At 40.6% G+C, this 144,179-nt stretch overlaps 1 protein-coding gene across 1 annotated transcript; it reads left to right on the forward strand.

The window, feature by feature from the left end:
• Positions 1 to 24,001: 24,001 nt before the first annotated feature.
• Positions 24,002 to 95,728, forward strand: Pcmtd1 (protein-L-isoaspartate (D-aspartate) O-methyltransferase domain containing 1). Its single transcript, XM_032906486.1, is given in 8 exon segments — positions 24,002 to 24,283; positions 69,836 to 69,938; positions 82,282 to 82,453; positions 84,778 to 84,901; positions 85,924 to 85,925; positions 95,366 to 95,573; positions 95,576 to 95,661; positions 95,663 to 95,728. Coding segments are annotated over 6 exon segments (540 nt in total). The 5' UTR covers positions 24,002 to 24,283; positions 69,836 to 69,938; positions 82,282 to 82,399.
• The last annotated feature ends 48,451 nt before the right edge of the window (positions 95,729 to 144,179 follow it).

Raw genomic sequence — 144,179 nt, forward strand, 5'->3', positions numbered from 1 at the left:
ATCCACCTGACTCTGACTGCCAAGTACTGGGAATAAAGGCATATGCCACAAAGCCCAGTTGAAGTTGCTGGCTTTAAATGTTAGAGTTCTTTGTACTCTAAGGATAAACAAAAGAAGTACATTTTGTCGTACATTATAAAAATGCTTTGATAATTTTCTCAAGCTCCAAATTATAAAATTTCAATGTTAGAATTTAGTAACTTCTATTTATTTAAAATAGATCATTAAATTAAAAGATGAGGAGGGTTGGAGAGATGGCTCAGTGGTTAAGAGCACTGACTGCTCTTCTGGAGGTCCTGAGTTCAATTCCCAGCAACCACATCGTGGTTCACAACCATTTATAACAGGATCTGATGCCTTCTTCTAGTGTGTCTGAAGAAAATGACAGTGTACTCAGAAATAAATAAATCTTTAAAGAAAAATAAACTAAAAGATAAGGGTATATTCCACTCTTTTTTATACTATTTGTGTTTTAAATGCTATTTAAGACTTCTACCTCATGTAAGAATTGACCAAAGAATTGATGAGAAGTGAAAATATGGATGCTGTCTTGTCATTTTACTTTAGAGATAATTTAATATTTTTATTTTAATAGCATATTTTTGACATGTCCTAACTTTAATGGAGTTAGTGCCAGCTAAACTGGGGTCATTTGAAACCAGTTGTTCAGAGTGTTAGATTCTTGTTCTGAAAGGAACTAAATGTTTTAAATGCAAACATGTTCATTTTCCGTTAAAAAACAATCAGAGGCTTCAAAGTAGAAGTTAAAAATCTGCTAAAGTATTTTAAAAAATAAAATATTGCTTTGGACTAGATGGAAAAATATGTAATAGCTAGAAAAATTTTAAAACCACATAGTTGGGGCTGGAGAGATGGCTCAGAGGTTAAGAGCAATGCCTGCTGTTTCACAGGTCCTAAGTTCAAATCCCAGCAACCACATGGTGACTCATAGTCATCTGTAATGAGATCTGATGCCCTCTTCTGGTGTGTCTGAAGACTGCTACAGTGTACTTTTATATAATAAATAAATGCATCTTAAAAACAAGTAAAGAAATAAAAATCACATAGTTGACATAACTGAGTGTTGGCCAGATAAAAAGAAATGCATACAGTAGTTCTTTTGAGCAGTATGGCAACTTACAATAAAAAATGTTTTCTGTGGAAACAAACTTCATAATTTTCTGGATATATGAACATCTTATGAATGATTATTTGTTACATCAGCTTACCAAAGATAGACTTCATGTGAAAGCTTCGCAATAAATCCATGTCCTAAGATTGTAAAAATGCATTCTAGGGGCAAAGCATGTCATGTTGCATTCCTTTAATCCCTGGACTCAGAAGACAGAGACGTTGTCAAAAGGAAAGTGGCAAGGGGTGGATGCAGAGATGGCTCAGTGGTTAAGAACACTGGTTGCTCTTCTAGAGGACCTACGTCCAACTCCAAGTCCCCATAACTCAGCTAACCACTATCTTTTAGTCTACCACCCACTTTTGGCCTCCAAAAACACTACATTCATATGGTGCACAAACAAACATGCAGGTAAAACACTCATTTACATAAAATCAAGTTATAATTACACACACTACACACAGAGAGAGAGAGAAAGAGAGAGAGACAGACAGACAGACAGACAGACAGACAGACAGACAGACATTAGAGAGAGCAGCCACTATTTTAGAACTACTTCAAGGCCAGCTAGGTGCATGGGGATGATCTCACACTGTTCAAGCCTTCTGCAGAAGATGTAGGTCAGTTAGTAGAATGCTGACTTACATACCAGGGCTCTGGTTTGGTTCCCAGCACCTAACCTGGATTGGTAGCCAGTCTTATAGTCCTAGTCACTCAAGAGGTAGAAGCAGAAGTATCAGACACTCAAGGTCGTCTTTTGTCTCATTCCACCTCGGCTTCAGAAGACCTCTCAAAACTTTATGAACAACAACAAAAAAAGTGTTTTGCAACTCAGGTGATTCATCTGTGCTCTTGATCAGAGTGACTATGGAGGTCCAGTGTACATTCTGAAAGAGGAGAATGAACACAGTGGTTGGGGGAGGGGAATGGCAGATTATATATAAATCCTCTATACGTCTAAGGAACCACATAGTCCTCCAAACCTTGATCCATCCCAGCAGATGGTTCCACTGGCAGAGGAAAACTACGTGGACCAGAGACTCCTCCTATGTCCCCAAGAGTAGCTCCTGAGGAGTCTTGGCCGATCTTAATAATTAAAAAGGAAAAAAGAAAGAAAAAAAGGTCTCTTTAAAAAACATGGTCTAAAATACCCAGCAGAAAAAGTATAACCAAAATGTAGAACAACAGAATAAACAATGAAATAAACTTGATTTTTTTTAAAGAAGACAAGTCCCTAAATGTAGTCTAGGGCCAGGTATAAAAATCACAGACACTGAAGCAATTTCCTTGGAGATGTCTTTTTCCTTATTCTGTGCTTGTTTACCACTTACCACTGTTCAGTTCTTCATTTCGGATCACACCAGGAAGCACCAGACAGGATAAAGAGTCACGGGACGTTAGATCAGACAAAGTGGGCGGTAAATGGTCATAAAGGGCAAAGAGAGACTAAGCTAATCTGCCAAGTTTCTACTCTCCCAAAGCAGGAATGCTAATCCTTCAGCCCCGTAGAATTTCTAACATGGGTTTGGCTACATGTCTAACCCCAATTCTAGTTCACACTCTTGGGCCACGTGAAATAAATGTTTGTGACATGGAACTCAGACTATCCTAAGAAATAGATAAACCTACAGGGCAGACCACATCCAAGTGGAGACAATTACCCATAACTGCGAGGGTAAATCCTGCAGCAGAAACAACCAGCATGAGAACCAGCTTGTACCTCAACCATGACTGCAACAACAGACCATTTCAGGATGAACTTGCAGGACCAGAATGAAGGCAACGATCAACAGAGCACACCTTCCCAGGACTCCTTAATGACACATGCCTCTTGCCTCCCTGCCTATAAAGCCTATGTAGATCAACTTCCTACCTCTGCCTCTTGAGTGCTGGCATTACAGGCTAACACAGTCATGGCCAGCTTCTCCTGCCCAGTTTTACTTTATGTAGACTTAAAGCTCCCTCAGTACCCCAAACATGAACTCAAGGTCATAGGCTCCTTTTATTGCATCCTCTTATCAAATGGATGTGATGGATAAAGTACTTTTGACCTAACATCTTACTTGGGACGTTAGTGCCAGGTGTTTGAGCCTCAAGGTTGCTGGAGTCCAGGCCCTGCCTTAAAAACTGCAATTGCATTAGTGTACCCCTAACACCAAAACGGGAATAAGTGTGGTCATAGTCCACCAACAGAGACCAGACTGATCTCAAAGTGCACTGGTTCTAAACACTTAAATCCAAACAAGACTTTTTCTAAATCCACCATCACTTTTGTATTATTAATATGAACTTTCTCGATTTAAGACAATATTGGAGGAGACCTGACCTCTGGGTATGGGGCATCCTCTTGGAGACTTGGGGGAGGAGGAATGGGGTGAGAAACTGTGGGAGGGAGCACTGGGAGGGGGAAAGAGCTGGACTGTAAAACGAAATAATAAAAAATAATAAGATGTATTGGTAGGCATTGAAAGGCAATTTAAGTAAGGAGAAATTACAGTTTAAATATGGGCATCATAATGTTGAGTAGTAAATGCTTATTAATTAAAATTGTTCTTTAAAATTATTAGCAATGAAATTTTAATAACTTGTGAAATATTAACATTGAGTACAATTAATTTGCTAATAAAGTTAGTATACCAAGTGACCTTACATCAAATAATTTAGTTATCCCTATTTATGGCACGACATAATATTTTAAAACTATGGATTACAGAAGGGGACTGGAGAGAGAACAAGAAAGGAGTAAGTGTCTGATCTCTAGGGATTAATCTTAGGCACAAAGTAAAATATGATCTCTGGCTGGCAATCATGCAGTGTTCACAGCATCGATGCTGGGTTCTCTCAGTGAAAACTGGCTTGTAGGAATAGCCTTCAGTCTGAAACAGAAAAGCAGGAGTCTTCATTCTATAACCTATCAAAACAGAAAGTTAGAATGAAATGAAACTTTTTTTTACAGGTTGGAAAAAGAGTCCCAGAGAGTCAAAGTGACTTTTTATAATGTCACAAAGGCAACTGAGGAAGCAATTTTCAGACATGCTCCATTAACCTTTAGTGGTGCCAGGCTGCCTGCAAGAATCCAGTCAGTCCACTTTCTTTCTGTTTAAAGGAGGCCTTCTTAACAAAAGTGGGAAACCGGGGCTGGGGATTTAGCTCAGTGGTAGAGCGCTTACCTAGGAAGCGCAAGGCCCTGGGTTCGGTCCCCAGCTCCGAAAAAAAGAACCAAAAAAAAAAAAAGTGGGAAACCTGCTAAGACCGTTGGTGGCTTTAATAGCCCCTGCTCCATTTACATATCTATTGTCTCACCTCTGCCAAGCCACAGCACTGTTTTCAAGGCAGCTTCAGCGTATGGTACCGGACTGTGACTTTGCCTTGGTTCAGGAAAGTTTGCACGTTCTTTTTGTTTTGCAGTGGATAAGTCCCTTGCCCAGGCTTGTATGTGCTCTAAGCTTCACTCCCAGCTTTTATTTATTTTACTTATTTTTATTTTTTTAGTTTATTATTCTATGGAGCATGGTAGATCACAACTGTAATCCCAATGCTGGGAGGCTGGGACAAAGAGAATAAGAGTTCAAGACTCATCTGGCTACACAGTGCCTTCAAGACCTAGAACATCCAGGCTTGATGTTGCATACATGTGCTCCAGCACTCAGGAGCCTGAGATAGGACGATTGTTCTTATTTCTTTTTTCTTTTTTTTTTTAATTAATTAATTTATTTATTATATGTAAGCACACTGTAGCTGTCTTTAGACACACCAGAAGAGGGCATCAGATCTCATCACAGACGGTTGTGAGCCACCATGTGGTTGCTGGGATTTGAACTCAGGACCTCTGGAAGGGCAGTCAGTGCTCTTAACCGCTGAGCCATCTCTCCAGCCCGATTGTTCCTATTTCAATGCCACCCTGAACTACATATTGAATACTAGATTAGCTGTGGCAATAGGCTAGTGATGAATATATGATGGGACCCTGTATCAAAAAACTAACTGACAATATATTTTTAAAAGGTTGGTAGTGTGGTTCAATTGCTAGAATGTTTGCCAAGTTGGTAATGTGGTTTAGTTGTTTGAATGTTTGCCAAGTAAGCACAAACCTTAGTTTTGATGCCCAGCATCACATAAATGTAGCCTGACTCTCTACCCAGAAATTCAAGGTCATCCTTAGCTACATGCCACATTTAAGCCTAACCTGGGAATATGAGATCTGGTCTCAAAATCAATGAGGGGTTGGAGAAATGGTTCAGTATCTAAACCACTTACTGCACGAATGTGAGGACCAGAGTTCAGATCATCAGCACTCACACAAAAGCAGGGTAGATATGAAGGTCTGCTTGTAACCTCACAGCTTTAGGAGACACAGACAGGTAACTCTCAAACTACACTGGTTGTCATTGTTAGGTTTCTATTGCTGTGAAGAGACACCATGACCATGACAAGTCCTATAAAAGAAAAACTATGGGCTAGCTTACAGTTTAGAAGTTCAGTCCATTGTCATCATGGTGGGAAACATGGCAGCACGCATACGGACATAGTGCTATAAATTTAGTAGAGAATTCTACAACTGGATCAGGGCACAGAAGGAGGGAAGAGTGACCCCAGACCTGGCTTGAGCATCTGAAACGTCAAGGCCCACCCCTCAGTAACACTTACTCCAATATGGCCACACGTCCTAATAGCACCCCTCACTATAAGCCCGTGGCAGCTATTTTTATTCAAACCACCACACTGGCCTACTTGGTGAGCTCCTGGTTCAACAAGAAACTCTGTCATAGTAGATAAAGTGGAGGACACTTGATAAAGACACCTATCATCAACCTATGGTCTCCAGATGTCTGTGAATACCCACATGCCCATGCACACATATCCATATCACACACATGCATACACAAGTGAATAATCAATAAATTATTCTCTTGAATAGAAAGGATACTTTTAGGGAAAATGTGTACTTTCAAATAAATGAAATAATCGGACTCGTGTGTGTGTGTGTGCATATGCGTTAAATTAATTAGGACTTTATATGATCATATAGACCAGGCTGGCTTTGAGTTTTGGAACTTCTGCCTCAGCCTACAGGAATGCTGGGAATATAGTAGAGTATACCTTGCTTAGCTTTGATGATCGAAGACTCTAGATCCTATGTTTATGATTTGGATTTGGATTTTCTCAGGGTTTGGCATTATATTGATTTTTTTTTTTTTTTTTTTTTTGCCCTATAGTAGCAGGCATCAACTGGCAAAGAATAGCAATGGTATGTATTTTACATCAAACTACATGCGTCAGTCAGCATGAGTGTATGAAAGGAAAGACTCATTATACATTGGCAATTTATAAAAGAATGAAGATAGGGTTGGCCCGAAGGTTCAGCCTGTAGAGACACTTACTTACCAAAAAGCTTGATGACCAGAATTTGAACTCCAGGATCCACTCGGTAGAGTGAAAGAAATAACTCACCTAAGTTGACCTCTGACCTCCACCCTCGCTGTGGCAAGCAAGTGTGCAACATCACCCACACGCGCATAATGAATAGATATCATAAAGAAACATTTAAAAAAAAATGGAAGCAGTTTTTCCTTGACAACTTCTAGTTCTCTGTAATGTTAAACTGTCTGGGAGGATGCAGGTGTCTCAAGTGCATGCTAAGTGCTCTGTCTCATCATGACTATACTGTAAGCATTTTAGGAGGAGAAGCTGGGCACTAGGGTAGCCCAGCACTTTGGGATGGCTCGTGTTATAGACCCTGCTTTCCAATGTAACCTTTTCCTTACTCACGATCTGCCGCAAGCTTGGTGATAGCGGTTTTTCAGACCTGCACAAAGCAGCATGTCTTAGGCTACATCTAGCTCCCATGTCTCCATGGATACAAAGACTGAACAGTATACCACTTTGGTTATTTCTGCAACTCAGAAAAGTCCGGCAGCCTGAGAGTGTGGTCTGGGGTAGCAGTAAGATGCCCATAGCTGGCCCACCCACAGGTGACAATGTGCTTGGCTGTTCTTTCTTCGTCTGTGGCCTCTCAGGTGAACCTCTGGTGCTGTCCTGGAAGTCCCAGGAGAAACAGTAACTTATCAGTATTAGTTTAAAATGGTGTTCATCCTATGTAAAACCCTGGCTGAGGTGGCATGCATCAAAATTGCTGTGCTCCCATCATGAGTAAGAAGTGAAAACAGCTAGTGTAGCCTAAGAACCCAGCCTGCAAAAATCAGGAGTCCTACCTACAAGGTAGGAAAAGAGACTCGCGGTTGGGGATTTAGCTCAGTGGTAGAGCGCTTGCCTAGCAACCTCAAGGCCCTGGGTTCAGCTCTGAAAGAAAAAGAAAAAGAGACTCCAACTCTGAAACTTGCCCCATCTTCCACATGCACACCAACACTCACACTTACATACACGATAATTATAACAAAAATTAATAAATAAAATAGGTTGTATACAGGAAACAGTAGCTTTTCTAAATCATTTTTAAACATCATTTGTAATGGTCTTTTTTTGGACCCTCCACATATGCATCCATTTACACTAAAGTCCCTGCATTTGGGTTCAGTCTGGTATACCCCAGCTGTGAATATCCTGTCTCTATGCTCTTACTCTAAGAGGTAATTTCTCTTTTGTCAAGACTAAAAAGAGAAGGTCAAATAAAAACTACCTAAATTTAAATAAGTAAATAAAATGGTGTTCATCAACGTAAAAGTGGGAAAAGTAGAAGGGTTTTATTCTTTACATACTTATGATTGTAGTTCTGGGAACCAATCACATTCAGGGACTCCAACATGCTAGTTAAGCACTCTACCACTTCATATATCCCCCTTTCTCTTTTAAAAATTACATTTTTCACTTTTGATTTTGGGATAGGATCTCCTAAGCTGCCCCTCTTAGCTCATTCTACAGCCCAGGAGGGCTTTGAGGCTGTCACCTTTTCCCCTTAGCCTCGAATGTAGCTAAGATTAGGGGCCTGTGCTAGCGGTCCGATCAAAAACAGAAGTTTGCTGCTTTGAGGCTGGTGCTGAACTCTCAGTCATCCTCCTGCCTCACAGGCTCCTGTGTGCTGACGTTCTAGGAAGGATCCAGCACAGGTAGCTGCAAGTAGACTTTTTGAGATGATATACAAAAACTTTACAAAGTGGATCACAGAGCCCTCAGGTGGTCTTAGCTTCAGTCTTACTTATAAATATTTAAACTATTGGGGTTGGGGATTTAGCTCAGTGGTAGAGCGCTTGCCTAGCAAGTGCAAGGCCCTGGGTTCGGTCCCCAGCTCCAGAAAAAAAAAATAAATAAATAAAAATAAAAAAAATAAATATTTAAACTATTGCACATTTTATCCTCTCTGGATTAGAAATATTATTTTGTTTCAGCCCAGCCTAATGGTTCAAGCCTATGATCCAACGTAAAATGAGAAAGTATTAAGCAGGAACAATAAGATGATAGAACTGCTTGCTGCCAAGCCAGACTACCTGAGATTAACCCCTGGATCAATGACGGTCAAAGAAGAGAACGCATTCCCCCAGGTTGCTCTCTGGACTCCACACATGCCCTGTAGTACACACAGATACTCTCAAATGAAAAGGAGAGGGTTTAGGTTCAGCTAATAGGGTTCTTAATTCCCATTCATGCCGCCCTGGGTTTGATCCCCAGCCCCTCATAAACTGAGCACACATGATGTGGAAGTAGAAGCATCAGGTATTCAGGGTCATCCATGACTATACAGACCAGCCTTAGATACATGAGACCATGGATCAAAAGAAAAATAAAGTATAAAAGTAGATAGGTAACTTGATAGTTAGATAGTACAGCTTGGTTTTAGACACTGAGATCTAACTCTAGAAAGGGCAGAAGTTAAGTGCTCACAGCTAAGCACTGGAGCATCCAGAAAAATCAAGCACACAGCTTATCTCTTCAGTGGAATGAAGTGTGTAGCTGCTCTTCCAGGAATGAAGTAGTCTTACATCCTGGTGATCTTCATGTCCGCTGATTCAGGCTCTGCCCTTATCTCTCACAATTTATGTTTTTTACGTTTCCCAGATCCTTCCCCCACAATCTTGAACATCGCTTTAGACCATAAAACCCATTCTTAAATCACTTGTACTTTACAACAGTTGATTTGTATATTGTTTTGGGCCCGTGCCAATCCTGGCATTATATTTACCTCAGTCAAAACCTCTAGACCCTAAATATTTGATACTGTCCACGAGTCTGCAGTACCCATTCTTGTAAAAGAAGCCAGATGTACTTTGTAGAGAATCTCAGTGTAAATATGTCTTAAATTGCTGTATACTTGAGGCTGAGTTGTTATCAAAAAATGTTTTGTTCCCCCACCACCACCACCAAATTGTGATGGGCTTAAATATAGCTCAAATAAAATAATCTGGGTCAGACAGTCTACAAGTCCTGGTCTAGGATTGGTTACAATAAAATAAGGCTGAGTCCAGTTACATTCTTGTCTTCTTGAAGATCCTTTTCCCTGCCTGCTGTGAACCCCGCTAGGAACCCTCACTTCTAACTTCATGATGCAGTATTTTACTGCCCACAAAGCCGACCATATCCAATTTTCCTTATAGAATATTATGCCCAAGCTTTCTCTTATAATAATCCTAGCAAAGTTTTGATATTTTTTGAAATATGATTTTGCTCTGTGCCGTCTCAGGTGGCATAACTAACCATTGCACAGATCGCTGCTTACGCACAAACACTTTTTAGAAGATGCAGAACTTTAAAACGGATGCAGATAAAGTACTTGAAGTAACAAATGAAAGACATCTCACAGACATCTTAGCCAATGACATCTCTCAATCATATCTGTTAGTAATCACAAATACCCTATACATGTCAAAGGACTGAAATTCGGATTATAGATCGCTTTGCTTTCCTTTCTCTGTTGTCAGGCCCTCAAGTGCCAGTCAAGGACTCATAATGTATTCTAGGCTGGCCTCCAACTTACAGTCTTCTGCCTCAGCTTCTGGAATGCTAGCTGGTATTAGGTTTCAAACCCGGAACAAAAGCCTAATGTACCTAATTAACATATTCAAGCCGACTAAATTCTCCCTGCATCCCCTCACGCCTTACCTGTTACCGGGCTATCATACCCTGTGCCCCACCTTGAGTTCTCTATCCCAAGCGGCTGATCTGCTCTTCCCACAGCTACTCTTCTCTGATGTTAATTTTCAGAGCTGGGGCAGCTAGATAGGGTGCCTATTTAGTATATCAAGCAGACCTGGGCACCAGGCTCTTCCAACATCCCTCAGTTAAAAGATGTGACTCGCATATTCCTCACATTCTACCCTCTACCCTGAGCTCTCTAACCCAGCGGCTTGGCTGCCCTCTATAATTCAGACTTCTTGGTGACCCACTCCTCTTTTGTATCTTTGGCCTCTTGGCTGCTGTACTAGGTTCTCTTCTCTCCCTTCTCCTTCCCTTCTTTCCATATGGTTCAGGGTCATGAACACTCTGGACTCTCCCAGATGTGTTTGCCACTGGCCATGCTCTCACACAAATCTACAATAAACCTCCTCCACCATAGTCCACTCATGTTTCCTCTTTCTTTTTATTTATTTATTTTCATTCAGAAGTAACACTTAGCTAGTGACTGTGTTCTTTACATTTACTTTTCTTAGTGCTAGTCTTTTTGTTCTCACTGTCTAAATCCAGTTGAAACTGACTTACGATAACTTCTGTCTTAGTTCCTTTTCTCTGGCTATGATAAAACACCCTGACCAAGGTACAATAGAAGTACTTTGTTGGGTTGGGGATTTAGCTCAGTGGTAGAGCGCTTGCCTAGGAAGCGCAAGGCTCTGGGTTCGATCCCCAGCTCCGAAAAAAAGAACAAAAAAAAAAAAAAGAAGAAGTACTTTGTTTAATTGGTTTCAGATGGTTTGAGTCATTGGCCTTCATGGTAAGTAGCATGGCAGCATGCAGGCAGGCAAAGTGATGGCCCAGGAGCTGAAAGCTCACATCTTGAGACACAACCATGGGGGGGGGCAGACAGACAGACTGGGAGTGGCACAAGTATTTACCTTGAACCCCACCACTGCCCCCTAACACCCCCAGTGACACACTTCTTTCAACAAGGCCAAATCTCCTAATGTTAGCAATTAGACATCTCCACTGCCTGGCCCTGGGACCCAAGAATGACAGGATACATCATCACTAGCTACCAAGATGGGGCATTTTCCCACTGTCACAAGTCTCATTTCCTCCCTCTGTCATGTGCTACACCCCCTTATAAGAGGCAGAGTCCCTCATCTCCCTGTTCCTTTTCCCTCCGCCCTTGACCAGAGGCAGCTTCTGTATATCCTTTCCCAATCAAACTGTCTTGTGAGATCTGTCGCATTGTCTGACTTGATGGTGTCAGTTGCTTAGATCATAACACCTAATTCTTCCCAAACAGTTCTACCAACTAGGAGCAAAGCATTCAAATATATGAGACTATGGAAGCCATTCTCATTCAAACAACCACAGATAACAGATGTAACTGGACCAAATTGTGAAAAATCAGCCTCCCCAGTAGACCTGGACATTTACCTTTGGGCTTCATATTTGTGGGGCAAATTGTGATGCTTGAATGAAGCTGCCCATATAACGAAGAAACAGGAACACAGGAGGTGTGCAGAGGTTGTCACTTCTAGCCTCATCATCATGGATGTCACCATTATGTCATATTTTACAACTAAAAAAAAGATTTATTCATTTTTACTTTTAATATGTAAGTGTTTTCCCATGTGTGGAGTACCCACAGAGGTCAGAAGAGGACTTTTGGATCCCTTGAAGCTGGAGTTAAAGGCAGTTTTGAGCGGATGTGCTGGTTCTGGAAATTAAACTCAGGTCCTCTGTACAAGCAGTATTTGCTCTTACCCACTGAGCAGTATCTTCAGGCCCTGGTGTTGCAACTTTTAACTAGGGTGTGGTGGTATACACCCATAAACCCAGCAGTGAACTCATTGTAATTTCGAGGCCAGCTTGGTCTACAAAGTGAGTTCTAGAAAAGCTATGGCTATACAGCAAGACCTTCTCTTTAAAACAAACCAAACAAAGAGTACCATTTTTAAAAAAAATAATAGATGTTATTTTTATAATAGATGTTTTTATTATTTATTTTTGACAGAGTCTCATTATTATAGCTCTGCTTGGCCTAGAACTCGTCTGTCTGTCTCTGCCTCCCAGGTCCTAAAGTTAAAGGTATGCACCATCATACACAACTTGTTTACTCTGTTTTTGAGATAGGCTTCACATGTGCCAGGCTGGCCACAAGCTCACTATGTAGCTGAAGATTATTTTGAACTGATCCATTTTGCCTACAGTTCACCAGTGCTGGGTGTATCGCACCATGCCCAATTTATGCAGAATTTGCATGGAGCCAAGGGCTTGGTGTATGCTAGAAAGTTGCTACAGCAACTGTGTAACACCTCACGCCCTGCACTGGCCCCTTGTACTTCTGGTTCCTTGACTGAAATACTACTGTAAGATGTTATCGTTACTTAACTTTCACAGCCTTTTGGCAACTGTGAGCATTTGGGAACTTCTCATTCCTACACGGAACTTCCTTTAGTCTGCTTTACCTTCTGAAGGCTTAATCCTACTGGATACATCATAAATCAATTTGTCCAGTGATTTATTGTTTCTTTCCCATTGGGTATACAAACTCCAACTGAGTTATAAACAAACCGAGGGCAGTTTGCTTTGTCTCTTTTTTGTTCCCATCTTAAAACCTGTGTTTGGAATATGCAAGTAACCAACAAATATTTGTTTGTATGAATGAATAAGCAGATGAACATGTAATAGCAATGACAGAAGACAAATATTTTATGAGGCATCACCAGATAGAAATACAGATCCCAAGTCCTGGAGAAGGCAAGGCTAGGGACACATCTTTAATTCCAGACATTGCAAGCCAGAGCCAAGTGAATCTCTTTGAGTTCAAGTCTAGTCAGGGCTACCTAGTGAGATGCTGCCTTGGGAACAAACAACTACCTACAGTGAGTAAAGTCATGGGTCTAAGAAGAGAACCTACTCTCACCAGTTTACTAGACTAGCAGGATTCCTAATTGAATTCTAAAATTTATCGTGATGTGCACAGCTGAGGTGGGGCAAAGAAGCTTCTTTTTGCAATAGATGAGGAACATTACAGAAAACCACAACTGGTCAAATGCAGAGAATAACTAGTCACTGTAGCAGAGCCACATCAGAGATCTATAATATGGTTCCTGTGCCTAAAGCTCACTGTGGAAGGCACCCTGGGGCAAGGCTCTCTTCCTTATTTGAGGAAGTGGGGAGACTGTGGAAAGATGTGAAGACCGAGAGCTCGCTGTGCTTTTTCCTTTTCCACACCGGAGTTTCTTTCCTACAACTGGAGTTGGTGTCCTCCACATTCCTTTTGACTTTGATTAAGGCCAGCTTTACAGAGATGAAGAGAGCGTTAGCACACAGTTGTGGAGTAGAAGCCTGAGCTGTGAGATGCCAGCATGTTTAGAGGGTGGAATTAGATAGTTCTATAGGAGATGGCTAGAGCAACTCTTTATTAAATTTCAATGAGCTCATAAATTTTAAAATACATCCTACTTTACTTCTTTTTAATCTCTCTCTGTGTATGTGTGTACACATGTGTATATGTTTGTGAGTGAGGTGCATGTGTGGACACACAGGGAAGTTAGAACAACTTTTGGTGTTATTTCTCAGCCTTTATTTTGTTTAAAACAAGATCTGGCATTGGTCTGTGTGTATGTACATCAGGCTGGCTGGTTGGCCTGAGCATCCTGCCTCTACCTTCCATCTTATTGTCTGTCTGTCTGTCTGCCTGCCTGCCTTGCCTGCCTTTGTGTCTGTGTGTGTCTCAGTTTTCCAAGCACTTCTCTCTTTCTATTCTAAAAAGCTCTCTGGATAACTCATCTCCTGCAGAACATAGGGCCAGTCTTTTATTTTACATATTAATCCAGTCATCATTCTAATCTAAATGAAGTTTCCTTTTATATTATCTTATAATCAGCATTCTGTGAACCCAGCCCTTTGATTCTTAAGAAATAGCAAGCATACACTTTTTTTTTTCTTAACCTTGCAAAAGAATTCAGTGATGTGTCTGCCTTTGTTAAGCACAGACAGTAAACTAGTTGGGTGGGACCCTGCTTTGAAATTACCGTTTCCACCGCACCTGGGCCTAGCCTTGCTGAGTCCTAGGCTGACCTTGAACTCAGGAATCTGCGTGCCTTTGTATCTTTCTGACAAGCTGGCTCATAGTGTAGCTGCCTTTGTTCCTTTAGACTCAGGGAGCCCTTCATACTTCATATTGCATTCTTATTTTTTGCATAATTGATATATGTATAACTCATGTATTTAGAGCTCTTTAACATAGCTTCAAGGGCTATCCTGAAAGTCCCAGCATTTACTGTTTTGTTGAGACATTAGGCATACCTTCCCCTCGTGGATTTGTTCTGTTTCAGATTATCATGGAGTCATTAATATTAACAGAGGAATGTGAAAATATGTATATTATTACACAAACAAGACTTATGCCCACAGCAGCTATTGACACTCATGGAGGCTCACACTGGGACCCAGTCCCAGGGCAAGAATCATGTCACTCTGTCTTCATCAGGGCCACACCGGGCTCTCGGCAGAGAATAAGCTATATCAGAAAGGAAACAGACACGTTTGTGACTTTCTATAATATCAGAATTTACTCGATAACAGTAAATTCCAAAACTATTTTATTTTGTGTTTTATTTTATTTGAAACAGTATCTCACTGCATAGGTAGTTCTGTCTGTCCCATTACACAAGCTGGCTTAGAAGTCAAGAGATCTGATTGCCTCTGCTTCTCAAGTGCTATGATTAATGTATGTGCCATCATGCCCAGCTATTTTATTTCCTTTTAACTCACCACGTAATCCTGATTTCACTTTGTGTCCATAGCCATTGGCAAGCACAGATGTTTTTATTCCAATTTCAATGACTAATATTAGCTCCCCCAAATGCTGTAATTCCAACATTCTCTAACACAATGGTAAATGTGTCACAGCACGGCTAGGAAAGGATTGAAAGAGGCTTTGGGATTCAAAGCATCTTACAGAAGGTAGGCTATAAATGTGAAGCCAGTCTGATCTACATGTTTCCTTTGAGGTAGGATTGAATGATGTAACCCTGGCCTACCTGAAACTCACTATGTAGCACAGGCTTATATTTAACTCACAAAGATTGGCCTGCCTCTGCCTACCAAAGGCTGGGATCAAAGGCGTGTACCTCCATACATTTCCTGTTTTTAAGTCTTGAACCATGTGTTTGGATTGGTACAGTTATAAAAGATGGATGCTTCAAATTCTTTTGTACAGTTCTGCATCTGTTTTTAATTGAGGCATGGCTATGTTCTGAGATCCGTTTCTTCCACCTCTCATATTACGGAGAAGTTTCTTCACACTGTTGATCCTTTCTGGTAGGGATTAGCCATTACCACCCTTGTTTCCCCTAGAGTAAATAAGATTGGTTGTTGACTGGGTGTTCTGGGATACTTCACATATATTGTTCAATGAAATAAAGCCTCTTCCAAGCAAAGTAGCAAGAATGCTTTATTCAAAAACAGATGTCGGGCTGGAGAGATGGCTCAGTGGTTAAGAGCACTGACTGCTCTTCCAGAGGTCCTGAGTTCAAATCCCAGCAACCACATGGTGGCTCACAACCACCTGTAATGAGATCTGATGCCCTCATCTGGTGTGTCTGGAGACAGCTACAGTGTACTCATATATAATAAATAAATAAATCTTTAAAAAAAAAAAAAAACAGATGTCATAGTATATAGACCAAGAATATGCTATCATCAGTGACAGCTGGCCGCATGAGTGAGGGTACTCAAGACTTCCAGCGTGGGATTCTTTTATGAGATCTAAAGGAAGGAAACGTTTGGTTGCTATGGATGCAATTTGCGTGGTTCTCTATTGAAATCTCCCCTCCCCCACCCCCGCCGCAATTATTGGCCATGCACATGTGGAAGTCAAAAGGATACCTGTATGGAATTGGTTGTCTTTTTACACTTCTTTGTGGGCCCTATGGACTGAACTCAGGTTACCAGGCTTGCTTTTGTTCGTTCTTTAGCAAAGTGATCATAACTTTGGGGAGAAAAAGTGAGAAAGATTCCTGAGAATGAGGGGAGTTCCAAATACTCAAATAATTAAGAGCACTTACAAACATTTTTTTTGTTTGTTTTTTGATACAGTTGTTTGATGTGTGACTGTAGGTGCATGTATGTATTGTGACCTTGTGGAGGTCAGTGGGCAACCTCAGATGTCTATTCTTGACTTATACCTTGTTCAGAAAACGTGATGGTTCCAACATCCACGAGAACAATCTGTGTATAGCAGTCAGACTTGTAGTTCCAGCACTTGGAGGGTACAACAGGAGGATCAGAAGTTCAAGATCATCTTTGATTTACAGGGAGCTAGAAGTCAGTCTGTGATACTGAAGGGCTGGCTCAAAATAAAACAAACAAATTACAACAACAGCAACAAAGACAATGTGATGACTCCAGAATAGCCTATTTTTTTTCTGGTTAATTATGACTCTAGTCTTAATATTCTATACGAATTTTTACTTTTTATATTGTCAGGTAATGTCTTAGTATTCTATTGCTGTGAAGAGACACCATGACCACAGCAACTCTATAAAGGAGAGACTTTAATAGGGTTGGCTTCGGAGTTCAGAGGTTTAATCCTCTGGGAAGCATGGTAGCATGTGAGAAGACATGGTGCTGGAGGACCTGAGAATTCTACATCTGAATATTGCAAGCAGGAGAAAAAGAGAGGCACTGGGCCTGACTTGAATATTTGAAACCCCAAAGCCCACCACCAGTGGCACACTTCCTCCAACAGGGTCATACCTCTTCCAACAAAGCCATCCCTCCTAAAAGTGTCAGGCTTCCATTCTTTGTCTGTCCTGGGGGATGAGGGTGGTGGTGGTGATGGTAGAGTTACTGTATAAGGTCTTCTTTCTTCCCTGGCAAAAGTCTCATCATTTCACTAAGGTAAGGAAACAAACACCTAAAATATAGCTAAAATAGATTAAGAAAACAATATAGAATAAAAATATAGGCTAAAGTTTCAGAGGTGTATATATATATATATATTTTTTTTTCCACATGGAAGAGGTTTATTGAGGATGATGGAGACAAAAGAGGGGAGAGAAAGAAAGAAGGAAAGAGAGGAAGGGGGCAGGAAGGGTCTGCCTTTTATTTCTGCCTTTAATTAGAAATTAAGGGAGGCCAAGAGAAATAAAAAGTCCTACATAGGTGTCTTAGTTAGAGTTTCTATTGTTGTAACAAACACCATGACCAAAACGCAAGTTGGGGAGAAAAAGGTTTATTTGCCTTACATTTCCATAGCACTGTGTATCATAGAAGGAAGTCAGGACAGGAACTCAAACAGGCAGGTTCCTGGAGGCAGAACCTGATGCAGAAGCCATGATGGAGTGCTTTTTACACGGTGCTGAGTCTGCTTTCTTATAGGACCCAGGACCACCAGCCCAGGGATGGCACCACCCAGAATGGGCTGGCACCTCCCCATCAGTCATTAATTAAGAAAATTCCCTACAATGGAATCTTATGAAGGCATTTTCTCAGTTGACGTAAGATTAGCCAGCACACTGGGACAACTGATACCTTAAAGCCCTGACAGTCTGTCATATTGCCCCTCAATAGTACAACATCATTTTTGAAGAACTTCAAATTTGGGGTTTAGAAGAATTATAGATTATAAAACCAAACACCAAAACCCCAAATCTCCCAAACATCTATAGGTGTATTCACAGTAACATGTGTATGAAGGCTATGGTCATTTATTAAAAACAACGTGGCAATGTATTTTCTAAAAACAACTCTTGATTTCAAAGAGAGAAAACTGTTGCTGGACCTTGCAGCCAAGTTGATAATATGCCTTGTTATCATATAAGACTATGTACTTAACCTGTGGTTGTACTGTGCACTCAACATGCTTAAAGTTGAATTTAAGGGAGCAATGTAATCAACCTTAATATGCCTTGGATTTCCCATATGATCAGCTCTTACAACCTAAGCTAAATGCATATCTTTAATCTTAAATTATGTATTCTTCCATGACCTCAACCCAGAATAATATATATGTATATGTTGTGGAAATCACTTGATAAAAATCATTCAGCCTATGGGTTAAAAGTAATCTTAATAACAAATATCTTACAAATGTTGCAAGCAACATGCAGATGCAGGTTGACTGAATGTTTTTAGTTTTGAATGTTGTTCTGTGCCAGAGAAATAACTTCTTCTCTTGTAAAATTCTGTTGAAAGGTTTTTTTCCCATACAATATTATCTATGCTTTCCGTAAAAACAGAGCAAAGTCCTTTATGAGGGGCAGGCACAGATTCAGATATACATAGCACAACAGCCAGGCAATAGGGATAAGCAAATCAGACATACACGTCAGATATATCACAGACAGGGCAATTACTACAGACTACAGACAGTCAGAAGACATAGGAAAAGAAATGGAGAATTTAGTTTGGACCAAATTAATATAAGAGAAAGCCAGTGCTTTCATTCATTAATATGACATCTAAGCATTTTGGTGCCTTCTTTGAGGTTTCTTTAATGTGTTAAAGAATACATTAAACAGGGCAAAGATTTCTCAATTAGTCATAGAATAGGATCAACTAACTTTGGCTAAACAAAAACATAGTTGTATTTTCAATTGTATATGCAGTCCCTAAATTTCACTGAATGTAAAAAGTTGAAAACCAGGGGATGTGGTTGCCCATGAGTTTAATTGCAAAACAGGGGAGGCAGAGGCAGGCAAATCTATTTGAATTTCAGGCCAGCCTGGAATGCACAGCAAGTTCCAGGACGTCCAGGCCTACATAAAGACCCTGTCATATCAAAACCAAAGCAAAACTTTTACCAGTTAAATTTGTTGTAAATACTTTTGGTGACAGAAAGTGGTGGATCTCAGAGAAGTGTGCATTATTTACATCTGTGGTGGGTAATCCCTGTCTCTCTGTCTCTGTTTCTCTCAAGATTGTGACTCATGAATGACTTTAATCTCAGCATTTGGGAGGTGGAGGCAGGAGGGTCAGGAGTTATGGTCCTACTGAGATACAGAGAGTTCAAAGCCAGTCTGGGTTGTATGAGAGCCTGTTTTTTAAAAACAAAGCAAACAAGAACAAGTACATACACATAAAGGGTTATCATTCTCTGGCAAGACATGTGATGGCAAACCTTCAATTCTAGCACTTGGGATTTATTTCCCAAGTCGGTAGACTTCTACTGTAGGAAATATCAGTGCTCTGAATTGACAGCACCACAAGCTCCTCAGAACTCACATGAACCTCAATTACAGTATTAGGGTATATGAAGGTGGACCTATGGGAGCTCCATCAAGAAAGAGCTGCCTTGCCCCATGTGATGGCACAGGCAGTAACTGCCATGGATGAACCAGAAGAGCAGCCCTCAGACTTTGAGTCTAACCATGTTATCATCTTGGACTTTCATAGTGAAGAGTTTCTCATTTTTAGGGTATACTGTATGGTATTTTATTACAGTAGCCCTACTAGATTAAGACCGTCATTATCTTCCCGTCAAACTAAACTTCAGCTTTTAAAATTCAGAAAAAGAATGATTGGTTTTTATCAAACACAGAAAAATAAATCATAGCAAAGATAGTTCTTGAGGGGAAGGTGTCTGGTTTTCACTGGTTTGGTTGGGAGGGAAGGACTGAAATAGTACGAGGAAATAAAATTACAGAACAAAGTTTGTTTAGTAAGGTTCTAGTTTGGGCAGGGTTGGGGATTGAGCTCAGTGGTAGAGTGCTTGCCTAGCAAGCACAGGCCCTGAGTTCAGTCCCCAGCTCAAAAAAAAAAAAAAAAAAAAAAAAAAAAAAAAAGATTCTAGTTTGGGGGCTTTCCCCAGGCACTGGGTGTGAAATGATGTATGCAAACAAAGTTTTTAGGCCTCAGACTAGATTTGGCTCTATAATCCATAACCAAGGGCTATTGCAGGACAACAGTGTTGGTGTTGGTATAAATGGGGCAACACAAGATGCCTCCAGTTTCGAGGCCAGAGAAAATGGAAGGCCTAGTCTTTTCAAAACTTTTTTTTTTTTTTTTTTTTTTTTTTTTTTTTGAGCTGGGGACCCAACCCAGGGCCTTGCGGTTGCTAGGCAAGTGCTCTACCACTGAGCTAAATCCCCAACCCCTCAAAACCTGCTTTAATAAGGGTTGTTAAACGCTTCAACCTCCCTTTTAGTCCACCGACCAGAGGTAGAAGAAAATGTTAATAGAAAATGGAGGATGTGGACCTGTTTAGAAATTGTTCTTATTAGGGAAAAGCTGGAAGGTACTGAGGAGGGCCAGCCCTGTAAGAGGACCAGCAGTCTCAACATGGATCCCTAAGATCTCTCAGACAATGGACCACTAACCAGGAAGATACACCAGCTGAGATGAGGCCCCCAACTCATATACAGACTGTGGGTCTTGGTTCAGTCAGAGAAGAGCCTAGCTTTTAAGAAACTGGAGGCCCCAGGGAGTTTAGAGGTCTGGTGGGATAAGGGATGGAGGGGTGAAAACATCATTGTGGAGACAGGGCATGGGGAGGAGGTATGGGATGGAGAACAGGAGGGGAATAAAATCTGGAGTGTAAAGAAAAGAAGTAGTTTCCAATATTTGTTGTCTGGATATCAGCAGTCCAGCCCAATAGCAAACACCAAACACGAATCAGCAGCTGCAGTTTGATCCAGCAGAAATGGCTAGGCTCTGCCTAATCATCAGGAAGCAGCCAGGATACCATGAAAATTTCTTGGTGAAGTGGTGTTTCTTTCTACAAAGCCATGACAAGCAAAGATCAGCAAAGGCCAGGGGAGCGGTGCAAGGCTAACCAATGAAAGAGCCTCCATCACTGTCTGTTGGGTTACACTTACACACTTTTCAAACATCATATGTTCTTTCAATTGTCCGCTCCAGCAAAACATCATATACCCTTTCACAAGGCAGCTTCCAGAAAAACATGTCTGCTTCAGCAAAACATCACAGGACACTACTGAGTTTCCAAAGAAACCAGAAATTTCCAATTCAACAGTGTCAATATTATGCCTATGACAAATATGAGCCACCAGGAAGGTGAGAATCGTTTGGACTTTGAATAACCTTTTGTGGAATGTCTTATAAATTAAGTGACAGAACAGTCCCTCTTCCTCCTTTTGGGGCCTTAGGATGAGTTTCACACAGCTCATCCAGGAAGGTCCTTGTAATTTTTTAAAAATTTTTTTTTGAGATAGTCTATTTCAATGTGCTTGAGTGATTGCCTTATTTTTTGTCTGCAAACCACATGCATTCCATGCCTGTGAAGGTCAGAAGAGGGTTTCAGATAGGACTGAAATAACAGATGGTTGTGAGCAGCCACTTGGGTGCTGGGAATTGAACCAAGGTCATCTGGGAGAGCAGCCAGTGCTCTTAACCACCAAGTTATATCATCTCTCCTCCTCCTCCTGGCACTGCATTCTTTTTTTTTTTTTTTTTTAGACAGGTTCGCTCTCTGTAGTCCTGTCTTGGAACTTGATATAGACTGGGCTGTTCTTGGACTCAGAGAGATCCACCTCTGTCTCCACTCTAATACTGTTACTTTTATCTCTCTAGTCCTGGGCTGAACACTTGTGATATTCTGCTTGCATGGTTTTGTGAACAGAGTGCCCTGCCACGTACTATACTGTGATATTTTCTTTTTTTTTTTCTTTTGTTTTTTTCGGAGCTGGGGACCGAACCCAGGGCCTTGTGCTTGCTAGGCAAGCGCTCTACCACTGAGCCAAATCCCCAACCTGATATTTTCTGCTTAGTAATAAAGTTGAAGCCACCCAGTATGAAGAATAGAAGTGTTACTCCTGTTCCCAAGACCGGGCTTACTCTAACAGTGGATCAAGAATGCCAAGAACAAATTGCCTTTACATAAATCTGGATGATGAAATAACTTAAAAGCTGACCAATTATAACAAAGACAAGTATCAATAGTGTAGCACTGTATCAAGATTTGGAAGCAGTTTGGTACTCAGCATCTAGCCTTCCTGGATTACAAAGCTGTGGGAAGATACATAAGAAACCACAAGGCAAGGAGACATAATTAGGAACCTGGGTAGGTGGCAGGTATTGGGAAGTTATACACAGGAAGTTACTGCATGATTCTTTGTGGTTTAACTGCTGCCAAAGAGCAACCCCTGGTCCTGTTTTATAAACAAAATACTTATCATCCCTCATATTAAACATGGCCATTGGTGCACAACTGTAATCCCAGCCCTCGAAAGTAGAGAGAAGAAAAATAAGAAAAGCAGTGTCCAACTCTTAATTCAAAAGGAAAAAAGGACTATGTAGAAAAAAAAAAATCCCACAGGGACTTGAATAAAAGAAAAACAAGAAAGCCAAAATGTTTTCCAGTTTCATGGCTATTTTAAAACAGGTGGAGTGGAACACATCTGTGATTTCTCAAAAGGCAGACGCTTAGCGGATTTCATGTTTGAGGCCAGCCTGGAGACTCTGTTAGAACTCCCAAAGCTTTCTAATTTACGTTATGTGATTTATTATGTTTATAGTAAGTTTTTTTTTTTTTTTATTTTCTTGGAGACAGTTTCATATAACCCAGGCTGACCTCAAATTAAGTATGTATTTGCAGATGACTTTGGAGTACTGATCCCTGCTTGTACGTGCAGAGCTGCTGGGATTACAAGCACGAGCCCACTCGATAAAATATTTTCACGTGCTAAAATTACTGCCTGGAGTTTCGGAAAACGAATCCTGAAAGACTGCTATGTGATCCCATCATGTCCAGGAGTGATTTGGTTCTAGGCGAGAGATACAAAGATAAGCCTAAGGAACCTGACACATAGCCTCAGTCTAAGGGACAGAGTAGATTTTCCAGAGCTAAAGGCCCACCAAACATAACATTGTGCCTTAAACATAAAAACAAGTTGTTGAGCTGAAAGTCAGACCAACGCAGAGGTTAACTTTGTTACAGTTTTAAGCGATCATTTCATAATGGGAAGATCTGATTTCACTATTCTGTTTTTCTTAAACGTTTTACATAATGTTACTTTAGGCAGCAGCAACCTAGACCTCAAAACCTTTCTTTTCCTTTCTTTCTTTCTTTCTTTTTTTTTTTTTTTGGACGAGGACTTTATAGTATGCAGTCCAGGCAGATCTTGAGCATGCCAAGTGCTGGCTGGGGTTACAAGAAGGTGCCACCACATCTGGCACATGCATTTGGTTACACATTATTACAGCATTTGGGAGACGTCTTTTTATGTGCTGGAAAAAAACCCCCCACAAAACAAACAAAAAAAAAATCAAAGCAAAACCAAACTAAAACAGTCCCAAAGTGGGAACAGGCAGGTTTACTGCGGAGGACCATAGGTGTAGGTGCTTCCTCTGCTTCTGACCCTAGCTGTCTCTCAACAAGCATTCCTTCCCGTAACAGGCTGTGGCTTCGGCGTGGACACAGGAGGCGTCAGCAGCGCCAGCACAGGGTCCAATGCATCCCCGGTCGCCAGGCATGGAGAGCGCGCCGGGTCCGCACACGTCCGCCTCATCACCCGCTACAGAGACCCCCACGGAGAGGCTGGTGTTAGGTGGCTCCGTAGATCCAGACGGCACACCGCTGACCCGAGGCGGAGCTGGTGACGAACTTGGTCACCAGACCCGGTGGTCCCGAGCTACGCAGCACATAAACAGAGCGGCAGAGTGGGAGGAGCTGCAGCTCTCGCGGAACCTGCAGAAGCCGCCAGTCTCCTGGGCAAGCCTCGCGTTGTTTGGTTAAGGGGCGGGGCGTTCAGCGAGAGGGCGGAGTCCAACCCGGGTAGGGGTGGGAGGTGTTCCCAGGTCCTGTTGACTGGCGTCTTTCTTCTGAGGCCGCCTCGCGCGTGCGCAGCTCCCAGGAGGTGGTGGCGACTAGGGCAGTCCAGCTGCCCTGGTCGCGGGTTGCCGGTCGGGCCCCGCCCTCCCGCGCCGGCGCTGGCGGACGCTGTGCCCGGCCAGTCGGCTGTCTCTGCGGCGCTCCGCCCGCCGCCGGCCTGCCGCTGCTTTGGCCTGGAGGGCTCCCGCCTACGCAGGCTCGTGACGCGGGGGCTGGGACGGGGCTCCGGGGACAGAGCGGCCGCTGCTGCTGTGTGAGCGTCTTCTGCGTCTTCGGTAAGTGCGGTGCCCGTCTGCTGCTTTGGCATTTTAAGACACCAGCCGGGAGAACGGATGGGGAGAAGCTGGGCGAGATGTTTTTGCAGAGCCAAGGTGTTTTTGAGCTTATTGCTTTTGTGCGTGTCTTTTTAAAATCGGGAAACCACAGTTTTGCGTTTACAAATCTGAAGAATTTGGGCAGGGAGGAGGAGGACGAGGAGGAGGAGGAGGAATGCCTTTAGAAATGGAGCTAAAAGTACTGCGTGCTCTGTAAGAAAAAAAAAAAAAGCTGCCAAACAATGAAGACACAAGACTCTTGCCTTCCCTCTGGGTCCTGGTCCACAACCCCAATATTTACTCTCCTACTACTCAGGGTAACTCCACTCCAAGAGTATGCAGTCTGCCTTTCAGGATTTTGTCGGTGCATGTGTGAAGAGTGTGTTTATAGAGGAAAATTAGAGTCCTATATAGAATATAGATTTTTGGGGCAGCAATGTACGGAACTCGCTACTTTTTTTTTGACATACTTTATTGCTGAGTGTTACTATCTAGCATTTACTTCACTCTTGCAGTAGCAAGGCAATTTAAAGCTTACTGTGTATTTTGTGATTTGCGACATTGTTCTGTAGCTCCAGCTGAGGTGGAACCTCCGGTGCAGGGAAAGCTGACCTTGAACTCTTAGCTTCTGCCTTCACCTCCCAAGTGCTGGGATCAAACATGAGCTGCTGTGTCTGGCCTACTTGTCTGTATTTTGCAACTTAATATGTTGACTTTCACAATATCTAAGTGCACTGTGATACTTTCATACGAAACAGGTTGCTAGTGTTTGCGTCGACCTCAGAGTTTACATGAGAGGGAATGACTGTAAAGCTTACACAGAGTTGACTTTTTTTTTTTTTTATTCCATGTCATAAAGTTTAAATACCATACGATTAGATGGTAGCATTTAATTCTTTGGTGAAGTCTTGTAGACATTCAGCATCTAGAATCAAATAGTAGTCGGAAAAGAAAAAACTTCCTCGGATTAAATGTTTTGCAAGGAGAAGAAGGGAGAAGTCTGAAAGTGGAAGAAAAGTGGTTCTGCACAGCTTGCCAGTAAACAAGACCGAAAGGAAGCAGGTCCACACTGCAACTAACTTTGTTAAAGGCGTATTGTTGTGCTTGATAGCTTCCAAGGAGAACAGCCTTCTAAAGTAATCATAGGCAACCATCTCATCCTAAACAGACCTCCTTAAATCATAGACTTAATTGTGAGCATTTTATTTAGGAACTGAACTTACAAGACATGAAGAGATCTATGATGTTTTCTCTCTTTTTGGCAACAATATGCTTTTACTGTTTTTTTAAATAAAAGCCCAAGTGTCTTCCTGCTTCTGTGGTCCGCAGAGGCCCCAAGCGCCTGACTGAGAGCCTGCCTCTATGAAGCTGCTCTGCTTTAGTGGGTGCGCTGAGTCCCCGAACTGCATTTGCTCTGCCTTGTCCTCCTGAACGAAAGCAGCCTAATCAAAAATGTTTAAATAAGGACTGGAGAGACGGCTCAGTGGTTATGAGTACCGACTGCTCTTCCAGAGGTCCTGAATTCAGTTCCCAGTAACCACATGGTGGCCCACAAGTATCTGTAATAGGATGCTGTCTTCTGAAGTGTCTGAAGACAACTATAATGTACTCACATATAAATGAAGTAAGCAAATCTTTAAAAAAATGTCTAAACGAGTGTAGGAAACTATAATGGTGTTTAGATGAGGTTTCTGGTGGCTTCATATTAAAATAGCTGAAACTCCATAAATCGAAAGGAATACAAAGTAGACAAGATTAAACTTTGCTTATAGCATGGAGTTAAAAATGTATTACTGGGGTTTGGTCCTTATAGTAGTTGATATTTTCTTTTTTTTTTTTTTTAATTTTTTATTTTATGTATATGAGTACACTGTAGCTGTCTTTAGACACACCAGAAGAGGGCATCAGATCTCATTACAGATGGTTGTGAGCCACCATGTGGTTGCTGGGAATTGAACTCAGGACCTCTGGAAGAGCAGTCAGTGCTCTTACCCACTGAGCCATCTCTCCAGCCCAGTAGTTGATATTTTCATTTTCAGGTGTGACTACTGTAGTTTAAGGAAATATGACCAATAGGAGGTTGTAAATAAAGTATGACCAAATTATGCATTTGAGGAGATACCCATGTATAGTTGAAGATTTGAGCTTGTTAAGGATAACAAGTTAGATTAAGTTATCTGCCCTCTTATTATCTTACACAGTCGGTATTGGATATGTCTCACATTGGTGGCGCACACAAATATTTCAGCCCAGAAAATATCTTCAACAGAATAACTTTCAGTAATGGCAACGGGAAGGTTGGGAATGGGCTAAGTGTGTTCAGAAATTAAAGTGATGGTTGGGGTTGGAGCTCAGTACTACAGAACTTACCTGGCATGTCTGAGGCTCTCCATGATTCCTGCTACCAAAAACAGTCCTCTGGCTCATGGGAAAGCCTGCTGTCTACTTGAACCTGAAAATTCTCTTGGGGACATGTTCATGTGAGTAACTAGAGATAATCAAGTGCTTGGGGTCTTGTGTTTTTTCTTTTTCTTTTTTTTAAATAAAAAGCACATCTGCAGTTAAAATCATCCCCGTCGTTGTCATGGTCATTGTCACCATCATCATTAATCTCTCTCCTTTTTTGGGTTTGTTTGGCTTTGTTTAGTTTTGGTCAGTGTTAAAAAAAAAGCAAAAACAAAACAGAACACAATTTATTACATACCGAAAGTGTGAGAGTAGTAAAATACCATTTGTGGTTTTAAGAACAGCCATTTCAGATTTCATCAGGAGTCGTTCTTCCAAAGTTGGGATTCCCGGAAGAAGCCAAGTAGAGAGTGCGAGGAGGGGGGCTGAAAATTGAGAATCGAGTGTCAGAAGCAAAAGGAGAGAGAAAAAGGGTTTAAAAAGATTGCTTAGAATCAGATGTATAGATGCAGAAGGAGGTGAAGTTACAATTCTTTTAGTTTTGAGATATTGGAATAATGTCTAGTTACTAGGTATCCTTTATTCTGTCCTGGTGGGAATTGACTTAGAATAATTAATAGCTTTGCACAGCAATCTCATGTCTGTTCAGTTTGTAGCTCAGTTCGTAGTTGGAGGTTGCACTGCGTTTGACGAGCTGTGCCACGTGAAGTGCTGTGAAGGACTGTAGTCTCTACCTGCTCTGAGCCAGTACCCCGAAATGTAAGAAGTACCCGATTGTCTTGGGTTTTGGTTCTCCCTTTTCTAGCTGTGCCAGTGGTTTCATCTGCTTGTCTCCTATCTCCTCTGTCCTGATTTTGCATCCCTAGCTCATTTTCTTTAACCTTGAGATTTGCCGTTTGTGTTGTTATCTCTGAAAAGTTCTTACTGGGTGCTATATTCTGTTACTTTGAATTAGTTATGCTGGGAATGGAGTGCCTCTTACCTTTTTATTTTAATAAACAATATTTTCTTAGTCATGTAGGCCTCAAATCAGTGGGTCACCCAGATCTTTTGACTTTCATTCTCACTAGTATTTTATGTGTCACTGTGCCTTTTTTTTTCTTGTTCTTCTAGCAGTTGTGTACACAGTAAGATACTTCTGATTTCTTGGTTTGCTTTTTTCATCCTGTTAATGATATTAATTGTCCTAAAAATGTTCTGAATGTGGTCTTTACTTAGTGACAAAGACCCCAAACATTTATTGGGGTGTGTGTGGGTGGGACTGTCACCAGTGAATGCTTTGTTCTCCCTTGGTCCTTGTGATGTCTGTTAGCAGGGTTCTATCACCCTAGTTCACTTATAAAGAAACCAAGGAGTGCCTACTCTGTGGAGGGGCTGGAATTGATGCTGCAGGCCTCTGCCTAGTTCCTCTGCATTGTCTGTATTAAACGAACCCAGTGCTTTTTAACAAGTAGCTTTGTGTAGTAACAGACTTAGCATTGGACCCCCAGCTGAATGTAAACTTCAGTTTTACCACACTTTTTACCCCCTCATGCGCTGTCCATTTCTTGGGATCCTTTTTTCTTTTTCCGTTTTTATCTTTGAAAATAAGTCCTGTGTAAAAGCCTAGTCCTGATCCTTTTTTTTGCTCAGTGTGTTGGTAAATTCTACCTGTTCAGATACCTTTAGGGTGATGCTACTTACTCCCGACCCTCCAGCTACTGTAACTAACTGGATTGTGAAGTTCTTGTAAGGAGAAGCCAATTTTTTTATTTTTAAAGATTTATTATATATAAGTACACTGTAGCTGTTTTGAGATGCACCAGAAGAGGGTATCAGATCTCATACAGATGGTTGTGAGCCACCATGTGGTTGCTGGGATTTGAACTCAGGACCTCTGGAAAAGCAGTCAGTGCTCTTAACCACTGAGCCATCTCTGCAGCCTGAGAAGCCAAGTAAGTTATGAGTTTGGCATTGACTAGTGACGGGAACTCCACTGCCCTGACACGCGAGAAGTATTTCATCTCTGCTGCCACGTCTTTCTTTTTCTCTTTCCCTGACAAACACACACACCACACGCTTACTAGAATTCTCTGTCTAAGACCTCTATTTTCTTGTTCTAGTTAATCGGTCATGTGAATTCTTAAGATTAGTAGGAAATGGTAAATTGCTCATCTAAAAATTAGTGTACTCGTGTGTTTGGATTCTTAGTATTGTATCTAACTTAGTAAGAAGTCAGTGTTTCGGTATTTGAATTATTGTCCATGCTGTTGAGTGGACCCGGCTTCCTAATGAGCTGCAGAATTCTTATGAGCCACTTCACAGTTTCTTCTGTGGATACACAGAGATAAAAAGATGCAGTAAAATCATGTGTTCTGTTGTTTTCGTCTTGTTATGTTTGGAAGTTCTAATCATACAATCATCTAGGTGCCCACACAGATTGGATGCTATCAGGTTCTGGGTTCAGTTCCTAGGACTCCCCTCACCGCCAGAAAAATCAAAAGAAAACAAAATAGCCCAAACAAATGAACAAACAAAACTCCAAAGAGTTGAACTTTCTTTGTAGGGAAAATCAAATTGTTGTGGCCTTGAAAGGCACGAAAGCGGTGCTCAGGTGATGCCTGGGAATTCTTAGTAGAGGTGGTTTTAGCAAGAGGTAATTTGAGCCTGCTCACCTGGGCTCTCCAATTTCCTCTTTGGGTTGTACATGTTTTCTAACACTGGTTCCCTTCCTTTCACCTACTGCCAAGTACTACAAGCAGGGTGTCTGGTTTGAAAACCGAGGCTGCTGTGGCATAGTAGAGCTCATCTGCTTCTGTCTCTCTCAAATGCTGGAGTCATGCCCGTCATCTTTGCTTTTTTCTTATAATCACTGGTACTTTTTTAGACATTGTAAATAACATAATAAATCAAAGGGTATTTGTTTTGCTTCCATACAGTGTGCTGGTTAGGAGTCTTTGAAGAAGTATTAGAAAGTATCGAGAAGTCACAGGTGACTGTAGCAGCATCACACTGCCCGCGGTAGCACACCAGTGATTGTAGGGATCTCCGTTAACTGAGCAGCTCAGCTTTACTTTACATTCCTTCCTCTAGAGGCAAATAAACAGCTGTGGTGACAGACCTGTGGAAAGTGAGCACTTGAATTTTCTTTGGTGTGGAACTTTGTGCGTGAGGAAATGGTGCTTTCAGAGTCTGGGCTGTGCTGAGGTCTTCAGCTGAGCATAAGTTTAGTAGAAGGAAATATTTAGAAATTCTTTACTTCCAGAAACTGGTTCATGTATGGTATTTGGGAGGACAATTTATTTTAGTCCTGTGACTTCTAGTACTTGCAGTTTTCATCAGTGTATTGTGTGTGTGTGTGTGTGTGTGTGTGTTCTATGTATGCATCTGTGTGTGCTTCTATGTGTGTATGTGTGCGTCTATGTATGCTTCTGTGTATGTACTTCTGTGTATGTTCTCCCTCTTTTTGTTTCTCTTGCTGTCTCTCTTTGTCTCTCTGCCTCTGTCTCTCTGTCTCTGTCTCTCTGTGTGTGTGTGTGTGTGTGTGTGTGTGTGTGTGTTTAGTCTTATTCTGTAGTCTAGGCTTGCACCTCTAACACTCAGACTTACAGTTTTCCTGCTTGTGGTCTAAGTGCTGTGATTACCATACTCAACTCATCATTGTTTTTTGTTGACTAGATTGTCTATCTGTATATGCTTTTTGGCCTTTTTGAGAACGAGTCTCATGTAGCCCAGGCTGGCCTTGACATACATATTATGAAGCTGAGCATGATTTTCAACTTACTTTCCTGCTTCCACTTCTTGAGTGCTGAAATTACAGGTATGGTTTATTTGATACTGGAGACCTCCCCCAAGTACTCTACCAACTGACTACATACATCCCCAGTCCCTAGGGTCAATTTAAAAATCATACTTCTCTCTCTCTTTTTTTTTTTCCGGAGCTGGGGCCCGAACCCAGGGCCTTGCGCTTGTTAGGCAAGCACTCTACCACTGAGCCAAATCCCCAACCCCTAAAATCATACTTTTCATATTAAAATATATGGCCAAATTTTGGAACACAGAAGTAATCAGGATTTTAGTGTCAAGAAAAGCATGCAGTTGTCTCTGATGGTTTAACAAGCATTGTAAAACCCATCTTAAATGAGAGTTACTTTTAAATAATACTTATACGCTATTTTAATGGGATTGGTTTTCTTTTCTATAAAGAGTGATTTGAACTTGTGTGAACCAGAGAAATTAAAAATGAAACGACCTTTTGTTTCTACAATGATTTATAGAGATATCTGTGTATAATAACTGATTTTAAAATTGACTTAGTTCTTAAAAAGAGGGCATGAAATCACTATGGTTCAGTGGCTGAACTGCCTCATTTACAATGACAAAGAAGCTTGCTTTTTACTATTGAGGATGTATTTTGCCACTATGTGGTAATAACTGGCTTTATTGTCTCTCAGAAGAATGTAAAGTAACTGGCACTAATTCTGTGTGTGTGCGTATGTACACATGTATGCACTCCTGTGCACGTACGGCACAGGAGGGAACATTCACACAGAGTACAGTGGAAATAGTCTCCCTGCTGTCTCTTCAGGAAAAAGGAGTTTCCGTTTGAGTGGCAATTCCTGGAATTGAGGTCCTAAATCTTTTGGTATTGTTTTCCTGGTGACGCCTTGATCTTACTCTAGGGAGACCAGTATCAGACTTGTGACTTCCACAATTACAAAATAATAAAGTTGGGTTTAAGACAAAATAATAAACTTAGGTTTAAGCCATTAAGTTCTTGATAGTTCATTAAGGCAATGGTAGAAAACTCCTGTTACTATGTATATTGTAAACATTTTATTCCTTAGGGAAGTGGTGGTGTAGGATGCTTTAACTTGGGAGAACTGTAAAATTATCTTGGTCATAAAGTAGCAATACTTGTGGGTAGTGACGGGGATTCTCATTAAAGCCAGTGGGAGTAATTGCAGAGAACAGCTGCTTTGAAAGGCAAGGGGCAAGGTGGGACATTTTGACTTCAGAGATACCAAATTTGAAGTGATAGTGGAATCCCCCTTCCCTGTGAAATTAATCTAGACATTTACTGAGTACATTGAATTATTTGCCCAATCAGTAAAGCAGGACAGTAGTTACTGTGCTGTAAAATCTCAGACCAGAGGCTCTCAATCGTCCTAATGCTGGGACCTTTTGATATAGTTTCTCTTGCCATGTTACACAATCATATTTATTTTCTTTGCCACTTTGTAAATTTTGCTACTGTCATAAATTATAATGTAAATTTTTTTTTTTTTTGGAGACAGAGGTTTGCCAAAGTGGTTATGACCCACTGATTGAGTGAGAGTGGACGTCCCATACTGTGTGTTGGAGACAAAAATAAATAACAACAACAACAAAAAAAACCTGAACCAACTAGTGAACAACAACAACAACAACAACAACAACAACAACAAAGTTTGCACTGGAAGAAATTGTGCATATTTATTGTCCTCCAGAGAAACCTACCTTGTGAGCTGTAGGCACATAGCGACACATTTCTATCCTGGGCCAGCCAGCTGTTAAACAGGACAACCAGTTTGCAGCAATGATGTTGGATATCATGTTGCTTTTTAAGTTGCTGTCTTGAGACATGTTTTAGTCAGGGATGTTTTTCTGCCTGTAATCTTAGCATTGGGAGAATAAAGAAGATTGCCACAAGTTTGAAAGGTTGTTACTCTCATGTGTAGGCAGTGTGCCTATACAACACATTTAGTATATAAGACTCACACCTAGTTCTTTACTGCTGTTAAAAAACTAATGCGAGATGATTAAACATGTGAGTTAAGGTCCAGATAGCAAATTCATGTCTCTAATTTATACTGTTAAGAGTGCTTTCAAGATAATTTATTAAGATAATAATGGACAACAGACCAGATTGCTTACATAGATGGATGGTTTTCAAAACTGTAAATCCACAAATGTGACATTTAATGTTTTTATTCACTTGTTGAGACATGTCTTCTCCTAACAGTTCCCCATTTGTGGACACGAAAAAGCAGCTGAGCATCTCTAGCTCCAGGTGAGGTACATAGTGGCTAGGAGGCCACGGGGCAGAAATTGCCTATTTCTCCTACAGATCTATACTGTCCTTGAGAGGACACAGTTTACAGGTTAGGACAGCTTAGTTCTGCAGAGACAGAGTGAGCTTATCCTTACTTAATTCCTGTGTCACTAAGGTCTGTGAGATTCCTGGGTCAGAAGGCTGAGGACTGGTGCTCTTCTGTGTAGCTAACAGGGGACTGCACTGACAGACAGTTATCTCTTCAACCTGCCTCAGTTCCAGAAGCCCTGTTAGTTAGGCTTCCTATAGTTTGAGATAATATTGGTTGTTCTCAGATTTCTGACAGGGTTGAAACTAGTTATAGTCTCATGGCCTACCCAGGCTGTTTAACTTTGAGAATACATATTTAATTGGATCGTTACCAGATAGTATACAAGCTAGCCAGGACATAATATGTAGACTTTAAGCCTTTCTGAAGCTGGAATAGATAAATAACTAAATGTTCTGTTTAACTGATAAAATGTTGGATGTATTAGATGTTAGATATATTTTATACTTTATAAATTACAAAATGATAATGGTTGTACTCAGCTTACACTTGAGAGAAAAGTTTTTTAATTAGACAGAAAGGGTGAAGTGTAGGTTGATCAGGTGAAGGCAGACCCAAGATAAAACGAGGCCTGTCATTGGATGTGAAGGAAGGGAGGAGGCAGGAAGAGAGGTTTTAGAAGGAGATGGAGAAGCAGAAGAGGAGGGAGAAGCAACATGGAGGCAAACATAAACGATCCTTGCCATGTATGTCTACATAGATACAGGTAGTTATGAATATTTAAGGGATGGATTTCTGTAGGTCAGTTTATCTTATCTAAGAGGGTGCTTTATATCTTTATTAATTGGTTGTGAGTTTATTGTGTGGATGTATTGTGGATTGAGAATTTAACATTTAAATCTGATTGTTGGGTTGTAGGTTATTGAGTCTTGATTTTACCGGGTAGCTGGAACCACAGAACTGCGGCTAGTAGAGAGCCACCTGGAGAGAGACTAACCAGAGATAAATTATGGTTAGTTCCATATGGCCCCACGGGTGTGGGAACTATAACTTTAGGGACCAGTGTGGCAAGGTGCTATTCTAGACCGGCTCGTGGATCGTCTGGGTCTGAGAGTATGGGGACAGCATGGAGCTGCTGAGACACTTGGCAGTGCCATGTGGCCCTATGGGTGCTACTACTAGAGTGGGTCAAAAGGTTACCCATTTTTTAATGTTTACCACAACAGAGGCCAGACTTTTAGGTAAGCTAGTGCTCTAAAATAAGACCCTGTTTGAGAAACGAAAACAAAAATACTGCCCCAAAATCCGTATTTTTGGTTCTTTTTTTTTTTTTTTTTTTTTGTTTTTTTTTTTCCGGAGCTGGGACCGAACCCAGGGCCTTGCGCTTCCTAGGCAAGCACTCTACCACTGAGCTAAATCCCCAACCCCATTTTTGGTTCTTTTAACACATGCTTTTTCATTCAGAACAAACAAGTAAAATGCACTCCCATGTATGCTAGAGTACTTTCTGACACTTAGCACACCTCCATGGAGTTCATTTTTTTTTCTGTTTTTTTTCCATGTCAACCTGAAATGTCACAAGAAACTTAATCTTTTCAGAGTAAACTTTCCTGTTCCTCATGATTGGCTTTTGATTGGAATTTAACATTGCCAAATTCCCTATTCCTTTATTCTTTTGAGATTTCTATCTTTGGTCTGCCTGTTGTAAAACTTAAGCAGTTCGTTACTGGTCTCACTTATCCTTATGCAGTTGAATTAATGGTTGTAGAGGTTTATAGAGGAGACACGGGCAACAGAAAGATCATATTAACACTGTACAAGCCGACTCTCACTTGGTGAAGACTCTTAAGGTATCTTTGTAGAATCTGACAGTGTTTTCTGCCTTAGAACTTCGTGGCTGAGTTGGTGGCTTCCTTGCTCTAGGACTGCTAGTACCTTTCCTAGATTAGAATAGACATCTCTTTTAAGGGTGGGGGCTGGCAACAGGTGTTTGAAACTTTGCCAGGCTCTGAACAAACCCTCACCACCTAAATTTAAACAGGAAGACAGAGGGAGTGTTTGCGGTTTGTGGATGCTTTGTGTGGCCAGGTGTTAGTTGCATCCTCTTTCTTGAACAGCCATTGACCCAGCAGTTACCATTCTGGTTTCAGGATTCTGTCTTCCTGGCTCCAGACAGTGGGGAGAGACCATAGTAATCTGAACAAAGAAAGACTCTTTGTTTTCCTGTTGAATAAAGAATCTCCTAGTGCGAGGATTTGGCTAACAGAGTGCTGACGGGGTGGGGACACACACACAAGAGGTGGAGGCCGGAGACTCAGGATCCTTTGGCAATCCTTGTCTGGAGAGTTGGAGCTGTCCCGTGGTACATGGGATTTATTTAGACAAGGTGTGTGGGTAGAAAGGAGCAAGAGACAGATATTAGGACAATTACAACCCCCCCCCATTGTTTTTTGAGACATATTACTATGTAGTCCAGGCTGGCCTCATACTCCTGGTGATCCTCCTGATGACAGGCAAGTGCAACCATATCTGGCTTATGTCACCCTTTTGAGGGCATATGTAAGCCGGTAACTGAGGACCTGAGTGAGCTGCGTTCCTTGGAGATGAACCCTGGCTGATGATTTGTGTAACCAGAGTTTGCCAGGAATTTACCTATGCTAGTAGCAGAAGCAGTTGTTCATACATGTAATTTGCTGAAGACTTCTTCCTTCCACATACTTGCTAGGGGAGGGTGCTGGGAAGCTTATGGGTTTTGGTGCATTGTGGAAGTCTGGTATTTGAAAGGCCTGCCAAGCCTGCTGCCCTAACCAGGAAGCAAAGCCCTTTGCCGCCTGCAGTATCTTCAGTGCCATCTGCTAAACATTAACTACTAGTTGACATTAATGTAGGAAATAGCGCACTTTCACATTGGCTGGTCCAGTGGTTCTCAACCTTCCTAATGCTGCTGACCCTTTACTGTAATTCCTCATGTTGTGCTGGCCCCCAGCCATAAAGTTATTTTCTTTGCTACTTCATGATTATAATTTTGCTACTGTTATGAATCGTAATGGAAATACTTTTGGAGGTAGAGGTTTGCCAAAGAGGTTGCAACCCACAGGATGGGAGCCACTGGTTTAATTCGTGGTAGAATGAGGTAACTAACGCCTAGGCTCGCGTCTCTAGCTTTTGTACCCTTTGCTTTTGGGTACAACTATGCAGGAGCCTTTTGATTGGGATGCCAGTTTCTCCTTTGTATTAGTTGCTTCCATTTCCTGATTCACAGCCTATTTCCCTCCTGTATATCCACATGTAAAAATGAAAGAATAGTCAGAGTATCACGTTGGAAAGATTGGAGGCTTTCCCTGTATTAGAGGGTACTGCACCTATTCTTGACTTACTTGTAACAAAAGGCATTTTGTCGTTTTGTAAACAGCACACAAAATCCATTTTATCTCTCAAAACTAATATGCTGTTGCCAGTGATGCTGTTAGTATGACCTTGAATGAGTAGTTTTACCTAAAGAGATGGGAAGCTAGGTAATTGTGCTTAAGACATTTATTTTATATGTAAGGGTGTTCGCCTGTCTGTGCACCAGGTGTGCCCTAGGTGCCTACGGAGGTTAGAATACGGTGTCAGACATACTAAAACTGCAGTTACAGATGGATGTGAGCCATCATGTGAGTGTTGAAAATCAAATGTGGGTCCTCTGGAAGAGCAGCAAGTGCTTATTAACCTCCGAGATCTCTCTCCAGTCCCAATTATTATATTTCTTCCCTTTGCAATTATTTTTCTTGATTTGTTTTTCACAGATGTTAAAGTGCTCTTTCGGTTCGTATAAACGGAGAAGTAAATGGGTCATAGCTTTGCAGTTGGTTTCAAAGGTTAAGAGAGCAGTTTCAGATGTCAATAATGAATGTTTTTTGATCTAGTCTCACTTTATTGCTATTGTCACCACAATTCAACAACAAAGAATTCATGTGACATACATAAAAACATTAAGGCAGGTAGGTGAAAGTAGGTACTGAGAAAATAGAGTATACTTGTCTTTTTTTTTCTTTTCTGAGCACATTTTAAATCTGTGCATGATTCCAGCTTTTTATATTGTTTATGCATAGATCAGCTTCTGATATTGTTCTTCTGTGAAATTGTTGGGAATCTTTCTCTTTGTATTTATGTATATTTCTCTGTATACTTTTTGATGGTAGTCATAATCGCCTTGTGAACGTGAAGACACAGAACCACTCCTTCATGCTGTACTGGGGGTCCTGTGTCTCTGTCTGTCTTTGCTCACATAAAAACTTCTGAAAATTACTTACAACTTTAACCAGGTTGACATCAGCACTGCTCTTACTTTCAGGGCAAGATGGGGAGTTTATTCTGAGCCACATATGATGGACTATGGCCCAGAGATGTGGATTTGAACAGCATATTCTACAGTAGAGTGGGTGTACAATTGTGTATTAACTAAATACATTGGTGAGGGGCATTGGGTTCTAGTAGAATGGGCAAATCCTACAACATTTTTTGGTTTTGGTAGAAGCTGTTTTAACAGTGAATTCCAAAAGTTTTACCTAACCGTCCTAGTAATATTAAGTCACATACAGAGATTGATAAGAGTTTCTGCTGCTGAGATGAAGCACAATGAGCAAAAGCAACTTGGGGAGGAAACAGATTGTTTTGTTTAATCTTAAATACAACAGTTTATCATCAAAAGCAGGAACTCAAGTAGGGCAGGGACCCGGAGGCTGGAGCTGAGTCCTTGGAGGAGTGTTGCTTACTGGCTTGCTTCTTGTGAGTTACTGGGTTTTTTTCTTATTTAAAGATTTATTTATTTATTTCATGTATATGAGTACATTGTGGCAGACCAGAAGAGGGCATGAGAGCCCATTACAGATGGTTGTGAGCCACCATGTGGTTGCTGGGATTTGAACTCAGGACCTCTGGAAGAGCAGTCAGTGCTCTTTATTTACCACTGAGCCATCTCTCCAGCCCTCAGCTTTTTCTTTAGCACCCAGGACCAGCAGCCCAGAGGTGGCATCATCCACCATGGCCTGGTCCCTCTCACCTCAATCACCAATTAAGAAAGCATCCCCAGCGACATGCTTGTAGGCAGTCTGAGAAACACATCTTATTTTTTCTTCCTGGGTAACTCTAGTTTGTATGATCTTGACAAAAACAAGCAAACAGACCACTGCCACCAACAAGAACAAACCCACCCACCTAGCGTGTGAGTAGCCGTGTGCCTTGCTTTATTTTCTCTCCACTTCACTCGTGCATTTGTTTCTGGAAAGTAGATGTTGAGTTCTGGTTGATTGCTGAATTCCTTCAATCCCTTGTGCACTTTCTAGTCGTCCCATCTTCCCATGCGTTTTCCCCTAAAAGTGCTGCATAACTATTGAGACACGTCCGAGCACTTTATGCGAACTTAATGTCTGATGTGTATGTATTTGAGTGACTCTCGAAATGAGACATTTTTTAAAAACGAGGATAAAATGTTTTCTTATTATTTACAGAGGCAACTGATGCCTGTTCAGTGCTCAGATTATGACAGGCAGAAAAACGTTAAGAATAATTTTAAAATTAAATAAGATTTTGTTATAATTTGCACATTGCTCAGTGCAGGTCACTTTTGTTATTAATACTATGCTTTTCTCCAGTTGAGTTCTGTGATATATAAATTTTGTTTCTTAAAACTAGTCATCTAGGGGCTAGAGAGATGGCTCAGTGGTTGGGAGCACTGACTGCTCTTCCAGAGATGCTGAGTTCAAATCCCAGCAACCACATGGTGGCTCACAGCCTGAAGACAGCTACAGTGTACTCATATACAAAATAAATAAAAAAGACAAAACAAAAAAATCTGATCATTTAGATAGTTGTGGAATTAGGACTCTAAGCTAGATACACATTATATGACTTATTATTTTAAATGTGTTTATTTTATTTGTGTAGAAATAAGTGCTTTCTGTTAGAGCAAAACTCAGTGTACAGAAAACTTAATGTACAGTGGTTCTCAGCTTGTGGGTTATGATCCCTTTGGGAGATCACCACGATTACCTAAGACTACTGGAAGACACAGATACTTATAATTCATAACCATAGCAAAACTACACTTAGGAAATAATAACAAAAATAACTTTATGGTTGGTCTAACTACAGTGTGAGAAACAGTCTTAAAAGATCACAGTATTAGAGTTTAGAAGCACTGGTCTAATAGGACTAGCAAATGAGTAAAGTTACATTCCTATTGACATAAATCTTACTGATTTCTTTCCAAACTTTTTCATTTGCTGAGTGTAGTGACAATATATATACGACAACCTGTATAGATTCAGTTGAGATATACTTAATAATAAATTGAGGAATATTATTTTTGTTTAGAGCTTTGTAATACAGAAACTTTCTGTACAATAATTTTAGCAGAATTAAAAAAAGACAGTAGAAAGAGTGGCTTTTGTTATGGCTTCTACACATACACACATATATATGTGTGTGTGTGTGTATATATATATGTGTATATATATATTTATGTAATATTAGTAAAAATATGTGGGCTGGAGAGATGGCTCAGTGGTTAAGAACCCCAGCTGCTCTTCCAGAACCACATGGTGGCTCACAACCATCTGTAAAGAGATCTGATGCCCTCTTCTGGTGTGTCTGAAGACAGCTACAGTGTACTTATGAATAAATCTTTTTTTTTTTTTTTTGGGAGCTGGGGACTGAACCCAGGGCCTTGCGCATGCTAGGCAAGTGCTCTACCGCTGAGCTAAATCCCCAACCCCATGAATAAATCTTTAAAAGAAAATAATGCTCATTACTATTAGTAATTCAGTAAATTTTGAAATTGAAAATATTTTTGAAAGATGTTTTATGATCATTTTGCTTTGAGAAATTAGAATGATTGGGCCTTGTCCCCTTGCATTCCTTGTTCTATTGTTTGAATAGGCCCCTTAGGATACCTTTTAATGACCTGCAAAGATTGAATTTCCTTTTTTATATCTAACTTGTAATCTTGGACAGGGCAACTGCTAGTTAGCTCAGTTTAATTCTGACCTTCTAGGATTCTGAATCGAGCTTAGCTTTCTGTTTCCCACATTGTTCCTGAAGCATAAATAGGGGGTTCGCTTTGTTGGGTGAAAAAAAGGAGTGAAAATTCTTTATGTATAGCACTTCAGATATGTCTAAATGACGGCACAATTTAATATCTTTATCATTTATTTAAGAAGTTTGCTTTCCTCTTTTCATTTTAAAATTCTATCCTTTTAAACTTTTAAGTAACTGTAATTGAGGGTACATTCAGAATTTTATAGTGCACAATTATGAGTGGTTTTAGCACATTATTTACTGTTGATTTGAAGACCAATAAAATTAGTACTAAGTAATTCTTTCTACACAGAAACTAGTCTTGTACAACAAAGACCTGAAATCATCTGACATTTTTTCCATAGTGAGCTTGTGTTCTGTTCAATTTACTGAGTCAGTTTTGTAGATGCTAAATACTGATAGGTACTGATCTAGAGCTTCAAAAGCTTTGACAACATAGGTGTGTCTCATGCCCTTAATAATTTTGGCACTGTGAAGGCAGAGGCAGATGGAACTCTGTGAGTCTGAAAGTTTTAGGATAGCTAGGGGCTACATAGTGTATAAGACCCAAAGTTAACCTGTAAGCCTTGCAAGCCCAAGGACCAGGTAGCTCTGGAATGGTGTAAGTTGTAGTTCTTTGAAAATAAAGAAGCCTCATTATAAATTATGGTGGGTAGTCAATGAGTTTGTCTATATAAGTCCCTGACAAATGTGTCTCCAGTCCACTCGACTGGCAATTTTAGTAAGTGGTCCTGACCAACACCCACCCTGGACAATTAAAAGGTCACTTCAAGTTTGATTCAAATGGTAGGACTGTTTTTTCCCCCCTCTGGTTAATCTCAGATTAATAGCTGCCTCAAAAACAAATAAATAACTTTGACAAACATTTTTTTTTTTTTTTAAGATTTATTCATTTATTATATATAAGTACACTGTAGCTGTCTTCAGATACACCAGAAGAGGGCACCAGATCTCTTTACAGATGGTTGTGAGCCACCATGTGGTTGCTGGGAATTGAACTCAGGACCTCTGGAAGAGCAGTCGGGTGCTCTTAACCGCTGAGCCATCTCTCCAGCCCCGTCAAACATTTTGATTGTTAAGTGGGGTTTTCAAAATGGTTATCATTTGAGTAGAGTTATTAAACCACTGTTGGCCATTTCATCCTTTAAGTTGACCTAAGCTGGTAGCTTGAAAGCCAAAACATTATTATAGTCTGATATGATATCATGTTGGGTTCCTGATTTCCCGCTCCACGAAATCCAGTGTCCTCTACTGGTCTCTAGGCACCTGTATTCATGTCAGAGAAAGAGAAACATACACATATACATAAATAAAAATCTTTAACAACAGTTTCTATTTATGATCGAATACCAAGTTCATTTGATGTTTTTGGCCAGCCAGTGGTGAAACAACTTACTTAGTCTTTGCATTCCTTGATAAGTCTCCGTAATTTGGGTCAGTAAGAAAGTTTCCTCTGTTTCAGTTGCCACCAAACTCAAAGCAGCCTTGGTCCCTGATGCCAGGGACAGTAGCTGTGGGCTTGTGAAGTGTTCTTTGTTTATCTCTTCACACACTGTGTTCTCTCTTGGATTACATTCTCTTTTGCTCCAGGGCTGGGTGAGCTTTGTCTCCTTTTTTGCAGAAAAGGAGCAGCTAGGAACAGTAATTGACTCCTTTTTCCAGGGTGCTAAGGGGGAAGGAAAATGAGTCAGTGTTCATTCTCTTCTCCTCCTACCCGGCTACATCTGTCTGCCATCTGTCTACTTTCCACCTACTTTGACTCTTTAAGACATCTCCAAGCAGTCCCGGAGACACCTGCATGTTGTCTTGTCCCGCAGCTGTTCTCTATAGCAAATGAATTTAATCTCTAGGCCTTAATTTTGGAAGGATTGCAAGATTTCTCAAATCCTTTCATTCAGGTAAGAATGTGTGAACAGGAAGAGAAAATGGAAGAGAAAAATGGCAGGAGGGACAGTAACAAGCTGTGACCAAAGTAATAGAAATATTAAGATGTGGGCACCTGTGGTAGCCAGTGAGACACAGGGAAATTAGAGCTAGGTGGGTCAGGGAAGCAGTTCTCTACTAATACACAGGTGTGGGGAAATGATACCCTGAACACTTTGCGAATCAGCTACAACTTTTGACGTGTGTTTGATACATTTTCCTTTGAGATGATTAGCTCAGAGATACTGTTCAAGTTAGAAGATTATTTATTATTTGAAACATCAAAACAGTCATTTTAATACAAACTAAATGAGCTTTGATCTAATAATCACTTCATGATCTCGTTATCTGGTAGTCAGATTGTCATGGCCTGCTGTGTATATTTGTGGTGCAGCATGATACCTGTGGACTTTGGAAGAATATTTGATATGAAAAATACTTATATTTGACTAAATGAAAATCATAAAATTGTTACTAGGGTGATTCGGGTTCCCTCTTGGGAATCTCAAGTTTTGCTAGTAAGAACTTAAAAATGCTCTTGGAAGCTTGAGGACTATTTTATCAGTGTTTGAGGAAAGAGCACAGGGCAGATGTGCTGCAAATGCTGCATCAGTGAGAGGAGGGAGGTGGAGGGAGTTAGGGTCCAAAACAGGGATGGCTTGTTGCATAGCAGGAGGTGGGGAGAGTGAAGTCCAGACTGTCAGGATGGCATATTTTTCGGGGTTTAGAAAAAGACACAGAAAAGGAAAAATTATGCTTTCTGGATTTAGAACTCAAAAACATGGGTAAGCTTATCCGTGAAAATGGCATGAAAGGGTTTTTGGGGAGTTCATTTCATTAAGAGGATTGTCACCCTTCCCCCTGTGTTTGCATCTCTTTGGCAGTCTTTAGGTGAACCATCTTGGAGGTAGACTGGTGGTGGACTCCTGCCCTGGTGATTGGCAGACTCTTTTCTCTACCCACCCCCTCTTCTCCCTTTCTTTCTCTCTTTTTGAAACAGTTTCTCTGTAGTCCTCTGCGTCCTAGGACTCACTTTGTAGACCAGGCTGTCCTTGCAGCCATCCTGCCTCCCAAGTGCTGGGATTAAAGGTCTTTGCTACCCTACCATGCATGGTTTATTGGATTAATTCTTAAGGAAGGAGACATGATGCCCCAAACCTGCCAGGGGTGGGGGCCATCATTAATGGCCTCCAAGACTACAAATCTCTGTTCAGCTACCTGTCAGTATAAACAGGACACTGTCAGTGCTGTGCTTAAGAAGCATACAGAAGCAGAAGGATGGTGCAGCAGGCAAAGGTAAACCCTAGATTCCATGGTTGATGGAGAGAACCAGCTCCTGAAGTTGTCATCTGATCTCCCAAGCGACATGTTATGGGATCCACCACCACCCACCCACCCCCCTGCCCCATAATAAAGCATTTAAAAAAACAAAACTTGTAGATGCTTAGAAAGTTGGAAAGTGGTTCTGAACACCGGTGTTACGTATGATAGTGTTCACTTTTCTGCAGGAATACTCTTGGGATCAGACCAGTCAATATTCTGAAGATGTTTACAGCGACTCTCACAGAAATGTATAATAATACATGTCTTGTCAGACTTCTTCTGTCTGGAGTCACAGAACTTATGGGGAGTCTCAATATAGTAAGAGAATTTGTTGATGACTTACAGTCTGTAGTCCAGCTTAGCAGTAGCTGTCAATGGAAGTCCAAGGATCTGGCAGAGGCTCAGTCCCGCAAGGCAGGCAGGCAGGCAGGCAGGCAGGCAGGCAGGCAGGCAGGCAGGCAGGCAGGTAGGCAGGTGAAAATGATTCTTCCTTCTTTACATAAATCTCCAGCAGGTGTGTCCCAGATTATAGGTGTGCACCACCACCCCTGGATCTGGGACTTGGTTTGTCCCAGGTGACCTTGAACTCAGAGGTCTCCTATATCTGGGATTCATAGCCACTTTGCTTCAAGATCTCGATACCAGGATTCAGTCAGAAACTTGTATCTCCCAGTCTCAAGATCAGGAACAAAGGTGAGCCTGCCAATTCTGGATTGTAGTTCATTCCATATATAGTTAAGTTGACAACCAGGAATAGCCACTACAGTACATGTGAATATAATAATGGAAAAAAGATTTTTTTTGAAGCTCCATGTGATTTCTGTACTGATTTCTTTCTGCCCTAGACTCTTTTAAATATTTGCCCTTTCCTTAAGTTATTCTTCAGGCGCCTTTATTGTGATTCTTGTATTTCTCCATGCTATTGCTTCAACTTGCCAGCTTTGTTCTATTACTTCATGTCAACCCTTTAGGAGCTAAAGACATAAGCCAAGAGCTCTGGTTTCTTCCTGTTCATACCCTCTGACACTCACTAGGTATTTACTTCATTGTCAATGGTTGTACTTCTGGTTTTTTTTTCTAGTCATTATTTTTGGATAGCATTTCCAATGTGTGGTCATTGATTAGGTTTCAGTTTTTAGTGGCTCTCCATGGCTCTCCCTTTCTCCAGTGTGCAGGGAAGACTCTCGAAACCAACTGCTGAGTTTCCAGTTTTTATTACAAGCACAGTGCAATTGCTGTCCTATAAGTAATACATTGAAATTATTTTCCGGGACTGGAGAGATGGCTTAGCAGTTAGGGACACTGATTGTTCTTCCAGAGGTCCTGAGTTCAATTCCCAGCAACAACATAGTGGTTTAAAACCATCTGTAATGGAATCCAATGCCCTCTTCTGGTGTGTCTGAAGATACTCATACATAAAATAAATCTTTAAAAAAATTATTTTCCTTGTCTTTGGCTTTGTTTTTTCTTAACATTTTTATTTATTAAATAATTTTATTTTTAGTGGGCAAGTACTTAATGTACGTCTGTCTGATCATCATGCTTTTAGTGTGAAATGTCCACCATAGCATGTGCTAGACATTTGGTCTGCAATTGTTGATGCTGTTTTGAGATTTTAGACATCATAGCTTGCCCTGCTTGTCTTCCCTAGCTCCCTCCACTTTCTGTCAGTCGAGTGCAGGTAGCCTCCTTGTGCCCCTGGAGCCATGACCTCCAACTGTTCAGATGCCATGACTCCCTTGGCCTGGACTCTTCAAACCATGCAGCTATTCGGTCATAGCACTAGGAAGGAAATGTAATATCAGAGTTTTATATGGTATATGACATTGTAATCTGTCATTTTGGTATTTATAATAAGGTGTGATAAAACCAGGCTACTTACAGGCTACGTAGGCTGCTTAGTAAATCTCACTTCATTTACTGTTACAGAGTGGGTGTTTATTTTATGATTCTTTCTCTTTCTCTCTCTCTCTCTCTCTCACACACCCCCCCCCCTCTGTGTGTGTGTGTGTGTGTGTGTGTGTGTGTGTGAGAGAGAGAGAGAGAGAGAGAGAGAGAGAGAGAGACAGAGGAAATTAATTGTCTTCAGTTTCTGGGCAGTTTTCCACTGTCTGTCTGCTACAATATTGTAGGGGTGCTGGGGTTACAGATCCTTCACCATTTCTGTCTTTCCCCATGCTTCTAGAGATTGAACTCAAGTTACTATTAGGCTTATATATATGGCAAGCTCTTGTACCAGCTGAGCCATCTCACTGGCCCACATGTACACACTCACTCTCTCACACTCACACTCTCTCTCTCTCTCTCTCTCTCTCTCTCTCTCTCTCTCTCTCTCTCTCTCTCTCTTTATATATAAAAAATACGGGGTTGGGGATTTAGCTCAGTGGTAGAGCACTTGCCTAGCAAGCGCAAGGCCCTGGGTTCGGTCCCCAGCTCCGAAAAAAAGAAAAAACAAAACAAAACAAAAAAGATAAATAAAAAATACATATCATTCTATGCAGTGAGTATTACCATGTATTCTTTCTATCAGTCCACTATAGAACATTTCCTCTTTTACCCAAGTACTTTCTCCTTACTTCCAGTAATAATCATTGAGCTGATTTGTAGATTTCACATAAAGACCTTCCAACATTTCTTTTCCTGTGTGCCTGGCTCACTCACATTGCACAATGTCCTCAAGTTACATACTGTAATAACATGTGGCCGAACAGTATTTCATTATGACTTTTTACTTTTTTTTTTTTTTTTTTTTTTTTTTGAGACAAGGTCTCATGTAGCCCAGGCTGCCCTCAACTTGCTATGTAGTTGAGGATAACTATGAACTTTCTGGCCATTCTGCCTTTACCTCCTAAATACTGGCATTACAACTATGTACCACCACACTTGGGTGGACACATTTTGTTTATCAGTTACATGATGATGAATCCCATGTTGATCCACACCTTAAAAATTTTGAGTACTATAGCAATGCTCGTGAGAGTGAAGATACTATATTGACTGTAGTCCTTTTGAATTTGTATCTGTGAGATTATGGGCTCATCTGCTAATTATACTTTCAGTTTTCTAAAGACACATTTTCTGTAATGACTGTATTAGCATTTCTACCAGGAATACTAGTAGGTCCTGTGTGCGCATACCCTCATCAACATTTTTTATCCTTTTGTCCTTTTAGAAAACAGTCATTCTAACAGATGAGGTGATGTCTTCCTGTGTGTGTGTGTGTGTGTGTGTGTGTGTGTGTGTGTGTGTGTGTATCGGTGTTTTTGAAACAGGGCCTTGCCATGTAGCCGTGGAAGGAAAACCAGAAGAACCGTCAAACACAAGGAAAATAATTTAGGTGTATTGCTCGGTAGGACAGCAGCCACACTGTCTGTGTAGTAAAAACTGCAAACTCAGCAGTTGGTTTGGTTTGGAGAAGGGGAGAGGCAAGGAGGGCCACTGAACTTGCCTTGTGAACTGAACACTGACCACGAACTTGAGACCACTCCACATCAGCCTCCTTAGTGAAGAGATTACAGGTATAGCACTGTAAATGGCCTTATGGCGGTTTTGATTTGATTTTTTTTTTTCTGGGTATAGTCATGGTGAACATTTTTCATGTACAGGTTGGACATACTTATGTGTTCTTTTGAGAAGGCTCTCATCAGATCAGTGGTTTGAATGTTCTCTGTGAGTGTGTCAGTTGTCTTTTCATTATTGCCTCCTTTGCTCTTCAGAACTTTTAGTTTTAGCCTCAGTATTTCATGTGTGTTGCCTGGGAGTCATGTCTATAAATGTGTTCCCCAATGAACGTCAAAATGTTGGACATTTCTCCCTGTTGCCTGCCTGCCTCCTCTTTTACCTCCCACCCCTTCTCCCTTCCTTCTATTGAGTCTTAACCGTGTAGCCCTTGGTGGCTGGGAACATTAGCTATGTATGTGTAGACCAGGCTAGATCAAACTTGAGTAATCTTCCTGCTTCTGTTCCCTGAGTTGTAGGTGTGAACCACTATACTCTGCTTCTCCATTTTCTTTTAGTAGTTTTAGTCAGTCTCATGTTTAAGTTTTTGATTTTAATTTTTACTTATATGTATGTCCCCATGCGAGTGGGTCCCATGTGGATACAGGTGACTTCAGAGGCCACGTGAGGGTGGTAGATCCTCTGGAGCTAAATAACAGGTAATTGTGTTAGGGTTTAAGACTCAGCCTGTGCCCGGACAGAACACACCAAGCCAACAACATGGTTGCACGTGGAGAGGTTTAATGAGAGAAGAAGAGTAGAGGAAGAGAGGAAAGGAGGCAATGGAGGGAAGTGGGGGTGGGGGGAGTAGAGAGAAGGGACAAGGACAGGGGGGAAGAGAGCAGAGAAGAACAAAGAGCAAGAAGAGGGAGAGGAGGGGGCAAGCAGCCCCTCATATAGTGTTAGGCACAGCTGGCTGTTGCCAGGCAACTGTGGGGCGGAGCATACCTGGCTATTCTCAGGTAGCTGTGGGGGTGGAGCTTAGACAGATTACCAACTAATTGTGAGCCACGTGGGTGCTTGAACAGAATTCAGCTCCTCTGTGGGAGCAGCAAGCACTCTTTTACTGTGAACCATCTCTCCAGCCCTTCATAGCTAATTTTTAAATCCATTTTGAATGTAGTGTGAAATAAGATCCTAATTTCAAGTTTTGTGACAATACCCAATTTTACCAACACAATTTACTGAAGAGATTGCACTTGCTGCAGTGTGATGGCGTGACCATCATTTACTTGTATTCCTTGACATTTGACAGTGGGTGGAGATGGCAGGCTCTTATGTTACAGCTCCTGTGCAGCCCTTGAGTTGTGGAACTTTCACATTTACATGTATGACAGATCTTGCCCAGGCCGTGACAACAGCATTATGTAGCTCATAGCAGTCAAGGCCAGTGGTCCTCTTCTTTTTAAGAACACCTGTCCTTTAACCTCAGCTTTGCATGTTGTTCCTCTTCTTCCAGTTATAGCTCTTTCGGATCTGTTCAGCTGCTTCTTTTCAAATGCTAAGTAACCTGCTTAATGCTTCACTGTACCTTTGGTCTGCTGTCTGAGATGCTGCTTTCTCTTTCTTAAATTTTATTCTTTCTCGTACATTACATCCGAATGCAGTTTCCCTCCCTCCCCTTCCCTTAGTCTCTTCCTCCTACCTTCTCTCTATCCCAGATCCATCTCCCATCCCCAGCCCTATCCCTTTCCCATACCTCTCAGAAAAGAGCAGGCCTCCCAGGGACATCAGCTAAGCACTACGTAACAAGTTACATTAAGACCTGGCATATACCATCACATCTAGACTGGACAAGGCAACCCAGTAGGAGAAGAAGGGTTAGCGTTAGCAGGCAGAAGAGAGACAGCTCCCACTCCCACTGTTAGGATTCCCACAAGAACACCAAGCTACTTAGTTATAACATATGCAGAGGACCTGGGTCAGAACTCTGCAGGCTCCTTGTTCTCTGTGAGCCCCCACGAATCCTGATCCGTTGGTTCTATGAGGTGTGTTCTTGAGGTGTCCCTGACCTTTCTGGTTCCTCCAGTCCTTCCTCCCTTTTTTTCCATGGGACTTTCCAAAGCTCTGCCTAATGTTTGGCTGTGGAATTCTGCATTGGCTTCTATCACGTGCTAGATGAAGTTGCTGTGGTCTCTCTGATGACAATTATGTTAGGCTCTGGTCCCAGAACACTCTGCAGGCAGGACAAACTGTAGGTCAAAGATTCTGTGGCTATGTTGGTGTCCCAGCCCCTCTACTTGAGCCTTGCCTGGTCCAGAAGATAGATGCTGCTTTCTTTGTATCAGGACCAACACTGCTAAGAAAGTAGTGAAGAAGAGGCCCCTGAAGAGCAATCTGTTATGAGGCTCCTGTGGAAACAGGAGGAAAAGCAGTTCAGGAGGGTACCTCCCAGCCAACTCAAGTCAGCCTGAGTGACTTGCTCCTGCAGCCAGAGGAAGGGTGTTTGTACTGCTTACTGCAAACTTGACATGCAAATGAGGCTTTGTGGTCCTGTCTTCAGCAACAGTAATATTAACCCCTTTGCTAGGTCATCAGGAGAAGTGCTTTCACTCAGACCCACATAGGAATGGGTGTAGGATTCTAGAGTTCTCCAAGGCTTATGCTAGCGGAAAGTCTGGTGTAAGCTGTTTGAAACAGTGCTAGACAGCATATTCAAGAGCTGTAATAGTACGTTGTATGGTATAGTGCTTTGAGTGAGAATGGCCTCTGTAGGCTCCTATGTCGAATGGAACTGTTTGGGAATGATTAGGAGGTGTGGCCTTCATGGAGGAGGTGTGTTCCTGAGAGTATTTTTTGAGGTTCAGAAGCTTATGCCAGGCCCAGTCTGTTTGTGCCTGTGCCTGTCTCTGTTGTGTCTGTATCTCTGTCTTTTCTTCGCTATCTCTCTGCCTGTCTCTGTGCCTGTGCCTGTGCCTGTGCCTGTGCCTGTGCCTGTGCCTGTGCCTGTGCCTGTGCCCGTGCCTGTGCCTGTCTCCATCTCCTCTACCCCAACCCCTAGATGTGTTCTTAGTGCTTCAGTACCATGCTGAACCGCTGCTCTGCTCCACCCCTCAATGTTCATAGACTTTTTGAAACTAACTGTAAACAGTCACCCAATTACAAATTGCCTTGGTTATGGTATCTCCTCAAGCAGTAGAAAAGTAACTAAGGCATACAGCATCTAAAGGCGTATGTGATATGTTGACATAATAAAGGTGGGAGTAATCTGCAGGTTGATTGTCGTCTTGCTCAAGCAGCCAGTAGCTACCAGTTAGAGGTCAGGTTGTTCATGCCCCAGTCTCTGCGTATTTACAGAAAATGAACATCAGGAGTACTTGGAAAAGAATGGAGTCTAATATTGGCATGAATAGTAATTGTGCAATGATTACCACCTGTCCAGGGTCCCAGGTAGGGATGGTTGGCCCTCACCCATCATCTGCATACAGGGGTAAATTTATTTATAGTTTTTTTATTGGAGTTGAGCTTAGTGTGTGTGCCCTTACAGTGCCGGGGTTAGGATCCTTAATAGGCCAATTAAAAGCCAAGTTAATAGTGAAAAACAGGAAAAGAGAATTTGTTCAGCATAGCCAAAGAGGGGAGAAGAACATTGAAATCCAGCGGTTTCCCATAGTCCGTCTTCATATCTTAACATGAGGATAAGGTCTAAAACATCATCATTAAGCAGTGTGGCCTGTTTGAGATCAACCCACCCTAACCCTCCCCACCCCCACGCACACACACTCAAGGGCAGGGCCTGGGCCACTGGATATTTCTTCCCTTATGGGGATACTGAGCCATCCTGGGCATTCAAAGGAGGAACTTGTGCATGCTGGGCAAGAAGAGCTCTGTCCTTGAGCTTTACCTCACCCTTTCTGTCCTCATCTATCACTTTCAGTTGTGATGATCCCACATTGTCCAGGCTGGCCTTGAACTTACTGTGTAGTCAGAGATGACTGTAGCTTTAACCCTCTTCCATTCTCCATATGTTAGAATTGCAGGCGCGTACTACCATTCTGGATTTCTTTTAAAGACAAGATCTCCCTGTGTGTTGCCCATTTTGATCTTGAACTAAATCAGAGTCCAGGATAGCCCAAACTAATCCAATTTGTAATCCTTGTGCTTCATCCCCTTTAGTAAAGTGATTTATGGCTGGCACCTGGTTCTGATTTGATACATCTTGTAGTTTGGATTTTTCAGAAAAAAATTTTTTTCAGACAAGAGTTTCTTGGTGTATCCTGGAAATCACTCTGTAGCTACAACAGGCTGGCCTCAAATTCGAGATCCACCCGCCTTTGCCTCTCCAATGCTGGGATTAAAGACATGAGCCACCACTGCTTGCTTCAGTTTCAATGTTCGAAGATACTGAAGGAAATTCTCCTTGAGTCTTTTGACTGTGGGTTGTTTGGGAACATTTAATGTTTCATTTCAAGTACTTGTGAACTCCTGCCAACAGAGTTTGCTTGTACTCCATCATGCTAAAAACGTATTTCATGTGACTTTTCAGCTCCTTGTGAGTACTGGCATTACGAGCATGCACCAACGTGTCTGGCTATATGCTCTCTTTTGGTTACCATCTGCTTCGAGTATTTTTCCCAGCCTTTGATTCCCAGTTATGTCCTTAGTGCTGAAGTGAGTATGTCTGTCTAGTCTTATGATGTGAAGTGATGCACTTACGTGAGGTGAAGGAAGATGGAGGTAGGGATTTGTATAAGACCCTGACTAATACGTCAGGGTTTTTCTGAGTGTTTTGGGCCATAAGAGTCATGCCAGACACAGTTACAGTGCCAACAACTGGGTGAGGCAGGGCTCACACCCTGGCTAGGATGTACCACGGCAGTATTGGATTTCTTCAAACTGGGAATGGGGATACAAGTTAAAACCTACAAATTGCTTATTTCTGGAATCCTCCACTTAATAGTTTAGACCATCATTGATGAAGGGTAACCACAAATAATGGGAAAAGAAAGTACCCACAACAAATAAAGGAAGATCATTGTAGCCCCATTTCCCAGGTTTCCTTGTAACTGTTTGCTCAGATCTGATAATCTGCCTCCTACTAGAACACAAAGAAAGGATTTCTCATGTGTATTTGCCATTCAGGCACCACCTTTTGCGTTTTCCATCCATGACGTACTGTAGATCTGTATGCAGATGGACACACCCTGGAAACATTTTGGAGATGGAATTATTTTGTCCTTGTTAAAACTCTCTTGATTAGCTCAATGTTGCCTGAAGTAGGTTTTTTTCTTTTAATAGATGTGAATCTCCTGGGTTTTGGGGTGGTTTAAGAGCATTCTCATGTTGTATGCAAGAATTGGGATTTGTTTGGTTTTTTAGTAAGAGAAGGTCCAGAAATTTGGAAAAGGTCAGTGCCCAGAAGGAGGAAATTACTGATCTGCAGTGAAAGATAGCTAAGGTGCCAGGAAGTGCCAGCTGTGGATAATTTCTCAGCAGTCTTATTTCTGTGATTGAGTACTTCAGCCTGCAATCCCTTTCACCACCTACGCCTTTAAAGAAGCTGCCTTCAGTTTCACTTTCTTTGTCCAGGACCCATTTTGTGTTCTTCTGGACTAGATTGATTCTGTCCTTTAGTGTATGCTTTCTCTAAAAGGTGAACATACTGATGGCTTCCTTCCTCATTGGCTGATTGTAATGTTTAGTAATAAAACACCGTGAAATGTTTCTTCCAGTAAATAGTGGTAGTTATTATTTCTTAACCAAGAATGTGAGCTGTGGGGCTGGAGATGTTCTGCAGCCTGCAGATAGCAGCACTAGCTTCCCTGGCTGAGGGCCCAAGGGGTTTGGATTCCAAGAGGCTCACTGCCATGCGTGACTCCAGGTCCCCACCCACACACACACACACACACACACACACACACACACACACACAACACAAATAAAAGTAAAATATATTTTTTGTTGTTGAAAAAAATGTAGGCTTTGTAGTTGTCTAACTTTGGGTTGATTGGTTAAGATAATTTTGAACATGGATTTCATGAAGGGTCAATTTCCTCTTAAGTGTTGGAACTAAATACTAAGGAAATAATTTTTCCATCTAGTAAATTGTTGCTTTTACACAGTCAAGCCATTTGTTAAATGTCTATTTTTAATGCAAACTACCCTTGTAAAATTGTTTGGTAAGTGCCACATTAGATTACACATTAGAGACTGCTCTGTGTAATGTAGTCATTTAAATTCTTTGAGTACAGGCTGAAAAAGATGATAGATGTACTTAGAGGTTATGCCACTTAAAAAAGGAAGACAAGCCTAGAGAGTGGCTAGAGAGCAGTGGTTAACGGCACTTGCTACTACTGGAACCATGTTTTGTTCCCAGCACCACCATACTGCTTGTAACTTCAGCAGCAGGGGCATCTGATGCCCTCTTCTGGGCTCCCCATGAGTTAGCTGCATGCACAGGATCACACACACACACACACACACACACACACACACACACACACACACACACACTCACTCTCTCTTAACAGATACAACTCACCATCTGTCTTAGGTTTTCTATTGATGTGAAGAGATACCATGACAACTCTTATAAAGGAAAGCATTTAATCAGGCTTACAGTTTAGTACATTACCAGCATGTTGGGAAGCACGGAGTACACGGGTAGACTTGATGTTGGAGAGGTAGTTGAGAATTCTACATCTTGATCAGCATCCAGCAGGAAAGAGAGAGTGAGCCACTGGACCTAGCATCCGAATCCTCAAAGCCCATCCCTAATGCACACTTATTCCAGTAACGCATACCTACTCTAACAAGGGCATACCTCCAGATAGTGCCACTCCCTATGAGACTATGGGGACCATTTTTATTCACTCCACTGCACTGTTGAAGGAAATCTAAGCAAACCACAATAGAGATTTTAACACATCATACTAAGTATACTATGTAAGCTGTATAATGTCATGAGTAGATCCAGTTCGGAGAAACTCATTCATGGGTTAAGTCTTAAAGCCTGGGAAGAAAGAATGAAAAACGAAAAACTTGTGTCCCCAAAGATGTGATACCAGCTAACCCTGGTAATAAGGCCCTCTGCTTATGTGTCTTCAGAGTCACTAAGACATCCTCCCACCAGATTACAGGGTCACCTTACATGGTGTCTCCATTGTTCTCTCCTGATGTTGACGTGTGCATTTGTCTGTCATTTATTCAGACTTGTTTATACAGAGATGATGGTCCATGCCCTACTTCTATCTCCCCTAACTATATATGAATATAAATGAATATATATGAATGTATGTCACTCTTCCACAGAGACTATGCTTTGTAGAGTGTTAATTCAATGAAGAGATGTTAACTTCCACAGTCTCATTCTGGAAACTTCTATATCTCAAGCATCTAGACGTGCCAGATGCAAGTTTTGTTAGTGTGTGTGTGTTTGTGTGTGTGTGTGTGTGTGTGCGCGCGCGTGCGCGCGCGTGCATGTGTAATCCAGTGCTAAAGTATCAAACTTGTTAATAAAGCTTGTGGTCTCATTATTATAACAAAATTTAGCAAGCAAAGCGGTCATTGTGTTTGCGCATGTACAGGTATTAAAGCAGTAAATCTGGCTTTTAAAATTTGAGAGCCCAGGTTGGTCTTGAAATCATGAACCTCCTGCCTTTGCTTCCTTAGTGCTGGAGTTATAGGAATGCCATGTAATCACTGTCTTATTTTGCTTTTGCATTTATATTACTGTTTAGGCAATATAAATATTAAATATTTAAAATGTATACCATGTAAAATTGTTAGCTTCTATAATCAGGAATTTTAAGTCATTAAGCCAGGATTACTTACTTTAAATGTGGCTAAGTAATTCAGAGCATGATTTTTGACTCAGAAAGACCTGGTACTAAGTTAAACCAGTCTCACTCTTCAGACCAGCTGATGTGGCAGCTACCCGAGGGAGCTGTTAAGCATATGACACTTGATGAAGTTGACTAACTGAATTTTAAGTTGCATGTAATTATGATTAGTTAATCTCTTGATATGTGACTCATCGTCATCATATAGGACCAGTAGTAATTAACTTAAATTCTTAGCCCCAGTTTTTTAACTTCCATTGTTGTTAAAAGAATTAAGTAAATAGTATATTTAAGTCACTGTGTCTGGAACAAAATGTGTTCTTGGGAAATGGTAGTTAAATATTATAATACACATTAATTTAAACTTGTTTATTTTTACTCTTTTCCAGGTTTAATTTATTTTTGGAAATCAAGTTCAATATTTAAAAGAAAAAGCACATTTTGGAAGCCATTTCTACTAATTCGTTACATTTTACCTTATGATTTGATTTGAATACTGTCATGGGAGGAGCTGTGAGTGCTGGGGAAGATAATGATGACTTAATTGATAACCTTAAAGAAGCTCAGTACATCCGAACTGAAAGAGTAGAGCAAGCCTTCAGAGCCATTGACCGCGGAGATTACTATCTGGAAGGCTACAGAGACAATGCTTACAAAGACTTAGCCTGGAAGCACGGGAACATACACTTGTCAGCACCTTGCATTTATTCTGAAGTTATGGAAGCTTTGAAACTTCAACCAGGATTATCTTTTCTTAACCTGGGAAGTGGAACCGGATATTTAAGTACAATGGTGGGCTTAATTTTAGGTAATTTGATTTTTGTAAATTTCTCTTCATAAAGTGAGCTGAGTTTGCATGGCCCTTCATGACCTGCAGCATATTTTAAGCGTGTCTAATATGTCTGGTGTGTCTGTTTGAAGCAGCATAGCGTTTACTTAGGTGTGGGAACACATGGGCGTAGTAATCTCCTCTTTCCTAGTCCTGACCGGGATGGTTGGTCAGCTCTGGCACTGTTCTGTCTTGTTACAGCACACAGCAGCATCTCAGTATCTCAGGACTGAAGATCAGGCAGCTGGGTCTGTAGTTCAGTTGGTAGTGTACTTACTTAGCATGTCCGAACCTCCGCGTTTGACACAAGGCTTCACATACCATCACAGTGGTAGGAGACCTAGAAATCAAAGTCATCCTTAATACTACAAAGTGAGTTTCAGGCCAGCCTGGCATACATGAGGGCCCCGCACATACACATACACTGCCGCCACCAAAAAAAAAAAAAAAAAAAAAAAAAGCAACTGGCAGGCAAGAAGCTTAGGAGTATCTGTCTACTGATACATGAATTTTTAAAAAAGGTTTGTTTGTTTGCTTAATTATTTATTTATTATATATGAGTACACTGTAGCTGTCACACACACCAGAAGAGGGCATCAAATCTCATTACAGATGGTTGTGAGAGGATTTGAACATAGGACCTCTAGATGAGCAGTCAGTGCTCTTAACCACTGAGCCATCTCTCCAGCCCTGATACACGATTTTTGATTGTTTTATTAATGTCCCATTTTAAGTGGAAAGGGACTTGTGCCAGTCTTGATGACAGGTGGGGCAAAGCAAGAGACTAGGGAAAGCATATTGCAGCATATTTGAGTCTGTTGTACTGGGCATTGTTTCTGGTGTGGGAAAAGCAGAGATCAAAAAGGACCAAGATTTTTGCCTTTGAAGAGCTTAGGGGGTACTCAAAACGAGTGCTAACATTGCATATGACACATCTCCTTGTCTCCAAATGACAACAATAACCAGGCTATAAAAACTAGGACATAATTATACCTTGTTTGAACACAAAAGCCTAAACAATAACCAGGTTATAATAACACCTAACATGATATAACTATTGCTCATGCAACTGCATAGGAATATGCGTTTTACAATATGGAAGCTTAGCTTTGTGAGATCTTGCCCTGAGATCACCAGTCCCTTATTCCATTTAATATCTATAATCTTGTTATCTCCTTGAACACAGGATTTAGCTCTATTCTACTTCCTGGTGCCCATACATTCCTTGAACCATACATACATTTTGAATTTTTCCTTTCTCAGATTCCTACATTTGATTAAAAACCCTCTTAAGAGTGAACTACAGGGACTGAAGAGATGACTCAGAGGTTAAGAGCCCTGACTGTTCTTCCAGAGGTCCTGAGTTCAATTCCCAGCAGTCACATGGTGGCTCACAGCCATCTAATGAGATCTGATGCCCTCTTCTGGTGTGCATGAAGACAGCAACAGTGTGTTCATATATATATATAAAATAAATAATTTTTTTATAAAAAAAGTGAACTACAGGATAGAGTTTATGCCAGGCTGTTTTGAGATTTCTTTTGCCAGTGCAATCCATATAAATCTTTTTACTTTGGCTTCAGGCAGACTCTTTGGACAAGGGCAAAAAAGCAGCCATATTCTCTCTAGGCAACATACTAAAAGTATTCTCTGAAACTTTTTGTACCAGGCTCGCACAATTCAAATCACCCTCAGCACCACTGTCTTCCATATTTTTACTAGGATGGCCAGTTGAGGCCCCACTTAAAGCACTCCGTTGCTTTCTTAATCCAATGTCTCAAATCCTCATTCCTTTAAACAAAAGCATGGTCCGGCCTTTCACAACAATACCCAATTCCCTGGTATCAACTGTTTTAGTTAGGGTTTCCATTGCTATAAAGTGACACCCTGACCAAGGCAATTTCTGTAAAGGCAAACATTTAATTAGGACTGGCTTAGTTTTAGGGGTTTAGTCCATTACTGTCATGGTAGAAAGCATAGCCGTGTGCAGGCAGACCTGGTGCTGGAGGAGCCAAGAGTTGCGTATTGGTTGGGAGGCAGCAGAAGGGGACTGTAACTAACTGGTCTTTGGCTATTTTGTGGGTTCTTTTTTCTTCTACTTTATCCCCTCTGTTTTACCCCCTATCACTAGATAGGAGAGAAAAGGATAGAGGGGAGAGAGGAAAGAGATTCCTTCATAAAGTCATGGGTCAGAGAGGGTACAACACTATCTATCATTAGACTACTCCCTGGGTCATTAAGTTTCTTGGGGTAAGTTTGAGCTTTGCCGTCAGGATATCTAGTTTCTTCTCGGTGCACAGCTACTTAAACAGACTGTCATCAACAACCAGCAACCTGCCCCGCCTTTTGAGGTCTTAGAATTTAATATCCTCTGAAAAGTCCCCAGAATTCCAGATATCACACAATCTCAGAAATTATCAGCATCTGGAAAAGTCATGCCCCTGCTAGGGCAGGAGGCAAATTACAGTTGGCTGCTGTGGACATTCTGAAGCAGCCCCATATCCTGTATCAGGAACCAAAACGAAAACATAGTCTTACAGTATTTCTGTGTTTTAAAAGAAAACAAAAGTCCAAAATTGTCACTACAGGACTTTGTTCCACACTGAGCTGGGCTTGAGCATCTCAGAGCCTGCCGGGACAGTGACACACTTCCTCCAACAAAGCCACCTACTCCAAGGCCATACCGCCCCCCTCCCCAAATAAGTGTCACTTCCTTTGGACCAAGCATTCAAACACATGGAGGCCATACCTGTTCAAACCACCACGGTTACTACTCTTTATTAGAATTCTACAGTTGTTTTAGATATAACAAGTAAGATGGAAAGAGCATCTGTGAAGCAGTAGTCATAGCTAAGTGTAATCTGTTAAGCTGCTCTGGGAGCCTTATTCCCACACTACACCCTCGTATACTGATTTGTGTTCCATGTATTAAATCCGAGGGAGGGAGGGGAAAAGACACTTGGACCTGGAGAATGGCTTACACAAAGCCTCTAATTGTCTGAGTTTGTGACTCAGGTGTGGTTCTAACCTCCACAGTGACCACATTTACAGAAGCCCTTTCCTCTGCATGTGCCTGTTAGTGGTCTTGATACAGAGATCCGGGCAGAGCAGGGAGGGCAGGGCATCTCTGGTTTGGTAATATGCAGTTAAGGGATAAGATGCCCCTTGGGGAATTGAGTATAGAGTATAGAGGATAGGCCTTAATTAGAGCATTCCTGTTCAGAGAGGGGCAGTTGAGAGTCTTCTTCGCAAAGTTATAATTGAAGCAGTTATTCTTACGTTTAATTTTGCTGCAGACTAGGAGAGCAGGTCACTTCAAATCCTAATATGTTGCATCAGAACATCACCTTTAGTGATAAAGTCGAATTCCGTTCTGCTTACTTAACTGTCTTCCCAGAGCTCAGGATTTTTACAAGGGACTCTCAGCACTATCTTTGTTCCTGTGTAATTAAGTTGAAGAGAAGAGAAAAGAAGCTTCCCAAATCTTTTACCTTTTAAAATGAACTAAATACCAAACCACCACCATTACTGTCATAATAGCTGTGGATTCAGCTGGGGATGCTTCCTCATTACATACACTGTTTCTTTTTGGCTCAGGGATTTATCCCTATTTTCCCAGTAGAGCCTGTAATATAGAAACTATAGTTCTAGTAAAGTAATACTAGTAATGTAAGCAGTAATACATACATATATTTATCCAACTTAAATATTTTTTTAGTCTCTTGACTAGTTCTCCTGTTATCAGAAGCGACTGAGGAGAATCCCAGGATCATTCCAGTGCTGTGAATACTGTCACTGTGGTGTTTTCTACAGCATGCACTCTTACAGGTGAAGCAGGCCACAAGCAGGGAACTCACTGTCAGTTTGTCCTGAGGGGCTGGTTAGTTACAGTGTATGCTTCCATCCGGTTTGGTCTTCATGCCTCTTATTGCAGGATGTTACGTGGTCTTTATTTAGAATTGCCTTTACCCTCAGAAAATGCTCACACATTTCCCCCCTCTGCATTAGTATGTGGGTATGCGCTTTCTCTCACTTTCAGGTATGCATCTACTGGAAATCTTACTATTTTCCCCTTTATTTTTATTCTGTATGTATGAGTATTTGCTTTTATGAATGTCAGTGAGCCATGTGTTTGCCTGATGCTTTTGAGGCCAGAAGAAGGCATTGGATCCCCTCAAACTGGAATGACAAAAGGTTGTGAGTTGCCATATGGGTACTGGGAATTGAATTGGAAGAGCAGCCAGTGCTCATACAGGGGCTGTCTCTCCAGCCTCAAGATTACCCATTTTTAAATCTTTAACACAGTGATTTTTTTTTTTTTAAATAAAATGGTAGCATAGTGCAAACTGCCACGGTGTCTAATCTTTAAACACCTTCATTAGGCCATATTCAGTAGAATCCACTCTTGGATCCCACTGTACATAGCCTTGGCAGCCAGTTGCTCCTACAGATGCCTTTCTGAACCTTTAATAGCAATGGGATCACACAGTGATCTTCTGTATCTGGTTTCTGTCACCCAGCTATAGCTTCATACCTCATATGTGGAATCTATGACTTGAGGAATAAATGCCACATTTTTTTTTCAATCAATTCACAATTGATGTATGTTTGAGCTATTGTTTTTGCTGTTTGGGAACACTGCCATGAGACTCCTGTAGAAAATCTTATGTGGACAATTTCTTTCTCCTGAGTAGATCTTAGAACTGGACTTCTTAGACTGAATTTAAAATTATGTTTTCCCTTTTAAGAAATTACCATATTGAAATGCGGCCTCAGTGTTTTACATTCCTGACAGTACTGTGTGGTTTTGGTTTGTCAGCATCCTCACTGTCACTGTTCTATCTCTGTAGTTAGTGGCCTGTGTATTGCCATCTCTGTTGGTTGAGGATCAAACTTAGGATCTCATGTGCACTAAGCATACATTTACTCTGAGTTACACCTCCCTTCCAAGAATCTGAGCCTGTTTATCTTTTAGTAGCCATCTAAGTGGATGCGAATTGTCATTGCATTGGAGTTCAGTTTGACACTTCCATAATTAATGAATTGAGCATCTGCTCAGTACTAGTTGTTATTCCTATAGCTTTGGTGCAATGTCTGGGCAAAGTTTTTACCTAATCACTGTATGTTGTTGTTATTGTTTGTTTTCATTTATGGTTTTAGTAGCATTTATTAGCGTAGGATTTTATAATGTCTTCAGGTACTGTAAGGACTTCTTTAAAGTAGTCTTGCCCCAGCTCTTTGTTCTTTGTAAGATCAAACGCATTCTGCAGATGCCATGTTTCATGCTAAGGGAAAATTGTTTTCTACATTAAACACTGGCTTTAGTCTTGATCCTTTATCCTGTGTTTTAAGAAAAGGTTTTCTCTTTAGTAATTATGTAGAGTATTCTTGACAAGTAACCTGGTTATGGTTGTGAACAAGTCTCTTGAGAATGTTTTCTCTTATTATCACACTTAAGCTGTCAAAGTGCCCTGTTGTATACACTGCACTGCTCAACCCTTTATAGTCATCTGTGCATTCTGTTTGCTCTCCCAAAGTCCTGTACTGCATTATTAGCATGGTTCTTGTTTTTGTTTTTGTTTTGTTTTTTTTTTATAATTTTAAAAATGAGTTTACAAAGTAACAGCTCCTTTCTGGCATTTTCTTACCTACTTCCTTCCTACGGATTGATTTCAGCCCCACCTCCTGCTGTTTCTTTTCCCCACTGTGCCCTTTGCTGTTCCTACTTTAGTATCTCATGTTCTATTGTCTAACCGCTCCCTTGTTAAAACCTCCTTTTCCCGATGTCATGGACGTCTTCCCTGCTTTTGGAGCCTATATTCTATCTCTATGCTCAGTGAGTGATTAGCATCTAAGAGCCACCTATATGAGAAAGTGTAGTGTTTCTTTCTGATCCTGAGCTACCTGGCTATCTTTGGTATTAATATCTTTCCAATCTGTATCATCTGTATAGCAAATGGTCCTCTTTGCTTTTTGTCAAGTTTAGTTATAAGGCTCATAAGTGCAGTGCTTTTATGAGCCCCACCCACCCACCTATCCACCATGAGTGCACTACTTTTGTATCCTCCATGGGTACAGGGTTTTTCTGACACTGTGAATGTGGCGCTTTTGTAGCCCCACTCACTACTGCACTGCTTTTGTGACTCTTTGTGACCCCCGCCCCCCGTGAATGCAGTGCTATTGTGATACCCCATGAGTGTAGCACTTTTGTAGCCTCTGTCTATGAGTGCAGCACTTCTGTGACTCCTCCATGAGTGCAGTGCTTTTGTGACCCCATTGTGAGTACACTGCTTTTATGATATCCCAAGAGTGTAGCGCTTTCATGACTCCTCCATAAGTGCAGTGTTTTCGTGACCCCATTTGAAGAGTGCTTTTGGTGTCATTTGCAGATCTGGTGCAGAGGAGCAGATGTTGAGTAACTTGTATGTGTTCCTAGCAGAAGTGTAAGAAAGAACTCTGTCCTCTTGCTTGTGTTCAGCAAGAGACTGCATTGCACGGAGGCCTGTGAGTGGAGCTTAAATCATTAATATGACACCAGTCCCTGGTGCTATCATAGACAAGTCATGTTCTGAGCTCATTTTACCTTGTAAAGCTAAGTAGGTTCTACTAGGATGAGTTTTTAGCATGTAAGATTGTAACCTCTCCCTCTTCCTCTCCCTCTCTGTGTATTTTTGCTTCTTTTTCTATGTCTCTGTTTTTCTTTCTTTCTCTCATGTGTATACATGCATGCACACACACAAACACACACGCACACACTAGACTGTGCAGAACATAACTGCTAGAACATAGAATAATTTCAGAAAATTATTGTCTTTTTCCATCTGTTTCCCTATGAGAATTCATGAACCAATCTTGTAATAGCAAAACTCACAGTTGTACAGTTGATTCTTTCCTTGTGGTACAGTCATCTTTAGGTTGTGTTGAATGTTGGGCTGAATGCATCAAGTAGCAGCAGGAGTTAATTGTAATTCACAGCCATTCTTGGTTTGCCGGGATGGTTTTTGTTTTTTCTGGAACTGGTCTTCACATTCTGTTTTGAGTCTGACTTCTGACAGAGTCTGCCTGTTCAAGTCTAGGAAGTATGTCTGTGTGCACACGCGTGTGCATAAGAGTTTCATGCTCTCTGTTGCAGTCATATTCATCTCACTGTGCTCTCCTGTTTTTTGCTGATCTCTTCTTTTCATTGGTCTTCCCCTCTCTATTTTTTCAGACAAGGTAAGTGTGAGAACACAATAGAGATTCTTTACTGGAGCATGGGCAACTTACCATCTGTATACCACTGAAGAAAATGACACCAATCCCCGCTCATAGTTCATCAGGGAGGGTCGGGTCCTCAAGGGGAGCACATCCCTTTCCTGCATCAGTCACGAGTGCTGAAGGGAACAGTCATACATAGGTCTTCGCAGGCATCTACGGCTGCTGCGTGTGTCCTGAAGACAGTGTTTCACAGCACTCCTCTCCTCCCCTTGGGTGTCTAATTTCCAGACCTCTTTTTTTTTTTTTTTTTGTAAATGCCTGTTCACTTGAATAATAGCAACAACAAAAAGCCTTTAGCTTAGCTTATGGTGAAGAATGGGTCTCCTCTTTTGTTTTGGTTTCAGTATCATGAATGTTATAGAATCCATGAATTTCTACACCTTCAGGGTTAACCTACCCATGTCTGGACATGGGCTTTGGAGAATACTGCAGTCTTCATTCTTACACATGTGGTCCACATCCTATCTCTTATTCAGGGTATATAAGAAATTACCCTATCCTCAACTCAGTCCTTCCCTCTATTCTTTTCCACACAATAAAACAATTTCATTCTGTTCTCTTCTTCATCCCTTGTTCCCTTTCTTGGTGAAAGTGCAATTTTCTTCTAAACTATGCAAGATAAAGACTTGAATACCAGCCTCTTTCGTCTTGTGCTGTGAAGAAGGCAACAGACTGACACATTTCCAGGGTTCAAACCCCCCACACATCAAAAGGCTTGCTTTGAATTAGCTTTTCTTTTTCTTGTTGCATTTAATCCAGTGACCGTCCCACTTACACAGTAAAGTAAAACCCAGAGGACACCTTTTTTTTTTCAATTAATATTTATGTGATGGATATCTTAATAGGGATGAGAGTAGGCTTGAAGCAAGAAGATTGCCTTAAAGATAAAAGTAAATATGTAATCTAGTCTAAAGATTTTTCTATTAAATCCAGTATATTTATTTGTAAGATTTACTTATTCCCTGATAGTAGTTTTGATATAAATTTGTAATTTCTTTCCTTTATCATACTTCTCTGAAGTATTTATATTAGACCCTATACCAGCTGCTGAGAATACCCAATAGAGAATCATACTACTTCTCCTATTAGCTCTTCTTCATTCTGCTCAATAAATTCACATGTCAGTGGGAGTTAGTTATTTCTGGACCTGGATGCCTGCAGTAAAATGAGGTGGGCAAAGTGAGACAGTACAGAACAAGCGGCTTGAAGTTCAAGGACAGCCTGAGCCACGTAGTAAGAGTCTCAGAAGAAGCGGGAAGAAGCTAATGAAGATGAATTCTGGGGGAAATTGATATTGTTGGATCAAGTCTGCAGCTGTGTAAATTTCTGTGAGGTGAAAGCTGGAGAATCATAACTTTAAGAAAGTCCTTAATTACATAGCAAGTTAATGAGTTTAAAGCCATCCTGAACTACAACGACCCTGTCTCGAAAAGCCAATAACAAAATACTCATCAGGCACTATCTCAAGAAACCAATAAATAGCTGAAATGAAGTAAAAAGGAACTAGTAGTTATAGACATAAACTTAGAAGGGTCTGGTGCCTTGTAAGATGGTACTGGCAGTATCTTGGACTTTTTGATGATACTTTGCCAAACCTAGAAAAGAGAGAAGTTTCTCGTTTTCAGAATCATTAAACTATTACATGACAAGACTTAGGAAAAGTCGGATAGTAATTGTCTTTACTCAGTGTTAGATAGAATGTGAAAAACTCTGAGAATCACACACAGCTATCCATGTTTGGTTTTACTGGGGGGGATACAGCCCATGCAGTCTAGGCTGGCCTTGAGCTTACCTGTGTATCCCAAAGTGATCTTGAACTCCTGATCGTCTTGCTTTCACTTCCCAGGTGCTGGGACTAAATACATTTGTCTCTAAACCTGGCTCTTGTATGTTTTGACACATTATACTATCTATAATTTCTTATTTACCTGTCACAGTTTACAAGTTGGATTACACTTCCTAAACTCTTATATAACTAGAATTACCAATAATATAATTTGTTAAAAAGTATTTTAATATGTATAGTTTAATATCATTGACTTTATATTAGTATCGTAAAATCCAAATAACCAGCTCATGTACTCCCCCTTGTGGTAAATATTAGGGTTAGCCAATTGCTTTTATGTTATTAGTTGCTAACTTTACAAATGAGAACAGGGATTTGAATAGTCCAGAATACTAAAAATCACTCTGACTGAACTGGGCATGGCGATACATAATAATGCTGCGATACATAATAATGCTGCCATCTTGAGGCAAAAGACTGCTGAGAATCAAGACTAGCCCAAACTGCAGTCAGTACAGGTCAGGCAGAGTTACATAGGTGTGTGTGTGTGTGTGTGTGTGTGTGTGTGTGTGTGTGTGTGTGTGCACACGCAACTATTTTGTCTAAGGATTAGGACGGTGTATTTATGTACTAGAGCCCTCGTTGTGTGTTACTCTATTAGCCTGACTGGGCCACACCTCAGAGGGATTGCCTTTGGCCTGTCTGCAGTAGGAACCATGATGGCTTTAAACAGGCCCAGTTTGTCTGTCCTGCATTTAGGTTTCCAGGTTACTGATGTGCCATCGTGGCTGAGAACTACTTCTGTAGGTTTTAGGGTCCCTGTATGCCTAACCTGGTCTGTAAGTGGGGATGGGGGCACACCATAGTTTCTGTTACTTGTGTGTCGTCCTCCCCCCCCCGGAGCTGGGGACCGAACCCAGGGCCTTGCGTTTGCTAGGCAAGCGCTCTACCACTGAGCTAAATCCCCAACCATCTGTTACTTGTCTTACACTTCACAGTAAACAGTACTTTTAAGTAAGCAGTGCTGGATCCTCAGGATTCCCTTTAGAATAAGAAATACTCTTGAGGAAGCAATCGACTAATCCTAGGTTGCTCCACTGGGAAGAACAAACACCAGTTCTGCCTTTATGTTCTCAAACGACATTGTATATAGATCTGGTCATTTCCTCCCTTCAGTCTTTCCAACTAAATGTTAGGAAGTCCTTTCCTCTGGGTTGTGTTCTGTGAGTTAGCTTTATAGAAAATGTCAACAGCAGAGTGTGCTTCATTTGTGTAGTATAAAGCTCTTGGGTTTCCTTCACGGCTGTCAGATAGGTGTCTGTGTACCCACATCATATTGCCCCAGCTGTGGGCTATCACATGAAGGTGACACTGTTAGAATAGAATAGTTAATGTATTTTGCCTAGTATTTATTGACCTTTACATATACACTTTGATTATTGACTAACCAGTGAATGTGAGCTGGTTAGAGCTAGTGTGATAATTAGTCTTTAGTTTGTTATCCTTGTTGTTTATCATAACTGAGCTTTACTCAGTCTTAAGAAATAATTTCTAATATACAGAATAACTACATTTTTCTAGTAACTCTCATTTGTTTTAGTAAACTGACTCTGTTCCTGTTTTCTCTTTAAAAAGCTGACTGTTGTATCCTCCTGTTAATATTTTCTTTTTATAACTGTATATTATAGAAACGAAGCCTTTATTATTTCATAAAAGTCTGCCTTGGTTTATGTGAATAAGTAACATTGGATTGGATTGAATATAAGGTCGCATTTACACTTCTGGAGTAGCTTTCTCTTTTTCCCATTGGCAACTTGTACTGTTGTTTTTGATATATATGATAGTAGACTTTAAAAACTCTAAATGTTCATAGTTTTGTTTTGTTTTTTGTGTTTTATCCTCTCCAGGTCCTCTACCATAGCAGCACATGGCCTTAGCTGCTGACGGCCTCTGCTGTCCATGAATTCTGCCTTTTATTGAAATAGTTCATCTTTTAAATTTACTTCAGTGTTAAAGATATACTTCTGTATTGCTTTAAAATTAGACAATTCTATTTATATTTTCCCTGTGATAGGATCTCATGTTTTCTGTGATAGGATCTCATGTAACTCTTGTTGACCTTGACTGAGCTACATAGCTGAAGAGGACATTGTTCAACCCCATGTATGGCTTTAACATTTTATGTGGAGGTGTGGTGGGACAGGACATGTGCAGACCATGACGTGCTTGTCGAGGTCAGAGGACATCCCAATGCCATTCATCGTCATTGCAACTTGAGACAGGATTTCTCTGTTGTTTATTGTTGAGTAAACAGACTAGTTGGCATGTGCTTGTCTGTCTGTCTGTCTGTGTCGGTGTCTGCCCTTGAGTATGTGTATAAGAATGCAGGTGCCTGTGGGGCCAGAGGTCTCAGATCCCAGTGGAGCTTGCGACATAGAAGTTTGAGAGCAGCTCAGCTTAGGTGCTAGGAATGGCACCTGCATCCTGTACAAGAGCAGCACATGGCCTTAGCTTCTGACAGCCTCTCCTGACCATGAATTCTGCCTTTTGTTAATATATTTTTATCTTTTAAATATATTTTTATGTTAATAACTTCCTGATTATTAAGTGACAAAGATAGGCTTCCTTCTTGTTTTAAAAGTAAACAATTCCATTTTAAAACACATTTGTATTAGCTATGACTAGAGTGTTTTTTGTGTGCATGTATATTGTGTGTGAAAATAGTCCTTAATATTATTACTGAGGGAAAAACCATCTTTTGTGTCAGATTTGCATGTAGTTGAGGCTTCAACCTTGACTTGTTGCTTCGGTCTGCTGAGTGCTGGGGTTACAGCTGGACCACCCCACCCTCTACTGCTAAAATTATTAACTGTCTTGTATTAAGATTATATGGAGAACAAGTTAGTGAGAAAGCAGTAAGAGACTTCATTAAGATGAGTCTGGAGAGAGGGCTCAGTAGTTAAGAACACACACTTGCTGCTCCTCCTCAAGACCTGTGTTCAGTGCCTAGTGCCTACATGTTATCTCACTGTCGTCCATACTCTAGCTCCTAGGGATCTGACACCTTCTCACAGAACAGCAATAGTGCATATAAAATATAAATACAGATTTTTCCTTAAGAATGTAGAGTAGGAGAAATAGTCTTCCTCAGAGAAGAGCACACTGGTTGGTTATCCAGTACCAAATGGTCGGCACTGAAAAAAATACATACAAGTACCATTCTATAAACTGAGAAGGTTGTGTTTATGCATTTAGGAATATATGCAATAGACATGCATACGTGTGTGTGTGTGTGTGTGTGTGTGTGTGTGTGTGTGTGTGACAACAATTAATGGAAAAGCCATGAGTTTGAAAGACAGGAGCATGGAAGGGTTTGGAGGGATGGGAGGGGAAGGGAAAAATAATGTAATTATAACCTCAAAAAATAAAACTAGTAATTAAAGAAATTTTCTGAAATTCCGAGCTTATGTCTAAAAGTTGATAACTTTTCAGACAGTGATGGAAGCATCTTTAAGTAAGGAACAGACTATCTGTCCTTTTTGACAGTATAGAATGCCAGCAATATTTTTGTTCATGCCTTATTTTTTTATTTGTTTGTTTAAAATGTTGGAAAAGTATTACTAAAATCTTAGTGGATAGCGGAACTACAGGTTTCTCTTAGATTTTATCTTAATGGATCATAGAAGGTAGAAAGAAGCAATTAGGTTAACTTGGTGTAACAGTGGTATTAACTTTAAATTTTAACTTTAATGATTATTGTTTTAAGTTTGAGTGAAAAGGGTACTTGAAGCAAGTGACTGATGGATGTTCCATCCTGTATCTATAGAAAGACCAGGAGAACAAAGTTAAGACTACTTAAACAACAAGTTCATCCACCAATAGAAGTTGCCATTTTCTGGCAGGTGGAGGAAAACCCAGCCCACTTTTTTCTATTCACTGGCTTCCATTATAGGTGTCTGTCTATCTACAATGCAGCTTTAACTTGAGTGAACTTTTAAACTAATCTTTTTTTTTTTCTTTTTTTTTGGAGCTGGGGACCGAACCCAGGGCCTTACCCTTGCTAGGCAAGTGCTCTACCACTGAGCTAAATCCCCAACCCCTAAGCTAATTCTTTTATTATTATTTTTATTATGTTATTATGTATATTTTATATTATGTTTTATTACTTTATTACAAGGCTGAACAAACCCTTTTATATCTAAAATATATATAGGTTGGGCATATTTATTACCCCTTATCTATCTGTCTTCCTCTGAGCGCTTTTAGGCTGAACTTTCCCCACATATATTAACTCCTTTGAAACTGAAGTTTTACATCTAATTTTGGGAGAAGGGTTTTGTTTTAATGAATCTTCAATTTTTTTTTATTGTATTAGGAATATTAAGGAATGTTAAATGAGGTTTCCGTTTTCAGTCGAAAGCTTACCAATGTATAAGTAAGGAAACAGAAAGGAAGTGCTTAGGATTGCCTTATTTTGCTCTCTTGTAAAAACATACTATTTCAGTTTAGTCGGCCTGTGACTACTATTTCCTGTAAACCTGTGACTGGACAGGTAGTGATAGGACCAACCCTTGAAGTCATTCTGCATTGCATAATGCAAATATCAAATATGTTTTAATTTTTTGGACTATTTGAACATCTAAATTTGCTCATTTGTAATTGACTTTTCTTAGTACTTTGTGGTTTAAAGACAAGACTGATAGGCATTTATTGTGACAGACACTAGAGGACTCCTCCAGTTACAGATTCTGTAAAGAAAATCAGTAAACTCAATATGGTAGCATACATCTTTAATCCCAGCACTCCAGAGGCAGAGGCAGGAGATTGTCTAAGTTCAGGGATAGTTGGGTTTATAGAGAGACTCTTTCTCCAAAACAAGAACAAGAAGAAAACACAACCTTCTTAGGAATCCTTGCAGCTTGCAGAAAAAGAATTCAGAGCACAGAACCTATTGGGCTCCATTTTAGATGATGAGGAGACCTTGATTGTCAGCTGCAATTGTGTATTGCCTTTGTGAGTAGAGTGGGCACCCAGAAGAATGTGGAGGAGTAATGTTAGAAAATACTGAGTCCTAGACCTCAGTGAGCAAGAACCATTTGCTACTTACAGGGAGCACTGAGTAAGCTCTCCCCCAGCCTTTTTCATGGGAGGTCTTTCCAGCCATCATCATGTATAAAAAGAAGTATGGCGTGAAAAGCTTGAGGTTTGCTGGAACTCTTAAGTACACGCCCGAGAACCACAGAGTTTGAGTAAAGCGAAGCTGCTGGTAAAGGCACCTCAGCTGGGTACGGTGATGCATACTTCCTCTTGCTGCTCAGGAAGCCGAGGCAGGAAAACCACAAGGCAGAGACTTGAAGGCCAGTCTGAGTGAGCAAGTTAGTAAACAGGGCTGGAGGTGCAGAGTGCTCAGAGGGCGACATCTGGTTCCAGCTCCAGAGAACAGCAAAGTGACACCGCTGCACCTTAAACCTGGGGCCATGTGATCATTTGCTATTGATAAGTGCACGGGAATTAGAATTCTGGGGCACACCTTTAATATTTTTTGTAAAAATGCTTATGTAATTACAGGTCCTTTTGGAATAAATCATGGGATTGAACTTCATTCAGATGTGGTGGAGTATGCCAAGGAAAAACTGGAGAGCTTCATCAAAAATAGTGATAGCTTTGATAAGTAAGTATTTACACCTGTAGCTTTGGTGTGAGAGCAATTAATGAATATGTGTAGTATGCCTACTCTTAAACCGTATTAGATTATTAATCCTGGCTAGTTGAGTACAGTAGAAATCTCTGCTATGCAGTGAAAAAAATAAAGTTACAATGTAATTTTTTTTAAAAAATTATAGATAAATGTTTGATTCCTGATCTTTCATTTATTAAATGCCATATAGTTAACTTTTGGCTAGAAAATAAGATATTTGTACTCACAGTACTTTTCTCTACCTGATTTTAGCCTTTTGGTTGGTAGTTTAACTGTTTTCTGTTTGTTTATAACTTATATACCAGCATACAAAGGTCCCTCCTTACTCCATAATAAGTTTAGTAGAAATGACTGTATAAATGTTTCTGTATGTGTTATGTGGGATCATGTTTGGGAAATTGCTTTATGGAATTGTTTACTTTTACCCTGGCTTCTCTTTCTAAGACATATTGCATAGATTTTGATCCTTGGCCAGCAGTGAAAGTGAAGATTTGAGGTGTAATTGCACTGAAATTCTGCCTTGACAGTTTTGTGGAATAAGGGCTCTTATGGTTGAATTTGAAATAAATCCTATGCACTGAAATAGCCTTCTCTATGTAGGGCTTCAGTGTGCCCTATTTCTGTATAGCATGTTGTAGTTTCCAATAGAGAAAGCCTTTAAAAGGATAGGAAGCATAGGCCTAGAACACAGTCACTAGACAACAAGGTTTCAATGTAAAAACTGAGACTTCAGACTTGGCTTTTAGCAGTGGTCCCTCACTCATCCCTAGTCTGGCTGTAAATGCCCGTGTGAAAAACTGTAGGGAGACCTGACCACTACCCAACGTTTCATCTCAAGAGCAAAGCCTAGAGGAGAGTTCCAGAATCCAACCAAGGACACTTTGGACATCGTCCTTTTCTGCCCTTTTGTTCTCTTCCCTCTCCAGATGCCCTTTCATTTCTGTCTTCTCTGTTGTGGGTTTGTATCTATCCTAGTGTGAAACGCTTGGACTGGTTGAAGAAAACAAAACTGATCCTTACAGCAGCTCCTCAGCTCCTGCAGTCCAGCAGAGGCTTTGTGCAGCAGAGGCATGGTGATGGCGGGATCACTGAGCCCCCCAGGCAGGCTGAGGGAGTTTATGCTCGGTTATTTTTTTCTATAATACACACAATAGATTTAAGTTGGCCAGGTACATTTTCAATTTGCCGAACAACGTGTCTCTTTTGTAGATGTGTTTGTAAGAGTTTTGCCTGCATGTCTGTGAGTACAACACACACTTGTCTGGTGTCTACAGAATTCAGGAGACGGCATCTGATCCCTTGCACTGGAGTTAGAGACAGTTTGAGAGGTGGCATGTGGGCGCTGGAAGTCCACCCACAGTCAGTCCCCTGTGAGAGCAAGTACGCCAAACTCCTGAACATCTTTCCAGCCCCTGAATAACTTTCTTTAGGAATAATTAACACCTAGTTCATACTCTCAGTTATTTTCAATTGCCTACTGCATTTATTCCAAAAAGAATGACATTTAACAGAAATCAAAGTTATTTATTACCTTAAGTTGTTTAATAAGAAATCGATATTAAACTTTAATATCTGTTTGTGTCTTCATCATTTTTCTCCTAATGACTGGTTGCTGAGTTTTGAGATGTGGGCAAGATTAATTTTTATTTAGTTATTGGGTTCTTTTTTAATTGTTTGATTTTCTGTAAAACATGTTTTAATATTGAAACTTAATCTGCCCGTAAGAAATTTTGAATACATTTTAACTTAGAAAGTATAAAAGTAGTATTACCAAAGGCTTACAAATTTCTAGTAAGATCTGTTGCATATTAGTTGTTAGTACGTTTTATCTGTAGATACATGAAGGGTCAATTTCTGATCATTATTCAACAGGCTCAAGGAAGCCTTGAGTCACTAAGGCAAATCTGTTGAGGTTTGCTGCTGAGACGTGGTCTGGGCAACAGTGAAGAATGCTATGATTTCAGGGATTTTCATTTTGTATAGCGTAGCTAATCCGCTTAAAGGCTATTTAGACGTCTCATTTGTTATTTACTTGTTTAATGGTGTGTGTGTGTGTGTGTGTGTGTGTGTGTGTGTGTGTGTGTGTGTGTGTGTGTGTGTGTGTGTGTGTGTGTGTGTGTGTGTGTGTGTGTTGTGTGTGTGTGTGTGTGTGTGTGTGTGTGTGTGTTTGCTCATGTGAGTATGGGACGTGAAGGCATGCACACACGTGTGTATGTGTGAGGCCAGAGATTAATGTCCAGGGATCTCTTTCCTCCATCATCACTCTTTCCTCAGCCACTCTTCATCTGTGTGTTTTAGACAGGGTCTCTCACCCACGTTGAAGCTCCTCAGCTGAGCCAAGCGTGTGCTGCAAGGCTAGGCCTTTCCCATAGTTCTAGGGGACACACACTCAGGTCCCCACGAGCATGGCAGCTCGCATCCCTCCTCAGCTCTTTTTTCTCTCTGTTTCAAACAAATGTTTTCACATAAAAGAATTGAATTTTTTCTGCTTGTGTCTGAATTTTTGTTATGCAGGTTTTTAAATTAATACCTAAAAATGGTGCATCGTATTCAGTGAAGAATATGTGCTTCCTTGTGACATTGAATGTTTTTGCTGTTCTTCTTAAAATCATTAACCAGGTGCTTGTCATAGTTGCTGACGTTTTACAGCTTATTTTTGAAACACTTTATGTTAATCCATTCTAAAGAAGACAGTTGGAGCAATTTTATTTTACTTCTTAGCAGGCGGTATTGTAGTCAAGCTTCTATTGTGATTAAACACCATGACCAAAAGCCATCTGGGAAGGAAAGGATATATTTCTTCTTAAAGCTTAACGTCCATCGCTGAAGGTAGTCAGGGCAGGACCTCAAAAGCAGGAACCTGGAGACAGGAACTGAAGGAAAGGTCACAGAGGTGGCTTCCTACTAACTTGTTCCCTATGGCTTGCTCGGCCTTCTTTCTTATCACAAGCCAGGACCACCAGCCTAGGGATAACATTGCCCACAGTAGTAGTCAGGGCCTCCCATATCAATTATAAATCAAGAAAATGCCCCCAGAGACTTGTCTACAAGCCAGTGTGATGGAGACATTTTTTCTCATGGTTCCTCTTTCCAGAAGACCCTAGCTTGTGTCAAGTTAAAAAACAAAGTATGAACAGGTATGAAATGCTACTTATTGTTCAATATCTTACATTGAACTTATGTTCTTGTATATGGAGAGTAGCTAGCACTAGAAAGTTGTTTCATTTCACATAGAATAGCAACTGGTGCAAAGTTAAGTAACCAAGTCTACCGTTGTTCATTTGGCTACTTTTTATTTTTTTTACATAACTTGGTTTGGGTTACCAGTTAGAGGATATATTTCTTTCTTCCTGTCATACTTATTTCTTGATGATTCTTTAAGTCTTTTTAAATGTTAAGGTATTCTTACTTTGAGTTAAAAGATTAGAACATTTGCAGGGTGTAAAAAGTTTCTGTTGTAGACCGTTTCATATTCAAGTGTGTATACAGTCATATGTGTGCATATCAAAATAGAGATCAAGGAAAATGGGTCATTAAACTTTGTGTTGGTATCCATCATCTCTAGAATTCAGCATATAGAGAACAAGTGCGTAAAATCTAGTGCTGTTCTTCATCCGTGGAGTCAGAGCCTTCTCATCAACTCCTTCAGTAGTAGTGCTGAGTTGTATGTGTTTTCTTACATGTATGTGCTAGGATCAGGATGAGCTCTCTCATAAATGAGAGATTGAGAGATCTATTGACTAACCAATGTTAGAATATCTAATATACAATGTAGGAGTGTGCATGTGCGTGTGTGTGTGTGTGTGCGTGCGTGTGCGTGTGCGTGTGCGTAAATGCGTGTGTGTGTGTGTGTGTGTGTGTGTGTGTGTGTGTGTGTGTGTGTGTGTGCCTTGTGCTGAGGCCTGGGTTTGTGTCTTAAATCCTATTTGTTCTTGGAGTAAAAGTGTCCTTACGGTATGGCTTTTGAATTATGCTAGAGCTGCACGAACAGGTAGATATTCTAACATTGCTTAGTCAATAGATCTCTCAATCATCAAGATTTTTTTGGAGCTGGGGACCGAACCCAGGGCCTTGCGCTTGCTAGGCAAGCGCTCTACCACTGAGCTAAATCCCCAACCCCAAAGTTCACTCTGATCTAGATTGGTATTGGGGCCTTATTTGTTGAGGTTTTTTTTTTTTTTTTTAAAGATTAGGTGCTTAGTTGAGGGGCTCTCTGCAAGCACTGTGGCTAGGAGAGTCAGGAAGGAAATCCAGTTCAGCAGGACTCAGTAGCCGGAGTCAGTTCCAACTTCTAGAATCTGACACTGACTGGGCAGTTTATTTTAGTCGTATTTAAGCACAGGATAATTTTTGGAAAAAAGATTCCTTAATGATAATTAACTATCCCATAAAGACGGGCTCACCGTAATCGTTTATGGGAGTCAGGTGAGGCCTGGCTCTACAGATTGGAAGCACAGACCATCAGGCTGTTAACTACATCTGTGTTCTCTGTGTTCGGTTTTCTGGGCTGAAAATGGGCATACATCTCTTCTTTGAAGAGACAACCCTGCATGTTTAGCATTCCTTTCTGGGTTTCCTAGTGCTTTTCTATGAGCACAGGAACCTTTTCCCTTTACATTTAGTCAACAAGAGAAGGAGGAAGTTGAGGGAGTCAGATCACCCTCAAACCAGTAATTATGCAGTAAACAAAATACATCTGTCCAGGTGTGAATGCGTGGGTGAGAATTGTAGTTAGAAAAACTTAAATTGTACAAACTTTGACTTCACGGAAGAGCTTGTCACTAGTAAAACATTTATTTATAGCTATGTATACGCATTTATTTAATACAAATGTGCGTATTTGGCTCTTTGGGATCATACAGCATTAAATTCCTGTAATGTCATTAGAATGTATATCTTCCTTCCAGATGACTAGAGAGAGGACTTTGGAGATGCCTTTTTATCTGTATCTTATTCCTGTATAGAATGGACCATTATTACCATGTAATGGGGCACATAGATGAGTCATAATGAAAAAGGTCGTATGTGGTCAGAGTAGAACATCTTTTGTCTTAGACCAGTGGTTCTGAACTGTGGGTCACAACCACTTTGGGGGTTGACCAACATTTGATGTGTCCCATATCCAATATCTTGCATATCATATATTTTACATTACCATTCATGACACTAGCAAAAAGAATTATGAAGGAGCAAAAAAATAATTTTATGGTGGCAGGTCACCATAACATGACAAACTGTATGAAGAGGTAATAGCATTAGGAAGATTGAGAGGCACTGTCTTTGACTCTGGCCAGTTAAAATTGATTAATTTTTTTTTTTAATTGGTTTGTCCCAGAATTGAGCTGCTCTACAAACTGTAGCCTATCCTCTTAGTTTACGAAAAGTGAGGTAGAACTCTTATTTGAATCATGTTTTTCCTTCAGATAGACTCAAGCAATGCCACTAATGTGCTTAGACACATTGGCACAGTCAACTACGACTGTACAGCTTAGCTTTATTGAATGAAAAGCAGTGCATTACCTTCTGTAGTTTTCAAAAGCCACAACGGATGTATGGCAGTAATTACTGTTCTGGTTTTACTTGTAGTTTATTAAAGGTTTATTTTTTATAGTGATTTGTATTTGAAAATTAAGTATTTCTGTATTGAGTTTTGTCACTGGAGTAGTATAAAGAGAATTGTATTGAAATCATCTTGCTTTTGTAATTAATTCATTATCTTTAGTATTTCCCAATACCCTTCAGATGCTTGTGTATTTTGCTATACTAATAGTGTCCAGAAATAATTTTATACAAGTTATTGCAAGTTGTAAGCAGTTTATTTTTCTTTTTTTTACTCTCCGTGGGAATGAGGATTAAACCCAAGGCTTTATACATGCTAGATCATTCTAACATTTAAACTACATTGTCAGCCTCTTTAAAATATGGTTTAGAGCCGATCATGATAAGACATACGTATAATCCCAGCACTTGGGAGATTGAGGCAGGAGAGTGAGTCACTGAGTGTTTCAAGCTAGCCTAGGGTTCAGAGTCAAACCCTGTCTCAAAAGTGTTCATTTCTTTCTTACTCCTCCCCACCTTCCCCCTTTTTTGTGACGGGGACTTGTTAAGTTGCTCAAATCAACTTCACACTTGTGGCTTTCCGCTTCAGCTTCTACAGCAGTGGGGTTGTAGGGATGAATCGCAGACCTTGCTAGACTAATTTTAATGTGACAAATAATCAAATTGTTTGTACAGAGAATCCTTGAAAATAGTAAAAGAACACACACACACACACACACACACACACACACACACACACACACACACACACCCTCTACCTGTGCAGGGAATAATATGGCTTTAAATGACTTAACTGTCAGGTTTTCTATAAAACATTTAGTGACTTTTTCAGTAATGTGGGTTTCTACAATGCCACAGTAATGCGGGTTTGTTTATTCAGTCCAAACAAACAAATGGCACTTTTTTTTTTTTTAATACTTTGCTTCAAATAATTCCTATATTATCCTAAGATGAGTCTGATGCAGTTGGTTGGAAGGGAAAACACTCTGAAAGGTAAAGTCTTTGTTTTCTAATTTTAATTCAACAGTTTAGTTATTGATTATAAGGTATTTGAATGGTATGTCTCAAGATCAAGAGTTGCTTTTAGCCCAGCACAGATGTTTAAAGTGTTGTCTTATTTTTAACAAAATAGTCAAACTGTATTTAAATGAAATGTTTTAAGAAAAAGATTTTGTGATTTCATTTGTCAGTTTGTTTTGGATGAGATGTAAGAAGAAGGTAGGACTCTTCCCCAGGTCCTTGAAATTCCTTTATTCCATTGGAATAATTGTCTACAATTTCAATGACAGTGTCCTCTGGCACCTAATAAATTAGGTGTGCAATTGCCAGCCCCAACGTCACAGTGTATTGAAGGGGAATGTTGTTTTTTCTACTCTCAGTCAGCTCCTAGACCTAGACTATCCGTCTAAGAGGGAAGCTACAGGGCAAGGCTAGGTCACCCTGATCTCCTAGCTGCTTTTCAAAAGAATTATATGGGCAAGTTGGCAAGGTGCCTGCTGTGAATGAAATCATCTGTCCATCTGAAGATGAAGATAACCCAACATGCAGCTATAAAGAAAGCCACTGCTAAGGTAAGTGATTGGAATCATGGTCTTACTTTGGGCAAGTGTTTATGTTCTCAGCCAAGATGTCTGTATGTTCTGCACTCTTCCATAAATTGTTTTCAGTGCACAGCTTAGTAAGAGCAAGTGAAATGTGTTCCTGTGGGAGTCTCAATAGTCATTGTTTTTTCAGGTTTATTTCTAGTATGCCTCAGGTGAATGAATTTATGTGCATTTTAAAGGCTTTAAGACTTTCCTTCCCTATATACAGATAACTTTAATGTTTGGTAGGAGATTCTGTTTGGGGATTTTTCTAAAAATAAAAAAAAAATCTGCTTATTTTAACTTAGGTGCAACATTTTAATGGACATCTAATTTTAATATAGAAACCAGGGAAAGAACATCTGAGCCATCTTAAATATAACCACATATATTTGTCTATCGTTTTGGTAGATTATTACATTCCTCAGCTTTCATATGATGTGTACTTTGTATGAAAAGATGTAATTTGGATTTCCCTTTTCTGTATAGTCTAAGCTGTACTATATGTATGATTTCTTAGTACCAATAGTGCTATTTTATTTATACACAGGAGTTCTGCACAGATTATTGCTTCAATCTTCTAGATTACACAGAAATTGTTGTTAAGGTTTAAAGTGTGCTTTGCCTCTGCATTTTAAGAAACGTGGGTGTGGCACAGCTTTTGGAACAGTCAACAACTAAGAATTATTTCTCTTCTCTTGGAAGAATCAATAGGAGTTATACCTGGATAATAACATAACACTGCTAATTGCCACTGTCTATGTCTTCATTCAGTTATTAATGAGCATATCTATAAACGTGCCAGCGTTTACCAGGAATATATTTTAATTCATAATATTTTTGAGGAAAAGGCCTGCAGTGGAATATCTGTCACCGTCCAGCTGACTAGTGTGAGATTATTCCATGAATGCTGTTGTAAAGGTGTTGTGACATTACTGAAGCAGTTCAGATTCTCCACTGTATACTATGTAGAAGCAACTGGAGGTTAACTTCTGTTCAAAAACTTAATCTCTGTCTATATGTAAGGCTTAAAAATGTTAACAATATACAACTTAAGTTTTTTTTCTTTTTTCTTTGTGAAAAATTTATTGCAGGTAGCAAATATTAAACATAATATTTAAGTATAATGAATAATGGTTGAGTGGGAGATACTTTGGCGAGACATTTCTGGTTTTCTTTTTTATTTAACACTGTTATACATTGGTAGTGACTTGTATATTTGGCTTATAAATTATTTTCTATTTTAATTGCAAAAATTTCCCCACAGTTTTAGATGTCTCAATTTTTATCAATAAAAATAGCACAGTGCTTTTGGGGTTTAAATTTATTTATTTTTCTTAATGCTTAATTTATTTTGTTGTGGGTGGGTCATGGACTTGGAGGTCAAAGAACAATCTGGGTTTGAACCCAGGTCGTCAGACTTGTCAGCAGGTGTCTTTACCCTCGGGGCCATCATACTGTATTTTCCGGGGATCTAGTAGGCTCTCAAATTTAGGTGTTCAATATAAAGAAGTTAGTATGCTAAAGCATAGGAAGCAAGTGAATTAGAAGTCTATTTCATTTGTATTAGTGGACATTGGAGATTGGAATTTTCTCCCAAAATTACACTTCATCTACACATTTAGGTAAATAGACTTCTTGATATCTTGATTAGAAGGGAAAAATTGAGGTTATAACTATGAGCATGCTTTTAGGTATTCAGTTATGTGACTTAAAGCCAAGAGTTAGGGTTTTTTTTCACATGTTGAAACAATGTATGTAAAGTGTTGCAGGTATCAGTCAGCATCCTGGTCTGTGCACCACTACATCACTTCTGAGTGCAGTGGGCCTTTGCCAGCCATCATGTTCTGAACTACATCACCGCTGAGTGCAATGGGCACATATATTCACTGTAATTTTGTTTCTAGGCAAATTTCTCTTTAGATCTTCATAATTTGAGTTCTTATTCAAAGTTGGTAATTAGAAAAGGTAATGCATATGTATTTTTTACATGTTTTTCTTAATTGAATAAATGCATGGGGGATGTTGTAATAGGTAGACGTATCAGAGATAACAAAAACCAACCAAACAAACAGAAGATAACCAGAAAGCAGGAAAATATTCCAAAGACAAAACAGGAGAAAGTTCTTGTACCACCTGTCTGCATGAGACAAGCAGATGGCTAATTGTGTAATATTTTGTTCTTTGTAACTGTGTAAACATTGTCTATTATTAGTTTGCAGTGTAAAAGTATTATTTAAATAGTTTATATCTTTTATAAAAAGTTTTTGAAAATTTATGTGAATTTTATGTATGGAGCCCACCTCTCATTGGGCTAGCCACATTTTAAGGGCTCAGGGTCTGGTTAATATCTGTCGTCTCGGATAGAATGACTCTTAACCTTTCAAATCAAAGCTTTTAATTTCATGGAAGCTTCTGATTTCCAGATCTGTTTCTTTTCACCTTCAATCTTAAAGAGTCACATTCTTTCCCTCTAAATGCTAAAGCACTTACCACAATTGTAAATTATATTGCCATGAGTGGAATTGTCTTGTCCATTCCCCTGTGTATGCAGTGAGTACCCATAGCTGAAGTTAGGCCAGATGTGCCCGACTAGACTAACAGGACTTGTGCAGAGGCATACATTTTTAAAACCAGGCACAACATTCTTGAATAACGTTCTGTGGTTTTAATTATAAATTGCTGACTTCTAATGGTGTTTTCTTAGATATTAGTTCTGCAAGCTGCCCTGTTTAGCTGTTTAATAGATTTGTAAAAGAACTTTAATAATTCAAAGTCATGAATTTTTAAAAGATTCTGAGCATGTGAAGGGATGAAGATTTACAGATAGAACTTTCTGAGAATAACTTTAAAAAGATCATTTAACATAAATTTGATAAAAAATAAACCATGCAATTCACAGCATGATTACTTAAAATAAAAAAAAATTACATTTTGGGACTGGGTCAGTAAGTTGGGTTAAGGGAATTTGTTGATCCTGCAGAGTGACCAGGTTTGATTTTCTGTACTCACATGACGGCCCAGAACTATCTGTAACTCTAGGCTTCCATAGGTACCAGGCATGCATGTGGTACATATCATAAGTACAAGCAAAACACATGTACACATACAGTAATGAGATATATAATTCTAAACAGAATTTGCATTTTGACCCTATTTTAAACAATTAGAGGTTGGTCTATATAGATTTGTGTCTGAGAGAAATTAAATGTGGGGTAAGTTAATACTTTTAAAGACTGATTTCATTTTGAAGCTGGTAGCTTAAGTGTGAGTTGGAAGTATAAAAGACACTCATTAATTAAAGGTGGCCAGTGAGGGAATTTTGGGGGAAAGGAACAGTGCACAAAACTGACATAGCAATAACTCTTCGTGGTTCTCACATGAAACCAGAGAGAAGTGATTCAGTCTAGCTTCAGAGAAGTGTACAGAGCCTGTAGTAGTACTTAGAAGTCTGCTTGTGTTGTAACAGAGCACAAGCTACCTGGTGGGACCTTCTGATGCCTCAGGGCCTGACAGGCAGCATCTCATGGTGGGCACATATTTGGGAATACTTCATAACATTTTTGAGGTGCTCTTGCTTTGTGACAATTGTTTTGCTCTCTGAGTCCTAACCCTGTATGACACGTGACTTAATCCCTTTGAGGTGGTTTTTCTCATGAATTTGTTATTTCCTACTAGTGTTGCCCTCTTAAAGATGTCAGTACCTCTCAATGTTGCCATACTTGGTGACCAAATTATAGCACAGTGTTTTTGAAGGAGATAATAATCGTACGTAATACATACAGAACATAGTATGCCCTTATTCTTTGCATGGGATCAAAATGATGGAAGGGAATTCTGGAAAATATAAGCAGTGAGATGGAGTTTACAGTTAAAAAGTTAATTGGTCGATGCCTGGCTCACTGAGAGTGTGTGGAGATAAGAGTACAGTGTGCACTGCTCTTAACTCTACCTCCTAGCTCTTTCAAGACTTGCTGCTTCCCTTTAGCTCCATCTAGAAAGACAGTAGAGAATGAAGGAAAGGGCACAAGACTCCTTAAATGTATGTCCATAGATGTATCTAAGCTTTAGTGAATTTTAATGAGAACTAATATGTACTATTAATTATCAAAGGATGTTTTCTAAAGTAAAATTGATTATGATTGAAATCATTTGGTCATTCAGTGTTTGTCAAGCTTTTACTGTAAATTACTTCATTTGTAATAATCCTGCTGTATGATTGATTCTATTACTATCAAAAGATGAAGAAATTAGTTTTAAAAGACTGGATATGGTTGGGAATGGTGGCTCACACCTATAATTCAAACATTTAGGAGGCTGAAGCAGGAGGACTTCAAGGAGTTTGAGCCCAGCTCGAATTTAAGGTCTAAGAGATGAAAAGAATTGCATTTGCATTGAGGTTTCAATTTTAATTTGTATAGTAGTCTATTTTTCTCTTTATTGACAGAATTTAAGAAATAGCATTGAAGTCTATAAAGACTAGTTTGGTATATAACATTACCAGGAGCCAGCATTATAACTTGGTTTGATGAACCTTGAAACCATATCTTCTTTTCTGTTGCTTAAGAAAATCATAGGGGCCAAAGCTGAAGTTTAAAAAAACGAAAAAAACAAACAAACAAAAAAAACCCACTCATTTTATTTCTGTCCCAATCTTGTAAGTTACCTGGCCACAATTTTTACGAAAGCCACTCTATCCTTCTTAGTGGTTGCAAGGGTAATAGCCAGTAGATTGATAGTATTTCTTGGCCAAAGCTGTGCTACTATTTTTTGTCAGCAACAGTGGCAAGCAGAGAGAAGTCTTTGAATGAGCCCTTCTCCTTTCTGCTGGGCCTCCATCTGAAAGAAGTGAAACCTTTTCCTGTCATTGACTTTCATCCTCAAACTTCAATTTAGGGCCATCTCAGATTGTGGTTTGATGGACTTTTCATTTAAGGTTAAGTTTTGCATGGTCTAAAATAGGTTAGTGCTTTGTATGCTGTGTCATAGATAGCAAAACAATATCCTTAATCGGTGTTAAATTTCATGCATATTTTTAAGTAAGATTTCCTAATTGTATTTTATCCTTAAAATTAATTTTGATAGCCTTGTTTTTTCAAGGAAAGGGTTATGGGGATTTGTCAAAGAACTAATGTTTTATTTAAACAAATTAAAATGTTTGCTTTCCCACACAGATTTGAATTCTGTGAACCCGCATTTGTGGTGGGTAATTGCCTTCAGATAGCTTCTGACAGTCATCAGTATGATCGAATTTACTGTGGTGCTGGAGTCCAGAAAGACCACGAAAACTACATGAAGATCTTACTCAAAGTTGGGGGCATATTGGTCATGCCTATAGAGGATCAGGTACCTTCACTGTCCTACATTTGTAACAGGACAGTTGTAACCTTGGTAATTATTAGGACTCTGTTACAGGGAAAGATAGATTGTAACTTTAAAAATAAGAAATAGGTCTTTACATATCTGCATGTATGTGCATAGAAGGAAGCTCGAATGAGATCCTTAAATATTTTAGGCACAGCAGATGTAGAGAGGAAGTATGATGGGAGACTAGAGCTCACTTGAGTAGTCAGCCTCACCCAGTCAGTCAAGTCCTCATTTGGAACGTATCCAATTGAATGCATATCCTCTGCATGTTAAGTCTGGTTTGTGACCGGCTCCAAGCGTTTAGCTTCATAAATAAAACAAAACAAAAACAACTTCATTGAGGGGCTGGAAAGATGGCTCAGTAGATAAGAAGGCTATAATTATCAGAAATGTTTCTGGAAAGACCAGGGATAAGTTTGAATAGTAGAGGACTTGTCTCTCAGGTAAGGTTATGGATTCTCCTTGGCAACACACATTTATGGTAAAAGAAAAAACGGGCATGCCTGGCTTAGTGGGAAGAGAAGAGTGCAGTGTACACTGTTTTTTAACACCTGTACACAGCACTTGTACTTTCCTTGATTTACTTGAACATTTCTGAAGCTTGCACTTAAACTTACTGACTTGTTTGGTTTCCTTTAATCATGTGTTTGAAGATAGGTTTCTTGTGAGTCAGGATCTTGTTCTATAACTCAAGCCAGCCTGCAGTGCAGGACATTGGTGTCTCAGTGTATGCTGCGTTTAGAGGCATTCTGAAGTCAGAATTAATAAAATCCTTTTTGTGGTTATTTAAAGCATTAAACTATATTTATTTATACCACGTATGTGGGTGTATGGCGGCATGCCTCAGAACACATTTGGAAGCCAAAGGGCAGCTTGTAAGAGTTGTTTTCTCCTTTGGCATGTGAGTCTCAGGGATAAAACCCAGGTGACATGTTTGGCAGCAAACATCCTCATCAGGGAGCGATCTCTCTGGCTTTAGTTGTGGTATGAAATTAAGGGTAGAGTTAGAATCTCTTATCACTGTTACAAGGAGTATAAAGTGAGTTCACTAGTATAGTCCTCTTAACCAAATTACTGAACCTATTTCATCAGACTTTTATTTGGGGAGGCAGTGTTGTGTGTAGATCTGTGGAAGTACTTGTGCAAGCTTTTGTAAGTTGCATGTAACATAGAGACTCAGCCTGGCCATATTCAGGTATTTCTTCTTTGTACTGAAACATTCATCTTGGAACTGGACGCATGGCTCACATGTTAGGAATGCCAGTTGTGCAGTCACAGGGTAAGAGCTAGGATCTTAGACTCGGATAACAAGCTGGTTGTCCTGCAAATGGCTATAACTCCAGCTTCCTTCACACTCCAGCTTTTGGTTTCCACACATGAACATGCTCAATGAGGTCCTTCCCAGACCACATGTGTATAAATCCTTTTTGTAAGTTCATCTTCAATGGCATATGTGTGTAATTTATTCACTTTGAATTTCATACATATGAACAATATATTTTGAGCCTATTCATCTTCTAACTACCCAACGTAGATTCTCTTCCCAATGACTCCCTCCCAACCTCATGTCTCCTTTTTTCTTTAAATGACTCAGGAGTTCAATTAGTGTTATTCTTATGCATGAATGTGTAGCACCATTCACTGGAGAATTGTCAGCCTAACAAGGACTTCATTCCTAAAGGAAACTGACTCTCCTTTTCCTAGCAGCCATCATATATCAAGCAATACCTCTATTGGTATGGGTGGGGCCTTCCTGGAAATGCTAAAATTTTGATCCTCAACTGTGAGCTCACAGGTGCCATGGTCTTGTCATATCCAGAAAACAGCATTTCTAGCAGTATGACCTAGTATGACCTAGCATTTCTAGTATGACCTCTGGCTCTTAGAATTTTTCTGTCCTCTTTTTGGGATGTTCCCTAAGCTTTGGGAAGATGTAACATAGATGCCCTGTTTATGGCCAAGTACTCCACAAGTGCTTACTCTCTGGAGTGTTTGGAAAATTGGGAGTTTCTGATAAGGACTGAGAGTATTACTCACGATGGACAGTTCATTGCTATGTTTACTTAGTCAGATAATAGGAGTAAGTTCTCTCCTGGGTTCAATAAGCTCCTTCACTGGTCAGACGTAAAGTAGCGGGCATGCATTTCTTGCAGAGTAGGTGGTAGAGTTCTTGTGTTATAATATATACTTAAGTAGAAATATCTTAGTTGCATTTAAATGTTAGCTTCTTATTGGCAGTTATTCTTGCAAAAGTTTGACATTAAAGTAATAGAATTGCTTTTTTTCTTGTTTGACTCCAATAGTTGACACAGATTATGCGGACTGGACAAAACACTTGGGAAAGTAAAAATATCCTTGCGGTTTCCTTCGCACCACTAGTACAGCCTAGTAAGAATGATAACGGCACACCGGACTCTGTGGGGCTCCGTAAGTAGATCTTTGGAATCAGAATGAGTTGTTACTGATGGCATTAGTAGATCATATATATGATTATAACAAATTTAATATGGCAGTAATGCAGTGAGTAGGTTGATTATTCTTAATTTAGTTTAAAAAATAGTCATATCTTTATTTTGTAAAGGGCACTGTATCTTCCAGGAAACTTTGAAGAAATGGATCATACCGACTGTCATTAGTTTGTAATGTGGTAGAAAGTAACTGATTGTGGTGTTATAGAGTACACTTAGATCTACCACAACTCAAACACCAAGTGAATACAGAAAACAAGATTTTATCATAATCAAGCGCCTACAGATCAATCAGGGATGAAGACCAGACTTGTGAGCCGAACTGTGACTCCTACCCCAGCCCCTTACACAGAATGTTACAGAACTTTTAAGCCTGAAAACCATAAACATCTCTGCCAAGTTAGTTAACATTTTTTTTCTACCAATCAGAATTTGGGGAAAGGAAGCTTTTCTAGGTACATTTCCCTATGGGGTATGGTAAGGTGCACTTCCCTGTTCTCATTGACTGGTTTATTCAACTTGCCTAGCACTCAGGGCTCAACCTGCCCTCCAGGACGTCAGTATCCCACATACATGTCCGTCTGCCAAACAAGATGTCAGTTACCTAGGGAGTTCTTGGGAACTTAGACTTCATTTGATCCCTATTCAAAGGAGATGGAAGGTTCTTTCAGAATGACTTCAGTTTGGTTCCTCTGCATAGTGGAAGAGCATCTAGTCTAAGGGTGGTAGGCAGGAAGGTCTGTTTGCTGCTGCATGATCTGCATTATGATGAGAATGCTGTCAGAGAACCTACTTGGTCACGTGCTCATGGCGGGATTTTTTTTTTTTTTTTTTAAAGTCAGGGTCACCTGTTGACTATAAAGCCAAGAATGGCCTCTACCTTCTGAGTGCTAGAACTGCAGGCAAGTCCCCTATGCTGGGTGGCAGGCATCTTTCCGAGATGGTGACTGTAGAAGGTGTTAGGCTCATGAAGAGCATGAGCAGTTCAAGATCAGGAGCATGTTTGGTGCCTGTGGAGGATGGATCATCACCAGGACCAGCGGGCAAGCAGACTAGTTATTGTGAGGGTAGCTTATGTGGGTGTGGACAGAATTGACTGAAGGCAGAAAAATACCACACTGTGAAGAATGTGGGTGGAGGAAAATGAATTAGTTTTCCCTTTAATGACTAGCTGAGTGTGTTTATGTTACATTGTTTGGAAGGAAGGGAAGAGACATTTTCTTTAGGTTGCGTTTGAGTTGCCTATGAGCTTACAAGTGTCAGTAAGCCTTTGGGTGGGACAAAAACCTACCAAACAACTGAAATATCAGTAGGGAATCTTTACTGTAAAAGATGGTGTCTGAAGCTGTGGTTGGACCACAAATAGATTAAATTACCCAAGGAGAGTGGAGATAGAGGTGGGAAAGAAGGATTAGAGTTGGACCTGTTACCCACAAATTTAAGATAAAACAGTAAGACTCCTTAGTAAGAAGGGATCTAGATATATGAGACATTGGAGACAAAGAAAAATAAAGTCTCAAGAAGCGTGTGGTGGGCATCTGACCTGGACGCAGAGGGCCTCGAGAAGAAGAGGGAAACTATCTTTAATGAGCTTTGTATATCATAATTTTGTTAACCATTAAGTAAACTTCTCTATAGATGAACCTCTGATTTAATGTGCTCTTATTTCATAGGAATCTGGATTTGTACAGAGAGTCCATTTTATTCTTAGTACTTGTTTGATTTTCTTTTTAATTATCTGACCTTGGAATGAAATGCTTGGCTTAGTGTGTGACCTGGAATAATGGTTAGTAAAAAGCAGTATTGGAAGTCTTGGGAAATTCATTAAGTCATACCTATTTGATCCAGTTCCCCAGTTCTTATTATTTCGGGGATGAACTCATGTCAGATAGATATCTCAATGACCGCTGTGTCAGCAGCTTACTTTATCCAGCAGGATCAGTGAGAGGCAAGGAGCTTAGATTTGCATAGTTCTATTAGACTTGTCCACCCAGTTACCAGAGGCATGCACAGGAGTGAGCACAACCTAGCTGTTGGGTATGAGATTTTATGGCAGTACCAGAGGCATAGGTAGCCAAAGTTTTTTACACACACAAACCACAAGCTATTCTCCTCCTGGGGAAATTGAGAGAGGACTCTGAGACCTTTGGGTCCTGTGGTAAGTATCATTCTCTGGGTGTGTCATTGGCTTGAAGGTTTCTTCAGCTGGATGGACCCTGGAGAATGCTGTGGAGACATAGTGACTACTTTTAAGGGTTTATAAAGATCTTCCAGTTTGACTTTGTGTTTCTGTTTCAGCTCATTTAGAAAGAAATTAAGTTCTGAAAAAAATTTTGAAGTTCCCATAATTTAGAAACTATTCTTAATCAACCTTTTAAAAATGCTTATTGACTGTATACTTTGGGTAATACAAAAAGTACAAGAGACAGACCATATAAATAAAAGTATCTGCATAGAACAGGAAAACAAAAAATAAGAATAGTTTAAAAAAAAAAGACTCATTCTGATAAAAATTTGAAATTACTGGACTGCATTCATATCCTTCCAGATATGAAAATAGGAATATGTGCTGGGCGTCTGGCACCTGAGTCAAGTAAGAATCGCTTGTACAGGGTTTATAGTTATTTGACGTCTGTCTACCCATGCCATTCTGTACTAACTGGGCCTACTTAAAGTACTAGTTAACGGTTATTTTTGACATTTTAGTTTCTCTTAGCCCAATAGGAAGTAGTCCAGGCCTCTGTGGCCCATGCTGCCCATGCTGGTGTCCTTACACAGCAGGCGCTTTGTGTATACGCGCACTTCTTCTGCTAGGCTCTGCAGTTCTGTGCAGTGGCCATGGAAGTGCTTTACTCAAGAAAGCTTCCCGTTCTTCTTTATCCGACACTTCCTTTAGGTTTCTATGTGTCTTAGCTAAAGATTGTATTACATGCTAATGTGACTGATAATTGGCATGGATGTTGTGCTGCAGGTTATTAGTTTCCATTCCCTGCCACAGAAACAGAAATGCTAAGTAAGACAGTCAGCGATTGGGTGTTTGTTGAGTATATATGAGTATATATATACTACAAACTAGAAATAAACTCAGCAAGGGCCAGCAAGAGGGCTCAGTGGCTACAGGTATTTGCAGAACAAGCCTAATTACATGTATCTGATCCCAGAAACCCACAGTAGAAGGAGAAAATCAACCCCTAAATGCTCTCCTCTGGCCTGCACGCATGTGCTGTGGTATGTGTATATCCACTGCACACACACATCATCATTATACACATATCATCATTATACGCACAGCGAAAGAAAGAAAAAGAAGGGAGAACGATCATTTGGAATGAACAGGGCCAAACTAAAAGAATCCGTCCTGGGGGCTGGAGAGATGGCTCAGAGGTTAAGAGCACTGACTGCTCTTCCAGAGGTCCTGAGTTCATTTCCCAGCAACCATATGGTGGCTCACAACCATCTGTAGTGGGATCTCCTAACCTTCCTGCTTGAGTCTGTATTAAAATAGTATAATAAAATCTCAATCTTTGGTGAAAGAAAGAAGAGAGGCTCCCCCCCCCTCAAAAAAGGATCCATTGTTCCTCTGAAGTACATTTTCTAAAGTGGGAATGGAAGGGGGAGAGGTGATAAAATGGGATTGATGTCAAGACAGTTGATAATCTCAGAGCCTGGGTACATTTCTTAACAAGTCTCCAAAAGCAAATTTGGAAATCCTGGGAGTTGCTTTCCCTCATCCTTATATAATAATCACACAATGAAAAGGTTTTTAAAATTGTTATTTGCTAAAATTCCATGGAAGAATGAAGAATAAGAACAAGTCTCCTTTTGTTAAAATAACTCACAGTATCTATTTGTTTGTAAAACATTATCCTGTTAATTATAGAAAATTACACTAGACTAGAACACTGGTCCAAAATCCCAGAAAAAGCAATACTCTTATCTAAACCTTGTGCCGATGGGTATGGTAAAAATAAAACTGCTCGTATTTAATAACTTATTAAAATAAAGATACAGTTTTTCCTTTGATTTATCACAATCTTTATTTGACTTAAAATCCTATTTCTTTCCGGGGTTTTATGTGGCATGTGGTTTATGTGCATATAAAACTGTAGAAATGTGATTTAAATTTTCAAAAAGAAGGGTAGGTATTTTGTTTAAGTTTAGGGACTGAGAATACCATAATAAATTATAAAGTTTTATCACATTGGTTTCTGTGAAATCAGTCTTAAAAAACATATTTGAAGTTAGGGTGGGTTTTTGTTTGTTTTTTTAAGAGAAACCAGAGTGTTTTTTGTATGGTTCAACCTAAATAAAATGACTTTTCTCAATCTTGTCCTTTTTTGTTTGTTGTAATTGTTTATTTTTATGAGATGGGTTATCGCTCTGTAGCTCTGGCTGTAAAGACATAGGTCTTTTACAAACCTTGTTTATTTTTTGCCTGTACACGTGTGTGGAGATGCTTGTACCAGTGCTTGCACACACATACAGAGGCTAGAGAAGTCCCGCTTGCACACACACACAGAGGCTAGAGGAAGTCCCAGCTTGCACACACACACAGAGGCTAGAGGAAGTCCCACTTGCACACACACACACACAGAGGCTAGAGGAAGTCCCGCTTGCACACACATACAGAGGCTAGAGGAAGCCCCAGCTTGCACACACACACACAGGCTAGAGAAGTCCTTGCACACACACACACACACACACACACACAGACAGAGGGGGAAGCCCCAACACACACAGAGAGGCCAGAGGAAGTCCCAGCTTACACACACACACACACACACACACACACACACACACAGAGGCTAGAGGAAGCCCCAGCTTGCACACACACACAGAGGCTAGAGAAGTCCCCGCTTGCACACACATACAGAGGCTAGAGGAAGCCCCAGCTTGCACACACACACAGAGGCTAGAGAAGTCCCAGCTTGCACACACACACAGAGGCTAGAGGAAGTCCCAGCTTGCACACACACACAGAGGCTAGAGGAAGTCCCCGCTGACACACACACACAGAGGCGAGAGTAAGACCTGCATGCACACACACACACCCAGAGGCTAGAGAAGTCCCCGCTTGCACACACACACAGAGGCTAGAGGAAGCCCCAGCTTGCACACACACACAGAGGCTAGAGGAAGTCCCAGCTTGCACACACACACACACACACAGAGCCCCAGGCCAGAGGAAGGCCCCAGCTTGCACACACACACAGAGGCTAGAGAAGCCCCAGCTTGCACACACACACAGAGGCTAGAGGAAGCCCCAGCTTGCACACACACACAGAGGCTAGAGGAAGCCCCAGCTTGCACACACACACAGAGGCTAGAGGAAGCCCCAGCTTGCACACACACACAGAGGCACAGAGTCCCAGCTTGCACACACACACACAGAGGCTGCAGTCCCAGCTTGCACACACACACAGAGGCTAGAGGAAGCCCAGCACACACACACACACACAGAGGCTGGGGAGGAAGCCCCAGCTTGCACACACACACAGAGGCGAGAGGAAGCCCCAGCTTGCACACACACACAGAGGCTAGAGGAAGTCCCAGCTTGCACACACACACAGAGGCTAGAGGAAGCCCCAGCTTGCACACACATACAGAGGCTAGAGGAAGCCCCAGCACACACACACAGAGGCTAGAGGAAGAGCCCGCTCGCACACACACACACAGGCTATAGGAAGACCCAGATTGCACACACACACACACACACACAGAGGCTAGAGGAAGCCCCAGCTTGCACACACACACAGAGGCTAGAGGAAGCCCCAGCTTGCACACACACACAGAGGCTAGAGGAAGCCCCAGCTTGCACACACACACACACACAGATGAGGAAGCCCAGCTTGCACACACACACACACACACACACACACACAGAGGCGAGAGGAAGCCCCAGCGTGCACACACACACACACACACAGAGGCTAGAGGAAGCCCCAGCTTGCACACACATACAGAGGCTAGAGGAAGCCCCAGCTTGCACACACACACAGAGGCTAGAGGGAGGAACACCACACACACACACACACAGAGGCTAGAGGGAAGCCCCCAGCTTGTACACACACACAGAGGCTAGAGGAAGTCACGCTTGCACACACACACAGAGGCTAGAGGAAGCCCCAGCTTGCACACACACACACACACAGAGGCTAGAGGAAAGCGTACACACACACACACACACACACACACACACACAGAGGCCAGAGGTGCCCCAGCTTGCACACACACACAGAGGTGAGGAAGGAAGTCCCACACACACACACAGAGGCTAGAGGAAGCCCCAGCTTGCACACACACACACACAGAGGTCCCAGGCACACACACACACACACACACACACACAGAGGGAAGCCCCAGCTTGCACACACACACAGAGGCACACACACACACACAGAGGCTAGAGGAAGCCCCAGCTTGCACACACACACAGAGGCTAGAGGAAGCCCCAGCTTGCACACACACACAGAGGATAGAGGAAGCCCCAGATAGCACACACACACACACACAGAGGCTAGAGGAAGCGCCAGCTTGCACACACACACAGAGGCTAGAGGAAGTCCCAGCTTGCACACACACACACACACACACAGAGGCTAGAGGAAGTCCTGGGCTTGCACACACACACAGAGTACAGAGGGAAGCCCAGCTTGCACACACACACAGAGGCTAGAGGGGGAAGTCCCAGCTTGTACACACACACACACACACACACAGAGGCTAGAGGAACACACACACACAGAGGCTAGAGGGAAGTCCCAGCTGCACACACACACACACACACACACACACAGGCTAGAGGAAGCCCAAGCTCGCACACACACACACAGGCTAGAGGTAGTCCAAGCTCCAGCTTGCACACACACACAGAGGCTAGAGGAAGTCCCAGCTTGCACACACACACACACACACACACACACACAGAGGCTAGAGGAAGCCCCAGCTTGCACACACACACAGAGGCTAGAGAAGTCACACACACACAGAGGCTAGAGGAACACACACAGAGGAGGGAGTCCCAGTTGCACACACACACACACACACAGAGGCTGAGGGAAGTCCCAGCTTGCACACACACACACAGAGGCTAGAGGAAGCCCCAGCTTGCACACACACACACAGAGGCTAGAGGGAAGCCCCTTTTGCACACACACACAGAGGCTAGAGGAAGTCCCAGCTTGCACACACACACAGAGGGGCTAGAGGAAGCCCCGCTTGCACACACACACAGAGGCTAGAGGAAGCCCCAGCTTGCACACACACACAGAGGCTAGAGAAGTCCCAGCTTGCACACACACACAGAGGCTAGAGGAAGTCCCAGCTTGCACACACACACAGAGGCTAGAGGAAGCGCAAGCTTGCACACACACACTCACAGAGGCTAGAGGAAGCCCCAGCTTGCACACACACACAGAGGCTAGAGGAAGCCCCAGCTTGCACACACACACAGAGGCAGGGGCCCCACACACACACAGACACACAGAGGCTAGAGGAAGCCCCCAGCTTGCACACACACACAGAGGCCAGAGGAAGCCCCAGCTTGCACACACACACACAGAGGCTAGAGGAAGTCCCAGCTTGCACACACACACACACAGAGGCTAGAGGAAGCCCCACAGACACACACACAGAGGCTAGAGGAAGCCCCAGCTTGCACACACACACAGAGGCTAGAGAAGGCCCCGCTTGCACACACACACAGAGGCTAGAGGAAGTCCCGCTTGCACACACACACAGAGGCTAGAGGAAGCCCCCACTTGCACACACACACAGAGGCTAGGAGGAAGCCCCAGCTTGCACACACACACACACACACAGAGGCTAGAGAAGCCCCAGCTTGCACACACACACACACACAGAGGTTGGGGAGGAAGCCCCAGCTTGCACACACACACAGAGGGCTAGAGGAAGCCCCAGCTTGCACACACACACACACACAGAGGCTAGAGGAAGCCCCAGCTTGCACACACACACAGAGGCTAGAGGAAGTCCCAGCTTGCACACACACACAGAGGCTAGAGGAAGCCCAGCTTGCACACACACACAGAGGCTAGAGGAAGCCCCAGCTTGCACACACATACAGAGGCTAGAGGAAGTCCCAGCTTGCACACACACACAGAGGCTAGAGGAAGCCCCAGCTTGCACACACACACAGCCCCAGCTTGCACACACACACACACACACACACACACACACAGGAGGAAGGCTTGCACACACACACAGAGGCTAGAGGGGAAGTCCTAGGCTGCACACACACACACACAGAGGCTAGAGGAAGCCCCAGCTTGCACACACACACAGAGGCTAGAGGAAGCCCCAGCTTGCACACACACACAGAGGCTAGAGGAAGCCCCAGCTTGCACACACACACACACACAGAGGCTAGAGGAAGTCCCAGCTTGCACACACACACAGAGGCTAGAGGAAGCCCCAGCTTGCACACACACACAGAGGCTAGAGGAAGCCCCAGCTTGCACACACACACAGAGGCTAGAGGAAGCCCCAGCTTGCACACACATACAGAGGCTAGAGGAAGCCCCAGCTTGCACACACACACAGAGGCTAGAGAAGCCCCCGCTTGCACACACACACAGAGGCTAGAGGAAGCCCCAGCTTGCACACACACACACACAGAGGCTAGAGGAAGCCCCAGCTGCACACACACACACACAGAGAAGTCCTGCACACACACACACAGAGGAGGAAGCCCCAGCTTGCACACACACACAGAGGCTAGAGGAAGCCCCAGCTTGCACACACACACAGAGGCTAGAGGAAGCCCCAGCTTGCACACACACACAGAGGCTAGAGGAAGTCCCGCTTGCACACACACACAGAGGCTAGAGGAAGTCCCGCTTGCACACACACACAGAGGCTAGAGGAAGCCCCGCTTGCACACACACACAGAGGCTAGAGGAAGCCCCGCAACCCTCCTGTCTCCTGTGTTGCTGGTGTTGCTCCTGAAATGACCTTGATTAGTGACTACTGTATCTCTGATTCAACAAACACATGTGAGTTTTCTTCTCATTCTGTTCTCCTCTCTACATCTGTCCTGTTTGTATCTGACACCAGCAGCTGCCCAGAAGTTCATGCTAGACATGGAATGTTTTAGTTTGTTATTTGTCCTTTTAGCTCCAGTAGCCAATTTGTTTCTGTGCTGTCGTATATATTGATATTCTGTGTGTCTCAGCTTCTCTCCTGTCCCTTCCTGTCAATGTGGCCGTATCCTTTGTGATCACCCAAGTGATGACCAGACATAACCACCACACAGTGTTCAGTTCTTAGCTCATGAAGCCCATTCTTTTATGAGGGCTTTGATGTGCTCTCTGCTGATCTCTCCATTTTCCTGACTGCTAGGTGATTTAGCTCCTTGGAACTCTGGCAAAACAGTCTCCCCGGAGTGGACTGTCCCACCAGCTAGTGGGAAGCTGCCATATCTGCCTGTCACAGGAAGTAGTCAAGAACTTCCTGTGACATCATCCCGGTTTTGTGCTCTTCAGAGTCCCTGGATTTTCTTTCTTTTCATCTCGTCTCCTTTTTTAAACCTATGTCTTCCACATGTGTGAGCTCCCTGTATTCAGGGACTTTCCCAGTTTAAAGCAGTCATGTATCTAAATGAGTTCTTATGTCTGGCCTAGTGTTTAACAAGTGATTTGTTAAGTAATTGGGGGAACAGATTTGCATCAAAGGCACAGTTGGTATTTTATACATTTGAGTTTATGATCCTTCCTCCTCCATTTTGTAATGTATTCCATGTAAGTAAACATCAGTCTCTTGTGCTGGGGACCTGTGTTTATTCACAACTCCTGTTGGAACTTTGCAGTGAACATGTGTGTGCTTGGTTACAGTCCACTGACCCCGTGTCTCACTCTCTAGCCACACACACATGCCCCGCGTGAGCACCCCCAGCAACTTCAGAGTTCAGGCAGCTATTGAAATGTTACATTGAGTTTTTCTGATGAGTATTTGTCTCCATATAATGTATTAATTTTCTTAAGGAAAGGGTTTATTTTTATTTTTAATTTATTTATAGGACTATTTTGCCTTCATTTATACGTTTGCTCAACATGTGCATACCTGGTCCCCAGAAGCCAGAAGTGGGCATTAGGTCCTTTAGAACTGGTGTTCCAAATGATTGTGATCCAACCCCTCGACCCCCATATAACTGAAACAGCAGTATTAGATGATAAACAGGGTAAAATATCTCTTGAACTTACCATTTTGTCTTTATCCTGTTTCTAAATTATTTATTCTTCCAGAGATTTACCTCATTTTGCTACACTGCCTGCCCTGCTCAGTGTGCATTAAGTCGTTGTATATTAATCATTCTCAAGACAGTTTTTATAGTTTGATGTTTTCTAAAGTTTGTGAAGAAATATACAGTATATAATGTTTTCATTTTTGTGTTTGTTTGTAGCAGCCCGTGTGCTGTCAGGAATCTCAAGACTTGGCTCAGATTTACATTCGACGTACACTTAGAAACTTCATAAATGATGAGATGCAAGCCAAGGGCATTCCACAGAGGGCTCCACCCAAGAGGAAAAGGAAGAGAGTTAAACAGAGAATCAACACCTATGTATTTGTGGGCAATCAGCTTATCCCTCAGCCTCTAGACAGTGAAGAGGATGAGAAATGGAAGAAGACAGCAAGGAAGAAGAGGAGAAAGATCACAGTGAAGCCATGAAGCGAGGAGCCCCTCAGAACCTACTGAGGGAAAAAGATAATGAAGCTACCACTCCTGAGTCTCCTAAAGGCTTACTTGACATATTTTAGAGACAAGTAACCTAAAAACAAGGAAGAATGCCTACTGATAAACTTCGCTCACTCTGTAAATGTAGTGTTAATTAGAGTTAGAGAATTACTTCATTAGAATGAATTATTGCAAAAAAAAGCATAAGTTATTTCTCTTAATGACAGAAATGATGTATTCAGTGATTTAAAGTCTCTTTCCTAAAATCTATTTTTCTTAAGTCTTGAAGAATTGCTGTTTTGATCTCAAAGTGGAATGGGTCAATAGTAAGAACTTTGTATACAGTACTCTTTCTGGTCTTCATGGATTTGTAGTATTGGCAATTGAATTTCATTCTATAAGAGGTTGATACATTGTCACACACATATAGGCTTATTTAAATTGCAGTTTGCATTTCCGTTATGCGAGCTTGCTTATCTAATAAGAAAAGCAAATGCTTGTAGACCTATTTACCTTACTTTTGTTCTAGACATATTCCGGGCAACATATGAGTGCAATACTAATTCAAGATGCTGAATAATTTAGCTTTAAAAACAACCGACTTCATGAAATTTTACAGATCTGAACCTTTAGCTATTGCCAAAAGGCATGGGGAAAATTCCTGCTTCTCTCATAGAGATTTTAAGAGCACAGCTAGTGAATGTTAAAGTAGAAAGTGGCTACTTGACACAACTAGATTGTATGGGCCCTTTGTGTTCTCAGTATTTAAAGATAATGAGGTTTTCTTAACTGTAGACTTTGGTAGTATATTTAGGATTGCTTTTCTATAAATAACTATAAAGTACTAGATTTGAAAAGTCATTCATTGTCCCACTTGCCTCTAAATGCAGACAGTGAGTACGTCACATTAAGTGACCACCACTTCTTAGGGACTGCCAGTAGCAGGGGGAATGATCTGACCAGTTGAGGCATTTAGCAGTGGAACTGTTCTATAAGTGGGTATTTATTTTTGACAAGGTAGGGCCACACTGGCCTCATCTACTCTGAATCTTCCTAATATAGGAAAGTCATGGAAGTTGTATGTAGATGCCTTTGTGTTAAATTTTGCTTCAGAATCAGAGTGGGATCTCTGGGACACATACCAAGCTCGTTTGCCTTCATTCTGTATTTTGTTTCTTTGATAAAATAATGATTTTCATTTTTTGCTTAATACTACATTCTCAAGCTACATAGACTATCCGTGATACAACAGGCAGTGCATGCTGTTACTAGTTCTTTCCTCCTAGTAAGGCCTGCACAGTTATTTCTTGTTAAGAAGCTGTGAGATGTGACCTACTTACTGCTTAGCATCACACAGAAGGGAAGATTTCAAGTGTCTCACTTATTCCCACCACATCACTGTCAGAACAGGCTCTCAGATTCACCCAAGGAAATACAATCATGATGACTCAAATGGTATATAACTCAGGTTCAGTAATTCTGCATAGGTAATCAGTTAAAACAGTTTAAACATGAAATTGATTCAAATATTGATAATGTTTTACTAATGTGAGCAACAGTGTTATGGAAAGGATTCATTTGACTCTTGTGGAATGGGCCTGTCTAATTTTTCTTAACATAATCGGTAAAGTATTACTAAGAAATGCTCCATCCTGTTTCTGTCCAAGAAAGCGATACCTCCTGCTCCCTGAGGTGGTACTGGGGATTTAACCGGGACCAGGACCTCCTGCACGCTAGACAAGCACTCTACAAATGAGATATAATCCTAGACCAACAAATCCTTTTGTTCTGTCTAAAAATTTGTTTAAGAAGTTTAATCTTGAATTCCAGATACCCACATAGTCTTATCTGGGAAGATATTCATTTATTTCTCATTTTGTCACCCATATCTATTTTTTCTTAGAGGTTGATGTACAGATATCTGAAAATATGTATTCCTCAATGATCTTATTTAGGAGAGTGTTTTTACTGTCATATTTAAAAATAGATTTTTTTCATGCTGCCTTCTGTTGATTTTGGCAAATTGTATAATAGATTGTCTTGATCATTGCATTTTTTGTCTTTTAAATGTATATTTTGTCTTTTTAAATTCATTTACTTCTCAGGTGTGACTTTATGGTTGACTTTAAAGGTATGGATGAATGAAAATTTAAGGAAAGCTGTCTTATCTATTAACTTAGATGCATTAGAATAAGAATATTTGGGTTTGAGCTTCTTTTTATTTGAGTATAGAAAGTTATGCTTTATAAGTAAAGAAATAGCAAGTACAGAGGAAATAAAAATAAATGGAAGAAAAGTAAAAAGAAAAAAACCTAAGAAAATGGAAACAAAAAAAAAAAAAAATGTATGAAGCCAGCTTAAACCACATGTGATGGTAGCATACTGTGACCAACCTTGAGAGACCGAGCAGGAAAAAAATACCTACAAGCTTGAGGCTGTGTGGTTTTCAGAGTGACTTTAGTATCTAGCCTAGAGAGTAAGACCAGGGTTTTGTTCTGGAGGAACATAAACAAATATATGATAATTACAGGGAATAATCTCATGGATTTACATAAAGACAACAAGAGGGCTTGAGTGGAGATGTGTGAGTACTGAAGTCTTGCAGATTGGAGACAGGGCCTGACGGAGCATCCACCATTACCAAAATCCCTAGGATCTGGGAGCGACACCATAGCTGCCAAGGGTCTGATTTAAATCTGTTCTACTCACTGGTCAACATATTGAACTCTGCTGTTAATGTAATGTTAAAATAGCATACCTGGTGAAAATAAAATAGAGGAAGTGTGTTGATTGTTTGAGATGAAAGTAAAAGAAAACTTGCTAAATCATTGGGCAACTTGGGAGGAAAATCATTTTAAATAAACAAATCACATCATTACACAGCATTATCCAGTGGCCTGCCTCTTATTTTTGAGATCAATAATTACAGTATTTAGCCCCATTTTTAAGGGCAGAAATCCTGGCTCCATTGACTTCAATGGTGAGGTCAGTCCCCATCGAGACACCCCAGTTAAAGAACTGAGCATTGATGAGAGCAGATTGGATTTATTCAGTTGACTGCATAGGAGAGATAAGAACAAGCAGTGATCTAGTGACCCACACCTGTCTTGCCATTAATATATTGACATGACCTTTGGATTGAGACAAACGTAGGCAAGGAGCATGAGATAGGCATAAGGCAGGCCTGGGTAAAGTATGGTCCTAGAAGGTGGCCCAAAGAAAGCATTCAAAGATGATTACTACTTCAGTTTTGGCCTTGTCCTCACCAGTAATTGCTCCTATCTGGGTATAGGGTTCTTTGATGCCCCTGTTTTAAATTTCTGTCCTACTCTCCCAAGGTGACTTACAAGACCAAGAAAGGAGGCAAAGCTTTTTGACTTTTTACATTGCTGTTTATCTCTAATACAGCACTCTTAATGCACTCTTACTGCTGGAGCTAAGACTTTTCAGTGCTGTATTGAGTTGAGAGAGTAGAGATCCTTCTTGAGTTCATGTTAGTGGAAATGCTGAGTTCTCCCATAAAAATGATGAGCCTGTGTGTTTGCATATGTAGATAGTCTTTATTATGTGGAGATACCATCCTTTTATCCTAAATTTCTTCAGGACTTTTAACATAAAGGCATGTTAAATTTTGTTCAAAGCCATTTTTCGCACTTAATGAAGGTTATGTTACTCTGTCTTTGAGCCCATTTATGAAATGTCATATCCCTACTGACAACTTTTACAACAAGGACATAACTAAACCTTCTCAAATAGTTCTGCTAACTGTGGACCAAGCATTCAAATATGGAATCCATTCTCATTCAAGCAACCACAACCCTTCAGACTCCACAACACTCCAATTTTTATATTATTTCTAACCCATTTTCATGATGTTTCTTGGGCCTTGGGAGGGGAATGGTATAGATGACTGATTGATTTATCAATTAGCAACAGTCTCTTATTCTGAGCACTTACCACTGCAAATGGAAGATTCTCTGACCAAGGCTGAGAATAGTATATATGGATTTAGAAAGCAGTTTTACAGCATGTCCACTTTGAAAGACAGTAGTTTGCCACCTGAATCCTATGATATCCCCAGCTTTGGGCTTTTGATTAGATTTTACAGTAGCAGAAATGAATTAGCTGATTTGCATAACAACTACATTACAACTGCCCCCACAGGGGATAAGGATTCTCTTTTTCATCTACATCTCAGCATTATTGATGGCCGTTCTGGCTGGGGTGAGGTAGAATTGCAAAGTAGTTTTGGTTTATACTTCCCTGCTGTGTGGGGATCTTGAACCCTTTAAATGCATTTAGCCATTTTTATTCTTTGGGGAATTCTGTTAGGTTCCATAGCCCATTTAAATTATTTTCTTCTATTCTTTATGCATTACAGATAGTAATGATCTGCCACATGAAGTTTTCCTTTCATTCTTTAGGTTGCTTCTTCATTCTATTACTACTTTCCTATGTTGTACATGAGGTTCCAGCTATTGATGGTTGGTTCCTGAATGTCTGACCCTTACTCATAAATCCTGAAATATATGCCCTACTTTTGCTCTGGCATTTTGAGAATTTCAGGTCTTTTGCTGAAGTTCTTGATTTATTAAGAGTCGAGTTTTATGCAGGGTGAAAGGTGAGGGTCTACTATCATTCTACCTGACACCATTTTTATTTTATTTTTTTGGAGACCCTGAAGCCTTCAAACTTTAGCAACCTTGCACAGTGTTTACATTGGAAAATCTATTTCCCAAAGAATTTGGAACTGTGCATCCAAATAGTGATAGTGTTGTATACATTGCAAGGGGCCCATGAACCCAACCTTGCTGCCTGCTTGCTTTGATCCCCTTCTCAATTTAAAGAGTACTCAGCAGAGAGGAAATTGACCTTCCATTTACATCCCAGGACATCAGTGCTCACACACCTGACAAGAAAGGAAGGCATTACACGTAGACTCCATGTATGGCCTTACTCAGTGGGAGAGAACCTGGAATGAAAACAAACCCAGAGATGATTTCCTTGTTCCATCAAGAGGCAGTGTGGCAAAGTCAATGCTTATAGATCTGAATGAGAGAAAGATAAAGCACGGAGATTAGTTCTTCCAAAAGAGATTTCAACTATAGAGCACACCTGTCATTCTTGAGTCCTAGCGCTAGGTCTGTCCTTCAAAGCACTGGTCTTAACGTTTTGTTTTTTTTTGTTTTTTTTTTATCAACATGCTACAAGAGATTTAGGGTTCCGTGGTTCAGTGGGGTGTGTGAGCTTTTCTTAGGCAGTGAAATGAGAGGGTGCTAGGCTACGTTCCATCCTTACCCCCAAAGGGGTACAGAGGAGGCAGAACACAGCCTAAGATGGAGACCCCAGCACACGTGAGAAATGGTGCAGGCTGAGGCAGAGGAGACAGGGATTCCCAAACTTATCGTTGTCCATTCACCGTCTGGAACCTCATGGAGTTGGGAAAGAGAGCTGTGTGGGACCAGAGGAAGGGGGAACCCCAGCTTAAATTAGGGTTTGTAAGTATCCATATCTGGGGGGCAGAGGGACCTTCTGTGGGAGATTTAGGTGACCGCAGCTCTGTATGATGAAGGCTTCCCCCCACAGCATTTCTTGAGACAGTTCTTGCCTGTTCAAACAGTTTATTCATTGTTCAAGTCCAGTTTATTCATACGTTCATTGTGGAGATGGGTGCATAATTACTCAGAGTGGACTGAGATTAAATACCTTTTGTGAAAATAATGTCCCAGAAGGGCTTACTGGCTAAACCCGGGCCCATCTAGATACCTTTTATTAACATAGAGAACTATGCTTTGTGCTTTGTGATTTGCTCCCACAATCCTCATGTAGGGTGTCATGATCATGAGCTCTAGGACAGGAACTGGGTCCGGAGTAGATGAAATGCCTATCATTCTCAGATATGAGAATTAACCGGGTTTCTGAATCTGCTCAACCCTCCCAGTTTTTGTCTGTTGACACTGTTTCATTTGCCCCCACAGAGTTCCTTTTGTTAGTCTTCTTGATAAGATAATTTTCAATTGAACTGAGAAGGAAGCTCAAGGGCATTCCCTTATAGAAGAACAACAGGGAAGACAAGCTGTAGTCTTGACAACTGCTAGAGAGAGGGAGATGGGGAAAGAGGTAGTTATGTCTTAAAAAAACAGGCATCTTCAACAATGGTGGGCAGCAGATAGCTGCTGCATTACTGTGTGAGGGAAGTCTTCAGTGAAAGAGAAAGCATGGAGACTCTACTTAGGATTCTGGCCAGGTTCCAGGGGGGAAAAAAAGCAAAAGGAAATAGGTTTTGTGAATTAGAACTCTGAATATCCAGTAGGCTTATTAAAGATCTTAGGTAACTCTATTAGTTGGGGGTATCCAAAGAAAATAGAGAAAATGGAAAAGTAAAAATTGTGCTTATGAGTTAAAACCCATAGAGTCAGATTAAACAGTGAAACGCTACAGAGAACGGTTAGAGCTTTTAAAGTTTCTGCTGAGAGATCAATTGTTTTTATTAAGTCTTTATATGTGACTTTCTCTCTAGCAGTGTCCAATACATGTTTTGTTTTGTATATTTGTAATACAATGTTAGAAGTTTATATGTATTTTTATGATCCTGCATATGTATTTGGTGTTCCATTTGCCTCCCTTTCTTGTATAGACCTCTCCCCCTAAATTTAGGAACTTTGATTATATTGAAAATGTTTTCTATGGTTTTCCATACTCTTAATTTATGTTTTTAGTTGGTTGTCTCAGTAAGTTTCCAGTGTTTTGGATGGCCCTATCTTCAGACTCTGATAACCTTGACATCTCATGCATTCATTGCTGGGCTTCTAGATGCTGGGTATACCAGTGAGGGGTGGTCACTGGTAAGATTGGATCTAAGATGCTGCCTTCCTTTCCCCAGTGTGGCCTTCATGGGTCAAGTCTACTGCTAGTCATAACTCTTTGTGGTCCTTCAGATTGGGTTTGTGATACTGACTCCTATATCTGAGCCATCTTCCTAATGTTAGGCACACAGATGGAAATCAAGTTGGTATACTGTTGCATAATCTGTTTGCAGAATCTGGTGGTTCTGATTCAGAGTTTCTCACATGTATGTGCTGAACAGATGCCAGTGTGTTGTTCACATGACACTTGCTGGGACTGTAGAATCTGAAGTTTCTCCCACACAAACTCATTAGGGTTCATTTTAAAGAATTGCTTACACAAGTTTTTCTTCCCGTATTTAACTGGCCTTTGAATTTCCTGGCCCAGGAATCAAATGGGTGATTTGATCTTCATTTTTTTCTCCTGCACTCCAGTTGCAACCCTCAAGTCCTATCTCTAGCCCTATAGCAGCAGCACATGTGCTGTGGCTTTCCCTTGCTCTGTGCCCCTGTTCCTAGGGCAACCTGCAGATCTGTGCATTCACCGGAGGCACTCTCTGCCCTGAGCAGTGCTGGTTTGGGAATCAAGTAGTGCATCTTCATTCTCCTTTCTGTCTCCCAAATTCCAATTGCCCAGTCTCTTTCCTAGCCCCAGAGCAGACCACCAACTGAGGCCCATCCTTCCTCTGGGGACTCCACCAGACCTTGTGACAGACTCACTTTCCTGCTTCCTGTGGACCCTTTTAGCTCCAAGTCCTTCTAGATTATACCCATTCCTTTGTGCCAGCATTTGATACCAAGAAATACATTCTACTTTCGACCATCAGTGGCCACAGCTGGCAGGTACTCAGAACTCTGTCCCAGCCAACTACCACATTATTTGGGAGATCCAGAGAATACAACAGAAACCAAGGAACAGAATACCCATCAAAAAGATAAGACCAGACTTTAATATCTAGAATTACAATATCTTCCAACCAGGATGCCTAGATACCAGCACAAAAACACAATGACTGATAACTAAGACAATATACATCCACCAGAATCTAGCCACTATACTACAGAAGGCCTTGAGAAATGCAGCTAGACAAGAATTTTAAAATATTATGATTATATGATCAAGGACTTTTATGAAGAAATGAAATCTATTAATAAAGTTTGTAAAAAGCAAACATAAAATTAATAAAACAGTTCAAGGCATGGAAGTAAAAATAGATTTACAAAAACCAAAGGAAAAAGCACAATTTAGGGAAATCTGGAAATGAAAAACTTAGGAACCTAAACAGGAACTACAGAGGCAAACTTGAGCAATAGAATATAAACATTGGAAGAGAGACTCCTCAGATGGTGAAAACAAGATAGAAGAAATGGATACATTGGCCAAAGAAAATGCTAAATGTAAAAAAACAGATTCAGGCACTAGTAGAAAAATTCAACACTGATGGCTTGTATATGCTTGGCCCAAAGAGTGGCACTATTAAAGGCACTACTTATGGAGTAGGTGTGGCCTATTAGAGTAGCTGTGTCACTGTGGGTGTGGACTTTGTTCTAGCTTCCTGGAAACCAGTATTCTGCTAGTCGCCTTCAGAAGAAGATGTAGAACTCTCAGCTCTGCCTGCCTGGATGCTGCCATGCTTCCTGCCTTGATGATAATGAACTGAACCTCTCAATCTGTAAGCCAGCCTCAAGTAAATGTTGTCCTTATAAGTGTTGTCTTGGTCATGGTGTATGTTCACAGCAGTAATACCCTAACTAAGACAGACATGAAGAGGTTAATAACACCAAAGAAAAAGTAGTAACTAAAGACTTTAATATTAAAAAGTCAAAGGAGGAATATAACAAAATAACAGGAATCACTCAGCATTGCTCTTTGATACCTCTCAACATCAGTAGTCTCAGTTCCCCAATAAATCACCCAGACTAACAGATTGGATATGAAAACATCCATCCTTCTGCTGCATCCAAGAAACAAGCCTTAAGATGAAGAATAGACATTACCTCAGTGTAAAAGGATTCAATGAACCTAAAAAAGAACCTAGTGTAGCCACTTTATAATCTGACAAAATAGACTTTATACGACTAATCTGAAGACAGGAAAAAGACAGTATATAATGACCAAAGTAGTGATGACCAAAAGATACTGCAATTCTTAACACCTATGCACCAAACACAAGAACATTTAAGTTCTTAAAATAAACATACAACAACTGAAATTGTGTATTAATCTTCACAGAGTATTAGCTGATGATGTCAATAGCTCACTCTCAACAACAGATGGGTCATACAAAAAAAAAAAACAAAAACAAACAAACAAAAAAAACAAAAAACAAAAAACAAAACAAAACAAAAAAACCTAAACAGAGAAATGATGGAGAAAAGTGAAAGAGTAAATGAAATTAACTAACAGATATTTGTAGAATATATTATCCAGACACAGAAAAAAAAAATCTCCTTTGCTACAGCTCATGAAAGTTTTCCAAAATTGACCACATACTTGGACAGAAAGCAAATGTTAACAGATACAAGAAAATTAAAATAACATCCTGTGTCCTATCTGACCACTACTTTGAAGCTAGAATATCAACAACAATGAAACACCAGAAACCTAAAAACTCAGGAAACAGAACAACTTGTTTTCTGAATCAAAGATGGGCCAAGACAGAAGTTAGGAAAAAAGAAAAAGCTCTTTAGAATTGAATGAAAATGGAAACACACCACGTCGAAACTTAAGGACACCATAAAAGCAGTTTTAAAAGGCAAGTTCATAGCATTAGGCACCAAAGAAATTGAAGAGTTATCATTCTCATAAAAACAGCACTAATGAATGCTCTAAAACAAAAGAAGAAATAAACCCAAAAGGGTAGATATCCATAAATAACCAAATTTGGAGCTGAAATACAGAAAATGGAAACAAAAAGCATAGTTTTTCAGTGAAACAGATTTGTTCTTTGAAAAAATGTGTAAGATTGACAAATCCTTAACCAAATTACCTAAGAGTTGAAGAGAAAGATTCAAATGAAGAAAACTACAAATGAAAGGGGACATAACAACAGACACTGAGGAAATCCAGATAAATGTAAGGACATAATTAAAAAAAATTATGCTCCACCAAATTGTAAGCCTTAAAGAAATGGATAATTTTCTCAATAGGTACAACTTACCAAAATTAAATCAAGATCAGGTAAGCAATTTAAAAACACCCATAACCCTCAGTGAAATTAAAGCAGTCATTAAAAGTCTGCCAACCTATAAAAGCCCAGGGCTAGGTGGTTTTAGTGTAGAATTATACCAGACTTTCAAAGAAGGATTAACTTCTCAAGTTACTCCACAAAATACAAACGAAAAGAACATTACCTACTTGTTTTTATGAGGACACAATTATTATGATACCTAAATCACGAAAAGACACATCAAAGAAAGAAAATTGCAGACTGAAATTCCTTAAAAACATAGTTGCAAAAAATACAATACTTTCTAACTGAATCTAAGAAAACATCAAAAAGATCATTCACCATGATCCAACAGGCTTCATTTCAGAGAGGAAGGGATGTTTTAAAATATTTAAATTGATAGATGCGATCACATAAACAGTGATAGACCAAACTACATGATCATTTCATTAGATGCACAAAAGACCTTTGACGAAATCCAGCACCCCTTTATGATACAAGTCCCAGAGAGATGAGGGATACAAGGAATATCCCTCAACGTATTGAAAGGTCATTTATGGCAAACTTGTAGCCAACATCAACCAAAATGCAAAGAAACTGAAAAGGTTCTCTAAAATCAAGAAGACATGGTTGTCTATTCTCCCATACCTATTCAATATAGGACTTGAAGTCTTAGCTAGAGTAATAAGACAATTGAAGCAGATCAAGTGTATATAAGTTGGAAAGGCAGAAGTTAAAGGGTATTTGTAGATGATATGATAGTATACATAAATAACCCCCCAAAACCCATCAGGAAACTCCTACAGTTGATAAACACTTCAAGCAAAACAGCAGGATACAAAATTAATACACAGAAATCAGGAGCTATCCTATAAACAAAAGAGATTGAGGAAGAAATCAAGGAAGACTTTCACAAGAGCCCCCAAAAAGTGAAATACTTTTATGACAAAACCTTTAAAACACTGAAGAAAGAAATTGAAAATGATATTAGAAAATGACAAACATCAAACTAAATGGAAAGAAACTTGAAGCAATCCCACTAAAATCAGGGACTAGACAAGGCTGCCCACTTGCTACTTATTCAACATTGTACTTGAAGTCCTAGCCAGACAGCAAAAGAAGGTCAAAGGGATACACATTGGAAGGGAAGAAATCAAAATATCACTATTTGCAGGTGGTATAATAGTGTACTTAAGTGACCCAAAAAGTTCCACCAGAGAATTACTTAACCTGATAAACAACTTCAGCAAAGTGTTAGGGTATAAAATTAACTCAAACAAATCGCCTTCCTCTACTCAAAGGATAAACAGGCTGAGAAAGAAATTAGGGAAATGACACCCTTTACAATAGTCCCAAATAATATAAAATACCTCAGTGTGACTTTAAGCAAGCAATTGAAAGATCTGTATGACAAGAACTTCAAGTCTCTGAAGAAAGAAATTGAGGAAGATTTCAGAAGATGGAAAGATCTTCCATGCTCATGGATTGGCAGGATTAATAGAGTAAAGATGGCCATTTTGCCAAAAGCAATCTACAGATTCAATGCAATCCCCATCAAAATTCCTACTCCATTCTTTATAGAGATAGAAAAAGCAATTTGCAAATTCATTTGGAAGAACAAAAAAAAAAAGAAAAGAAAAAAAAAAACCCAGGACAGTGAAAACTATCCTCAACAATAAAAGAACTTCTGGGAGAATCACAGAGCAATAGTCATAAAACCTGTATGGTATTGGTACAGAGGCAGGCAGATAGATCAGTGGAACAGAATTGAAGACCCAGAAATGAACCCACACACCTATAGTCACTTGATCTTTGACAAAGGAGCCAAAAACCATCCTATAGAAGAAAGATAGCATTTTCAACAAATGGTGCTGGTTCAACTGGAGGTCAGCATGTAGAAGAATGCAAATCAATCCATTCTTATCACCATGTACAAAGCTTAAGTCCAAGTGGATCAAGGACCTCCACATCAAACCAGATACACTCAAACTAATAGAAGAAAAAGTGGGGAAGAATCTCGAACACATGGGCACTGAGGAAATTTTCCTGAACAAAACACCAATGACTTATGCTCTAAGATTAAGAATTGACAAATGGGACCTCATAAAACTGCAAAGCTTCTGTAAGGCAAAAGACACTGTGGTTAGGACAAAACAGCAACCAACAGATTGGGAAAAGATCTTTACCAATCCTACGTCTAATAGAGGGCTAATATCCAAAATATTCAAAGAACTCAAGAAGTTAGATTCCACAGAACCAAATAACCCTATTAAAAATTGAGGTACAGAGCTAAACAAAACATTCTCACCTGAGGATTATTGAATGGCCAAAAAGCACCTAAAGAAATGTTCAACATCCTTAGTCATCAGGAAAATGCAAATCAAAACAACCCTGAGATTCCACCTTACATCAGTCAGAGTGGCTAAGATCAAAAACTCAGGTGACAGCATATGCTAACAAGGATGTGGAGAAAGAGGAACACTCCTCCATTGTTGGTGGGCTTGCAAACTGGTACAACCACTCTGGAAATCAGTCTGGAGGTTCCTCAAAAAGTAGACATTCCACTACCTGAGGACCCAGCTATACCTCTCCTGGACATATATCCAAAAGATGCTCCAACATACAAGAAAGACACATGCTACGTTCATAGCAGCCTTATTTATAATAGCCAGAAACTGGAAAGGGCCCAGATGCCCTTCAACAGAGAAATGGATTAAAAAAATGTGGTACATCTACACAATTGAGTACTACTCAGCTATCAAAAACAATGACTTCATGAAATTCATAGGCAAATAGAATGAACTAGAAAATATTATCCTGAGTGAGGTAACTCAATCACAGAAAAACACACTTAGTATGCACTCATTGATAAGTGTATATTAGCCAAAAAGCTCAAATTACCCAAGACGCAATCCACAGACCACAGGAAGCTCAAGAAGGATGGCCAAAATGTGGATGCCTCCCACTCTTTCTTAAAAGGGGAAAAATATTCATAGGAGGGGATTTTGAAGCAAAGTTTAGAGCAGAGTTTGAAGGAACGGCCATTCAGAGCCTGCCCCACATGTGGCCCATATATACAGCCACCAAAAGTAGATAAGTTTGAGGAATTTAAAAAATGTACACTGAAAGGGACTGGATATAGATCTCTCCTGAGAGACACATCCAGAGCATGTCCAATACAGAGGTGAATGCTACCAGCAAACCACTGAACTAAGAACAGGACCCCCTTGTGGGGAATTAGAGGAAGTACTAAAAGAGTTGAAGGAGCTTACAAACCCATAAGAACAGCAATGCCAACCAACCAGAGCTTCCAAGGACTAAACCACTACCAAAAGACTATACATGGACTGACCCAGGGTTCCAACTGCATATGTAGCAGAGAATAGCCTTTTTAGGGTACAAGTGGAAGGGGGAAGCCCTTGGTCCTGCCAAGGTTGGACCCCCAGTGCAGGGGAATATGGGGGGACAGTAAGGGGGATGGATGGGGAGAATACCCCTATGTGGGATGGGAGGAGAGAGGATGGGGGCTTATGGACAGGAAACTGGGAAGGGGAATAACATTTGAAATGTAAGTAAAGAAATATAGCTAATAAAAAATTTTAAAAAACGACAAGATATTTCATGTTCATGGATTGGTGGGACTAATATAACAAAAATAGCCATGCCACCAAAAGCAACCTATAGAGTTAATGTAATCCCTATCAAAATTCTACAATTCTTCACAGAAATTGAAAGATGAATTTTCAGTTTTATGTGGAAACACACACACGCAAGAGAAAGCAAGGAAACTTAAAACAGGATAGCTAAAAAGTAAATAATAATAATAATAATAATAATAATAATAATAATACTTCTAGAGGTTTTGCCATCCTTGATCTCAAAGTGTACAAAAAGAGTTATAACAAAAACAGCATGGTTTCAGCATAAAGACACATGAATTGATTAATGAAAGCAACTTCGAGCTTCAGACATGAGTTTACACATGTATGATTTTTGGTACAGAAACCAGAAACACCCTCGAAAAATGACAGCATCTTCAACAAATGGTGCTAGTCAAATCCAAATGGATCAAGGATCACACCTTAATGGCAGATAAACTGGATCTGACAGAAGAGAGTGTGGGAAGTAGTTTTGAACTCATTGTCAGAGGAAAATACTTTTTGAACAGAGCACCATTAGCACAATTAATAAATGGTACCTTTGAACAGCCACATCCTTTGGTAAAGTAGGAACTTACAGAATGGGAATTATTTTATTTACCATATCAGATAGAGGGCTAATATTTAAAATCTATAAGGAACTGAAAAAAAAACTGGACATTAAGTAAAGAACCCAACTTATATTGGGGTACAATATAAACAATTTTCAAAAGATGAAGCATAACTGCCTGAGAAGCACTTAAGGAAATGATCAGCATTGTTAATCACCAGGGAAATGTAAATAAAACTACTTTGAGATATCATATTACACCAGTCAGAATGGTTAAGATCAATGAAACAAATGGCAACAAATACTAACAAGGATGTGGAGTAAGGGAGGCACTCATCCATTGCAAGTAGAGTAGGAGTGTAAACTTGTACATCCACTAATGAAGTCAGTGTAATAGTTCATTAGGATGATTTACCTCAAGATACAGCTCTTATCACTCTTGGGCATAAATCTAAAAGATTCAACCATGATCATTGTTTCTCTATTCATAATAGAGAGAAATTAAAAATAGCCTAGATGTCTGTTAGTAAAAGAATAAAAGATGAAAGAATAGATAAAGAAAATGCGATACATTTACCCAATGGAATTATTACTCAAATTGAAATAAGGAAATTCTCAGGTAAATGGATGGAGCTTGAAAAAGATAAACATCCCGAGTGAGATAAACAAGTTCCAGAGAGACAAATATGGTATATATTCACTTATATATGATATAAGCTGCTAAGTCTTCAATAAGCAGGCTATTATTAGTATAACCACAGAGATTATACATAGAGTAAGGTTCTAGTGGGCAGGGATGGATCAACTTAGGAAGGGAAATAGAATAGTTATGGCTGGACGGTGAATGACTGGTATACAAGATCAACAAGATCAAATGAACAAGGGGAGGGAAGAGGGAGTAAGTGAAGGAATATGGAAAGTGATTGCTAAAACTAAAGACCACTTGAAAGTTTGTGTGGAAAGCAAATATAGTAGAAGCTCCTTAAAATATATATGTAAGTGAAAAATATATATAGAATCAACAGATAATGGGCAAGACAAAGGCCCAACTAGACATCTCACATCACCAAGTGAAACCTCTAGTTCTGGGAATGTGTTACATTTAATTGAGTTAGTGGCCTGGACACCCCAAGTAACCTAATCTGTTGCCATGTCTCTTGGTTCTCTTGAAATGGAAAGGCTGTATTGATGAAGATAAGAGCTACATTACTCATTGAATATGGAGACGTTGAGCTGGTGTCTATCTAGAGGTTTTATGCCCACTGACTAGTGTTTATGGTACTGGAAGGTGCTCTGCTACCAGAGGAGAAAGGGAAACACTAACTCTGCTATTTTTTCTTTTTTTCTTTCTTTTTTTTTTTTGTAGTCTAAAATAGCTAGCTGCCTGCAAGATACACTAGTACAAACCTACCACACTATCCAATGGATTTAAGGCCTACTCCGTGAGACGGAACCCATACCCGATGCTGTTTGAGTGGACAAGGACTAAGACTAGATAGGCAAGGGACCTAAGGGAAATCCAAATCCTACTATTTTGAACAAAATATTTTTGCTAAAGTAATTTAGCAAAAGATGACTCCTAATGCCATTCTGCTGTACTGGTAGATCAGTGTCTTGCTCAGGCAGGATCAGAGAAGCTGCCCATACACAGAGTAATGGACCTGGAGCACTCAGTCCTAAATTGATGTCTCCATCAATTTCCTCCCCTTGGGGCTCTGGGAACCCTGTGGAAGAGGAGGCAGAAAGATTCTAAGAGCCAGTGGGGATGGAGAAAGTAAACAAGGGCTTCTAAACACAGCAGGACAGATTTACTTATGAACTCACAAAATCTGTGGCAGCATGCATGATCCCTACATGAGCCAGGTGGGATCCCTGAGGTGAGAGGGGAAGTGAACATAAGGTCCTATCTCTTATCCGGGATCTATCTCCAGTTGATAGCCATTCACAAAGGACATTCTAATTTTCTCCAATGAATATACAAATAACTCTTAAGGACAGACTCCTTACTCGGCAGTAGATGGCCAATACAAAGTAAACTCAATGAAGATTTTGGAAGTTTCTTGTCTACATGGACAGGGCAGGGATGTTGGGGGAAGGGAAGTGAGCCTGCTCTGAATGTGAGTGTGAAAAAGATGCCTTTGACTTCTGCAGATGGCAGTATTGGGTGGTCTAGATGGAGCAGTGCTGGAGAGCTTGTCCTGGTGTGGCAGATAAGGAGAACTGGTGCACTGACTAGTGTAACTACCACGTAGGTCCAGATCCAAGGCTTTGAGATGGCCCATCTGCATCATCTGTGAACTGCTGGGACACATGAAAGGGCCTGTTCTGCTAATCCAAAGCTGCAGGATCTCTACAACACAGAGCAACAACAGGATAACTGGGAGGACTCCCAGTGAGGAACCAATATTGATAGTGTTGCAGAAGCCAGAGACCTCCAATCAGACTAACGACTCACTCATTGCAATGAACACTTGCAAGTGATGTGTGGGTAGAGCGGTATACTGTGGGGATGCATTGTGACATACTAGAACTTACATGATGCTTTCTATGCTTGGTTTTATTGATTGATTGATTGCTTGTGTGTGTTTTCTTTTTTTTAATTGGATATTTTTTAATTTACATTTCAAATGTTATTCCCTTTCCTGGTTTCCTGTCCATAAGCCTTCTATCCCCTCCCCCTCCCATTCCATAAGAGTGTTCCCCTCCCCCTGTGTTTTTTCTTTTGACAGGGAAGGTTGGAATGGCAGAGGGAGTATATGAGGGGATGGGAAGATGAGTGGGGCTGGGGTACATCATGTGAAACTCACAAAGAATATTAAAAAGTTTTTCTAAAAAAGACTATATTGTTTAAAAAATCTATTTTCAAAATATTTTTATACAATATATTTTGATCATTTACCTTCCCTTCTGCCAACTTCCCTAAATTCTCATGTCTCCCTACTCATAAAATTAATGCTGTTCTTCTATGTCTGAAGTCACAAAAGTAAAAGAAAGCTTTCAAAACAAAAAATAATCAAAAGACCAATAAGACAAAAAAGAAAGTCAAAATTAGCCAAAATAAAACAAAAAGCCTCCCTCAAAATCATTCAGTTTGTTTTGTGTTGGTATGAGTTCTAGAGCAGGTTTGATAGAACCTTTGAGGAAAATTGATTTTCCTTTCTTTGCCTGTGGTTAACAACTACAAATAGCTTCTTAGTTAGGGTAGGGACACTGTGTTCACCTCCCCTTTTCCTTGCTGGGATTTTGTCTGGCTTGACCATGTGCAGGTCTTCTGCTCACTACCCTGGCCTCTGTGAGTTCATATGTGCATCTCCCACTGTGTCTGGAAGACACTCCTTTCTTGGAGTCATCCATCAAATCTGGCTGTCACAATCTTTCTAGTTCCTTTTCCACAATGATCCCTGTGGCTTAAAGGTAGAGGCTTGATGAAGTCTTCATATTTAGGGCTTCATGCTCCAAAATCTCTCATATTTAAACATTGTCAAGTTGTGTGTCTTTATGTTAATTCCTACCTATTATGAAAAGAAGCTTCGCTGGTATGTGTTGAGTGAGGTGGTGATCTACGGGTGCAGCAGTATGTTATTATTGGCACATTCCTTTAGCAGAATAATAGTAATAGGTTTTCCTCTACACCCGTGACATATATGGTGTCAGTTTCCTGACCACATTAGCAGTGTGAAGTATGAGTTTCATCTGATGGAATGGGCCTTAAATTGAGTCAGAAAGTTATTATTCCTGTAGTATTTATGCCAGTATTTACCAGTGTACTTGAAGGCCCTTAATCTGGGACTTGAGGTGGAACACATACCTTTAATCCAGATCATTTGAGCTGGAAAAGCCCAGCAGTAATTTGTGCCATACCATATGCTGGAAGCCTATATAAGGACATGAAAGACAGCAGTTTACTTCTTTGCCTGCTTGCTCTCTCTGCTAGCAAGTCCATTCTTTAACTGGCATTAGAGCCTGTGTCTTCAAGATTGCAGCATATACTGAAGACCAACTGAGACATCCAGCCTCATTGATTGACTGAGGAACTATGGGGTTCTTAGATTTTCTGTTCAGCCATTGTTGGATTAGCTGGACCATAGCCTGTAAGTAATTCTAATAAATCCCATATATGCATATATGATGTATACGTATATATGGAGAGAGAGAGAAAGAGTGAGATCTATTATATAAGTTCCGTTACTTTAGATAATCTGACTGATACAAATTTTGGTACCAGAAGTGATTCTAGAGCAAGGATGACTCTTTTAAGCCTCTGAGATAGGCTTTCCAATTTGCTAACACTTACAGTTTACAAAAGCCCCTCCAGTTACTGAAGTCTCTCCTGGGAGCTAAGAAAATACTAAATACCCATGGTGGGAACTATTTTACAAACTTAAGAAGATAAATGCATTTGTTTATCCTGATATACCAGTTGTGGGCAGCAACATATTTGTTGACTCTGTATATGAAATGGTTGACAGTTTGGGGAAAAATAAGAAAAAAAATGATGCCAGTAAATTGCTCTTAGCATCTATGGATGAATTGAGAGTGGATAGGAATGAACTTAATGATGAAATTGACTGGCCTCAGGGGCACATAAGCATCTATAGAAGAATACCATTAGGAATCATTTCATTATTTTTTAATCAGTTACGTTTGGTTCTACCCTAGGTCTGTGAGCCATACCGATTCTAATTCCTGGCCGTCCAGGCATTGCCAGGATGGTTTCCTTGGGCCTCAAGTTATATCAGTTATTGGTTGGCTTAGAAGAGAATCTTCTCTTCAGCAGCTACAGAGCTCAAATTGCAGAAAATCAAACTGAATCCCTAATCATAAGGTTGGCTGAAGTAGGGCAAAAATTCAACTCACAGACTTGGAAGGTGTCAGCTAAAGTAAGGGCATTAATTGACAAAGAGTGGGATTCAGTAACTTGGGATGAGGATGTGTGAGAAGATCTTATTAAAACTGAGAACTTTGAACCTTCAGATTCTCAAAGGTTTAACTCACCTGAGGAAGCAGTTTCTCCAACCGTTGTTCCAACTTTTTTTGCCCTGACTGAGAAAATTAATTTTTCATTGTCTGCTAAACCAGCAGTGACTTCTCTGAAGAAAATGACAGGCAATATAATCTCTCTAAGGCTCACTAGTAATTACCTCGAGACCTAAAATAAAAATAAAAGGTATCAAAAATTTCTTTATGCAGTTGGCCGGAGCATTTGTCGAATGATGGCATATTGACCAGGTGTTGGAGATGCCTGATATCCCTTGACTTAATGCTAATGAAGAGAGTTTTAAGGCTCAGAGAAACTGCAATACTGGAGTGGTCATGCCATGTAAAATTTATACTCTACAATACAGAAGACATTTACTTTATTAATCATATAAGATACAAAATGGTGAAAGGATCACTAACACCTTTGAAAAACTTTGTTGTCATTCTTTGTCTTGTGCCAGAACTTGGGGTTGGATAAATTAAATGTAATGGGTTTAATTGAGTCCCGAGGTATCAGGGGCCAGGTGGCAGCACTGAACTGGCAAAAGCAAAGTGTGGTGGTTAGAATATGCTTGGCCCAGAGAGTGGCACTATTAGGACATGTAGCCTGGTTGGAGTAGACATGGTCTTGTGGGAGGAAATACATCACAATGAGACCCTCCTCCTAGCCATGTGGGAGCCAGTCATTTTGTAGTGGCCTTCAGGTGAAGATGTAGAATTCTTAGCTCCTCCTGCACCATTCCTGCCTGGGTACTGCCATGCTCCTGCCTTGATGATAATGGACTGAACCTCTGAACCTAAAGGCCAGCCCCAATCAAATGTTGTCCTTATAAGAGTTGCCTTAGTTATGGTGTCTGTTTACAGCAGTAAAACCCTAACACTGAATCTCTGAACCTGTAAGCCAGCCTTGATGAAATGTTGTCCTTATAAGAACTGCCATGGTCATGGTATCTGTTGATAGCAGTAAAACCCCAATTAAGAACCAAGGTAATCATACTTATCATAATGGCGACTACAGACAAAGTAATGTCTATAATGTCTTAACTCAAAATGGTTTGTACAGGCAAAATGAATTTATAGTGGTATGACTTGCATGTACCTTTGGTACTGGCTAATGAATCAGTGTTCCCAGGAATGAAATAGATAAGAAGTCTACTGAATTTTTGATTGATATGTATAATTGCGAAAATTCTCAAATGAATAACGAAAGCCTACATTGGATCATGGCAAGGAGAATGTCAGTGAGTGAATGGAGTTTTTAGAACAAGAACTTCTGGAACAAAGGGATGGCTAGGTTCCTCTGAGGAAGGATCTTGGTAAAATGCCTAAACCTTTAACTTGTAGCTTTTCTTTAGTATTTCCCCAGAGGAACTTACAGCCTTTTACAAGAATAATTGTTCAATGGAGCTAGGAAACAATTAGAATTTGAGGGGTCTTTTGGATACTGGTTCTGAATTAATGCTAATTTGGGGAGATCCCAAGAAACATTGTTGCCCTCCAGTTAAAGTGCAGGCTTATGGAGTTCAAGTGATTAATGAAAAGTTTAGCTGAAGTTTAGCTGTAGTTCTGGAGGGTGCACTCATCCTATGCATATTTCCCCAGTCTCATAATAAGCGATCGGGGTAGATATACTTGGAGTTGGCAGTATTACCATGTTGGTACCCTGACCTATGGAGTGAGGGATATTATTGTTGGAAAGTCTAAATGGAAGCTTTTAGAGTTGCCTCTGCCAAGAAAAATAGTGAATCGAAACAGTATCACATCCCTGGAGGAATTGCAGAAATTAGTGTCATCATCAAGGACTTGAAAGATGTAGGAGTGGTGGTTCCCAACACACTTCCCTTTAATTCTCCTATCTGGCCAGTGCAGAGGATAAATGGATCTTGGAAAACGACAGTTGACTATAGAAAATTTAATCGGTTAGTAACTCCGATTGCAGCTGCTTACAGCCTTTTAAGGACAGCCTTAAGGACACAGATGTGTCCTTACTTGAGCAAATTAACACATCTCCTGGCATATGCTGTTTTAGTTAAGATTACTATTGCTATGGTGAAACACCATGATCAAAAGTACGTTGCAATGGAGAGGGGTTATTTGATTTGCAAATTTATATTGATGCTCATCATTGAAGGAAATCAGGACAGGATCTCAAACAGGGCAGAAACCTGGAGGCAGAATTTGATGCAGGGGCAATGGAGAGCTGCTACTTACTGGCTTGTTCATCGTGACTCATCATAACTTACTCAGTCTGGTTTCTTTAGAGAACCCATATCTTAGAGCCTGAACCACTAGTGTTCTATTCAGGAAGTTGTCTCCTGCACCAATGAGTTAAAGGCTATTTCTTTTCTATTAGATATAGTGTATCTAGTTTTATGTCCAGGTCTTTGATCCATTTGGACTTCAGTTTTGTTCAGCATTATAAATGTAGATCTAGGTTGGGGATTTAGCTCAGTGGTAGAGCACTTGCCTAGCAAGCACAAGGCCCTGGGTTCGGTCCCCAGCTCTGAAAAAAAGAAAAAAAAATCTGAATCTATTTACATTCTTCTACATACAAACATCCAGTAAGACCAGCACCATTTGTTAAAATGCTTTCCTTTTCTCCATTGTATGGTTTGGCTTCTTTGTCAAAAAGCAAGTGTCCCTAGATCTGTTGGTTTACTTCTGGGTCTTCAATTTGATTCCATTGATCAACTTGTCTGTTTCCACACCAGTACCATGGAGTTCTTCTTACTATTGCCCTGTACTACTGCTTGTGCTTAGGGATGGTGATTACTCCAGAAGTTCTTTTCATTCAGGACTGTTTTAGCTATTCCAGAGTCTTATTTTTCCACATGAAGTTGAGAATTGTTCCTTCAAGATCTGTAAAGAATTGTATAGGAGTTCTGATGGGAATTGCATTGAATCTGTCGATTGCTTTTGGTAAATTGGTCATTTTTCTCTGTATCAATCCTACTGATCTATGAGCATGAGTGATCTTTCTATCTTTAGATATCTTCTTCAATTTCTTTCTGGAAAGAATTGAAGCTCTTGTCATTAAAGTCTTTCACTTGCTTGGTTAGAATTATACCAAGGTAGTTTATATTATTTATGGCTTTTGTGAAGGGTATTGCCTTCCTAATGAAATGGAAGTTTCTGGATATGTCATGTGATGCAGACTCAGGGAATGTTTTGCTAAGACAAACTCACATGGTGTTTTGCTGAGGACACATGGTGTTTGGAGGGAGTATAAATAGGATTCAATGGATAGTGAAAGTGTGATTGCATAGCTAGCCTTTCAGTGCTTCATCAGTCTCATGTCTTTGCCAATCTTCTGCTTTGTTGAGAAAGGCATGGCAGAGAACTTGTCCTGGTGTACTAGCTGGTCCTGATTGCTTTGGCTGATTTGTCCTAGTTTTTGCTGGATCATGCCACTGCTACTGATTGTGTTTGTTATACTGAACTGGGTTGCTAGGATCCTGATAATTGGAGATTTAAATCACCCCAAGAAACTACTTCTAACCAGGTCCACAGCCCTTTCCCCAAGTACCGTCTTTTCTTCTCTACCTTTGGATGGTAGGCTAGAAGGGGAGGAGGGGGGCTCAAAGCATTTGTGAACCCTTATTACAGGTAGGTTAAAAAATAACATTCTACATCTTAACTTCATTCTTCAGCCCTTTTATCACTTGTATAAAGGAGGGCAATTGATTTCTTTGAATCAATTTTGTACCCAGCCATTTCTCTGAAGGTGTTTGTCAGCTGTAGGAGTTCTCTAGTACAATTTTTTTTAGGTCACTTATATATACTATCATATCATCTGTGAATAGTGATACTTTAATTTCTTCCTTCCCAATATGTAGATACTTGATTTCCTTTAGTTGTATTAGAAATATAGTACTATATTGAAAAGATAGAGAGTGGACAGCCTTTTCATATCCATGATTTTAGTGAAATTGCTTTAAGTTTTTCCCCATTTAATTACATATCAGATATTGGCTTGCTGTATATTGCCCTTATTATGTTTAGGTTTGTGCCTTTTATCCCTGATCTCTTCAATATTTTTAACATGAAGGGGTATTGGAACTTTGTCAAAGGCCTTTTTTTTAGCATACAATGAGATGATCAGGTGTTTTCTTTTTTCATTCAGTTTGTTTATATGGTGGAGTACATTGATAGATCTTCATATATTGAACTACTCCTGTATACCTTGGATGAAGTCAACTTGATCATGGTATATGATGTCATTCATGTGTTCTTGGGTTTACATTGCAAATATTTTATTGAGTACTTTTGTGTCAATGTTTCTGAGAGAGATTGTTTTGAAATTCTCTTGCTTTGTTGAGGTTTTGTGTGCTTTAGGTATCAGGGTGACCTGTGGCTTCATAGAATGAATTTGGCATGTTCCTTCAGTTTCTATTTTATGGAATAATTTAAGGAGTATTGATATTAACTCTTCTTTGAAAGTCTGGTAGAATTCTGCACCAAAACCATTTGGCACTGGGCTACTTTTATTAGTGACTGCTTCTATTTCCTTAGGAGTTATAGGAGTATTTACTTAGTTTACCTGATCTTGATTTAACCTTGGTAGTTGGTATCTGTCTAAAAAATTGTCCATTTCATTTAGCGTTTTAAAATTTGTGGAGTACAGGCTTTTGAAATAAGATCTAATGATACTTTGAATTTCCTCAGTGTCCATTGTTATGACTCCCTTTTCATTTCTGATTTTGTTAGTTTGGGTATTGTTTCTCTACCTTTTAGTTAGTTTGGCTAAGGGTTTGTCTATCTTGTTGATATACTCAAAGAGTCTGCTCTTGGTTTTGTTGATTCTTTTATTGTTCTCTTTGTTTCTGATTGATTTTTGTCATGAGTTTGATTATTTCCTGCTGTCTATTCCGATTTAGTGTGTTTGCTTTGCTTTGCTTTGCTCTTCTTTCTTTCTTTCTTTCTTTCTTTCTTTCTTTCTTTCTTTCTTTCTTTCTTTCCTTTCTTTTCTTCCTTCCTTCCTTCCTTCCTTCCTTCCTTCCTTCCTTTCTTTCTTTCTTTCTTTCTTTCTTTCTTTTTTCTTTCTTTCTTTCTTCCTTTCTTTTCTGTTCCAGAGCTTTCAGGTGTTCTTTTACTTTTAATTCATTAATATGAGAATTGCCTCGTTTCTTTATGAGAGCATTTCATGCTTTGAACTTTGCTCTTGACATTGCTTTCATTGTGTCTCATAAGTTTGGGTATGTTGTACTCTAATTTTCATTAGATTCTAGAAATTCTTTAATTTCTGTCTTTATTTCTTTTTTGACCCAGTGATCACTGAGTAGAGAGATGTTTAGTTTCCATGAATGTGTCAGCTTTGTATTTTTTTCTGTGGTTGTTGAAGTCCAGCTTTAATCCATGGTGATCTGATAAGATGCATGAGGTTATTTCAATCTTCTTGTGACTATTGAGGCTTGCTTTGTGGTTGATTATATGGTCAGTTTTGAGAAGGTTCTGAGAGATGTTCTTTGGAATTCTGGATTAAAATCATATGGGCTTTTTTTTTTATGGGAGACTTTTAATTATTGTTTATATTTCCTTAAGAGTTATAGGTTTGTTTAGCTAGTCCAGGGCTGGAGAGATGGCTCAGTGGTTAAGAGCACTGATTGCTCTTCCAGAGATCTTGAGTTCAAATCTTAGCAACCACATGGTGGTTCACAATCATATGTAATGAGATATGATGCCTTCTACTGGTGTGTCTGAAGACAGCTACAGTCTGACTAGGCTCCTTGGGTAAAGGATAGTGTTTTTGATGTGTTCTTGGATTTGGTGGATTCAGTTTGCAAGTATTTTATTGAATATTTTTGCATGGATGTTGAGGGAAGAAATTGGTCTAGAATTCTTTTTGTTGACTCTTTGTATGGTTTAGGTATCAGAGTGACTGTTGCCTCATAGAATGAGTTTGGCAGTGTTCCTTGTGCTTCTATTTCATGAAATAGTTTGAAGAATATTGGTATTAGTTGTTCTTTGGAATTCTGGATTAAAATCATATGGCCCTGGGCTTTTTTTTTTTTTTTTTTTGGATGGGAAACTTTTAATTATTGTTTACATTTCCTTAAGGGTTATATGTTTGTTTAGCTAGTGTATTTGCTCTTGATAAGTGATCTTTGGTAAGTGTTATCTGTCTAGAAAATCATCCATTTCATTAAGAGTTTCTAATTTTGTGGACTACAGGCTTTTGAAATAAGACCAAATTATTTTTGAATTTCCTGTTTCTTTTCTGGTCTAATATATCTGCTATTCTGTAAGTTTATTGTATGTTTATAACCATCTCTTTCACTAGGTGAGGAAAGTTTTCTTCTGTGATTTTGTCGAAGATATTTTCTGGGCCTTTGAACTGAGAATCTTCTTCCTCTTCTGTTCTCATTATTCTTATGCTTGGTCCCAAATTTCCTGGATGTTTTGAGTTATAAACTGTTTAGATTTTCTTTGACTGATGCATCAATTTCTTCTATTGTGTCTTCTACACTGAGAGTTTCTCCCTCTTCCATCTTTTGTATTCTGTTGGTGATACTTCCATTCATTGTTCCTGTTCTTTTTTCTGTTTTTTTTTTCCCTTATTGCTCCTATTTTTGTTTCCAGGTCTTGAACAGTTTTATTAATTTCCTTTATTTATTTTTTGATTGTATATTCCTGTATTTCTTTAAGAGATTTATTTGTTTCCTCTTTAATGACTTCTCCCTGTTTGATTGTGTTTTCCTGTATTTCTTTAACAGACTCTTTTATTTCCTCTTTAAAGGCCCCTATCATCTTCATAACATGGGATTTAAGGTCATAGTCTTCTTCTTCAGGTGTTTTCGCATATCCAGGTCTTGCTGTAGTAGGAATGCTATGTTCTGATGGTGCCATACTACAGTGCCTCTTGTTAATTGTATTCTTATACATTCCTCTAGCCATCTGGTTGTTCCTGGTAGTCCCTGGGAGTAGCATGCTTCTGGAGACTGGTTGTCATGGGTAGTAGCAGGTCTTCTAAGAGGCAGGAAGAACTGTGGCCTGGCGAGTAGAATACAGATCCCTGATTACAGGTAGAGGTTTGGACCAGAAGATGGAGCTCAGAAAGGATGGGGCAGACATTAGGACTGGTGAGTTTGCTAGGGGCCCATCAGGCTGGGGATTGGAACATGCGTGTATTACCTGGTTGTTTTGGGTGGGAGCAGGCCTCCTGGGACGCAGGCAGATCTCTGGGCTGTGAAGCATAACGCAGATCCTCAATGGCAGGTAGTAGTGTGGACCACAGATGGAGCTCTGGAGGCATTTTATTGGTTGAGGTTCTTTCCTCACAAATGACTTTAATTTGTGTCAAGTTAACAGAAAACTATGTAGCATACACGTTATACAGCTATTGATCTAGCAAATGTCTTTTTCTTAGTACCTGCTCGTAATGGCCACCAGAAACAATTTGCTTTCAGTTGGCAAGGCTGGCAGTATACATTTATAGTTTTACCTCAAGGATATATTAACTCTCCAACCCCGTGTCATAGCTTAGTTTGAAGGGATCTTGATTGTCTCTTCTACAAAATATAACATTGGTGTACTATATGGATTACATTATGCTGAGTGAACCAAATTTGCAGGAGGTCGGGTATGCTCCTTTATAACATATATGCACATTAGAGGGTGGGAAATAAATCTAGCTAAAATTGAAGGGCCTTCTACCTTAGTGAAATTTTTAGGAATCCAATGGTATAGGACATGCAGAGATATTCCTTCTAAGATAAAGGATAAATTATTGCATTTGGCCCCTTCTACAACCAAAAAACATGCATGTTAAGTGAGTCTATTTGAAATCTGGAGAGATGTATGCAATAGGACCAGAGCCAGTCATGAAGGTATAAGTAAGTTATATGAAGAAGTTGCCTAGATGCCTGTGGTTTCTCCTCCTGTCATAATACCCCATGCCAAGCATGCATGGGGTGCAGAAACCATGGAAGGGCATTAATTACTGGCTTGGTCATCATGACTTGCTCAGCTTGCTTTCTTTTCTGACCTTTTTAAATATTCATTTTTCTCTCATACATTACATTAAAACTAAAATTTCTTCCCTGTCTAATCCTTCTAATTTCTTCTTCCCTCATTCTCTCTCCCCCAAATCCATTCCTCTCATTTCCCTTCAGAAGAAAACAGTCCTCCCAAGATATCAACTAAACATGACATAAGAAGTTAAAATAAAACTAAGCACAAATCCTTATCAAAGATGGACAAGGCAATCCAGTAGGAGAAAAAGGTTCCCAAGAACAGACAAAGGAGTCAGAGACACATCTTACCCCCTCTGTTAGGCATCCCACAAGAACATTAAGCTACACAACCATATGGTACATGCAGAGGACCTAGTGTAGGGTCCTAGATCTACATGGTGGAGTGTTCCATGTTTGTCACTTTAGTCTCTATGAGCTTCTATGAGCCCCACTTTGATTGTGTGGGCATTATGCTCTTATGGTATCTTTCACCTCTCTGGCTCCTACAACCCCTTTTTGTGGTGTTTACTGAGCTCTGCCTAAAGTTTGGCTATGGGTCTCTACATCTGCTCATATCAGTTGCTAGATTAGCACTCTCTGATGACTTTTGGGCTAGGCACTGGTCTATAAGTATAGCAAAATATCATTAGTAATTTTATTTTTCTTTTGTCAATTGTATTTGGTTCTATCCTTTGTTTCTGTGATATCCAGCCTCTGGTTCCAGGCTATCCAGGCAAGGTCAGGCATAGGTTACCTCTTGTGGTGTTGGTCTCAGGTTAGCCTAGTCATTGGATGGCCTCTCCCACAAGCCCTGAGTCACCATTGCCCCAGCATGTCTTCTAGGGAGGGAAGGTTTGGATCATAGATTTTGGGGCTGGGTTGGTGTCCCAGTTACACCAGTAGGAGCCTAGCCTGGTTACAAGAAGACAATTGGTTCGGGCTCTGCATTGTCTATTACTAGAAGCCTTCATTGGAGCCACCCTTAGAGATTCCAGGCAGTTTCCACTGCTCTAGGTTTCCATATCATCCCTCAAATACTCCTAATTCCAGTTGTCTCTCCCAATACTCTCTCCCTTTGCCCCTCCCATGTTCCTCTTGTTCTTAGCTCCACCTGTCCCAGTCCATTAGCAAAATCTCTTTTATTTTCCCTTCCCCCAATGCATGTCACTCACTCCCCATCCCTGAAACCCTCCTTGTTACTTAGCTTCTTTGGGTCTGTGGCTTGTAGCATGATTATCCCTTACTTAACAGTCAATATCCATTTATAAGTCTGATTATACCATATATGTCTTTTTGGGTCTGTGATACCTCACTGAGGATAAAATTTTCTGGTCCCATCCATTTCCCTGCACATGTCATGATGTCACATAGTGTCTTTGATCTTAGTCATTCTGACAGGTATAAGATCGAATCTTATAGTAGTTTGGATTTTCATTTTTCTGATGGCTGAGAATATTGCTGTTAATACCCAGTTCTAGCACATTTGGACCTCTAGATGTCCAGTCTCCTCATCCAACAGTGGTTAATTAGTAAGATTCCCTACCCTTCCCGGCCTAAGCAGTCCCCAGGTTACCAATGATAATGGTTGAGTGTCCAATGTTCTTGTGCTGCCTCGTGGCTTGGGAGACTGCACTCCAGCACAACTTTCATTAGTTACAGTGGATTCCTTTGGACAGCCAAGAGGATGTACTGTTCATTTCAGTTTGGTTGTAAGTTTTTCTTTCACTTTTGGTGGCTATACTGTCACAATCCAGTTTCTGTTCTGGCTTTCTCCTCAGGCAATTGGCTCACTCTTGGTGACTGAGCCTGAGTCAGCCCTTCCAAAAGTCTCCATAGGGCTATATAGGTCTTGACCCTAGCCCAGGGTCTCCATTAGCATCTCCATCTGAAAGCTCCAACACACACTCAAAATTACTAATACATCTTAACACTTGGAAATAGCTCTTGTACTTCCTAAAAACCAAATAAAATGAAAACCTTTACAATTTTATGGGCATAAGAATAGAAACACGGAGAGATAGCTCTTTTCCCTATCTGAGACATCCCACATCTTTACGGGCCCCTACTCCCCCTCTCCCAGATATCCTATGTTTCCCCTTGTCCCCCTTGCTTGCTTCTAATCAGAGCTCTAAACTTTCTCCTTGCATTTTTTTTTTCCTTGCATTTTTTTTTTCCGGCCATTCAAACTTCTGCCCCAGCTCTGCAGAACACTGTTACAGACTGTTGGCACTTCATACCACAACTAGATAGCCGAGTACCTACAGCTAGCCCTGTCCCTACCCCGAGTGCGAGTGCACTGCCAGTACGCCAGCCCTGCCCTACAACACGTGTTACACCGCGGTCTGGGGAGAGCCGCGCTCTCCACCTCCCGCACTCCTCAGATCTAGCTGTAACTGTGTGCCCACTTCTCTCCTTCCTCTGAGGCACTGGAGCCATAGATCACGCCTCTCACGTTAGAACAGTTGGAGCTATCAATGGAGGCTACGACTCCATCCCTATCCCCAGATATCCCTGACCCTGGCCAAGTCCCTTGCTGCTGCCGCCGGTAAAATGGCCCACTGTCACCTGCAGCTGTTAACAGCAGCCACCTGCTCTAACCTCCAGCACCGGAAGCAGATTGCTTTCTTTTCAGATTCCGTCTCCCAGCCCCACTTCCTCCCCAAGTCTCTGTTGCTCGCCAAGCAGGGCGGGGTCTGCCTTTCCAACTGCCCTTAGCAACAGTTACCCAAACAAATCTACATCTTCCACCCATCTCCTCTGCTGTTTTGGCTCTTTCCCGCCTCTTTACACTCTGCTGGGTGCCAAAGCCCCACCTCCTCCTCCGCCTGCTCGGGGAGTTCGGGCTGCTTCAACCAGCACAACCTCCTGCTACCTCCCTCGCCGCCGCCACTCAAAAGGTCCCTGCTGTTCCTGCCCAGCCCATCTGCAGCTCCTTGTCAATGTCTTCCTTAGAATCTGATGCCAACTTCCCTTCCTTCAGTTCTCCCCACACTCAGTTATTGTGAGGCCTTTGGTCCCAAACCTGACCCTTGGGAAAGTGACAGGTGTGGATGGCTCTACTCCCTTTCTGAGTCCTGTTCTCTCTTGAAGAATTTACCCTATAACTTCATCTGCTGTGACCTCTAAAAAGCTCCTTTCTGATAACCTCCTCCTAGAGGAATGCAAATTGGTTTGGTTCTAGATCCGGACAAAGGAGTGAAGTGCATATTTTACATATCAAAGCAGATCTGGCCTCCAGGTTCTTACAGCATCTCTCAGTCCCTATTTGGCACACCCTGCCCCCAACCCTGAACTTTCCAGCCCAGGGGCTAGGCTGTCCTTCCCCGCAGAGACTCCTCCCTATATAATCCAGAGGTTTTGCGGGCTCGCGCTGCTCTCTCCCCCTTCTCTTCTTCCTTTCTTCTTTTCTTTTCCTTTTTCTCTGAGTTCACACCATTTCTCTCATCTCTTCCTCATGTCCTCCCCTTCTCCGTGCCGATTTCTTTGGCCTTGGTCCTTGGAGCCAGGGAACAGGCCCACCCAAGAGCAGCTTCCCAATAAACCTGCCTTTAATATAATCTAATCTGGTTTAAATTGCCTCATTTCCCAGGCATCGGAGAAATAACTTGTCAATATGTATTTGGGAAAAAGCCCATGAACATACAAATCAGATACACCAAACAGATCAAACTCACCCCACAGGAGCTGCAGTAGTTTCTGATGTAGATTCTAACTGAAATTATAATAACCGACATAATTGCCAGGCCAGAGACTGGTTCATTACTTGTCTCCTTTCTGGCCTAAGGGAAGAGACTAAAATCAGTGTAAAAGTTGGATTTCAGCCTTTCAAATGCTGATTCCTATAGCTCAGAGAGTTGAATACAGTCCAGACTTTGGCATTGTTATCTTAATGTAGCATCCTCTATCTGTGTTTTGTAAACATTCTTCTCAGGATTGTAAACATTCACCTCCGGATTGGTCAATAAAAAGTAAATCTGACAACTATTTGGGCAGAAGAGACTAGCATGGGATTTTCATATTCAGGGGGGGTGGTCCAGGGAGGGAGGAGAGAGAGAGAGAGAGAGAGAGAGAGAGAGAGAGAGAGAGAGAGAGAGAGAGAGAGAGAGAATACCATGAGAAGAAGTATGGAGAGACCACATGGAGAGACCAGGAAGATTTTCCATGATGTCAAGATGAGAGAGCAGACATGAGGACACACACAGACCAGAGTGAACCAGGGCAAGATCACATTGGCAAATCATGGGGGCATTTGTCTGGTATTAACAATCTTAAAGAGTTAAAATAGCTCAGAACCTGCCCAGCCTCAGCTTACAGCTTGCTAATAAACTCAATCGGTCTTTCTGTCAGGGAGATTGAACTGGAACAGAATGAACAAGCATTCACAGGTAAATTACAGACTATAGTGGGCATTAGATTGCCTCCTGGGCACAACTTCCCTGGAGTCATCCAGCCTCCTGACATCTCCCTTGAACCGGCTGGCCCTGGCAGTCGAGGACTGACAGGGCTGTGCTCTACTATAGACCAGAATATATATACCTATCATCCCCAGGAGCTTAGGGTCTTGCTTCATGTGTCAGGACTTCTCATCATATTTCTCCTAGATACCTGGGCCACTTGTTTAGTTTTGAGAGAATTCTCGGGTCCCATGGGCTCATAGATACTTGATCCTAGTACGTTGCTTGTATCAAGACATTACTGGACCCCACCTTCCTCTCATCCGCAAACAATTCCTTAAACTTAAAATGTTCTTTCTACTCCAGTCTTCCATCTCCCAGATCTATACAAACCTCTCCATCCCTACAGTTCCCAAATACATAAACACATTGGAAGACTGACTTGGCTTTGTCACTTGCCTCTACAAAACACTATCCACAGTTGACTGTGCTATGTACTCTCACCACAGTCCCTCTGCACACCTCTAAATCTAAACAAATAAGCAGACAATCTCTTGGATCCTCTCTCACAATCTAGTCTCTCCACTATCTCTTTCAACCGCTAAATCTCTTCCACTGTCATGGATTTAATCCCTCCACGCTTCTCTTATTGAAAACTTATCCTTACATTCCTCACCTGTTCTTCCTCAGCCCCTTTACTCTTATCTTTTTGCCTCAGTGTTCCCCTACACCACTCTACACTCCTGTCCAAATATTATCAAAGACATCCAATCCCAACCCTCTCATACACAAGAGAATCCCCTCGCTTGGTCTGCTTACACTTTTTATACGATGGCAGCTCCTTCCTGTCAGACTGCAACATCAGACTGACCCTTCCATTATCAGTAAAAACAGTAATTGTGCTGATGTGACAGTCCACCAAACCACCACTCCAATTTTACAATTTACCTCACTTTTTCACTTTGCTCCACGATACCCTACCCAGATAACCCAGATAAAAACATAACTAACCCTCTTCCCACACAAGATCCTCTCCACATCCTCTTGCTCCTGTTCCCTCAAGATCACTCATTACCCACAAATCTCACACTGCTACTTTTCCTCTGCTAAATGATTGCCCTACATCCACCACCAACTGACTCCCCTGAATGCATTAATTGTTCAGATAGCCTTAGGCATCAAACACTGAATAATCCTACATTCCCAATTGCAAAACAGAGATAAACTGAAGCCATGTCCTCTTTGACACACACACTCTCATGGCCAAACCCTGACTTGAGTCAAGGTCATCTAACAAATTCTCTCCTTAACATCACTGATCCTTCTATCAACACCTCCCACTGCTTCCTTGCACCTCTTTTTGAAGCTCTCCATTAGTAACCATCTCTCTCGATGCTGCTGATGTACCAGTTGCCAGTGCCCCACCCCCGCTAAGGACAACTTGTCACCTTGACTACCCCAGACTATCTTTGGGAACCAAAGTCAAATTCTCTCAACATTTCCAGTCCTAGAAATCCTATGGCAGACCATCCATCCCTCTCACAGTTTGCCTAGAGCCTCCTCAATCATCCATATTTCTAAATAATCTCAATCTCAGAACCCACATAAATACCTCTCAAAAGGCCATTCTGGTGTACCAAAAGCCTCTCAGATTGAATTCTCCCAAACACAAGCAGATTCTGCTTTCAGATAATAGTTGTTCTCCAATTAACTCTATATAGCCAATCTACATTTTTCTGGCTCCTCTCAAGAGAGTTCTCAAAAACATTTTAGAGTCCTTCCAACCAACAGCCTAAGTTTTCCTGCATAGTTTATTCCTAAGGTTTGGATATCTCCCCATTTCTCTGGTCTTCTCCCCCTTTCCATAGTCTTGGGACTCCTCTTTCCAACTACCAAGACCATAAAACTAACAGTTTCAAACGTACATCCAAGAAATGGTTTTTCTAAACTCCTGCACTTTACCTGTGTCTCTAGTTTATCTGTATCCACAGGTTCTAAATCAGCCACAGACTACTCCCCAATAATAGTGCCAACCTCAGCTCTTTTCTCAGAATCTACGTTCTAGCCAGCCTCACAGACTACACTCCCCTAGCTATTCCAATACACTCTGCCTTACTAAAAACTGTTAGCCTATGCTCTTGAAGCTATTCCCAAAGGTCTGTTCCCTTATTTGGTCAATTCCTCCTCCTGATGCTGACTACTGATGTCCAGCTATCAATGTATTGAAGTCCAGCAACCAAAAGCCCTTTAGCTCACCTAATTAATATGTCCAGTTAAACACCTCATCCTAACACAGAGTTACCCCTTGTACCTTTTAAATTTTATTTATTTATTGTATCCATTTTATTTATTTATTTGTTTATTTATTTTACATTCTGATTATAGCCTACTCCCTCCTCTCTTCCCAGTCCCACACTTAAAAATTCCTCTCCTCACTGCTCTCTCCCCTTCCCCTTAGAGAAGGAGAGACCCCCTTGGGTACCACCCCATCCTGGGACATCTAGTCCCAACAGGACTAGTAGGTACATCCTTTCCCACCAATGGCAGGGAACAGAGACCAAGACAGCCTTCACTCCATTTGTTAGGGAACCCACATGAAGACCAAGCTGCACATTTGCTACAAATTTGTAAGGGGTCTAGGAACAGCTACTGCATGCTCCTTGTGTGGTGGCCCAGGGTAGTTGGCTCTGTGGGTATTCTTATGGTGTCCTTTACCCCTCTGGCTTGCTCACGTCTATCCCCAACTTTTCCAGTCTCCTCAGGTTCTTCATGATGTTTGGTTGTGGATCTCTGCATCTGCCTCCATTTGCTGCTGGATGAAGCCTCTTAGGATACAGTTATGCTAGATTCCTGTCGGCAAGCATAGAGAATATCCTTAATAGTGTCACATTGGATGGGTAACAGGTTGGAGCAGTCATTGTTTGGTTGTTCCCTTAGTCTCTGGTCCATCTTTATCTGTGAACTTCTAGCAGGCAAGACAAATTTTGGGTTGAAGGTTTTGTTGGGGGGATTGATGTCCACCTTCCAACTCTGGAAGTTCTGCCTGGCTACAGGAGGTGGGTACTTAAGTCTCTATATTCCCCTCTGGTAGGAATTTCATCTAAGGTCACTCCCACAGACATCCTATATCCTCCCCCAATCCAGGCCTCCAGATAGTCACCAGAGATGCCCAATTTCCATTCTTATCTCCTTCCCCTGTTCTCTCCTGTCCCTGTTTTCCCCCATACCTGATCACCATCTCGTTTCTCCTCCTCACCTCTTTTTCTACTCAGTTTCCTCTCTTTATCTACCTCCAATGACTTGACTTTACTCTTCTGAGTGAGATTTGGGTAGGGCATCCTCCCTTGGGATCTTCTTATTACCTACTTTCTTTAGGTCTGTGTTCTATAGCATGATTGTCCTGAACTTTATGGCTAATGTCCACTTATAAGGGAGCACATACCATATATATCTTTCAGGCTCTGGATTACCTCACTCAAGATGATATTCTCAAGTTTCATCCACTTGCCTGCAAAATTCATGATGTCTTTGTTTTTAGTAGTTGAGTAGTATTCCACTGCGTTGATGTACCACATTTTCTTTATCAATTTTTCAGTTGAGGGACATCTAGGTTGTTTTTCAGTTTCTGGCTATTATGAATAAAGCTGTTATGAACATAGTTGAACAACTGTTCTTGTGATATAGTGAGGCATATTTTGGATATATACTGAGGACTAGTATAGCTGGGTCTTGAAGTAGAAGTATTCCAATTTTCTAAGAAACTGCCAAATTGATTTCTAATGTGGTTGCACAAGTTTGCACTTGTATGCAAACCAGCTATGATGTTGTGTTCCCCTTGCTCCACATCTTAATTGAGGATGGAACAGAAGATGGAAGAATCTCCCATACCTATGGATCGGTAGGTAGGATTAACATAATATAAATGACCATCTTAAAAAAAGCAATCTATAGATTCAATGGAATTCCCATCAAAATTCCAGCACAATTCTATATAGATCTTGAAAGAGAAATTCTCAACTTCCTATGGAAAAACAAAACACAGGATAGCTAAAAATAATCCTGAACAATAAAAGAACTTCTGGAGGTGTCACCTTCCCTGATTTCAACCTGTACTGAGTGCAATAGTAATAAAATACTGTATGGTATTGGTATAGGATCAGACATGTTGATCAATGGAATTGAATTGAAGACCCTGAAATAAACCCACATACTTACAGATACTTGATTTTTGACAAAGAAAGCAAAACCATGTGATGGAAAGAACATTTCAACAAATAGTGTTGGTCTAACTAGATGTCTGCATGTAAAAGAAGGCAAACATCCATATTTATGAACCTGCACAAAACTCAAGTCCAAATGCATCAAAGACCTTAATATAAAACCAGACACACTAAATCTAATAGAAGAGAATATTGGGAAACTCTTAATAATTGCCTTTATTTCCTTAGGTATAGGTTGATTTTTTTTAAACCTTCCAATTCTTTTTTTAAAAAATACTTATTTACTTTACATATATAAGTACATTGTAGCTGTCTTCAGACACACCAGAAGAGGGCATCGAATCCTATTACAACCATGCGCCACCATGTGGTTGTTGTACTCAGGACCTCTGGAAGAGCAGTTAGTGCTCTTAACCACCAAGCCATCTCTCCAGCCCCTTCCAATTGCTTTTTATTTTTACATTATTATATTGAGTTTGTTCTTTGAAAGCAATCCATGATGGGTACAAAACCCATTAGAGACAAAGACATAGAGAGAGAAAAGTTACTGACTTGCCCAAATTGGCTGGGTTTGCAAATACACATTCAAAGACTCAGGAGCACAAAATAGCAGAAGTATTTCCCAGCACATGGCCCTGGGGAATTCCTCATAGTATCACTCTTTCTCTTCAATAATGCTGGCAGGGATGTTTAGTACTTTGCTAACTTATGAGACACACACACACACACCCACACCCACACACACACACACACACACACAGAAAGAGAGAGAGAGAGAGAGAGAGAGAGAGAGAGAGAGAGAGAGAGAGAGAGAGAGAGGAGAGGAGGTGATTGAGCTCTTCTGTAGATAGATCCCTATACTCTCTAGTTCCTTCAGTTTGGTTTATCTCACCTGGATGGCAAGAACCATAGGTTCATAGGTGATATTAACGGTAGACCCCAAAGTGTAGAGTGCTTGTAGAATGCATATAAACAAAATCAGCCTATAAAATTCCCCAGAACCACAGCATGTTGGAGGTCTCAAGCATTTAAAAAGAGTTACAAGTTACTGGTTTTAGAGATATCATACTTGGCATGCACTTGATATAAGTGCTTCCAATTTCCTTAAGCCACAAGAATTGCATTTATTATAGTAGGCACTTGCAGCAGAAAAATGTATAAGCATAGAGAGCCTGAGACCCCTCACTCAGGAGGGTGTTACTGCCAGGTATAAGGGTGGGTAGATTCAATGAAATTCAATTTTTCTTTTATTGGTTATTATTTTAATTTACATTTTAAATGTTATCCTCTTTCCTGGTTTCCCCTCCAGAAAGCTACTATCCCATTTCCCCAACTCCTGCTTCTATGAGGGTGCTCCCTCACCTATCCACTAACTCCTTCCCAAGACCCTGGCCTGACATTTCCCAACACTGGGGCATCAAGCCTTGACAAGACCAAGGCCATCTCCTTCCAATAATGCCCGACAAGGCCATCCTCTGCTACATATGCAGGTGGAGCCATGGGTCCATTGCTGTGTACTCTTGGGATGGTGGTTTAATCCCTGGAAGCTCTGGGGGTGATATTGTTCTTCTGATGGGGTTGCAAATCCCTTGAGTTCCTTCAGTCCTTTCTTTAACTCCTTCATTGGGGATCCCTTTCTCAGACCAAAGATTGACTGCTACCATCTGCCTCTGTATTTGTCAGGCTCTGACAGAGCCTCTTGGGAGACAGCTATATCAGACTCCTGTCAGCATGCACTTCTTGACATCTGCAATATTGTTTGGGTTTGGTAGCTGTATATGGGATGGATCTCCCAGTTGGAGGAGTCTTTAGATGGCTTTTCCTTCAGTCTCTGCTCCACACTTTGTTTCCATATTTCCTCCTGTGAGTATTTTTGCTCCCCCTTCTAAGAAGGTCTGAAACAGTCACACTTTGGTCTTCCTTTTTTTTTTTTTTGAGCATCACATGGGTTGTGAATTGTGTTTTGTGTAATCTGAGTTTTTGGGCTAATATCCACCTATCAGTGAGTGCATACCATGTGTGTTTTATGTGATTGGATAATATTTTCTAGTTCCATTCCTTTGCCTATGAATTTCAAGAAGTCATTGTTTTTGATAGCTGAGTAGTACTCCATTGTGTAGATGTACCACATCTTCTGTATTCATTTCTCTGTTGACGGACATCTGGATTATTTTCAGCTTCTGGCTATTATGAATAAGGCTACTATGAAGATAGTGGAATATATGTCCTTGCTATATGTTGGAGCATCTTTTGGGTATATGCCAAAGAGTAGTATAACTGGGTCATCAGGTAGTTCAATGTCCAATTTTCTGAGGAATCTTTAGACTGATTTCCAGAATGGTTGTACCAGCTTGCAATCCCACCAAAAATGGAGGAGTGTTCCTCTTTCTCCACATCCTCATCAGCATATGCTGTCACTTGAGTTTTTTATCTTTTTTTTTTTTTTTTTTTTTATTAACTTGAGTATTTATATACATTTCTTTAATGTTATCCCTTTCCGGTTTCCGGGCAAACATCCCCTCCCCCCCCCTTCCTTATGGGTGTTCCTCCCAACCTCCCCCATTGCTGCCCTCTCCCCAACAGTCTAGTTCACTAGGGGTTCAGTCTTAGCAGGACCCAGGGCTTCCCCTTCCACTGGTGCTCTTACTAGGATATTCATTGCAACCCCTCACGAGGTCAGAGTCCAGGGTCAGTCCATGTATAGTCTTTGGGTAGTGGCTTAGTCCCTGGAAGCTCTGGTTGGTTGGCATTGCTGTACATATGGGGTCTCGAGCTCCTTCAAGCTCTTCCAGTTCTTTCTCTGATTCCTTCAACAGGGGTCCTGTTCTCAGTTCAGTGGTTTCCTGCTGGCATACGCCTCTGTATTTGCTGTATTCTGGTTGTGTCTCTCATGAGCGATCTGCACTCACATTTTGATCATCCGTCTTGAGTTTCATTTGTTCTAGGCATCTAGGGTAACTCAAGCATTTGGGCTAATAGCCACTTATCAATGAGTACATACCATGTATGTCTTTCTGTGATTGGGTTAGCTCACTCAGGATGATATTTTCCAGTTCCAACCATTTGCCTACGAATTTCATAAAGTCATTGTTTTTGATAGCTGAGTAATATTCCATTGTGTAGATGTACCACATTTTCTGTATCCATTCCTCTGTTGAAGGGCATCTGGTTCTTTCCAGCTTCTGGCTATTATAAATAAGGCTATGATGAACATAGTGGAGCACGTGTCTTTTTTATATGTTGGGGCATCTTTTGGGTATATGCCCAAGAGAGGTATAGCTGGATCCTCAGGCAGTTCAATGTCCAATTTTCTGAGGAACCTCCAGACTGATTTCCAGAATGGTTGTAGCAGTCTGCAACCCCACCAACAATGGAGGAGTGTTCCCCTTTCTCCACATCCTCGCCAGCATTTGCTGTCACCTGAGTTTTTGATCTTAGCCATTCTCACTGGTGTGAGGTGAAATCTCAGGGTTGTTTTGATTTGCATTTCCTTATGACTAATGATGTTGAACATTTCTTTAGGTGTTTCTCAGCCATTCGGCATTCCTCAGCTGTGAATTCTCTGTTTAGCTCTGAACCCCATTTTTTAATAGGGTTATTTGTCTCCTTGCTGTCTAACTTCTTCAGTTCTTTGTATATTTTGGATATAAGGCCTCTATCTGTTGTAGGATTGGTAAAGATCTTTTCCCAATCTGTTGGTTGCCGTTTTGTCCTAACCACAGTGTCCTTTGCCTTACAGAAGCTTTGCAGTTTTATGAGATCCCATTTGTCGATTCTTGATCTTAGAGCATAAGCCATTGGTGTTTTGTTCAGGAAATTTTTTCCAGTGCCCATGTGTTCCAGATGCTTCCCTAGTTTTTCTTCTATTAGTTTGAGTGTGTCTGGTTTGATGTGGAGGTCCTTGATCCACTTGGACTTAAGCTTTGTACAGGGTGATAAGCATGGATCGATCTGCATTCTTTCTACATGTTGACCTCCAGTTGAACCAGCACCATTTGCTGAAAATGCTATTTTTTTCCATTGGATGGATTTGGCTCCTTTGTCAAAAAAATCAAGTGCCCATAGGTGTGTGGGTTCATTTCTGGGTCTTCAATTCTGTTCCATTGGTCTATCTGTCTGTCTCTGTACCAATACCATGCAGTTTTTTATCACTATTGCTCTGTAATACTGCTTGAGTTCAGGGATAGTGATTCCCCCTGAAGTCCTTTTTTTATTGTTGAGGATAGTTTTAGCTATCCTGGGTTTTTTGTTATTCCAGATGAATTTGCAAATTGTTCTGTCTAACTCTTTGAAGAATTGGATTGGTATTTTGATGGGGATTGCATTGAATCTGTAGATCGCTTTTGGTAAATGGCCATTTTACTATATTAATCCTGCCAATCCATGAGCATGGGAGATCTTTTCCACCTTCTGAGGTCTTCTTCAATTTCTTTTCTTCAGTGTCTTGAAGTTCTTATTGTACAGATCTTTTACTTGCTTGGTTAAAGTCACACCGAGGTATTTTATATTATTTGGGTCTATTATGAAGGGTGTCGTTTCCCTAATTTCTTTTCTCGGCTTGTTTCTCTTTTGTGTAGAGGAAGGCTACTGATTTATTTGAGTTAATTTTATACCCAGCCACTTTGCTGAAGTTGTTTATCAGGTTTAGTAGTTCTCTGGTGGAACTTTTTGGCATCACTTAAATATACTATCATATCATCTGCAAATAGTGATATTTTGACTTCTTCTTTTCCGATCTGTATCCCTTGATCTCCTTTTGTTGTCTGATTGCTCTGGCTAGAACTTCAAGAACTATATTGAATAAGTAGGGAGAGAGTGGGCAGCCTTGTCTAGTCCCTGATTTTAGTGGGATTGCTTCAAGTTTTCTCCATTTAGTTTAATGTTAGCAACTGGTTTGCTGTATATGGCTTTTACTATGTTTAGGTATGGGCCTTGTATTCCTATTCTTTCCAGGACTTTTATCATGAAGGGGTGTTGAATTTTGTCAAATGCTTTCTCAGCATCTAATGAAATGATCATGTGGTTTTGTTCTTTCAGTTTGTTTATATAATGGATCACGTTGATGGTTTTCCGTATATTAAACCATCCCTGCATGCCTGGGATGAAGCCTACTTGATCATGGTGGATGATTGTTTTGATGTGCTCTTGGATTCGGTTTGCCAGAATTTTGTTGAGAATTTTTGCGTCAATGTTCATAAGGGAAATTGGTCTGAAGTTCTCTTTCTTTGTTGGGTCTTTGTGTGGTTTAGGTATAAGAGTAATTGCGGCTTCATAGAAGGAGTTCGGTAGTGCTCCATCTGTTTCAATTTTGTGGAATAGTTTGGATAATATTGGTATGAGGTCTTCTATGAAGGTCTGATAGAATTCTGCACTAAACCCGTCTGGACCTGGGCTCTTTTTGGTTGGGAGACCTTTAATGACTGCTTCTATTTCCTTAGGAGTTGTTTAGGAGTGGGGTTGTTTAACTGGTTTATCTGTTCCTGATTTAACTTCGGTACCTGGTATCTGTCTAGGAAATTGTCCATTTCCTGTAGATTTTCAAGTTTTGTTGAATATAGGCTTTTATAGTAAGATCTAATGATTTTTTGAATTTCCTCTGAATCTGTAGTTATGTCTCCCTTTTCATTTCTGATTTTGTTAATTTGGACACACTCTCTGTGTCCTCTCGTTAGTCTGGCTAGGGGTTTATCTATCTTGTTGATTTTCTCAAAGAACCAACTTTTGGTTCTGTTGATTCTTTCTATGGTCCTTTTTTTGTTTCTACTTGGTTGATTTCAGCTCTGAGTTTGATTATTTCCTGCCTTCTACTCCTCCTGGGTGTATTTGCTTCTTTTTTGTTCTAGAGCTTTTAGGTGTGCTGTCAAGCTGCTGACATATGCTCTTTCCTGTTTCTTTCTGCAGGCACTCAGCGCTATGAGTTTTCCTCTTAGCACAGCTTTCATTGTGTCCCATAAGTTTGGGTATGTTGTACCTTCATTTTCATTAAATTCTAAAAAGTTTTTAATTTCTTTCTTTATTTCTTCCTTGACCAGGTTATCATTGAGTAGAGCATTGTTCAGTTTCCACGTATATGTGGGCATTCTTCCCTTATTGTTATTGAAGACCAGCTTTAGGCCGTGGTGGTCCGATAGCACGCATGGGATTATTTCTATCTTTCTGTATCTGTTGAGGCCTGTTTTTTGACCAATTATATGGTCAATTTTGGAGAAAGTACCATGAGGAGCTGAGAAGAAGGTATATCCTTTTGCTTTAGGGTAGAACGTTCTATAAATATCCGTTAAGTCCATTTGGCTCATGACTATCTCTTAGTCTGTCTACATCTCTGTTTAATTTCTGTTTCCATGATCTGTCCATTGATGAGAGTGGGGTGTTGAAATCTCCTACTATTATTGTGTGAGGTGCAATGTGTGTTTTGAGCTTTAGTAAGGTTTTTTTTACGTATGTAGGTGCCCTTGTATTTGGGGCATAGATATTTAGGATTGAGAGTTCATCTTGGTGGATTTTTCCTTTGATGAATATAAAGTGTCCTTCCTTATCTTTTTTGATGACTTTTAGTTGAAAATTGATTTTATTTGATATTAGAATGGCTACTCCAGCTTGCTTCTTCTGACCATTTGCTTGGAAAGTTGTTTTCCAGCCTTTCACTCTGAGGTAGTGTCTGTCTTTGTCTCTGAGGTGTGTTTCCTGTAGGCAGCAGAATGCAGGGTCCTTGTTGCGTATCCAGTTTGTTAATCTATGTCTTTTTATTGGGGAGTTGAGGCCATTGATGTTGAGAGATATTAAGGAATAGTGATTATTGCTTCCTGTTATATTCATATTTGGATGTGAGGTTGTGTTTGTGTGCTTTTCTTCTCTTTGTTTTGTTGCCAAGATTTATTAGTTTCTTGCCTCTTCTTGGGTATAGCTTGCCTCCTTATGTTGGGCTTTACCATTTATTATCCTTTGTAGTGCTGGATTTGTAGAAAGATATTGTGTAAATTTGGTTTTGTCATGGAATATCTTGGTTTCTCCATCTATGTTAATTGAGAGTTTTGCAGGATACAGTAGCCTGGGCTGGCATTTGTGTTCTCTTAGGGTCTGTATGACATCAGTCCAGGATCTTCTGGCCTTCATAGTTTCTTAAGCGAGAAGTCTGGTGTGATTCTGATAGGTCTGCCTTTATATGTTACTTGACCTTTTTCCTTACTGCTTTTAATATTCTTTCTTTATTTTGTGCGTTTAGTGTTTTGACTATTATGTGACAGGAGGTGTTTCTTTTCTGGTCCAATCTATTTGGAACTCAGTAGGCTTTTTGTATGCCTATGGGTATCTCTTTTTTTAGGTTAGGAAGTTTTCTTCTATGATTTTGTTGAAGATATTTACTGGTCCTTTGAGCTGGGAGTCTTCACTCTCTTCTATACCTATTATCCTTAGGTTTGATCTTCTCATTGAGTCCTGATTTCCTGTATGTTTTGGACCAGTAGCTTTTTCCGCTTTACATTATCTTTGACAGTTGAGTCAATGATTTCTATGGAATCTTCTGCTCCTGAGATTCTCTCTTCCATCTCTTGTATTCTGTTGGTGAAGCTTGTATCTACAGCTCCTTGTCTCTTCTTATGGTTTTCTATATCCAGGGTTATTTCCATGTGTTCTTTTTTGATTGCTTCTATTTCCATTTTTAATTCCTTCAACTGTTTGATTGTGTTTTCCTGGAATTCTTTCAGAGATTTTTGCGATTCCTCTCTGTAGGCTTCTACTTGTTCTCTAAGGGAGTTCTTCACGTCTTTCTTGAAGTCCTCCAGCATCATGATCAAATATGATTTTGAAACTAGATCTTGCTTTTCTGGTGTGTTTGGATATTCCATGTTTGTTTTGGTGGGAGAATTGGGTTCCAATGATGCCATGTAGTCTTGGTTTCTGTTGCTTGGGTTCCTGCGCTTGCCTCTCGCCATCAGATTATCTCTAGTGTTACTTTGTTCTGCTAATTCTGACAGTGGCTAGACTGTCCTATAAGCCTGTGTGTCAGGAGTGCTGTAGACCTGTTTTACTGTTTTCTTTCAGCCAGTTATGGGGACAGAGTGTTCTGCTTTTGTGTGTGTGTAGTTTTGTCCTCTACAGGTCTTCAGCTGTTCCTGTGGGCCTGTGTCTTGAGTTCACCAGGCAGGTCACTTGCAGCAGAAAAGTTGGTCTTACCTGTGGTCCCGAGGCTCAAGTTCGCTCATGGGGTGCTGCCCACGGGCTCTCTGAGGTGGCAGCAACCGGGAAGATCTGCGCTGCCTCTTCCGGGAGCCTCCGTGCACCAGGGTTCCAGATGGTCTCCAGTGTTTTCCTCTGGAATCAACAATGTGTGTAGAGAGCAGTCTCTTCTGGTTTCGCAGGCGTGTCTGCCTCTCTGAAGGTTTAGCTCTCCTTCCCACGGGATTTGGGTGCAGAGAACTGTTTATCCGGTCTGTTTCCTTCAGGTTCCGGCGGTGTCTCAGGCAGGGCTCCTGCCTCACCTGGGCCCTCTCCCACGGGAGCCCAGAGGCCTTATACAGTTTCCTCTTGGGCCAGGGATGTGGGCAGGGGTGGGCAGTGTTGGTGGTCTCTTCTGCTCTGCAGCCTCAGGAGTGCCCACCTGACCAGGCGGTAAGGTATCTCTCCCACGGGTTCTGGGAGCAGAGAGCTGCTGCGGGCCGGGATCCGCGGGGAGGGACTGCCGGTAAACGCAGGACGTGCCTGGTCCTAACTCGTATGCTGTCTTCTGTTGCCAAAACCAACCGGCAAGTCACTTGCAGCAGATAAGTTAGTCTTACCTTTGGTCCCGAGGCTCGAGTTCGCTCGCGGGGTTCTGCCCCGGCTCTCCATGTGGTGGCAGACCAGGAAGATCTGGCGCCGCCTCTTCCGGGAGCCTCCGTGCACCAGGGTTCCAGATGGCCTCCGGTGTTTTCCTCTTTGGTCCCGAGGCTCGAGTTCGCTTGCCATCCTTTTTTTTTTTTTTGAGTTTTTTATCTTAACCATTCTGACTTGTATGAGGTGGAATCTCAGAGTTATTTTGATTTGCATTTCCCTGATGACTAAGGATGTTAAACATTTCTTTAGGTGTTTCTCAGCCATTCGGCATTCCTCAGTTGAGAATTCTTTCTTTAGCTCCGTAGCCCATTTTAAAAATAAGGTTATTTGGTTTTCTGGAATCTAACTTCTTGAGTTCTTTGTATCTATTGGTTATTAACCCTTAATCAGATGAATGATTGGTAAAGATCTTTTCTCATTTTGTTGGTTGCCATTTTGTATTAATGACAGTGTCCTTTGCCTTTGAAGCTTTGCAATTCAATTTTATGAGGTCCCATTTATCGATTCTTGATCTCTCCTTTGATGAGACTGGGGTGTTGTAGTGTCCCACTATCATTGTGTAAGGTGCAATGTAAAGTTTCTGCTATCTTGTGGGATTTTTTCCTTTGGGAAGTATGAAGTGTCCTGCCTTATCTTTTTATTTTTTTTTGATAACCTTTAGATGAAAGGTGATTTTATTCAATATTAGACTACTCCAGTGTTTCTTGCTATCATTTGCTAGTAAATTTTTTCCAAGCCTTTTACTGTGAGGAAGTGTCTGTCTTTGTCATTTCATGTATGCAGCAAAATGCTGGGTCCTGTTTATGTATTCAGTCTTTTAGTTCATACCTTTTTATTGGGAAATGAATCCATTGATGTTGAGAGATATTAGGGACCAATGATTGTTGTTTCTTATTACTTTTGTTGTCACTTATTACTTTTTGTTGGTGGGATTATGTTTTGTGGCTATCTTCTTTTGGGTTAGTTGAAAGAAGATTACTTTTTTGCTTTTTCTAGGGTGTAGTTTCCCTCCTTGTGTTTGAGTTTTCCAGCTATTATTCTTTGTAGGACTGAATTTGTGGAAATATATTGTGTAAGTTTGGTTTTGTCATGGAGTATCTTAGTTTCTCTATCTATGTTAATTGAGAGCTTTGCTCGATATAGTAGCCTGGGCTGGGATTTGTGTTCTCTTAGGGTCTGTATGACATCTTCCTAGGATCTTCTAACTTTCATATTCTCTGTTGAGAAGTCTGGTGTAATTCTGATAGGTCTGCCTTTATATGTTACTTGACCTTTTTCCCTTACTGCTTTTAATATTCCTTTCTTGTTTAATGCATTTGGTGTTTTAACTATTATATGATGGGGTGGAGGGATTTCTTTTCTGATTCAATCTATTTGGAGTTCTGTAGGCTTCTTGTATGTTTACAGGCCTCTCTTTCTTTAGGTTAGGGTAGTTTTCTTTTGTAACTTTTTTGAAGATATTTATTGGTTCTTTAATTCGGGAATCTAGCTCTCTTCTATACCTACTATTCTTAGGTTTGATCTTCTCATTGTTTCCTGGATTTCCTGGATGTTTTGGGTCAGGAGCTTTGTGCACTTTGCATTTTCTTTGACTGTTGTGTTAATGTTTTCTATGATATCTTCTTCCCCTGAGATTCTTTCTTCTATCTCATGTATTCTGTTGGTGATGCTTGTGCCTATGACTACTGATGTCTCTCTGAGATTTTCTATCTTCAGGGTTTTCTTCCTTTGTGATTTTTTTGTTGCTTGTATTTCCATTTTTAGATCCTGGATGGTTTTGTTCAATTCTTTCTCTTTTTGGTTGGTTTTCCTCGAATTCTTTAAGGGATTTTTGTGTTTCCTCTTTAAGGGCTTCTATCTGTTTATCTGTGTTGTCCTGTATTTCTCTAAGAGAGCTATTTATATTCTCCTTAAAGTCCTCTAACATCATCATGAGATGTGCTTTTAAATCTGATTCCTGTTTTTCTGGTGTATCCAGAACTTGCTGTGATGGGAGAACTGGGTTCTGAAGATGCCAAGTGGCCTTGGTTTCTATTTCTTATGTTCTTGCACTTGCCTCTTGCTGTCTGCGCTTCTCTGGTGTTAGCTGGTCTTACTGTCTCTGACAGTGGCTTGACCCTCCTGTCAGCACTCCCGAAACACCAGCTATCTCCGGTTGGAATTTAGTTATGGCAAGCTGTGACACAGATGCAGCTGTGGGCGTAGATGGAAAGTGGAAGGATCCTATCCCAGACTTCTTAGTTTCTGTGCCCTGAGGGCTTCGTGAGAGTACCTCTGAGCAGAATTGTTCTTTTCTGTGTTCTGAGGTATGTCAGCACTCCTGGGAGAAAGACTAGCTCTCTCTGGTCGGGATCTAGGTCCAGAGAGCTGTGGCAGAGGGTCAGACCCTGGTGTGGACAGAAACTGGAAGCAGTATAGTTTGATTTAAATTGTTTATCTGATTTTGATTTTACTTTGGTAAGTGGTTTCTATTGAGAAAATTATATATTTCTTTTAGTTTTTCCAGTTTTGTTGAGAACAGGTTTTTAAAAGTATGACCTAATGATCCTTTGCATGTCTGTGTTTGTTGATCTGGGTATTCTGTCTATATATTTTCTTTGTTTGAATACATGTTTGCTATGTTGCTCATTTTCTCAAAGAATCAACTCTTTGTTTCATTAATTCTTTGTATTGATCACTGTATTTCTAATTTACTGATTTCAGCCCTGAGTTTGATTATTTCTTGCAATCTTCTCCTGGTGTACCTGCTTCTTTTTTGTTCTAGAGCTTTCATATGTGGTGTTGTTAGCATGAGATCTCTCCAGTTTTTAATGTAGGAACTTGGTGTTATGAACTTTCTTCTTAGCACTGCTTTCATCATGTCTCATAAGTTTTGGTTGTGCATTCATTTTCATTGAATTCTTGGAAGTCTTTAATTATTTCTTCATTAGAGAATTGTTCAGTTTCCATGAGTTTGTAGGCTTTCCTTTATTTTGTTGTTGAAATCTATCTTTAATCTATGGCATACTGACCCATCCAGCGGGTCCAGTTATTCAGGGTCCTGAAGAGGCTTTCTACCTGTGGGTCAATGGGAGTGAAGAGAAGAAGGAGACCAAGCAAAGTTCTGTTGTCAAGGTCTCGTTTATTGGGGTGAGCGTTACGGCTTTTAAGGCTTTCAGGTAGAGGGAGTAACCTTTGTGAAACACAAAAGAAGGAGGCAAGAGGGTACTCTGATAGCAGGAGGTGAAGAGGTCATGCGGTGGAGACACCGGGTGTTTGCTCAGGAGACATCTGGTATTTGCTCGGGCTGAAGCATTCCGTGATTGTTATCTTCCTGTGCCATAAATTCATGGGAGAGGCTTTTGTCCAACCATCTCAAGACTTTATGGCAGTCATCTTAGGGGTGAGTATCTGTGACCATACAGCCCAGAGTCACGTAGCCACTTTGAGCCATACAGTCACAAAGAGGCCAGGCCCAAATCCAATATGGCTCCCTACAGCATACTAATAGGATACGGGAGTTATTTCTATTTTCTTTTAACTGATGAGACTTGCTTTGTGACCAAAATGTGGTCAATTTTGGAGAAACTTCTATGAGGTGCTGATAAGAATGTATATTGTTCTGTGTTTGAGGGAAATGCTCTGCAGATGTCTCTTAGGTCTTTTTTGGTCTATTAGCTCAGTGTTTGATGGGATGACATGTCTATTGCTGAATGTGGGATATTGAAGTTTTCCACTATCAATGTTGTGCTTTAAGCTTTAGTAACATTTTTTTACACACATGAGTGTGTGTAACAACATAGGTGTAAACAGCTGAAATGTCACATTGGTAGATTTTTCCTTTGATAAGTATATAGTATCCTTCAACATCTTTTTTGATTAAATTTGGTTTGAACTCTGTTCTGTTAGATCTTAAAATGGCTAGACCAGCTTGCTTCTTAGGTCTATTTGCTTGGGAAATCTTTTTCCAACCATTTATTCTGA

The sequence above is a fragment of the Rattus rattus genome, chromosome 1 (assembly GCF_011064425.1).
Source record: "Rattus rattus isolate New Zealand chromosome 1, Rrattus_CSIRO_v1, whole genome shotgun sequence".
NCBI classification, from domain to species: Eukaryota; Metazoa; Chordata; class Mammalia; order Rodentia; family Muridae; genus Rattus; species Rattus rattus.